General features: G+C 38.8%; 1 protein-coding gene across 2 annotated transcripts; it reads right to left on the reverse strand.

Moving 5' to 3' along the window:
• Positions 1-29,151: 29,151 nt before the first annotated feature.
• Plod2 (procollagen-lysine,2-oxoglutarate 5-dioxygenase 2) lies at positions 29,152-99,681 on the reverse strand. 2 transcript variants are annotated; one of them, XM_051207159.1, is made up of 20 exons: positions 99,361-99,681; positions 66,547-66,638; positions 66,102-66,238; positions 58,922-59,085; positions 55,796-55,908; positions 53,680-53,743; positions 51,902-51,999; positions 48,829-48,930; positions 46,222-46,347; positions 44,645-44,766; positions 42,772-42,876; positions 40,690-40,815; positions 38,467-38,608; positions 37,362-37,424; positions 36,315-36,428; positions 34,558-34,623; positions 32,080-32,184; positions 30,907-31,053; positions 30,680-30,805; positions 29,152-30,517 (listed from the first exon to the last, which is right to left on the reverse strand). In XM_051207159.1, exons 1-20 carry the CDS (start codon positions 99,476-99,478, stop codon positions 30,362-30,364), a joined length of 2,286 nt encoding a protein of 761 aa, XP_051063116.1. In that variant the 5' UTR covers positions 99,479-99,681; the 3' UTR covers positions 29,152-30,361. The 2 variants fall into 2 exon arrangements, with proteins under 2 accessions (XP_051063116.1, XP_051063123.1); XM_051207166.1 differs by lacking the exon at positions 37,362-37,424.
• Between the last annotated feature and the right edge of the window lie 26,565 nt (positions 99,682-126,246).

Here is a 126,246-nt window from a genome sequence, read left to right on the forward strand (position 1 = left end):
CCCAGGGAATTCCCAGGGATAGTGTGGGGGGATTTGACCTGAACTGGTCCCAGACTCACCTTTGGCAGAGCCCAGTGAAAGCACTTTGTGTTTTTTATTATAACTTTGGTAGACTTTTCACTTTTTTTAGTCTCATAAAATACACTTGTAGTAGCATTATTGTTCTTTGTTGTATGTTATTCTCATTTGTAGTGATATAGTATTTATGATTTATTAAAGCTTGCCTGAGGATTCAGAAAGCAAAGTCAGCCACAGGCCATAGAAGCCAGGTACACAACTTTAATCCCAGTAACCAGAAGCTAGGAGGTGGTGGTACAGATCTTTAATCCTAGGACTCAGGATTAAAATGTAGTCAGATTTCTGTGAGTTCAAGGCCACCCAAATCTCCAGAAGATTAAATCAGTGTATAAGAGAATTATAGCTAACACATTTAATCCCAGCACTAGATGATATAAAACATAGGAGTAAGAATTCAGAAGGAGACATTCATTCTCCAGCCATGCTGAAGAGAGGTTATAGTCTGAGCCTTGGTGAAAGCCTGTGGAGACAGGCTCATCCCATTCAACCTGACGTACAGTTAAGAAGCTAGTGGCCAGCTACTTTGCTTCCTTGACCTTCAGCTTGAACCTCAATATCTGTTTCTGGGTCTTCTTTTTTGTGCTACATTTTTATTACTGTCTTCTCTTGTTTAATTGGGGCTATATTCATAGTTCAGCAATAGAACACTTGTTTGGCAAATGCAAGAGCTTGGGTTCAATTACAAGAACAACAACAACAAAAAGAAAACATTCTGTCAAATTCAATATAATGTTTAGGTAACTTATAATATAAAGTTTAGTTCATTTCTCAGACTTTCTTTTATTTGAATGTATAATTAAAGTTATAATTGACTCCCAAATGTGATACGTTGCATTTTTACTATATCATTCAGCCAAAACCCAGTTTTAATTTATTTTCTTATTTGACTCATTGTTTATTAGAAAATTTATTGCTTAATTCAAATGTTTAGAGATTGTCCTCTTAGTTTTCTGCTGTTGATTTCTAGCTTGTTTTCACAATGGTTAAAAAAAATATAGTATATCTGATTTAATTCCTTGAACATTGGTTGAGGTTTTAAATAAATGCAAAATAACAGAGTCTACAAAAGAACATACAAAAATGGTTTTATATTTTCATAATTTAAATGAAAACAGTTTTTATTCTATTAATGACATCAAAGCCTTAAAACAATTGAAAAGTAGAGGCCCAACTTACTGTCCCTCCACAATGATGTGAAAGTATGTGGTGGAGAGACTGGAGGGAAAGAAAAGCAGAGGGGTTTGTGCATTATGAAGAGAGGCAGAACTGGAGGAGTGATGGTATTGAGGAACAGCCTGATGTGTGAGGCCTGCACTGCCACATATGGTCATGGTGATGTCTAAGCCCATGCTGCCAAGAGCCATGTTTGATCTGAGGCTCTACCATAGCAGGGGTCTGTGTTGACGACCTGTGACTCATGTTATCACCAAAGGCCATTGGATGTACCTGGTCTGGGCTGCCATCTAAGGACATGCTGATGACTGAGTACCATGTTGACCTGGCCCCACCCCTCAACAGCCACCATATGGTGGCAGCAGTGGTGACATGGAGATAGAGCTGGCTCTGGTGGCATGGGTGTGGGGGAGCTGGCACCACCCCTGACCTGGGCAATACTCTCTCCAGCTTGAAACTTTTCTTCCCACAGGTTGATTTTTGAGAGCCATCACTCATATTGGGGTGGTGATTTTGTTGGTTTAAGTGCTATTAAGATATCCCTGTACTTTGTAACTAACCCCTTACCCATGTTCCCATTTGTAAGCTCAATAAAAACTCATGTGTTCATCAAATTGGATACTGGGGAAATTGTTACTTTGGTCTATGGTGGATGGGATGAGTAGTGTATATGTGTGTGTGTGTGTGTGTGTGTGTTGTGTCACCCAAGGAAATACTGTCACACAACTGAGAAGATGGATCAGTGGTTAAAAGTTTATCTAAGACCAAAGTTCAGATCCCCAGGGCACCAAAAAATGCTGATTAGGTATGGTGACCTCCTCCCAGGGGGAAACAAGGAGTCTTTGAGGAAGAGGGCTAGTGTCAATGTAAAAACTGCAGTTCTCATTTTTAGGAAAGTAAGAGATAGTTTGTCTACTTTGGAGCTATTTGAGTGACCATGGCTCAGGAACAAGATTTAGGTTATCCCAGATCCTTGTTTCAATGTGGAAGCAGTTTCAGGAAGGTTTTACAATTTTGCAGAACAGAGGAAGGCATAAATCAAGAGAAAATTTAAAATACATTGCATCAGAAAGGCAGGTGGAATGAGTCAGGGGGAGCTTTTCTATAGGCCCAAGATGCTACCTGATGACATTCTTGGATTTTTGGATTGGTAGAGGCTAATTGCCTGCCAAGTCAATAGATTCTAGAACATTTTTTATCTATTGTCACATGATGTTAGTTCCAACATAGAAGGGGAAGGAATGCCTATTCAGGAGGGCCAGGACTTATCCCAAGACAAGGTAATTAGACTCTGAACTTGCAATATTTCAGTTTTTCTTTAGTACTGAAAACAGCTAGTTGCTGCAGACAGGTTTCTTTCAGGAGTTTTCATTCACAGCTAAACAGTTTCTCTTCAGAAGTTTTCAGAGACACCAGCAAGACCAGAGTTATGCAATTGTGAGCTTTGTATTTGAGTGAAATACTTAGTCTCAGTGAATAATGGAGAAACTTCTGATGGAAGATGATTCCTAATATTAACCCCAGACTCACATGCATGCACATACATGTGCAAACATTTGATCACATACTCATCCAGCACATACACATGCACACTACACACACACATACACACACACACAGAGAGAGAGAGAGAGGGAGGGAGGGAGGGAGGGAGGAAAGGTCAAAGAGAAGCCCACTTCTTCAAAAAAAATTAAGAATGATATGCATACTCATTTTTATTGGGTGTTGTGCCAGCATGGGCACCCATAACTACACATCCACACCAAGAGCTGACAGTTTGTATGGGAAAAATCCAACATCACAGGTTTATACAAGACCGTCCATTTATACATTTTACCTTCTGTCTCCAACAGGGTGAAACATGGCTCCAATTATCTTTAAGCTGCCTTTTTGGTTCAGTTCCTGCAGTGTACAATGAATCCCCTGTTGTTACCACATCTTTCTTCCCTTGTTCCCTTTGCTGACTTTGAGCTGCTGCAGCCTTCCTGCACTTCTATGAAAATGCTCTTCTTGTCCCATTCAGGCTCCAAAGCTTTGCACCAGTCAATCCTACCAGCACCCTGCAGGGCTCCCCTTCACACTGCTCCACCTCCCTGCAGTGCCATGAAAATGTGTTCATTCAGAAGTCAAAATGCCAAGTGGTTCCAAGTCACTGCATTACTCGTAGACCCTCCAAGAAGCAAGCCTGAAGAACAGATTCATTTTGTAAAGGTTTCATTTAAATCGATGACCATGTGTAGGAAAGCAAGGTAGCAGCTGAAGAACTGTCGGAGTGCCAGTGAAGCTCCACTTCAACTGAGGGAAATAATGAGCAAGGTACACGGAGTCAGGGGAGGGAAGTTTGGCCAACCATTCTGGAGTCCGCAGACTTTTAGAAGATCTCTGTGACTCGCAGAAACCTCCCAGTCTCCAAATCCATTCCCGCTGTGCTCCAACATTTAAACAGCCTATGTAAAGTGTGTGATGACTGCAAAACTGCACAGCAGCCAAGGTTCTGCAAAGCTACACCCCTGCCTCTGGACAAGTGGGAGCTGGTTTCTCATCATCACCCCAAACTGAATTCTTTTTCTCAGGTTACAGTTGTTTATAATTACAGCTCAAAGTCAGCTTCGCTTCCTTCTAAAATAAACCTCACACAAAGAAGACCTTACGAGTATACTGAATAAGAAGATACTGGACAAACAATAGACCCAGTGGAATTTTAGCCATATCCCAAAGACAAAAACTTTTTTCTGGGAAGATGTTCTTCAGGAGCTTCTTGAGAAAGGGCAGCCATTGCACTGGAAGACACCTTCCCAGTGCAAGCTGTGAGCATGGAGAATTTATAGGTCTTTCTGAAATAGTGATATCTGGCACCAGAACAAGTATTTATATTGTTTATATGTGATCTGCATCATTTTAGGTCCTTACATTTCATTTAAAGCGTGTGTGCCTCTTTGAACAGTGTATCAAGTGTTCTCAAATAAAACAAATGAGGCAGGCTACACACATTATGAAAACTGTGAGATGAAAAGAGGAGGTCATGGCAATGGGGAGCTACTGCAGTTCATACAGTTACTGGGCATGTAAGTACAACGTCATGTCTCCAAGCTATAATTCACTGCTCATAGTCTATGTACTAGATGCTACCTTTGAATGTCATCCCCTCACTTTAATAAAATCAGGTTAAACCATCACAATGCTCAGAATCTCCATGGCCTCTCAATAAAGATCAGTATCATATAAAAAAAAAAGGAATAAGAAAACTAGCTACAGACAAAAGAAAACATGAACACAGCAAATGGCAAACAGACAAATGAACAAAAATTAAGAGACATGTAATGACTTTCTCCTCAAAGTCTTGACTTGTAACTATTAATGGTCCTTTATTTAGGTTTAAGTAGGGGACATACAGGGGATGAAATAACACCTAAGGCAAAAGCCCTAATGGTGTTACAAGGGAATAAAGGAAGCTTTAAAACATTCACAGTTTACACTCACTTAATGGCAGTTCATCTCTGTGGTTTCTGATGAAATAACTTACCTAACAAAAACATGATAACAAATTGTGAACTAGTCTACAAATGTCCATACTAGAACCCCTTAGATGCATTAAGTCATGGCAAAGTCTTAAAAGGCTAAGAAGACATAACTGAATCAAGTGTAGTATCTCAGTTAAGATGTTGGAGTATTAAGAAACTTTAGAGGCTTTGGCATCTATTGTGACTTCTTTTTATTGTTTTATTTAAAAAACAAAGCTCAGGTGTTAAATATTAGGTAATAAACCTGAAAGGTCCACAGAGTGACAAAGAAAAGATCACCCCACCCTCTTCTTTATTTTCCCAGATAGAAAAAGTGACAATCTATTTAAGCCCCTCCCTATTCCCTCTATTTCATGACCCATTCTGGCCAGCTGGATGTGGACTCTACTTTCCAAACTGAGATCCGACTCCATTTGTGGTCTCAGAGCAACAACACAAACAAATCTTCCCTTAACAGCTATCACTTCTTTGTAACCCCAGTAAACCTGCAGCATGATAAAAAGAAGAGACAAGAGACCCCCTGTGATGGGAGATGTCATTTTGTAAATATGTTTCTCTTATTGGTTAGTGAATAAAGCACTGTTGGCAAATAGGAAGGCAAGATGGGTGGGACTAGGAGTCAAGGAGGATTCTGGGAAATGTAGAAGGGGAATCAAGATGTAGGAACTTGAGAGAAGAAGTCTGGACCCTCTCTCTGGTAAGACAAAACCGCGTGGAAACACTTAGATTAGTAGAAATGTGTTAATATTTAAAACAGAGCTAGTCAATATAAAATACTAGTAACTGGCCAACAGCTTTATAATTAATATAGGATCTCTGTGTGTTATTTGGACTGATGTGGTTGTGGGACCAGGCTGGTGGGAAAACTACTTTTAACACCCCTAGAAATATGTATGTCAGCCAACCTGGCTTATACATCAGCAATGAAGAAGCTATCTATATAAAGGTGGAAGATGAGGATCAATAGTTGAGGTTATCCTCTGAATTCCATCACACTGCAACAGGCACAACACCCATGCACAGGGCGGTGTGTATGTGTTTGGGGGGAGGGGCATTAGGATCAGAGAATTTTAAAGTGAACATTCGAATAAAACCTAAAATATGGAGTACAGTTAGTAACAATATAATAATACTGGTTCATAAACTGTGTCCCATAGTGATACAGGATATTAAAAGTTAGAGAAACTATATACAGTATATATGGGAACTCATTGTAGTAACTTAGAAAATGTTCAATAGGTCTAAAGCCATTTCAAATTAAGTATTTTAAATAGATATAAAGCAAAATATTTTAGTTACTTTGAAACTTCCTTAACTGCAAGAGAGCCAAGCCAAGAACTTTAACTTGCACTTGTTATATAAACCTCTTTGGTACTGAGGACAAATACCTCAACTAGGATAGAAACCAGTTCTTGAAATATTTCCAGGTTCTCATTTTGAAACCTATTATTGTTCTAATTGGACCGAAAGTCAGTGTGATCTTACGTTTTTAGTAATTGTACTAAAACCACTAAAAGGTGATCATTTAAGACTGCTTATATTTTCACTACTTCTTTTGAGTTGACCTCTTCAGCTTCGAATGGTTCTGGACCTGATCTAATTGAGATGATAAATTGGCTCATCTCTACCAACGGGTTTGAGCTCATGTTTCTGATAATAAGTCAGAGAATGTAAGGGACTCCACTTAAAGCATATTAACTCGTTTGTATAAACACAGTGTGGAGAGAATGATAGAATTACTTTATATTATGAGGTTATGGTTTTTATATAATTTTAATCCCTTGCCATTCTCATGAAGTACATTAAAATTTCAATCTAATAACTTTATGACAATGCCTGCAATCTGTTCTTTCTTCTTCTGTGTTTTCTTTGTTTCTACTACCCAATTTTTTTTTCAAATAATGGTCTCTTTTCCTACCTGGAGAATTCTGAGATATAATTTTCCTAGGAAATTAGCATGCTGGATGCTGGCTAGAATTGGATACTGTGTGCCAATACATCCTTGATTCCAGAAGCTACACTGGAAAGTCTGATGATGAGCAATATCACCTCCGCAGTGTATATGTTTGTTCAGAAGTGCTGGCAATGATCTAGCAGCATGACTGCTGCTCACACTGCTCACACTGGATTTTAAATCCTTAAAGATTCAATTTCTACTCATCAAGACATTATAATATTGAATGAGGAATCAGAACTGTAAAAAGTATTATGACATACTAAAAGATGAAAGATTAAATCATACCTCCTCATATAGAATGAAAAGTATTCAGTAAAGACTAGTGAGGAATCATCCCTGCTTACTGTTTTCCTTTTTCTCTGTAACAATAGTAATATCACCTCCCCTAGTCTCTGTTTCTCTTCACTTTTAAATAAGAATATCGATGAAGATAAATCCCTTGGTACACTGGGCTTTGTCTCTCAGAAAGATTTGTGATGTTAAATAAGTTATTTACTCACTGTGAAGCTCTGTTTCCTTACTTAGTAAATTATATTAATAACAAATGTAAGCTATTATAAAGATTAAATTGAATTAGCAGCAATATATTATTACATTGTTTAATCATACATTAAGCAACTAATAAACACAGGCAGGCTGCAGTTATTACGTGGCTGCCTGCTTCTTTATACTCGGGGAAGTGGGGGAGATGGTGGCTGTTCTCTACCCAGATTGTGCCTTAGGGCATGACACACAGACCTGCATCAATGTGTGTGGGACATACAGTTCAGAAGAAGGAGACACTTCTTTGTGCTAATGGAGACTGTCACTGTTGGGTCTTCAGCAGAGTTTACAGCATTTGTTATTTTCCCACACAACACATCAATACATTTACATTCTACTAAAATTTTAATTTGACTTTCTTTAGATACAGATCAAAATTGGTGGGGTTTTATGTCAGTCTGTGACTCTGTTTTTAACAATACTAAAATAATGCCAACTTTTACATCTTAAGATTTATCTGAAAGTTAGTTTTGTCTTGTGCTCATGTCACAGCACCAAGGATGGCTCAGTGAGAAAAAGTGCTTGACAACAGGAAACCTGATAACTTGAGTTCATACCCTGGAACTGACATAAGAAAGCTAATGCATAGCCTGCATCTGTAATTCTAGCACTCCTGCAGTGAGATTGGAGTTGGAGACAGGAGAATCACCCAGAAGCTTGTAAGCAAGCTAACCTAGAACAGCTCAAATCCAGGACTGTAGTGCATCAAGGTAGAAAGAGAGAACTTCTGACTCTTGAAAGTTGTCCTCTCCCTCCACATGCAAACACACACACACACACACACACACACACACACACACACACACACACACACGAATAAGATTATAGACATATAAATACAAACATTTTATAATTCATTTAAGACATAACATTTGTTGACTTTTGGCTCTTAAAGTTCTAGGACAGCATTTAGATAAGACAACCAAAATCTCTGCTCCCAGCAAAACTTTTACAGAACATGGGAATCAGAACTACTAGTGTTCTCATCTGCTTAATCAGACATCTACAGCAGGCCATATACAAAAGATAAATAATATGCTGTTTCTAAGGAATTCAAGTTCTGTCATTGCCTGTCTACAATAAAGAATTACACAGAGAATCTAGTATTCTCCCAAGGGACAGATATGGTCTGCCTTTGGATGATAAGGATTGTTGGCATCAGCCAACAATTTCCTGCATAGCAAACATGTGGATGGACCATCAATACATGCCTTGCATATTTTTAAACAAGTGGTTTTTTGTTGTTGTTGTATGTTTAAATTAGTTAATCTGTTTCAACTCATTAAGTTTTAAATTAACCAGTTCTATATGCTCTTTTGCAAAAACCTGGAAAGGTTTTCCCATAGCTCAACATTGCCCTCCTATGGACTAAAAGTCATAATATGAAATTTCTGATGTTTAAAAACAAATAGGAAAAGTATTCTCCTATATCAAAGTTATTAAGAGAAGCAATTAGCCTTTGGAATCCTGAATACCATACATGCACCTGTCCTGAACATCCCAGTATGCCCACAATTCTTATCGATCAGTGTGACTGAAGACTTCCTTCTTGAGACATCATGCAGTCTGTGTGGGCAATCAGTGTACAAAAGTGATCAGCAGCTGAGAACATGAATAGCTGCTTCACAAGTCATTCAAGGTGGTTTTATTTGCTGGGCACTTTCTGTAAACTGTGTTAATCTTAGAAATAAGCTAAACTTTCCACAGAGTAACAAAATAGTAAAGTCTGGTATGATTTAGTTAAGAGTTCCAGAAAGAAATAAGCCACACTCTGCTAATGAACCATCTGGACTTCTGGGTGTGCCACTTACTGGATGGCAATGATCAAGCTACATAAATGAAAAGGTGAAAAGATTGGAAACTGATGTTTTAAAGACATTCAAAAATATCACTGTCCTTCTGGGAGGCACATACCTCAACATAAAAAGAGCTTATATAAAGCAAACATACAACATCATCAAAAATAAAGAGAGAATAAAAGCTATCTCATTTAAATAATGAAGGAAACAGGGCTCCCCATTCTACCTCTCCTTTTAAGCTTGGTACTTGAAGAATAGCAAAATAAGGGGCCACAGAGATGCTCAGTGGCTAAGAGCACTTTCTGCCTTTCCAGAGGACTCCAGCAAGATTCCCAGAACCCACAAGGCAGCTAACAACCACCTTTAATTACAACTCCAGCGGATCCAATGCTCTCTTCCATTATCCATAGGAACTAGACAGACAAATGGTCAACAAAAAAATATGAAGGCAAAACACCCACACACATAAGATAAAATACATACACCTGAAGTTAAAAGATAAGACAATGAAATTAAAGAAATATAAATAGAAAAAGAAGTCAAATTATCCTGATTTGCATATGATACATTATACCAAAATTGTACCAGAAAAGGAGACATGATTAACAGGTCCATCGAAGTGTCAAGATCCAAAATCAACATACAAAAATAAAAAGTCAGTAGCCTTCCTATACACCAAAAAAAAATGTTGAGGAAAATACTATAAAAATACTCCCACTAATATCATCCCCCCAAAAAAAGATAATATCTAGGAGGTAAATGACCTGTACAACTGAATCATTAAGCATTAAGTCTCTGGAAAAAGAAATTAAGAAAGATGTTAAAAGAAAAGACAGTTCATGCTCATGGATTGGTAAAATTTGTATTGTGGAAGTGACTATCCTATCAAAAAGCAAGTTATAGACCCAATGCAATCCCAACTACAATACCCTGGATATCCACACATAAAAGAATGAAATTATACTTCTACCTATCATCTACACAAAAATCAACACCAAATTCACCAAAGACTTCAATGTAAAACTTAAAACAATTCCATCAGTATTTTCTTAAATGTTAAACTAACTTGGCATTCCTGGAAGAAACTCCGCTGACTCATGCATTGCTGAAGTGATATAAAAGGATTGGGGATCTGTGTTTGTAATACACAGGACTCTACTTTTCCTTTAAAAAATGTGAGCTCTGAGCTCTTGGTATGAAGTGTTTACAGTGCTTCCTTATTCTTTTTCTGAAAGCTTCTTCAGCATTCATAACACAGCTTTCTTAAGCATTTTATTAAATTCAGCAGTGAAGCCAGTTGAACCTATCTGTAAGTGTCTGTGTGTGTGTGTGTGTTTGTTTGCATGTATGAGTGTGTGTATGTGGATGTAATGTGTGTCTACAAGTGTGTGTATGCATGTGTGTGTAGCAGGGAGTATATGTGAAAGACAGTGTATGTGAACGTAATGTGTTATGAGTGTGTGCATGTGAGTGAATATGTGTGAGTGTGTGTGTATGTGCTAAATTCAATTCTTCTATAAAAGACAAAGATAATAGGTTTTTATCTAAGCACACTTTTACAATTTGCATTTACAAGTAGTTTCAATGTATGTTGCTATTTTTGTGGCATAACATTTTTGATGTTGTATTTTCAAGTTATGTAGTAATAACCTCTTTATCATTCCTAGAATGTTTGAGGTTTTATGCTTACTTTAATGAATTTTATTGATCTTTTAGATGATCAGCTTTTCATTTCACTTATTTTCTCTATTTCTTTTTTCTGTCATGTAGTTAACTTTTTTACTGTTTACTATTTCTTTCTCCTACAACTTTTCCTGTCATTGTTTTTAATCTTTTTTTAACTTCTTATCATCTAAGCATTTAAGTACATATATAAATATTGACAGCACTAAATCGGCTACACATTTAACAGGTCTTGCTGTATTCACTTAAAATACATCTTAAGTTTTCTTCATTTCAAAAGATATTTAATTTCAGGAAATGATAACAAATATTGACAAAATACTTGAAAGTTGGGATTTGCTGTGCTGTCATGAGTGCTGATCTGCAGAGTCCCCCCTTTTTCTTACATATTGTATCACCTAGCATCTACACAAATTCTGATTGGGCCAACTGGGAAACTTTACTCCAGCATTGTTTCTGGTATCTGCATGAATCAGCAGGGGAGGAGGCTGATTCTGACTTACCTAGAAGGCTATGAGAGATGTTACATTATTGCTGAGTAAATGCTGCCCTAGGTCAAACTGCCTTCCTTCATCTATGAGACACACAAGAACTGTCTGTGTAGTCCTGGCAAGAGGTAACCAATGGCAGCATCTGCATAAGTGTTAAGTACCTAGAGTGAGGGGGATAGCATCCTCACATTATCCTGAGCTAGATCCGGCAGAAACAGTGGGAAAGTCATGCCTAATGTCACGTTTTTCTTTGTTAGGCCAAAATGGTCCTCTTTCCAAGGCATAAATCCTTCCTACTGGTTAAGGGGACACAGGGAATCGGTCATTATCTCAGAAAGAGAAATGATTGATTTTTCACAGAATGGTCATTCATAAATATAATACAAGAAGGGAAGGGGTAGGGATGAAGGGGTGGGGATAGAGTATAATCATAGTTACTTAAAAACAAATGGAAAATTAGTGAGTTTTGCACTTTGTAACCACTTCTGTATTTCTCTTCATTCTTCCCGTCATTTAAAAAGATGAGAAGGCAAATTGACAAGATGGTGTTAGCACACAGAGACCAGAGGCATGATGATGAATAGACATCAGCAGAGACAGGTTTCAGGACCCCCTCCGGGAGTGGGACATCGTGGTGGAATTCCTTAGAGCCATAGTTGACTAATATAAATTATGTCATTGTGAGCTTTGGAGCTGCATACTTGGTTTGTTCAAAAGATGATCTAGTTTAGAAAAAAAAAATACAAGAATCTAATGTTCTTTTCAATGAATGTCATCTGATTTGAGGATATACATTCTAAAAGAGGAAGCCAGCACCTCAGATGTGGCAAAGACATGCGGTATAGGAAGACTGCCACCTACAAGGAAAATCTGCACACGAAAAGAATTCGTTATGCTGATTTAATCTGGTCTTGTACTAAGGTTTTCCAGCTTGTGTGCCAGGCTGCTGAAATGGCAATATAAATAAGATGTAATTACTAGTCTGCCCATTGAGAATTATAGTCCTGCTGTGATGAAAGGAAAGTAGGAAAATCATAGGTCTGAAATCCCATAGGTCAAAAACCAAAGAGCCTACTGAGGTCAGGGTGAATGCCCAGGGGGGTTGTGGGCACTGTGGCAACAGAGTCTGAACACCAAGTAAAGAGAGGGCATCACTGTGGTTTCTATTGCTCTGTTCTTGCCCTGACCACCTGAACTCCACATGGACAAAGCAGACTTCGTGTATCCTGAAGAAAAACTAATTAGTTCTTAAGTGTTCGAGCCTTTTTGACTGTAAGAAATGGGGAAAGAAAATAGGGTGAGAGACTTCTGTGAATGGATTTCCAGACTCCTAAGCTTACCCATATATTTCAGATGAGGAGCTTGGCCCAGGGACAGGAACTGACTTTGACCATGGTCACAGATTGGTTAATAGCAGGGCCAACACTGACAATGAACTCTTGTTACCAGAGCAGTGCCTTCCAGTTTCTGTAAATTCCAACCCTCCTGGAAATCCACTCTGAAAGCTTTTTGAGCTTGGCAAGACCCCGGGTTGTGTGTCTCGTCTTTGCAGTTTGGCTGAGAGGCCACCACACTACCGCTGCTCCACAGCCAACTTTGCTGAGGCCAATCAAATATATTTTCTCCTGATTTGATATACAGGGCAAAAGGGTCCTTGTGCACACAGAAAAACACCAGAGAAGCCTGGAAAAGTTAAACATACCACTTATCTCTGGAAAGAGAAGATGTTTGGCTGTTCTCCAGGAATTCAGGGGGTGGGGGAAGATGTAGTTTACACCATGGTAACCCTTTGCTACCTGCTGAGTCTGGTCCCAGACCTTTCCCCTCTAAATCCTTGAGCATTACTTAGAGATCAGAAAACTCATCCTTGTGAGAGATGTCTTTTGTACTTTACAACAGTCTAATCGACTCCTTTTTAGGGCCAGGTCAAATACCAATTCCCACAGAGATTATGTTTACCTTTTGGTTTTGCTCCCTAGACCCTTACCTTGAGCATTGTTTCAAAGTCAACAAGAACCCTTTTATGGAAGAAGCCATGTGTACTCTATAACAAACTTCAGTGTAAGTATGCTCTAAGTTTGGCTGTATTCACAGGGCTGAGTTAATTGTTATCTGAAAACTTTTTTTTTCCCAAAATTGTGCTTGCTTAAATATGACAAAAATATTTGAGCTGATGTCAGACTCCAAGAAGTCTTGGCTCAGCACCAGTTATCAAAATCGGGCTGAACTGTGTTTCCTTCTTTCCTCACCCAGATCGTTGTCCCTGCCAGCTGTAAAGCCTGCAGAGACCTCCCACAATTTGGGAGAGGAACTGGAGGGGAAGGTTGAATATCTGCACACTTTATAGTAATCTGAGGTGTTATGTGAGCAGGATTAAGTCTTTGATCTACACTGGCCTAAGGCTGTATATGTGCCCACTTATTTCTGGTAAACATCTCCAAAGCACTGGTGCTGAGCATCAACCCTAATATAAAAATGTGTCAAGTACTTTAGAGTTTTAGGAGTATTCTGAATAAACTTAGCACTCAGTGGAACAGCCACCAAAATGCCAATTTGTGTAAACTCTTATGAGGAAGACTATCACTCTCCAGGTTGAAGCAGACACCATAGAAAATGCAAGGTTCAGATCCAGGATGAGGAAGAAATTGCTTTAGTTCAACAAAAGCTTCTAGTGCTGGTGACAGCTGCAAGATGGATGTGCACTGACTGACTACAGTATTCAAAAGACACCCTCCCTTCCTCTTGCACTGAGATCTCATGTTGGTGCTATGCAAAAGAAGATTTAAACCACTCCCAAGAATACCAGAAGAGAAAGGACAAGATGGCTGTTCTGAAATGATATAAGGTGTATGAAAAAGGAAAAATTAGTCACCAGTGTTAAGAGTGTCTATGACTGCAGTCATGGAGTATTCATTGTCAGCTGCTTTGACTGACATTGTTGTGACAAGTGATGTCTGATTAACTGCTACAGCAAACCAAAAGACAAGTATGAATTAACAAAAAGACAGGAACTGACCAATGGCTAAATAGACAGACAAACAGATGAAAACAGATAAGGGTCTATTAGTAGTAGTCAAATATTTAACAGCAAAATAAGAAATGAGGAATATTGAATACCGTGGGGGAAGCACACACAACCTTCAGGTACATCAAAGTGAAAGCTTGCCCTGTAGATGTCTGCAGATGTTCAAGAAGCTGTTGTTGCTGCTCTTTACTCAGTTTGTTTAGAGAAATCTCACAGTCATGAGTAGTTGTTGTGATTAATGTGGATTGTAAATAGTATCTACATCTGTTTTTAGTCAAAGATGTCTACCATTTGGATCGAGAGAGAAGAGATGCCTGTTGATACCGGAGAGCATTGAACCTCTTGAGTCCTGTAGTGATGCTCACTCTTTGCAACTGGCACAGCTATTGTGTCCAGCAGATATTTCAGTAAGCTCACTAAGGAGCTACATGCACAGGTAAAATTCTGTTACAATGTCTTAGCCACCAGAATTTAATTAAACATGGCTCATATATCTGGCACTTTAAACCAAATCTTTATACTGCTATTATTGACAACACTAGCTAACACATCCCTACTCAAAACAAGCAACAACAAAAACATGGTGGGACAAGATGCATGTGTAACATTTACTATTTACTACTGAAATGGAAGAGAGGGAGATAGGACAAAGTGACAATGAAAATGGAGTTTTAGTTCAATTTTTCTTAACCATCATTCCAAATTCAGCTTTGCAACAGTCAAATCTAATTTTAGAAAATTCACTACCACAGAAGAAAACGTACAAATACCTTTCAAAATCCTTCCTTCTGGGGAAGACTTGGGTTTCCAGAATGGACCTCCCGGGATAACTGAAAGGTGTTGGGGCCCTCCTCCTGCCACATCACCGAAAAAGAGCGCCATCATTCCAAAAGTCCCTTGCTCTGTCATTAGCACAAGCTTTTTACAGAAGGCTTCATTATGCTCCTTCGGTGGGTGAGGTCTTCATCCAATTGTGTGTTGGTAAATAAGCACCTTTGTATCACAGATCTCCATACCTAACTTTTTATAGGGAAATCCCACTCCTGAAACTTGTTAATCCTTCAATTTCCAGAATTCATCATACCAAACAAGCCGGCCACCTTTCCTGAATGCAAACATGCTTTCTTCACAGTAGAAGGAACTCCCGATAACGCCAGTTTCTCCAGCAGGACCCTGGCTGCGTGTGTTGGTTACTGTCTCTCACTCTCGTCTTCTGCGTGCATCACACCAAGTATGCATCAGTGTCCCCAGCCGTCACAGTTGCCTACTTTGACAAGTTTTCTTCACACTCACTTATCATTTAACACCACATCTTCCTTACTGAACCCATTCTATATTTTTAACTGCAATTGATTTCCGATGGGGGATGTCCTCCTGTATACACGTTTCTCTTATTGGTTAATTATTAAAACCCTGTTTGGCCAGTGAGGCAGGAAGATAGGCAGGACTAGGAGACAAGAAGAATTCTGGGAAAGGTAGGCAGGGGAAGCAGGCCAGAGTCACCATACTGCCAAAGGAGTAAACAACATGCCAGGGCATTGCAGGGAAAGCCACAACCTTGTGGCAATAGATTGCTAGAAATGGGTTAACGATTAAAGGAGTGCTAGCCAATAAGAAGCACTCACCACCGGCCAACAGTTTAATAATTAATCTAAGTCTTTGTGCTCTTATTTGGGGCAAGGCAGCTGTTGGACCAGCTGGCGGGAAAGAACCTCTGCAACAGATTTCAACATGGGCTTACAAAGAAATAAAATTCTGGGCCTGGGATACAGCTCAAGAGGTAAAGTATCTGCAAAAGAGCCCAAGTTCAGATTCACAGAACCTGTAAAATCTGGGTTGGGGAGGGAGTGATAAGAAGAAGATCCTCAGAGCTTGCTCACCAAACAATCTAGCCCAAAAACTGAGTTCTATATTCATTACGAGCCCCTGTCTGGAAAAATAATGTGAACAGAAGTAAACAAAAGAGGGAGACACCCAAAATTAACTTCTGGCCTTCAAAGTACACAGAGGCGAGTGCACCCATGCATGCATCCATTTGTACAAACACACAAAGAAAAAAATAAAAAGGAAATATCTACACATAATGCTGATGACGTTTTTGTGCTCACACACCTATTGTTCTCAAGGTAAAAAGTTTAAGCCTCTTTTCCCCTACTTAGAGTCTTTGAAATTCTAAATTGAATTTCTAAATTAAAAAGTATAATGTTTTAAAAGCTATCACCATTACACTTCTAAAAATGTATACAATGAATAAATTTTCCAACAATCAAAATTTGGGCTGGAGCAATGGCACTGTAGGGAAGAGCATATACTACCCTTACAGTGGACCCAGGTTCAGTTGCCAGCAGCACTGGAAAATTTGAAAGCACCTTATCTCTAGGTCTTCAGTATCTGACACTTGCTTCTTAACTCTACAGACACTACACTCAGATGCATCAACCCCAGAAACACACCAGCACGTGTCTACATAGGGTTTTAAAAATCAAAATTTAAACTTTCTGTTCATTAAAAGATATTCTCGGAAAGTTCTAGACTGGGATAAAATATTTAGTATACTTTCTAAATGTATAGTAAATATCCCAATAGCTTAAGAAAATTAACAGAGTTGGCTAAGACTTAATGAAAAAAAAAATACTAAAGACCTATAAATACATGGATTTTCAATACTTTTAAAGTCATAATGAGATATCATTTCATATTCATTAGAATAAAATTAAAAAAATACTGATTCACAGTGCTGACAAGGGTGATGAACAATTGACAGCCTTGTTAATAATGACTTCACCTCTAGGTGGGGCCTGCCTTGTCTTTTCTCTTGTGGAGAAACCCAGTGAAGCAAGACAGGGAGGGACCTGACTAGGGACTGGCCCAGGATGGCAGGTTCACCTTAAGATAATGGACTTTAGCCGGGCAGTGATAGCACTGACCTTTAATCCCAGCACTGGGGAGGCAGAGACAGGCGGATCTCTGTGAGTTTGAGACCAGCCTGGTCTACAAGAGATAGCTCCAGGACAGCCTCCAAAGCCACACAGAAACCCTGTCTCGAAAAAACAAAAACAAACCCAAACCAACCCGCACAAAAACAAAGACAAACAAACAGATGATGATGGTCTCTTCTCAGAATTTCCACCCCGTACTGCAGGACCTAGAAGTGATGCGATGTGGCTGTGTCTGCCTGCCTTTCAGTGCTCACACAGAAAGGTGTAATGATGTCTGCCTTTTCCTTCTCTCTCTCCCTCAGTCACTTTTTAGGTCTCCATTGCTTTCACTCTCTTGCTAAAGCTTCCCCTCCTACCTCAGTGCTAGCTGCGGCTTACCCAGTCAGTGGCTGTCCTTGTTGGCTTCCTTTTCTCCTCCTCTCTCCTTTCCATGCCTGGGAGATTTACAGCTTTCCTACCCTCTGGTCTTCGCTTTAAACACTAATAAAGTGTCCTCAAGCTTCTGTTTGAGTTCACTCTTAAATTCTTCTATTAATGAAACCTAATGGTACTTTTAAATGCATTCCAGCCCACAATCTATATTAATACATGTCAGAGAACTTTTGTTAGATCATTATTTTAGTGAAGTTTCACTCTGAGCATCTCAGTTGAGTGAAAATCCCAACAAGCCCAAGTGTTACTGGAACCTAGAAGGCTGGAAGGTCTTGATGTAGGACAAGAGGTGTGCCATTTCTGCTAAGCACAGAAATTCTTTCTCCCTGGCACTTCTCACTCCCAACTCCCATCCTACTCCTGATTGGCAGAGGCTGGCAGGAGAGATTAGGACCAATACACAAACATAAATAAACAAAATCCACAACAGAACCTTTGCCCATACAGATTTCCTCCAGGTTTTGTGACTACTTCCTAAACAAAGTACAGACCCACCTGCTTCAGATCTGTTGAAGTTAAGAAACTTCTGAAAAGAACAGTTCAATTTGCAGTACCCTAGAAATGCATGGAACAACCTGTAATTGCCAATAGCTTGCTTTCTGATGCAGGTACTTTATGAACTGGCTGGGGATCTCTATCCCAGAGAACAACTTTCAGAAGAATAATCTCAAACTAAAATTATGTGAGATTTAACAAACAATTGTAGAATGTTTTTTTTTTTTTTTTAAAGGTGTACTAAAATCCTAGTTTGCTTCAATCTTGATAATCTAAACTGTTGTATCTTTTCTCCACAGGGCATGGTAAACAGAGGTCAAAACTACAGGGTGATCAAAGTTATTTAAAATTCTATCTTCTAGAAGCACAGGTTTTTTTTTTTTTTTTTTTCTTTTTTTTCTTTTTTTACCTACAGTGATACTCAACCCTGGTAAGGCTGGGAATGGATCTTTCCACTTCCCATCTTCACTACATGAGAAATTCCAGCACCCAAGTCTCTACATTCTGATATTTGGAGGAATTGATGTTAAAACAAAACAAAACAGAAACCAACCAAACAAACAAACAAAAGACTTATATACAAATGAAATTATTGACAGTATTAGTCTGTTGTAATGCTAGTTTTCATTTTGGCTCCTACCAACAGACTATATAAATGGTTAAAATAAAAGTAAACTGTGGTGTCTGCAGGATGCCCAGAGTGTCCATCAGATGTTCTCCAGAAAGCACAGTTGATCCCTTAACCACTCCCAAAGAATGCTGGTCAGGGACAGATATATCCATTCTTGACACAAACATGACCTTGCTGCTCTTGTGGGTAAGCAGAATTACTGGCCTTGGTCCTGTATTTAACCTAGGGTCGTAAATTTGCAAGAAATGGCATTCTGTGTTCTCATGCATTCTCAGATTTATGGAGAGAAAGCCCTAGGATTGTCCACGTTGCATGGCCTGAAGCACTGGAGGCTACTGGGTGGTATGAGCTACAGTCAGAACTAGACTAGAATGTGCTAAACATACAGTATCTTTAAACATTTGAGTCCTGGTCAATCAATGCCCATATCTTTTCTTTATTCCTTGTTTTTTTTTTTTTTTTTTCCCCACTTATGGGATGTAAATCCTTGGAAATCCAGTGAATTCAGAATGATATCCACATTTTAGTAAGCATGAAATTCTTGTGATTTCATGAAACAGTTACTTTGCTGTGACAAGGGTCTTTCTAGCTGGTTCTTTCCTTCTACCATGTGGGTCCAAGGATCAAATTCAGGTTTTAGGGCTTGAGCCAGTCCACACTTCCTAAATGTTATAATAAATAGCAAACAACAACAAAAATGAAGCCACCACACGAGAAAAGGAAAAGTTGGTTAAGTGATAAAGAAAAAAAGGAAAGCAGGTTAAAAAAAATGTTTTAATAAGAAAGGATTTAAGATCATAAATTAGATACACCATAAAGTACAGGACTGTTCCAAAATAAAAAACACAAGATGAAGACAAAACTAGAAAGTTAAAGCAAATCATAAAAATGCTATAAAGTCAAAATACAAATAAAGATGGTGACATGACTAACCTGGCTATAATTAGAAGTCACTGAAATTCCCAAGATCAAAATTCAATATCTTAATACAGATTTAGTGGAAGAATTTCTGTTGGGAACATAGTTTTCTTAAAATATTGTTCTGCTTTTAGTGTTACTAGAATTATTAGGATCAGAACCTGAAAAGCCAAGATCAGCTACGCATCCTCAACTGATCAATCATAGAGACAAACAACAAAGAAAAAAACAGAGAAATGAGGTTCTTTCTGATGTATCTTAACTGGGAAGGGAAAAAAGAGAGGCAAATAACCTCTTTCTCCCACCCAAGCCCATCTTCAGGGTCTGGACTTGAGGTTGGGTTTCAATAGGGGATGCCTTGAGCACAGTTACACAGTGCAGACCAGGGTGTACTTTTGCCTTTCAAGCTTTCATCATTGTCTCATCTCTAATCCTTTCTGCAAGGATTGTCAGAACTGTGAAGTATCTTCCAGGGAGATGAATTGCCCCTCTGGCTGGCACAAGAGCTCAGCCCTTCCTTCTCCCAATACTCCTGTGCTCTCTGCAAGAATCCGGTTGCTGCAGGCCCTAATAATTTGATAGCTGAAGGGAGAGACACCATGCTTCTTTGTCTCTCTAGAACATCTTAATTTCCCCTAGCGTAGTTACATTAGTAACATTTACAGAAAGAAAAACAATGCTTAGAGAAAAGGGATTTGAAGTCTATTTCTTTCACCAAATGGACCTTTTAAAACTCCGTAATTAAATTTTTACTAAATACTGCTGATATCTTTTCCCGTTGAAGCCTCCACAGGTATCCACTGTCTTAATAGAAGAAAAAAATCTATTGAAAATCATATTTTAACTTTAATGAAAATTGTTTAAAATTTGTAAAATTTGACTTATAGTACAAAAATTTATTTATACCTAAGATTGTCACTCCTCCACATAGGTATTTAAATGAACAGGAGACACTAATTGCTAAATGTGATTGCTAAAGATTTCAGCTTCCTTGGTCAGAGACACCCTCATTAGGTCTTCCACATCTGAGATCTGCCCGTGGTAGTAAATATCCATTATCTCTTTATAAAGTGAAGTGCTAAGCATTTTGTAAAAATCTGGTCAAAAGAATGTCTGAGTCATCCCTACTAAAGGGAGCCATGGCACACTATTATAAGGAAACTTTAACCCTGATAACTAAAAATTCAGAAATGATGACACAATCTTTCCACTGAGAGTTCCCAAGTTCCCGGACATTAATAATTAAAGGAACCTGGGCTAAAAGCAGCTGCTTTGATCTACTGGAAAATGGAGACTACAGCCAAGGCTCTCACAGCCTAGAGGGAAAGACCAGAGGGTTACTTCCAACCTCCTCCTGTGCTGCACAATACCAGGAGAAAACCTCTTGAGTCCCTGCTTTTCACCTCAAACTTGTGCTGACTTCATTTGAAAACACACCCTCATAGAATTCAGAAACTCTGGGTACTCCAACTACACTGACTGTGGCACACCCCAATTGTGTGTTATTACAATTTGTGGTCAGATAAAATTTTATTCTCCTAACAATCAATGCAATATATTTATAGTTACTTTTTTTTTTAAGCCAAGCATAGAAAGCTATTAAATTCAATTTCGCTTTATGATTTTAGATTATAGTTTTAGGTTACTGCCATATTTGTGAATGGTGGTTTATTTATATTTATTTTAGCCTAATATAATTTGTCAGTCTTCCCCTGGCTCATGTCCCCTAAACATGAGCAAGTCACATCTCTGATATTCAGACCTATTTAAAAAATTCATTCCAAACTAGAGTTAGTCTTTAAAGCATTTTAGCCAGGGTGCTAATTATGATAAACATTAAAATATTTTAAACTTTACTAGTGTCAATGTGTGTACATGCTTTCATATTGTTCCTAGATAAACAAGCATATTCTTAATTGAATATGCTTACATTGAACTTACATATGTCAGATTTCAACAGTTCACAGAGCTTGAACTGCATAGCCTTGTACCCCAACAACCATCTTCTCTTCTTAGATGACACAAGTTATATCACTAAGTCTGCAGATGATGCTACCATTTTATTATTGGAAATTCAACAAATTATGAAACCCATACGTCTCTTGACTAGGTGGAGTTACATCCCAAGAGGCATAATAAATTGAAAATGCTTAAGTTGGAAATGCACTTAGTACCAGGCTGACATCCCGACACAGCAGTGCAGAGCACCAGAGCCCTGAGCCCAGGCTTCCTGGGAATTTCAGAATGCTCACACTACAACACAGAGACAATACTAAGTACACCAGTAACCCGAGAAATGACAAAAACTCACAATTTGAAGGACACTATACTGTATGTGGTTTGCTTTTGAATCACCAAAAGTTAAGAAGGAAGGAAGGAAGGAAGGAAGGAAGGAAGGAAGGAAGGAAGGAAGGAAGGAAGAAAGAAAGACTTGGTAGTCAGTGGCTACTCAATCTTTTTTCTCTTCCAGTTGACTGTTGTGTTCCCATTTCTTTTTGATGATGTCATACAACATCATGACCGTGGCAGCTTATAGAGAGGAATGTTTATTTGGCATTCAGGATTTGAGAAGGCTAAGAGTCAGGCATCATCAGAGAGGTGAAGCAGGGACAACTAAGAGCTCACATAAGGAACTGCAGCTGTAAGCCGAGAGAGAGAACTGGGGGTAAGTGCTCTCACCCCTCAAAGCCTGGACCAGTGACACATCCCATACAGCATGGCCACACCTCCTAAGCTTCTCCAGATTATTCAAATGCCTGAAAATATGGAGGCTATCCCCTTCAAACCATGTGTAAAATCTGTTACTTCATTAAAGTAATCAAATATAAATATTTCTCATACAAATATGCTGGGTCTTGCAACAATGAAATTTACTTGTTTCTAAGGGTGACTCTAAGATCAGGTTTCTCAGTGTACATCCTGAATGGCTGTCCCAAAAGGCTGCTAAGTGCTGGTCTCAGAGTGAACCAGAGTCACATGACCAACTGGATGAGAAGGCAGGGACTCTGGAAGCACTTGCATAGTTGGTGAGTACCTGTGATTACCAGAAGTTAACAATCACCTGTTATCCTTGCATAGTTTGTGAGTACCTGTGACTACCAGAAGTCAACAATCACCTGTTACCCAGGGCCAGAGCACCTGAGAGAATGCTATGTCACAGAGACAAGCACATATTTTGAAATTGTTTGTGACCTCATTTTAGACCAAAAGTAGTTTAATGCTGAATTAAACTTTTACAAAATGGTCTACTGGAGGATAAAAATGTCTTAAAATGTAAGCATCATGTTTGCTAAGACAAATGTCCTAAATTAGTAGAGGAAGGCTACTCAACCAACAACAAGCTACCTATGAGTTCATGTCCCTTTCCCCATGTCTGCTGAATAATAAAAATCAGAATATTAGCTAGGCATATTGGTACATTCCTTTAATCCCAACTCTAAAAAGGCAGAAGCATGTAGTACTCTGTGAATTCAAGGATAGCCTGGTCTACAGATCGAGTTCCAGGGCAGTCAGGATTACACAGAGAGATCCTGTCTCAAAAGAACCAAATTAGAAAATAAAAATAAATAAACACATTGTTCCTGCTGAAACCTGCCTACCATCTGTCATCATTACTTTACCCTTGAATTCACCACAAGTTCATTTTACATGTGATCAATTCACTTAGAGCAATTTTAAAGTTAAAATAACCTTTTACTTAAAAAAAATACTATTTTCCAAGTGTGTGTGATTCACAGTTATATACCTCCTTTTAGTCAAGAGAATCTAAATTCTAGCCTTTTTTTTCTTTCTCTTTCTTTTTTTTAATCATTACTGTAGTTCTAGCGTTCCTAAAGAATATTTATCCCATTTCTCAGGCCAACCCGAAAAGATACTTAAATGATGTTTAACAATCCAGCTAGCCAGCCAAGCACACTGAGCAATGCCATCAGTAACCACGGTAACCATGTGCTTCCTGTAAACACCTCAAGGCCACTCTTCCTCCCCATCTAAATCCACTCTCTTCACGAGTTGCTATTTTAGAACTATATTTTACTTAGAGTTAAAGGATTAAATGGGTGCTTTTTGGGAAGTTTATAGACATGGCACTTTTGCAGCACATATAAATACACTATTCTAAGATATGTAACACCAATTCATTAGATTTAAAAGGCCTGTTGGAAGTCCACTACATGCCACCACTGAGCAGGTTATTCATAAACTGAGCAAATAATGAGGATAGCAGGGAAAGCAAGTTCTTGTTATGGTTTTAATGCATCACTCTTTCCAGCTTAGACTGTATGTACTCGCTCTATTCAGGGAAAGACTGTATACCTTCATCTCACACACAGACAAAATCCATGCATTTTCAAAAATGTTTACCTCCAAAGTTCAAGGCCTCTTTCCCCCACCCAATCCCCTAGGCAATACTGGCTCAAACACAATAAAACTGTAGAAATAAAAGCACTTCCCAATTACACTCAAACATTTAGTAGGCTACAGGAAGGGATGCCAGACTGCATGAGAGGCTCCAGAATCGGAAAGGCTGCAGAACGGGGAACCTTTATTTCTGTTCTTGGGATATTCAAGGTATTGAGAGGGAAATAGGTGCTCAGAGGAGACGCTAGTGGGGGGGGGGGCACTGATCTGCTTCTCATGGAACCTTAGTGGCTTACAAGTGTTACCATTCTACCCTGGAGGCTGGGCCTTGCCTTTTTAACACCTGATTTGACATGAAGTGGGTGCTCAGCTTTGCTGGCATAGCTTTGAAGGACACAGGGCCCAGGGTCTGGGGAGATTTCTCTGAGAGTTGCTCTCCTAAGAACTGAAACTGTTCTGCAGCTTCACTTGGGAGCTAGGCTAGCTACCACTCCTGGATGGATTGCTTTCCTTCCAGAGTGTACACAACAACTTGATGTGGAGAAGTGACTTCACAAGAGCTTATGTCACTACCCATCCAGGACTAGCTCTGCATGCTCACTGTCACAAGTATCCAATACTTCCCTTTCCTTGTCCTTGAGATTGGTCACCCTAGAGTAAGCTGGGCCCCTCTGGTTCAGTTCAACAGCCAAGGCACAAGGAAAGGGTGGTTGTGAGGCATGCATATGCAAAGTAGGTAAATCTGTGAACCATTTGGCCTACCTCCCTTTATTTACACCAGCAAGCGCAAATATCATTCATGTCTGAAACACAGATTTCACAGCTTTCAGACTCTCAACCAGGTAGTTTCTAGTCTTTTAATCTCGTCCTTAATTTTACCATCATCAGCCCTTTGATGGTCATTCACAATTATTAATTTCTGCTTCATACACAGCAATTCAAAAGATGTTCCTTTGCACAGCAGAGTCCCATGAACCTGTTCCTGTGATGGCACAGATGAGTGCTCCAGTGTTTACCAATTGTTCCTGCGTCTGAGTCTGACATTTCCTACATATGTTTTATCAGTCACACAGGGTAGCAGTCCCTACTGAACACAGATGAGAAGCATGCAAAGTAGTCAAGAGTAGAGGACAAAGCATTTCACACTGGAAGTGTGCCCATTCTTTGAGAATAAGGTGTTGCAATTCCTCTTTTTAAGACACTGATATATACCATAGAAAACATTTTAAAAGAATTCTTAAACACAATCACCTCTGTTATGTTTGTTTGTGCTAGCTTTGAAGGAAAAAAAGCATGTGGCAACTAAAAGAAAATGAGAGTTTTTGCATCCTGCTGAGATTACTCTAACTCTATCATGTATGGATTGTAACCACAAGGTGGAGCTATGATGTCATAATTTGTTAATACTTATAAAACATGCAGATAATTTATTAAGACACAATCTAAGAGGATAACTTAATTTTGCAACTACACACTATCTCCAATTAATCAATTATGTCCCGCTGGTGCTCAGTAGGAAATATGCGTCCATTTGCTTAGTGCTGCTTGGGCTGTTACTGAGCCTGGCCACACAAAACCACCACAAAATTTGATTCCCCTTTCTCTTCTAGATCCTAATGTGTCTTGAAGTTCACTGAACACACTGTAAGGAACATCTTAAAATCACTTTAAAGGTTACTGTGCAACTATAGCCAGAAAGATTTATTATCTACCTCAAATCTACAGAAAACCTTCTCCACACCTTAATTCTAAGTGACAAAGTAACATCTACTTTAGAATGAGGTTTCAGGATGGTAACCTTTCTTTATGGCATGCTACTTTAATTTCAAATTAATGACTTTTGTATCATTATATAGGCAGAAATTCCAGTTACAAAGGCTATCGATATTCAAAAATAGTCACATATTTTTCAGTGAAAACAGAACATGCTAATTGGTTTCTTAATATCCTAAACAAACAAATATGAACATCATAAATTTGTTAGCAAGAAAATCACTCTCACACCTGAATGCTGGATTTTGTGAGGCAAGGAGCCTTTCCACAGGCCCCAAGCCCAGTTTGAATTTAATTTTTTTTTGTTGTGGTTAGGGCTTTTTCTTCCTTCCTTCCTTCCTTTCTTTCTTTATTTTTGAGACAAAGTGTCTCTGTGTAGCCTTGGCTTCCCTGAAACTAGCTCTGCAGATCAAGCTGGCTTCAAATTTACAGAGATCCACCTGCCTCTGTCTCCTGGGTGCTGGGATTAAAGGTGTACACCACTATGCCCAGCTTGAGTTAGCATTTTGAAAGCATGCTACCATGTACTTATCTATTTTCCTTATTACTTTTAAATTTTGAATTCAACGCTTATTTCTTCTATAAACACACACACAAACACAAAAAGCCTTTATGGATTTCCAAGTACTTTTTCTCCTTCAATGTCTTTTTCTTTCTGGCAACCCCAAGTCTATACTTGTTTTCTAAAAGGCCACAGTAAAACAGTGCTGACAAGCCTGCTTTCATGGTGTCTCAAAAAATTTAATTTTCTAAAACATCACCTAGTGAAAGGAAGTTATTTACACAGACTGACTCTCCACTGTGAATAGCAATTTTAAATTCTATTAGATTTTCCTGCAATTCAAAGAGATCTGCTGTCCAAATGGGTTCCACACTCCAAATGAATGACATGTCCAAAGACTAACACGTAAGATACACACTAGTGCTTAGCAAATAGGCAAATAAACTAGTGTATGTTCAGACAGCAAAGCAGTAACATGGACCCCTTCTGTCTACAGATAGACAGACAGACAGAGACACAGAGATGGGTCTGTTTTTAATATGGCTTGTGTACTGGCTGGTTTTGTGTGTCAATTTAGCAAGCTGGAGTCATCAGAGAGGAAGGAGCCTCAGTTGAGGAAATACCTCCATGAGATACAGCTGTGAGACATTTTCTCAATTAGTGAGCAATTGGGAGGCACCATTGTAGGTGGAGTCATCATTGAGTTTGTGGTCCTGGGTTCTAAAGAGAGCAGGCTGAGCAAGCCAAGTAAAGCAAACCTGTAAGCAGCACCCCTCCATGGTCTCTCCATCAGCTTCTGCCTCCAAGTTCCTGCTCTGTTTGAGTTTCTGTCCTGACTTCCTTCATTGATGAACAGTGATGTGGAATTGTAAGCCAAATAAAGCTTTTCCTCTCCAACTATTGCTTTCTGGTCATGGGTTTTTCACCAACACTAGAAACCTTAAGACAGCTAGAACTGCACTCTAATAGAGTATTTTTCCCCGATGCACCTCTCTTCTAAAGATATCTGTCACATTTTGTTATTCCTAAAAGAAAAAAAAAGAAGAAGAAGAAGAAGAAGAAGAAGAATACACGAATCATGACTCGGCAATGGCATTGGGAACTCAGTGTCTCAATATTGAGTTTTCTCCATCTATCCAACCCTACATTTTTCCCATCTTTTAGATTGTATGATCTATTTATGGGAGGTTTACTTATTCTCTGTAACTACTTATGATTCTAAAAGACATATTACATTATTTAATTGAATGAGTAAAAAAAAAAAAAAAAAAAAACCCAGAAAATTTGCTAAGTTAGTTGTCTTTATTCAATTTCTGTAACCACGGCATAATGTTCATTACACTAGGTGGCAGTCTATATATTCAATCACATTAAGAGCCAATGCTTGGTATCTGCCCTCCTGTAGAATAATGTGACACTGGGTGTGAAGCTAGCTTCCTGAAAGAACGCCACCTGCTTTACAGTATGGTGGCACCAATGCCAGACCAGATCTACATACTGTGAACACTCTGCCTGAAGTGTAATTAAATTCACAAATCATTACTAAAATACTTCCTCAATCTAATTTATTTACTTTGGATATTTAGGTCCACCAAGAAGTATTGCAGATTATTTGTTTAGACTGTAAAGATATATCTCTGCCTAAGGGACCTTCTGATCACTTTAATAAAGAGGAAAAAGGCCAATATCTAGGTAGGAGAGAGAGAGAGAGAGAGAGAGAGAGAGAGAGAGAGAGAGAGAGAGAGAGAGAGAGACTGGGAGTAGGAATCTAGCCTGTGATTTTACCAACAGACTCTGAGCAAAGTGGATGTGCCACACTAAGAAGAGGTAACCGGGCTATGTGGCAAAATGTAGACTAAAAATATGGGTTAATTAAGTAATAAGAGCTCCTTGGGAAAAAGCTGAACCTAAAGTCAAGTTTTCATACTTAATAGTCTCTGGGTGTGATTATACATTATTTATGTATAATAAATACAGAGTTCAGAATGCAAAGCCAGCCAAGCCACAGAGGTCAGGCAAAGATGATACATACCTCTAATTCTAGCAGCCATACTAGCTAGTCACAGAGCTAGGTAGTGGTGAGACACACCTTTAATCCCAACTCAAGAGACAAGCAGATGGATCTCTGTTAGTTCAAGGCCACATGAAAATTGATCCAGACCTAAAGAGAAACAGCTCACACAAAGGTGATCTCAGCTTGGATCACAAGCTTTTAATACCAGCACTAGGAAGGTATAAAAGAAAGAATCAAAGAGTCTCATGAGAGAATTAGTCCACAGCCAGTTGAGGAGAGACAGTAGTCTGAGGTTTGGTGAGAGCTGGAGACAGGATCACCCTTTCAGTCTGAGGTAGAGTGGCCTGCTGCTTTGATTCTCTCATCTTGAACCCCAATCTGTCTCCGGGTCTTTATATGTCGTGTTACCTCTGGGTCATTATTTGCAGGCTGGCAGCCCACAGATAGTCCCGCAAGAAAGTGTGTTACAAAGAAGAGAACAAGAAGAGAACCAAACTTCCTTCCCAAATCAGTTTCCTAGTGATGAGTACAGGTGAATCACTATGGACTTACTGCCTAGATCATCACAGACTCAAAAACCATTAGACAAATATGTATGTTGACTAAACTGATAGCTTTCATTTCCACTCCTGTACAATGAGTAATATAAACTCCCTGGACACTGTGAACGTAGACATGCATATTTAAAATTTAGGTAGTAATTTTGACATAATTCTAAGCCATGAAGCTGAATGCAATAACTACAACTCTTATATCCAGATATGCTCTCAGACTAGTTTATTTCTAAAGATCCATCAATAATACAGAAAAGCACAATGTTCATTTTAAATTATTTTATTTTTCATCATTTTTCTAACACAGAGAGTTAGAAAAATGAATTTTGGCACCAGGAATAAGAACTTTGTTCAAGTTTAACCTTTAAATCAAAAACAATAGCTATCACAAAAGATATTTAAACTTCTTTCAGAGAAATATTAAAAACTGGAATCAAAATTTTGCTGGACAGTTTTAAAATGTGGGGCAGAGGAAAAGCAATAGAAAAGACCAAAGAATGATAAAAAAGATTATGGTGAAGTAAAGAAAGATAACCCCCAGGGAAAAAAAAATAATGAAGAGAACAACTAAGAGTAAATGGTAAGAAACAAGGCTTGAAAACCATTTTCCTGATATAAAATTCAAGTACTTAAGAAGTTTTGAGAAACATTGTAAAATGTACTACTAATCTCAATGAACATGTTCTATTTACTCACTATTTTCTAGAATTGTGCGGGAGGGGAAGGTCAAAAGGAAACAAAATTCCTGCTTGCCATAAGGACACTTGGACTTAAGCACTCTGCAAAGCAGAAAGACATGTGAGCTTCCCCTGAGAGCTTGCCCTGGAGGAACACAGGGGTCCATTCCAACAGAAAGGAATATCCACCTCACACATTAAGTATACTTCCCATGGATATGCTCCTATTGCTGTTTGCACTAAGTGTCTTGAGGAAACCCTTTGTGCAATATTTTCTTTGGGTTTTCTTCCTAATTACTGAAAACAGACCTACACAGAGGTCAATATGGCTTAATAATTACATATAAATTCAATAATCATCAGAATTCCAAGTTTCCAGACTTGCTGATTTTCATTTATAACCATATTCTATACTTCTCCACAATGATAAATAAATCTCAGGGATTTTTAAATAGGAAAATATTACTAGGCTTATTATCATTCATGCCTTCCTTTGTACCTAAACATTTTGTAAGCTGTCATTATTTTCAGAGACAGTTAAAGCATAGAAATAAATACAAACTTTAACTTTCTTTTTCCTTTCTCTTCTTCTTCTGTGTTTTAAGGCTCAGAGCAGACATTAAGAAACATCAAACAATTTTATGTAAAAAGTTTTCAAATGGTTGACCCAAAGTGAAGTTGTTCTGTTGATATCCTTTAAACATTCCTCTCCTCATCCTCTTCAGCACAACTTCAAAGACATGTTCATGCCAGTCATCCATCTCAAAGACCGATTCAATTCCAGTTAAGTAAATAATTTAGGGATCTATAAATGACACTGCAATGTATCTTGTTCCATTTTTAACAGGAAGTCCTTCGTGCAAATGTGTAAGTCTCCCAGGATGCATGAAGCTCCAGCCTTTTCTTGGGGACTCAATGGAGCAATTATACCTTAGAAATTTGCATCCACCTCCCTAAAAAAGACACAAAGATATCAACTTAGTATTTTACATTTTTAGTCAGTAGCAACATTCAAACCATGCCATAGTCTAAACAGCAAGTGAGAAACAAATTTCAGCAGAATGTTCCCCATAATGTCACAGTTCCTGGAAATTTTCTATATTTGCCATAGTTACCTGAAAATCCTCTCCTACATTATTGAGAGCAATGTTGATGGTAAATGTTGAGGCATCATGATGGGGACGGAGCGAGCGCTGTCTTTCAGGTGAGTACTTTACTACAAAATTCAGTAGTGCAAATCCCTAGGAAAGCAACCCAGTAGATCTGCTTAGCAACATGAAGGCGCAAGAGCATATTCATGTGTGAACAGGTAGGGAATAGGCAGGAGGAACGGGACAACTACCTTTGTGTAATAGCCTGCAAAGACCTTCAGGGTAACTGGAGCAATGAACTCCCGGATAAAGTGAAGCCAAACATTCTCCAGATCAATTTGCTTCATATGAATATCATCAGTTGGGACATTTTCATAACCACCAGATATACGGCTATCCTAGAAATAAACATTAACACACCAAGACAATTTATATTAACATTACCTTGGGTTTTCTTTCAGTCAAAAATAATAATGCACAATAAAATGAATAGTTGTTTCATTGTGGTATGCCATCTGTTTTAGTAACAAGACCATTTAGACAACGGAGCTCTGCACACGCATACACAATGTGTCAGTGGTGAAGGGAGCTTCAGCTAGGAAACACTTCCCAATATCATATACAGTTGATAAAATGGATCCTCTAGGCCCCCTCACACCCCTGAAATTACCATTTTATAATTACCCTGGGGTAGATTCCTCACATGTACTGTTTGAATCAGAGGCCCAGCAAACCTTGATTTAATTTGGTGAGGCTCAAGTCTTTCAGCAATTACTGACAGCCCACAGGCATCTCTAGACTTTGAGTTCTTCCTCGTATTTAGAAAGCATCTCTTCTTGGTCGGCTACATAGCTGTGAGCCAAGTTGGGCAAATGCAGTAAGAGTCAAAATATTCCCCCCAAATGCCATCATAGAGTTAAAGAACAGGCTGTCTGTCCCTGTGGCTTCTTAAAAAGACACATGGAATCAATGCTGGTATTACTTCCTGCCAAGTTTTGGAACTGAATGTAAATATGAACAGATCACAGATTCCACTATACTGTTTCATATCCATACACAAAACCAAGTTGACGTTGGCTGCATGTCCTAGCCTTTCCACTACAGTGCAACAGGGAAATCTGTCCTTGGAAAAGAACAGTGATCAGTGAAGACATACATTTTCTAATCAATTCCAGTCCAGGGGCACTGACCCTTCATGGCTAAACAGTGTGATTACTCTCATAAATGAGAAAGACACCCAGGGATTGAGTGATTTAAAACAATTAGCAACCAGTTAAATTACACTAAAAAGTTGTCTTGAAGGTCAATTCATTTAGAGTACAGTCTCACAGACATGTAACAAAATAGCACAGGTCCTCTGAAATCGCTAAATATCTGCCCCTGCCCTACCCATTTTACTCCTTTCTGTAAAAATAGCAACTCACGTGATGCTTTCCGCCAGACCATTTGCCATAATGCTCCATCTCTTCGACCAACTCATCACAGGCTCTTTCAGAAAATATAGGAAACCAAAAGACATCTGGACAAGGCTGTAATACAGTGCCATCATAAGAAGACAGAACATCAGAGTAATAGCTCTTGATAGAAATACATTTTTCAAAATCTTCAAATTGTACAACTTCAAATTGTCTAGAAAATGATTTTGCCCCAGTTTAATTGGTAGTGTTTTTTGTTTTCTTCCTCTTGGTGGATAAAATAATGGTGTATAACAGACCAGTTAAAATTTTACTTTCTCAGTGGGAGGTGCCCTAGAACAAACTGGTACAGGAGACTGCTTCCTGAACAACACCCCAGTAGCACAGACACAGAGATCGACAATTAATAAATGGGACCTTCTCAAACTTAGAAGCTTCGGTAAGGCAAAGGACAGAGTTGACAAGACCAAAGGGCAGCTCACAGACTAGGGAAAGATCTTCACCAACCCTACATCTGACAGAGGGCTGATCTCCAAAATATACAAATAACTCAAGTAACTAGTCAACAAAACTCTATTAAAAAATAGGGTACAGAACTAAATAGAGAACTCTCTTAGAGGAAATCAAAAAGGCTGAAAAGACACTTAAAGTGTTCAACATCCTTAGCTACCAGGGAAATGCAAATCCAAACAACTTTGAGATACCATCTTACTTCTGCCAGAATGGCTAAAATTAGAAACTCCAATGACAACTTATGCTGGAGAGGATGTGGAGAAAGGGGAACACGCCTCCACTGCTGGTGGGAGTGCAAACTTGTACAGCCATTTTAGAGATCAGTATGGCAGTTCCTCAGGAAAATGGGAATCAGTCTACCACAGGACCTGGCAATCCCCCTCTTAGGCATATACCTAAATGATCCACATCCACGCAACAAAGACATGTGTTCAACTATGTTCATAACAGCATTATTTGTAATAGCAAGAACATGGAAGCAACCTAGATGCCCCTCAATTGAAAAAATGGATAATGAAAATGTGGCACATTTATACAATAGAATACTATTAAGCAGAAAAAAAAATGGAATCTTGAAATTCGCAGGCAAATGGATGGGACTTGAAAAAACCATCCTGAATGAGGTAACCCAGTCACAAAAAGAGGAACATGGTATGTACTCGCTCATATATGGATTTTTAGACATAGAGCAAAGGATCACCAGCCTACAATTCACACCACCAGAGAAACTAGGATACAAGGAGGATTTTAAGAGATTCATATAAGGTCCCTCACAGAAGGGAAAGGGACAAGATCTCCTAAGCATATAGGGAGTGGGGGGGCAGTGAGTGGAGAGGAAACTAGGAGAAAGAGAAGGGGAGAGGAAAGCACGTGGGACTGGAAGATTGAGCTAGAGGAGGAATAGTTTAAAGAAGAGAGAGAGAGAGAGACCATAAAAGAAGGAGCCATTATAGGTTTGAAGAGAAAACTGAACTTAGAGAAATGTCTGGAGACCTACAAGACTGACCTCAACTAAGAATTTGAGCAACAGTGGAAAGGCTACCATAAATGCCCTTTCCTGATAATGAGACTGATGACTAACTTATCCACCTCATCTAGTAGCTGATGGAAACAGAAGCAGACACCCTCAGCTAAACACTGAGGCAAACTGGAATCCAGATGCAGAGAGGGAAGATAAGGCCAGGTTGCAGAAACACATACAGACAGCTGAACAAGAAGGAGCTAACGGCCCCCCCAGACTGATGGCTGGGAATCCAGCATTAGACTGACTCAGACCTCCTGAACATGGGTCTCAGCTAGAAGGCCTGGGCAGTCTAAGCGACCTCGGACAGTGGAACCAGGATGTATCTCTGGTCCACGAAAGGACTTTGGGAACACATTCCCTATGGAGGGATACTCCCTTAACCTAGAGACAGGAGAGATGGCCTAGTCCCTACTCCAAATGACATGACAGATTTAGATGACCCCTCCTGGAAGGCATCACCCTACAAGTGGTGGTGGGGGGGCATGAGAGGGTGGGAGAGAGGGGAAGAGGGAGGGAGGGAGAGGGAATTGGGATCGATATGTAAAAATAAAAAAATGTAAAAAGAAATTTATCAGAAATGGAGCTGAGTGACAGTTTTGAACATTTAGAAATAGAGTACATTCTAATAGGTCTTTCTAAGTAAAGACTGTTTATGAAAGAGAATCCAGTGTTTTCCAAAGATAAGCTTCCACTGTCAATTATCTACCAATAATAAATAGGCCCTCAGCTTCAGTGGCTGGAGGGAGTGCTGGAGCTTAGCTGCATGCCTATGTTTTTCAAAAGAGTGAGGTCTTAAGGCTAAAGTTGCAAGTTGTAAGTAAACCTCATGAGTTGTACCTAAACAACAATTTCTCCACATTTAAAATTCCTACTAATATACTATTTCTAAAATCAGATTTGGTGGAAATTATAGGAAAACCACTCTAAATGTTACACTTATTAGTACAAACCTGCTCAACTATGTTCTCAGTGAAAATCTTTGAATAATCACGGTTTATATATTTTTCCTTCCAGTCCTAAAAAAAAAAAAAAAAAAAACAAATTTAAACAAATAAATTTTCCATGAATAAGTATATACATCATATAAATTATTCAAATAGCTAATATGTATCAATGTACTGAACAAAATAGTACTTTTCAAAAGGCAGTGTATATTTCAACCTTTAAAAGAAACCTTTTATCTATAAAGTTTGATGTTATTAAAACTGATATTATAATGAACAGATTCATATGCAATATTTAGAATATACACAAGAGAAATTGTGGTGTTTAAACATAAAAAATAGAACTGGGAATGTACTTAGAGTGTTAAGGGTAGGAAAAAACTCCCTGCTTAGGTATAGATCTCACATTCCAATTAGGTTTGGTCATCACTTTAAATGTATTGATGTTAAAGTCCCTAATGTTTTATATCGGGCACTAACATTAACTCTTCACTTGAAAACATCTTTCTAGTCATCGAGTCAAGTATGATCTCATTTATCTTTTAAAAAAAAACTCTGACAATGGGGAAATCGTTAAGTATTCTTCCACAAAACATCTAAAGAAAATATGAAAGAATGAGCAAAACCATGGGAAGGTAAATAGCGTATTAGCTCAGCACTTTCCCCATAACCTCTTGGGAGCTGAGTTCCTACAGGAATATACACAATGCAGCATGCAAACTAAGAGCTCACCCGGTAGCTCATCACCAAGTAATTCTACCCCCACCAGACCACTCAAAAATTCAGAGCCCACCTTAAGTGTGTAGATCCTACCCTCTCCATAAAAAGAAAACCATTTCCAGTTCTCCCTAATTAAAGGTGGACACAGACAGATAAAATGGGACAAAGGCACTTTTAAAATACCAAAAGATGTTCTTTTTTCTATCCAGCAGAGGATTCTGTATTCAAAGTTGCTCTTTTTTGGAATTCTGCTATTTCTGTAAAATCAAAGACTACTCTCATCAGGTGGTCTGCATCTTTGTAATTTAAAACTCACACTTGGCAGGGGGAAGAGATCCTAGAAAGGTAACCAAAATGGCCATTCAAGACAGCTTTCTCAAGCGATTAATGCGCCAACTTTACTGAAGTAAGAGGTCCACATAATTCAGTTCCAAGAGCTATCTGACTCAAATTTCTTCAACTTACTTATACATGCTTACTTATACAGGAGAAAGCTTTACTTAGTATTGTGCTTTGACTATCTTCAGTATATATTTACAAAATTGTCATAACACTTTAATAAGTTGAAAAATAATGGTTATTTTTCCAAGCTAAATTCTTGATATATCTTGATATATGTGGGGAGTGAGGCAGGGGGCAGCTGGAAATGAATCTAATGCATTTTGCATGCTAGAGGGGAGTTTTATGTATTATCTCCAAACTTTATCTTTAGTAACTGAGGTCTTCCCCCACCACAGACTTTGAAAATATCTATGTGACTCATAGTTATTTTTTCTAAAACTATGGTTAAGAACTGGATGGTACTTTTGAATATAGAAAGTAGAAATTTTGAAACAAAGCAAAAACATGGATTTTTTCCTTTTCTTTAAAGTAATGTGTCTTAATTTTAAAATGTTCTTAGCCAAGTTTAGAACTATTGAAATTCATAAAATACAATTATTTTTACTCATTCAAAAATATTTATGTGTTGATACAATTACTCATTTTATATCCTTTTAGAGTGACAGGGAGATAAGCAACAAGGGAGTTGAACATGAACTTACCACAGGGTTTTCAAAAATCTGCCAGAGGTCATTGTTGAAATGGGAGGTATTGTAATTGGCAGTTGACAACAGCCGTCCAAATTCATGTCTGTTAGAAATGTACATAAACATACCCTATGTACCAAAAACAGCAGTATTACTCTCAAAGTACAGGACATTTAACCATGGGGAAAATACACAGAACACATTAATTTTTATATTTAATTAATAAACATGCATTTCAATTTTTCATAAAACCAGTGCATTATATAAAATAAATAAAAATTGTTTAAAAAAAAAACTCAGAAAACACACAAAACTAAGAGCACTAATGGTCAATTGAGAAGAGGGGCGTTTAGGCTGTTTTGTCACTTTTTTAGAGATCCTAGAGAGAGATAGGGAAAAAAAATCTGTTTGAAAGCAGAAATATTTTTCAGACATCCACAGGCAACGATATGCATCTTCTCTTTGGCTTCTTTTCCTTTCAAAGAAACACGTATTTTATGAGAACTTAAGATGTGAGAAGTACATCCCCAGTGCTTAACATTCCTCTGTTGTATTGTTTTAGACCCAACACAATTCTCCAGGCATCTTAAGGCAGTAAAGAGGGAAATCTATTGTTCTTCCCTAAACCAAACAAATATGGCAGATACCCACTGGGCCAAAAATGTCTCTTTGTACCTGTTTGTTGGTAAAAAGATTAGTGACAAGCAACACATCAGTGAGTGCCCAAACCTTATCTCCAAAGGAGATGTATTTCATGTGTACTCCCTTCTGTTCTCCTCAGCACCCCAAAACCCTACAACACTGAGTAAAAGTATGTGAGGTTATTTCTCTCACCTGCTAATTATAAAATGTAAATTACTTCAATGATCCAAGAACTGACCATCAAGCAACACTCCTGCAAAATCCCACAACACTCATACGGACAGATAAAGAGCCCATGAGTACCAACATTTTACAGATCAATGCAAAGGCGATTATTAAGGATACTTTACTGCCACTCAACACTGCATATCTAACATAACTACATAAAGAAAAATAAATAAAAGTAAATAAAAATGACACCTTTGGGGGCCTGAGCATTTGGATTGTTTCCGGAGTAGGGGAGTCTTTTTCCCTTTGTAAGGTCTAAAATGAAGAGAAGCATTGGATCAGTTGATCTGTACACCTATTTGTCAGGCATCGTGGTAAATAAATATAGCAGCTCTGATAAAAAGCTGACATTGTGAAACGTCCTTCTTAGACAACATGCAAAACAAGCAAAGCTTGCAGCGCACACAAAGAACTTCCAGCCTTCCACTGTTTTATTGTAACTTGTTTGGTGAAACACATATCCAAGCTCATTCCTTAGCAAAATTTCATTAGATACAAAATTAAGACAAAGGGAAAAAATGAGCAACAGAGGCCATTCCGGATGTGCTGTTGAGTGAAATCAGCCAAACATGAGCACAAATACAATCGAAGGTACTAAGGGTGTTCAACGAGGATGCACACAGATACACAGGCAATAAACATACTGGAACAACACATGCCTTGTTAAACCAAGAAAAAATACTTGCCAACTTTTCTGATATTCCAAAGGCTATGGCTGCTTATATAAAATTGGGAAATAAAATAATATCTGAAACAAAAAATCTTACAAACATGTTTTCTAAATTAAAACATATTTGTATATAAGTATTTACATTTAATTATAATGTACATTTCTAAAACACTAATGTACCATCAGTTTTTCATGAAGATTAAATATACTATTTCCCTAGATTAGGGGCCCTGCTTTGTGAGAGTATACTGTCAGTAATATTGTAGAGCACACTCAGAAAAAAAGTCACTGACTTCAAAACAAAATTATATGGTTATTGAATGTGTGAGGAACATTTCACTCAAACTAATATTAACTAAACTCAATCTTTTAGTACAATATTTCAGATGTGAATGGATATATATTCTTAAAGTAACAAAGCTTATGAGTCAGGCCTATGCTAAACATTTGAAAACTATGCTATAAATGTTCACAAATTATTTTCAAAAAAAAAAAAAAAGAACCAAAAAAATTGGCTAGTATTTACAAGTAAGGACGAAAAAGGACATCCAAACACAATGACACACAGACTGGAAAAGCAAGCCATCTTGTCAGAAAGTTCAGGCAAGCCATAGCTGTGCATCTTACCATTTCTCTAGCATTTCGACAAAGAGCCATATCAGGATCCAATTTATCACGAACAAAATAGTTCCTTTCACTCATCTCCGATCGGAGTGTCTTTCCTTGAATTAAGTATACATTAGCCATGTATGGGACATTCCAAATTCCTCTGAAAGCAAAAGATACATTCCAAAAATACTACATATACATACAATGTGTTTCGTGTTTACATTTAAAAATAAATGCTTTGTATATGTGCAAGTTGGGCATATATAAATTGTTCAGTCCAGTAAAACATACGATATTTTATAAATATGAAATGTTTTGGTATACATATATCCTAATGAGGTTTAGGAGAAATTATTGTCTCTAGATTTAATTTAGATTGTGCCTGGCTGGGGGAGCTCTTCTGTCACCATTGTTGCAGTTAGGTCATGGTAGTCTACTGTACAGAGTATTTTCTGTTTAATTGCAAACATCTGATAGCAAAAGCACTAATACACTGAATCAGAGGTGTTCTGGCCCTAACATTAGCAACAAGACTTCACTAGAAACAAATCAGCCATAGAAGAAGTGTTTATATTACAGAACTTTGAAAACTCTAAAATTGAGAGTATTCCTCCTACCATGGGATGGATGGATATATGTATGTATGTATGTATATGTATATATGTATATATATATAATATATATATTAAATTCATTGAATTATTTAAATCTGTGTGGAGAAAAGAGGAGACATGAGGAAATAACACAGCTGGAAGTGTATGTGTTGGCATACTGCTCATTTTTTCACCATCCCCATCCCCACCCCGGGAGAACTTCTGCTATCTGGGAGGTACCAACCTAAAGACCCGTGTCTGTCTCTTTGGAAAACAGAAAGGGAAAATCTTGACCAAGGAAATGTAGAAAGACATCATCTTGTATTTCTTAGATGAGAAAATACAAAACAATCAATAGGCATTTAGCCCCATCGTATTTGTCAGGCAAATCCAAACATGAATGGTGATGGTATGCCCAATGTTTCTCTCTAAGGGAATGCAGATGTGTTCACTCCCTCCTGTTCACTAACTGATGAAGGCCCCTACCACCCTCTTTATCCTGTGGTTACCATCAGGCAGGAAAGCGCTGTGTGTAACACAACGACAACTTATTACAATAAATGCAAATGCACTGCCCTGCACTTGACAGCCTTCATTTCCATGGCAGTTTCGCACACAAGACCTACGTACATCATGTTAGAGTCAATAAAAGTGGTTGAAATAATAAAGAATGAATACTGATTTCTTACCTACCATGTAAGCAGCTAACAACAACAACAGAACACTTTATCATAGCTACATCATTCACATGTAAAGCTCCCACAGAATCATTAGTTTTCAGAAGGAAAGTACCTCCCCACCATCCACCACCTAAAGGAAAATACAATGTATTTAACCTATGAGCACATCTTTCTAGAGGTCACAAAATATTCCACTTTTCAACTGAGCTGATGAGTTGGATAATTAAGACAAACCTATAGCCTACCATCTGGAAAAAAGAGACACATTCTTGCCTAGTATTTCCTTAACAAAACTCTCTTGATATTTGAGTGACTTTTTTTTTTTTTTCAATTTAGAAAGTATCAACTATCACCTAGGAAGCAAATATTACTTGTACACATATTTTGTTGCACATGCAGTTTTAAAATCATCTAAAAGATGGCAATCAAATATCAAGGAATTTCCTATTTTTTTATGTATACAACTGGACACTACACACAGAAATGACAAAAGAAACAAAAAGCTACACAATCACAAACAAAATCACCTCATGCAACTGGGACTGTTGTATTATTATTTCTGTATTTATGAATTTTAAAGGCAACCTAGACAACTTAATCGGAGCTATTAAATGAATTAGCTAAACTAAACTGCCTTTCTCAACTTTTAGGAAAGAGCTCTACTCCTCTCTACTACTACATGGGCACCAGTGGCAACCAAGTATTATCACACAGCAATGAGGTTGTCCCACTAATGATATATATATTGTTTTACATCCTGTTAATGATATATCAATATATATACATACATACATTCATATGTATATATATATACTGTTTTATATTTTATTTCAATACCCTAAGTGAGCTCCAAGTTCTCAAATTCACACTAAGCAAAATGAAAAGAGATAAAGATGATTATCAAATAATATTAGTAAGATCCAATCTTTATGATACTGTACATGGAAAGGTTAAATCAAGTAACTCACACTCTCTTCCCCTGAACGATATCCACATAATCTTCAGAGCGCGCATAGTATCCATCAGGACTCAATGCTCCCCAGAAGTTGGACCACAACTTTCCATGACGCGTCACCAGAGGAGCAATGATCTTCCTAGGAGAGGGAAACCACAACACTATTAATCTTTATCAGAATTGTATATTTTATAAGATACACAACGCAGTGAAGTCCATTTAATATATTATTTGTGTATGTATATACATACAAATGTATATATATGTATTAAATATTACACAAAAAAATTTAAAATCCCAACATCTTTTCTTCCATGGATACACTGAAAATTTTCTTTCAATTCTGTTAATCAAAAGGAGCAAAACAAGGGAAACATTTATTGAAAATACTAACAACATATTGAGTTAACTTTTTAACAAGAAATACAAATATTCCTTGTATTTAAATTAATTTCAAGTAAATCAGGCAAAGTGAACACTCTCTGCTGTATTAAGGTAGCCAATGAATATTTGTTGAATGAAAAACAACACATGCAGATGGGCTGAGACACTGAAGACATGTGTTCCTAAAACAAATCTTAATCACTTTACCATCTGTCTCCAGTATTTATGACTTTCTAAGCTGGGTTGTAGTTGTAAGCTGGCCTTGTAGCAATGGCTACATCAGCCTGCACTTCACAAAACAAAACAGAGCCGCTCATCTGGAACTGAAAGTCCCCAGGAAACTAGACTTTAAATCGACTTGCTACCCTGATGGTGCTGAGAGAAGGGACTTTGTGAGGTCACAAGCCTGAAGTCCAGAGAAGGTTATAAAAGAGTAGGGACCTCGAAACTCATTTCTTCCCTCACTCGGCACTTCCTGTTCTTACTGTCTCATCTTGTCCCTGCTCTCCTCATGATGTATCTGGGAACGTTACACAGCAGCCAGGCAGCCTTGCAGCAGCCCTGCATGTCATGTAAACCACCCAGGATCTGGTCTATGAGCCAATGAACTTGTGATGTTTATAATTTACCCAACTGGTAGCTTTTTGTTAAAGCCATAGCAAACAGATAATATGCAGTTTTAATAACTATTTGGAAAGTGATCCCATTACACAAACACAGTACAAATTTGAAATATGTCAGGTTTTCCCATTGGAGATCTTATTTATAATATCAAGATTTTCCAAATGAGTGAAAAGTCTGATGTTCCTCTACAATCACTTTTACACTGTAGTGCCCACCAAGATTTTTGTTTTAACTTTCTCATTTACTAAACACTGGCCAGAAGCACATGGATCTGTACTGTAGAATAACTACAGCACTAGAAATAAAGGTATAAATTAGCTTTTATGGTATTCGGGGAATGATGTTTCAATGTCCACAACTGACATTAAATTGTAATTTATAATCTCAGTGTCTCCTGAAGCAGAATTACAAACTTCCTATATAATGTTACTTAACATAGTGAAGCCATACTAACATTGTTAGCTCCTACATCTTCTTTTTATATGAGAAACATTGTGTTAATGTAGATAAATAGTACATGTGAGCGATGAGGAACAGTGAATAGCAAGAGAATCAGTAGTAGCTGCAGTATATATAACAAGTGGGATTAAGAGCCTTATAACTAGATATCCACAATGTCTTTATTCCATTTCAGTTTAAGTCAGTGAGAACAGGGGCTCAGTAACATTCAGTACAACAGTAAATGCAATTACTGGTTGTGACATGATCAGTATATCTGAAATGTCTGATTTTAAAACTATAACTCTATGAAGTAACTGATAGTTTTATTAAAGCCTATACTTAAAATATTTATGGATGATGAAAAAATTGAAAATTTACCAGTATCAGAAACATTGATAATATAATTAAACTTAGCTTTAAAGAGAAAAATAGACCAAATAACATTAACTGCTACTGTTTGACTGTAAGAATTATCGAACACTTTCATTTCTAAGATTGCTAGTACAACACTTAGTACTGGGAGCTTACAACATGTAGAAGATAGTTGAATATGATCTACCTCAATTTATTACACAGTTAAGTATTGTGCCCACATAGATGTGGAAAATTATCATATTATTAATGAATTCATGCTAAATTGTAGTACCTGTTTTGTTCAATCAAAATTTTTAAAGTTCTCGGGTTTGTCAAAACAACATCTGCATCCACACTAAAGTAGTAATCACACTTTTCATCTTGACGGCAGAAATCCCTGGTATTGAGAAGGAAAATAAAATTAGCATTAGATAAAACTCCCTGCTTGGAAATATTAGCATAAAGCAACCATAAATGGGAAAGTTCTGATGTATTTTCCAATAAAAAAAAAATGCCTTGATACTGAAAATGACTAATCATCAACATATACACCCATAGTAGACATCACTACAATTTTAGGCCAAGTGAGATATATATTTTAAGTCACTAAATATTTTAAGCCTAAAAACTTTTAGGAGTCACAGGGATGGCTCAGTATATGATAGTGTTTGCTGTGCAAGCATAAGGACTTATGACCCAGATCCATAGTAAAAGCCCGTCACTCTAATACTGCAGGGTCATAGACAGAGGTGGGTGGTTAGGACTGACTGTCCTTCAGTCTGGTTCCAGGGAAGTGAAAGATGACAGCTGTCTCAAGGGAATAAGGTGGATATTTGATAGACACAGACATCTCAGGCCCTATTCTGGCTTCTGCACATGATAGGTGCACAAGGTATACACAAACATACACTGCACATGCAAAACATCTGGAAATAATGGGAATTTGTGAAATACGTTTCCTGAAGGAAGAAATAACTTACCCCAATTTATCTATATTTTAAATTACTTTTATACACAAACACGAAGATACACAAAATGAAATACTCTATCATCAATAATTGGGATCTTAGGGGTTTGAGATACCTTTGTGGTGTTTGTGTGTGTGTGGTGATTAAGATTAATCCTAGCCTACACATACTAAGACACACAACTATGTTTGAAAGGAATTATGTAGATAAAGGCACCTTAAGTATTTTACACTTGATGCATAGAGTGCTTTTTAAGACACTTATGTCCAACCCACTCACTGGAAAATGCTGGCTCACATGATTTTCCAGGAGAGACCGCAGTGTTTTCAACAGGACATCAAGGACTAAGCCACTAGTGATACCATGATGAGCTATGAAATCGCCCATATGCTATGGCTTCTGCATTTAGGATTCTCTTGCCCGCTTCATCTTTCCAGCCTCACAGCTGGCTCAGCTGGCCACTTCCTACTTTTAAGAACACTTTTTAAAACTAGCTACCAAGCAGGACAGGTGATGGGAAATTTTACAGCAGTTAAAATCATAAGAGAGAAAAAAATCCTGAGTGGGGACTCAAGGGATTGCCCAATAAATGAGTTAGGGCTATAATCATTTCTGATTATGCTAAAGCCCTTCCCAAGAAGAGACCCTAGCAGTGAGCTGGACTGGCACAGGGCATAAGAGTCAGCACAATAGCCTTGCCTTTTCACAAGCAGCTTTCAACATGTGGTCTTGAGTGTCAACCTGGCATTCACTGAACTGTTCACACAATTGTTCAGTAAGCAGAGTTTTACAAGCACCCTATTGGAAGTTTTACAGGACCAAAAGCCAGCTCTTTCTGGTGTAGAGTATTAGCGATGTCAAGGAGGAAGACACATATTCTCCGCAGGAGCTTTAACTACACAACCTTTGGATGGTGAATTTAAATGTAAGACATCCACTATTACAGTCATAATATTATTTATCTGTTTTGTTTAAATCTTTATCCAAAGTTGAATTCATAACCTGATTAAATATTTTGACTCAGATTAGAGAAAAATATAAGTGACTTCCACACAACTCCTGAACTGACTCCTGCATCTGCATCTATGACACATACATGCAAAGTGGTGCCTTGGGACTTTAATGGAATAATTCGGGAGAAATATTTTCTTGACGTTCATCTACTAGAATAATTTAATATATGTTATTCAGACATACATCCCCATGTTTCTGGCTTCTGCTTGACTTAGATTTTCTTCTGGTCCTACTATTTTGATGGTGCTGATCTCATGCTTGGCTTTATCAAAAAACACTTTGATGTCCTTTTCATGATAGACTTCCTGTAACAAATTTTAAATATAAAAAATGAGTGAGGAAACAGACTCTGAATTGTTCATTAAAAACAATGCTTCATACTCAAAGTGTGAATTATATAATTTAGTTGAAAAAAATCACACAAAGAACATAAAATAGATTTGTATCAATACCCAAAAGGAGTAGCTGTTTTAAAATTATTTCAGTATTTACTCATAGGTCAAGTCCTGCAATAATACTTAAACCCTAGTCATTAAAGAGAATTCTAACTGAAGGGGGGGAAATTTTGCTGCCTAAGAACCTTAGATATTTGCCATAAAAAATCCAGAAAAGAGGTTTATTAAATGTAATAGATAATAATCTGTTATGTATATAAACAGCCTCATTGTACAAGATAAAATTTAACAATAATCCTTGAAGCCAAAGAGTGCAATTAATGACAACATAAAAAATTGTCTTTAGACAAAAAGACTATTTAACAAATTCATATTGATAGATAGCCAGCTGCTAGTGTAAAACCACCAATTTAAAATGATTCATAATTCAGCAGTACTGAAGTTCAGGAAGATTCCTTCTCTAGCACCAGTGTGTGAGAAGTTTTTTTTTATGCATCACATCTCACTCTGTCTCTCAAAAGTGCTGTCACAGCATGGTAAGGTCAGCTATCACATAAGACCGCAGGACAGAGCCATAAAAAGAATGATAAAAACTGAAGGTAAGGAATTTAAGGCCATTTGAAAGCAGGTAAAAGGGCAACAGAAAGCACAATACCACGAATGTAAAAGTGCTTGAGTTAAGTATCTATATTATGATTAATTTTGGACAGCAAATGTCTGATATTTATTCTTTGAACTTGTTAAAAGTGGGTTTCTGAAATTTGAAAAAGTCTCTGGAAAAAAAATGAATGATTATAAGACATACCAAAAAATAATAGTTAAACAAAAGCCTATTACCACAAAAGCAGAAAACAGTAAGCTTTGTGGCTATCACCTGAGAAAGAAATAAAAACAAATACTGACAGAACTGACTTATGTTTGAATATTTTGTGTTTGGGAGGATCTGAAGGTACTGTAATAAATAAAAATATCGAGTTTCTGTGGTAAGGAGCATGCCACTTTGAGACAGATGAGAGGGTGTCAGTTCTGATGCTATGGTATTATTGCTGGAAAAATCATCAACGGCTAGTCTATAAAAGCCCCAAAGTCACCCAATGCAAAGGAACAGGCTCTTCTGCACACCCTCATTAATTGTGCTGACAAACTGTGAAAATGGCTAATACTCAGCCATTCTGAGCTACAGAAACTGTCAGTTTCAAGTGGCTCAGCCTAATATTAGATTAAATTTTCAATTCTTAACTCACGACAGAAGTAAAACATTCTATCTATTTGGTTTTTTGTTGCAAGAGGAGTTGCTTCAAAAAAAAAAAAAAAAAAAAAAAAAAAAAAGTCCCCATATGCAACCCTCAAGACCAAAATACTTACTTTGTTATGAATGAAGAGTTTAAGTGCTTCTTTGGGATAATCCAGTGATAACAGTAAGTCCAGGAATCGAGGTAAAAAGGGGGTTGGTTGTTCAATAAAAACACCTATTGTTACCTTTGGATGAACCTAAGTTTTATAGCAAACACAAAAGCAAAATATGATCAGTAAGCTCTGTTCAAATCTTAGCTACTATCACACTGGAGGGAGGGGGTCACAACAGCAGCAAAACAAAACCAAGAAAAGACTTTCAACAGACAGACTTTCTCATCAGCATAATCATGAAACTGGCATCAACCACAGATAGCCCTCTGACACTGCAAGTCAATGTCTATGAAGCCAATCAAAGTGACTTTATTGAATTACCCTTTTCTTGTAACTTGGATTTATAACTCAAAGTTATTACCCTATTCACCATACGGATGACACAACCTACGTAACTGGTCTACTTCCTTCAGGGCTCCTCTCAAAGAAGCCAAACTCTGTTTTGAAAAATTCTATAAAAACCACAGAGTTAGGTTAGGGATGCTGCTGACTGGTAGAGTGCCTATCTCCAGGCATGGAGGAAGGAGAGAGACAGGAGACAGGAAAAAGGAAAGGGGGTGTGGGATGGAGAAGAAGAGGGAGGAGGGAGAGGAATGATCTAATCTTAATAATAGGCTTTGTTGTTTTTACTTTCTTTTGGCATATTACTCCATGTAAGAAAAACTACTTTCTCTCAGTAATACATTATCTTAATGCAAATTTTGTATACATTTTCCTAAATCCACTTTAAGCATGTCTTAGGGGTAGTATCCTGTTATTTTTTTCATATAAAATATCTGGAATACACATTGACCATGGCAGTCTTTGGGATGGGTGGTGTTTTAGCAAAGGGAATAGAAGCTCCTGGTTGAAAGGGTTACAATTAAAGTAGTAAACAGGCTTACAAGTGAGTTCCTATGCAATGGGACTAAAGCCAGAGCTATGTGAGGTCTTCATGGGGCCCAAACATGCTTAGCAAGCTCACCACCACTGAACTAGAAACTCAGACCCAGAAATACAAATGTATTTTAATCCCACACATGTTAAGTCTTGAATTGGTTATGTCTTCCCATCTCTTCCCACATATCCCTCCATTATCTGGATATGTGAACATCTGTTTGCAAGGAAGAATGCCTGTCCACTGTGCTCTGTCAGTTCACTGGCCCAAACGCTGAGTGCTAAATGAGTAAATAAATGCAAAGAACTGGGAACAGTGCACCTACCCTCTAGGAGTTTTCAGTTTAATGGAATAAGAGTCAAGAGTAGGTCACGATCTTCTCTTATGTGTTTAATTCACATAACCTAATTGCCTTAGAAGTTAACCACCTCACATTTATACACAAGCAAGAAAGAACTCAGAGGAGTAATTCAGAGACATTGCATGCTTCTATTTTAGTTTTTTAAAAGTAATAGTGACACAAGAGTTAAATATTTATTAAACTAATTTATCTATTAAATTAAAAATATTTCTAAAATATGCACGTAAAGGGCCAGCAAGATGACTCAGTACGGTGTTTGCCAACAAGCCTATCAGTCTGACCCACAGGACTCACACAGTAAGAGAAGCAACTATTGCAAACTGTCCTCTGACCTCCTCCACACATGCAGACAGAATGTGCACCCTAACATGTACATAAACGCATGCACAAACATAGCATAAGTGAATAAAAATGTAATAAAAAATTAATTCTACCCAATAAGAAAATGCCATGGCCCACGTCTAAACACATGCTGTATCTGAGGTCTTAACTCCTACAAATGTTTCATTTCTATGTTCCTATTGCATGACTACTATGTTTTGAAAACCACAGACTTTTATTATACCTAGGAATAAGTTGTTTTTCCTTTCTAGCACATTTTGTAAGTCAAACATTGTTACAGAGCAAATTATTTATATTCAAAAAACATTATTTATACGCTGAATAAAAACTTCAACACTAGTATTTTATCCTTGAACCAGAAAGTTTAAACTAGAAGGGAAAATCCAAACAGAAGGAATTGCTTCTCCTTCCAGAGGACAACACCATTTTCTGCAAAAAGCATCAAGACAAGTGTTTAACCATCTCCATGGTGCAGATTCATTCAGAACTGTTCTGGCTCTCTTTCCAGATAGGAAACATTTAGTTTGTTGCTTCAAAGTCTGGCCAAAAAAACTGCTTATTTTTAAGTGACATAGAGCTCTCTTTAGAAGTTACTAAGTGTAGACAATTCACTTCCTATTCTCCCTTCAGACAGTGATGAGAAAGGAAGCATTGGTTTTGGGGAACCCAGTGCTCTGTGCTGTGGGACCCTTCCGCTCTACAGTCACACATGTCTCAGGGGACTCTGCTTTTGCCAACGCTGCCCTGCCTTCTCTGGCATGCTGTAGGTGCTCAGTCCACTTACGGCAAATGAGGTCAACTTTCAGCTGCTAATGCTTTCAAAACAATTCAAAAGTATAGGCTTCTAGATTTTCTAAGCCACTGTACTTTTTACATTATAAATCTGTTGTCAAATATACAATGGAAACTATAGAACAATTTGCCTTTTTTCACTGCGTTTCATGACAGTGTAGATTTTTGATACAAGTACACAAATGCCACTTACATCTACTGCAGACAAGTCAACTGTGTCAAAGTCACAAAGAGCACAGCCATTTTCCTGTGTCCATGAATTGGGAACATAGTTTCCAAAGTAATTCAGGAGAATCTAATGAATGTAGGAAAAAACAGATGAACAGAAGCAGTCCATACGCACCAAGTTCTCACTATCTAATCAATAGTTTCCCAGAATTCTGTGTGTGCCTGGTACAATCCCCTAATCACATTAACATGTATCACCAACATAAACACATTAAACAAAATTTTCTTTAGATGATGAATCATTAAGTGCTACAAACTACAACTAGAAATTTCCAAGTAGTTATAAAAATTGCAGGTCATATTATTTGATATAATTTGATATATAGAATAATATTAGAAATTACCACTGTAAAAAAAAATAGGCCAAACAAAGTTTTAAAGGAACAGATAACGGCATCTAGACAAACCACCATGAATCCTGTGTGCAGTAATAAGATCAATGTGTTTAAATGTTCAGCACAGACCCCTGCAGTAAATGGGGCAGGAGTAATGTGATCTCTCACCAACACATCACACTAAACAAAGAGTGAGGCCACTCCTTCACCCAAGAACATTAAGTCATTTCTACAGACACATCTGTCAGCCAGGCTTTAAAACAGTCACTGCAAGAACCAAGGAGAAGCGGAAGTGTAAGCTGCTTACCCATCTGCCAGGGTACCTCCTCCCTGACCGCCCCTCTCTTCTCAGTATCTACTGGGATTCATCTCATTTTTGTATAACTGTGATTTATGTTCTGAACTATTGTCAGTAAGGTGAGGAAGATACCAAAAGAAACAAGCACACTACCATTCCGTTTCAGCATTCAAAATAACTTGAAACTCTCTGAAACTGGGACATTGCAGAAGATATTCATTCTCCAGAGGTAAAGGTAACAAAGTGACTAGAACATCTGCAATCTTGATATCACACAGTGTCTGTTGTAAACTAGCATTACCATTGTAAGAACATACTCAAATCCTCATTATGCTTACATAGTCATGGTTTTTAGCTTGTTTGTTTTCGTTTTTGTTTTACGACAGGGTTTCAGGGCTGTCCTGGAACTGCTTTGTAGGCCAGTCTGCCCTAGCACCTGCAGGGTTCCACCTGCTCCCCCTCCCCAGGTGTTTGGATTAAAGGCTTGCCGCCACCTCTACCACCACCGGCTAATCATGTTTTGTTGTTGTTTTATTTTTCGAACAGGCAAAAGGAAGGTACTTGATGGAGAAAGGCAAACATATTAAAGATAGATGTGGAAGCACATAAAGGAGCGCTTACAAGACATTTCCAACTTCTTAAGACCCTAAAGTACAGCAGAGGAGGGGGCTACCCAGTCCTTTTACCAGAGTCCTTCCCCAGTTCTGTGCAAGTATTTCTACTGCACAGAAACTTCAGTTAGAAGGTAGGGGAACCAGGAAGCTATGCATTAGCATAGGAAAGCCCTTGCGCTGCCAGATTCTGTAAACATGGATACACTGACCCTCTGCAAACCTAAGACACAGGCAAGTACCACAAGGACAATTGCTTTGGATGATGTGGTAACTCAGAAGTCAGAAACGACACGGTCATGACAGTCATTATAACATTTCAAGAGTCATTATTTTTGAGCATGGTCATGTACACCTTTAATCTCAAAACTCCAGAGGTAAAGGCAGATGGATCTCTTTGAGTTCAAAGTCAGGGCATTCTACAAGTTGAGGTCATGCTAGTCAGGACTACAGAGTGACATGCTCTCAAACTGGGATAGGGAACAATGGTGGCACTGAAAAATTCATAAGAAGACACAGGAAGTACTTCTGATTGCCGGATAACAAAAGTGAGCATTAAAATAAGACACGGGCTGGGCGGTGGTGATGCACACCTTTAATCCCAGCACTCACTCGGGAGGCAGAGACAGGCCGATCCCTGTATGTTTGAGGCTAGCCTGATCTACAGAGTGAGTGTCAGGATTGGGTCCAAAGCTACACAGAGGAACCCTGTTTTGAAAAACGTAAAAAAATAAAATAAATGATTATACAAAAACGTGCCCCTTAATAGAATTTACTTTGAAGGGACACAAAGAATACAAATCATGAAATACATGACCTTCATTAGAATATCCTTGAAAATAATTTTAAAGGAAGGTAAAAGTCTCTGAAATTACTGGACACATTTAAAATCCTCACAACATATAAGGGCTGATAACTTTCCTACTTAGAAATACCATAAAAATTCAATATTTATGCCATGAACTAGTGTACTACATTCTCTGGTATGAGTATGAAAATGAAAATGGTTAATAGTCCTAAGGAGTAAAGTACAAAGTGGCTAACTTCAAGTTTTGAGAGATAAAATTTGATTTTGTAACTTTCCACCTTCTGCCCTTTGTTTCCAGAGTAATTAAAATATTGGGAAACAGTACCTTTGATGGGAAATGTCCTTGTATTTGTCATCCATGGCAGAGATTACCCATCCCCTCCCAGTTCACATACATCAGGGCATCTGTTTTCCCCATAACATCTGTGAATGTCTCTGCTGGCTGCTGTGGAAGGTGTGGAAAACAGCTTACGGGGCGAGGCTGTCTTGGGCTCCAGAGCACCGGGTGCTAGCATTTTCCCAAACCCTCTTCCAAGCTCCAAATATGACATCATCTGCACAGAGAGCCTACTCCCACCCCGTCTAGCTATTAATCAAGGTCATCTCTACTAATCACTATGATTTTGGGGCATGGAATAAGGTCACTCTTGTTATTATAAATCAAATTAGTCAAAGAAATTACTTCTTTTTATGTGCAACACAGGTGATTATTCTAAGATCTCTGAACAATTGGGAGAATACAGCTTATTTTCCAGTCCTCTGGCCTTTACTGTTCCTAAAAAAAGTAGACATTAAAGTCAAGTATCCATCTATAGAATAAAAGGTTTATTTTAAATTGATGCTATACTGCATAAAAGACAATGTAAATAAACTGTTCACACTCAAGTTTTTCAAAGAATATTTTTAAAAAGATGATGGCCCTCCCATATTGCTCCATAGTCCAACTCTGAGAACCAGACAACAAACTAAAGGGCACAGCTACTCACTTTGGTGGGCCCGTTTCCGTTAATTAACACTGGCAATGTTTCATAAAATGTATTCTTCACTCTGCTTTTACCATTTTCAAATTTTAAAACCACTTCATCTGGGTTAAAAAGAGAAACATTTTTGTTAACTTCGAACATTTGTAGGTCTATAGATTTCCAAGACACCCAATCTCATTTCTCAATGCATAGAAACTATCTTCCCCAAGACAAGAGTTAGCAAAATCGAAGGACAGTGTGGACAATCACAGGCTGACTTCCAACTAAATGCCTGAGCACTAAGCCAGGTTGTCAAATGCTTGGTTGGTCCCTGAGCTGTTTCCTAGCAGTGTGGTTCCAGCTGGATTCACTATCACAACTTGTCCACCTGAAGTGGACCCAGATTGGCCTTGAAGGCTTATTCTAGAAACAGCAAGCAGTATGTGTATGGTAAAGGCACATTGTCTGGAATAAGCAAGACTTTCCCAGCTGACCAGCCATCTGATAGCTGTACAGCTCTCAAATGGCCTTCTGTGAAGATTCAAAAATACAGAGTACCATGAGAGATGTTGTGTTTGTATATCAGCTTCTTTCCTCACTACATATCTTCTATCTAATTGCTCTATGGACAGCAACATGAACTGGACAGAATTATAACATATTCTTAATTTTTAAAATAACCTGCATTAATAGATAAAATACTGATATTTACTATATAGATTAATGCACTAATGTGTCATACCACAGTATGTGTATTTCTAAATAAATAACAATATCAAGGATATTCACAAGTATGTACATGGGCAATCGCTATGTAGATGTACTCACATATGCAGGGGTGCACATGTTCTGTGTGTGGACTCACAAGTATGCAAGCGTGTGTACAAGTTCTGCTTGAGTAATCACAAATGTGCAGTTGTGTGCACACAATGTATGTTTACTTGTAAGTATACAGGCATACTCACATGTTTTGTGAGTCAGTACTTAAAAGTGTACATCTATACATACATGCTATGTGTGCACTCATGTGCAAGTATATATTCATGTGCACACACACTATATATACACTCACAAGTATGAAAATATGCTTGGTTTTGTAGTCACAAGTATACATGTGTGCCCATATGCTCTGTAAGAGTGTACTCACATATGTTCTGGTGTGTATACATTCTTTGTGAGTATACTCATACATGGAGGTATATGCATATTTTGTTTATATACTCAAAAGTGTGAAGGTGTTATGCACAAACACTAACATGTGTAGGTAGGTGTGAGTGCATACTGTTAGAATGTACTCACTTGTGTGTCAGTGTGGACACATACTCTGAGTATACTCACACAAGTTCATGTGTGTACACATGCTTTTCACATGTACTCACAAGTGTGTTGGTGTGTATATGCTCTTTGTATATACTCATAAGGGCATACGTGAGTGAGAATGTTCTGTAGGAGTTTACTCACATATGCTGGTGTGCACATGTGCTCCCTGTAGGAGTTTATTCATAAGTGTGCATCTATGAGCACATGCTGTTCTCACAAGTGTGCAGATGTACTCAAATATGTGCCCACACTGCAGATAGGCCTAAGTGTGTAGGGTGGATATGCACTCTGTAGGATGGAGTGTACTCTTAGTAAAGGATTTTTGTGGATTATGTGGAAACATCAAGTAAAGTTCAGTATTTGATTTTTTTTTTTTTTTAACATTTTAAAAGTTGCCATCTTGGTCAAAGCCTCAAATGGTCTAATACAGGAGAGAATGCTGAAAACGGGCATTTTGTGAGTAGAAGTATGGGCATCTGTACCTGTAGCTCCATTCAGGGCCTGGAAAATTTTGCATTTGTGATCCAACGTGATGTTAAAAGCTTCCTTAAAAATTAAAAAAAAAAAAAAAAAAAAGGAAAATAGGTTAACATTGAAAACTACAACAGAAAACAGAAACAGTCAACACAGTCATATTAATCAATGTATCTTTGGGGGAATTTACAGATCAAAATACTTGTTCAGTGTATTAATGAAAATATTCAGCGATCTAAAGACAGACACCACAGCAGCTGCAAACACCGTGGAACACACACACATAGACCTTGCTTCCCTGGTGACAGTGTGTAGAACTCACAGTTCAAGAAACATTACAGTTGCATCTATGGTGCACCTAAGATGCACAAACTGTTACTTCCTATTATTTAAACACATTTTTGTTTTCAAATTAGTTTGTTCTTTTCCTGAATTGAAAATTAAATCAATTTTACAAATTTTCTCTATCAAGTCTGTGGCAGATCTTTTCTAGCAATCCCCAGATTTTCAGCATGGCCCATGTATTTGAAAAAGCATGAAATTCCATTTATGTGTTACATGCAGTTACATGATATGCTGTCAAAGAAAAGTAAATGCACTTCCTGACCCTTTCTGAAAGGCTAGCTAAGGAGTGTGCACAAATTTAAATGGTACTTAAAAAAAAAAAAAAAAAAACTATTCTGCATTTTATGTGTCTAGACTATGGTTGTGATGACTGGGCCTCCAGTAGTCATTCTGGCTACAGAGAACATGCTGAAAATATGCAACTCCAGACCACATATGAAGCAGCGAAGCACCACCATGCTTTTCATATGTAAGAAGGAGAAAATAAACATACAGACAAACATCTACCATATTTAACACACTACTATTTTTAGTTATTTTATTTGTAATCAATTATAGTGTTTTCATTAGGAAATAAGGCTGTCTCTGGCCCCTAGAATCTCAGGCCACAACCTCTGGAATTTCACTATCTACTCATTGCATGATTTATACTCTAAAGCACTGTTTTTTCTGCTCCCCCTTTTTTGGCCAGTATGTACATGGGGGGGGGGGGTGCGTGCGTGTGTGCGTGTGTGTGCGTGCGTGTGTGTAACCCTGAGTATAAATGTCTGTGGAAGCCAGAAGTAGACACTGAGTATCTTTCTGAATTGCTCTCCACCTTATATGGGGCAAGGTCTCTCATTTAAATCTGGAGCTCACCAGTTCAGCTAATCTAGCCAGCCAGCTTTCTCCAGGGACCTCCAGCCTGTTTCTCAGAACTGAGAGTGCAGGTGAGCCTGCTTGGCACTTATGTGGTACTGAGGATCCCAACTTGGTCTTCAAGCTGACAAGGTGTGTGTTTTACCCATTCAGCCACTTGCTCAGCCCCTTTACAAACATTCTGAGTCCTCTAGTTGGCTATAAATATATAAGATCTATCTTCACAGCACCATGTCCTGCAATGTATCTTCAATACCAGCCACTTGGACAATGGTGAGGCACCTCCAACCTCCAAAGAATGAATCTTACAGAGATGTCCATTCCAGTGTGACAAACTCTTTTTGAGTGGGCTTATCCATGTCATTTCAAAATATTGCCAGGTACAGTGGTAGACTTTTGAAAGTGCTGCTGTTTATTATCATGTCTCCATGATTGACGGCTGCTCCAAATTTGACATCGTTGTCTGGTATTGCTTTTGGTCTCCAGGCTCAGAAACTTTACTCACCCTATTCATTCTGATATTGAGAGCCCTGGCACTGAGTATACAGCAACTGAGGCTGCACATTGGTAGAGGCTGGCTCTGAATTTTCTAGTCATCTGATGTGTGTTTCCACATAATAAGGCAACTAACAGGGTCTTAAATCTACCTTCCCCCTCTAATGAACCTAAACTGGGCAAGATTTTTGACTTGGCCACTGAGAGATATAGTGACAAAGAGTTCTCATAGCCAAAGAAGGAAGACAAAAGTCTGCTTGTTCCACAGATTTGCACTATTTCAGCTGTGATAATAACAAAAAAATAATTTGCAATTCAGATTCCCAAAACTCTTTTGTTTATGACCACTTCACTGAGGAAAACATTAAAAAAAAAAAAATCAAAGTAACCAAAACAGAAAAAGAGGAATTGCAAGCTGTTCCTCACCCTCTTTACTGGATCGATGTAAACTTTAGTGTAAAAGAGCTGATCATCATCATTATCCTGCAGATTCCACTCCTGGACCAAATGGCTGATGTATGGAGCATAGCCAATAAAGCCTGCAACACACAAACACAGCTGAGCGCTCAGGATTCGAAGACCTAAATGCTTGTCAATGTTAGCTCCATTGAAAAGCTGACAAAGTTGGAAAGTCAAGAGGTCCAACTTTTATATATGTATACTATAATGGAGAAACACTACTAATTACAACACAAAGCAAAACACTCAAAAGTGCTTTTAAATATGCATCCCTAAGAACTTACTTTTGCAAGGTTACTAAGGGAAGGCTAACTAGGGACAGAGCAGAGTATGATGGAATTCCTCTCAACCTAGTGAATTGCTCTTCTTGAACCCACTGACAAGGAACCACTATTTCTGAATGAACGAAATGTCTCCTGCTGCGCCAAGATTCCAATGTAGGCAAAGAATGTGGGTTGTCACCAACTACAAAAACCCTGAAGAAATTTTCTATCTAGGGAATTTGGGGAATGTTTTCCATCACTTGAAACCAGTCTTACTGTGCCTGGTAAACCATTTTTCTGGCTAGAAATTATATGTCATTGTCTGGAAAAAGGAAGTCTAAAATTGGAGTGTTCCCCTTGGCCTTCGAGCCTACGTGATAAATCTGCCAGCGGCATGTATCTCTGAAGACAGAGACAACAGGATCATTTTCACATCTTCCCCTGAATTTCAGACACGCAGCCCACTGCTCTGCTTCATTGACAGACAACACTCACCACACACAGATCAAACCCGCCTGTTTGTATGTGAGCCTTGTGTGTGCAGGTGCTCACATAGGTCAGACGACAATGTTAGATCCCTTTGAAGTGAATTACATGACTTGTGAGTTAGACGATGTAATGTGGGTACCAGGAACTGGACAACCAGTGAGCATTCAACCAGTAATTTTTAATTACTATGAATGATCTTCAATAATAAAAAATATTGATATAAGTTTTTCCAATGGCTTGCATTATTTTATTACAAAAATGTTTCCTTACCCTTCTTTTACAGCCAACAGTGAAATAAAATTACATTCATATGCATTCATAATTTATTTTTTTTCTATTAACATATTTTAAAGCTAAATGGTGAATTTTTACTAAGCCAAAACTCATGTCCTGTAAACATCTCTCACAGTTTCTGAAATCACACATTGCTCCCTGCCTTCTCATTAATAATCCCAACTGTAGATAGAAGCTTGGTGCTTTATCTCCAAGGACTTTCCCTGTTACTGACAAAAGCACATACCTGCTAATGTCTGTCATTTCCATAGCACTGAGCATCCCTCTGAAATTTCCCTCAGTGGTTATATTACTGTTCAGATGAATGGCTACTATAGTATATCATGTACATGCTATTTCTAAGAAAAAAAATTAATTGGACACAAAATACAACCTAATCCAAAGCTCTGCACATTTTTAAAAATTATGTTTTAAAAGTCTCTAATGTGGGCTAAATTGTAAAATGAGCTATGGTAGTGGAGGACTTGCTAGTCAGGGTAGAGGAGTGACACCATACACAGGGGCAATGGCTCCAAGGGAGAAAGAAGGGTGAACAACCAGCTCAGTAGCAGGGCAGTGAGGTCAGCAGACTAACATGGCCAAACCTAGATACTGACTTGAATACAACAATGCCCTCAGTGATGGCAAACAATCAGATACAATATACACAAGGGTCAAGAGGTCCCAAAGGCACAGACAATATGTGTTGTGATGGAGGGAAGGGGGCTCTAAAAAGGCACAGACTTAAGCTGGAGGTCTCAGAGGTCCATGATTCAAACAGTACTAAATTATCATGTGGGGGTGGATTGCTAAAATGATATATAGATGTAAATGTTGAGCTTTGACTCACCACAGAGAAATGACTAGCTTGCTAACAGCTACATTACCATAGATGACTAAGCAATGTCTGCAACCCACACATGCTTTTATGGAGCTGTGTGACACAGGATCCACTGTGGATTCAAAAACCACTCAAACACCCATTTCCTAACATGGCTTGCAACTAGACCTAACCTAGCTCTCTGCCATGCTATAATATACATTATATTGGTAAATTGACATGTTTTATTTAAGCTTGTTGAACAGCTAGGAGTCCTCTCTTGCATCAAATTCAAGTATGTTTATGTCAAGTGTGTCTAACGCCATGTCCTGGGCCAGGTTGATCCCTGGTTCTAAAATGGAAAAAACACCCTGTTTAATTGAACAGCTTTAGGGAAAACTGTTTCCAACATTTGTTACTGTTCTTTATCCCACAACAGGAAGCCAGAAGCTCACTGATGGGGGCCTCTGAGGAACCCACTGCTGCTGCTTCTTCCTCAGTCAATTTCTGATGGATGCTGTGAGAGTCGTGATCTGACAATGGAGTTAGCCTTGTTTGAACTACTTCTGCATACTATAAATGGCTAATTTGATGTTTGATGTTTCTATCTGCAACTATCCCTTTTAGTTTGCTTTGATACACTAAATCAACTCACTCATTTGAAACCAAAAGTAGGGTTTTCACAGGTTATTCTTACACAGAACTCACATGTCCTCCATCCTACATGGTTAGACGTAGGCTCTATCTATGTGTTTACATTAATCACAGCTCTAGAAAACACAGTTCTACAGTCACAACATGCCCAAGGTCAAATTTTCATTAATCATTAAGGCAGTGAGTGTGATCACTGTTATTTATTATGTGGTGACTCGATAGAGAATGCAACACTTCCATACACTCAGACACTATACATATTGGCTACAAAAGCCAAAATAAGTAACTCAACACAATATATTTTAAAACAAATCACATTAGCAAGTGGCTGTTTTCAATCATGTGCATGAACTTTTGCAAAGTAAACTTACTAAACTTAATATGCTGGACCCAAACCTCTCAATAAATGATAATCAGAAGGCTTGAATTCTCACTTGCAACATGGAAGTTCAGCCATCCAAATGGCTTAGATATGTGGATAAGACATGGGAAATGCTTTTTTAGTTCTAAACTATACGTGAGCTTTCAGAATGTTTAACAGCATGATCATGGTGAGGCTGGGATTCCTTCTGTCTATAGCAACATCGTTCATACCTCCTGAATTCAGGTAACGTTTACCAATATGCACTACAGGGTACTTCTCTGCCAGCCGCTTATCTGGCCACAGAATCGCATCAGCAGCGAAGACAATTTTGTGATTTGTCTTCTGAAACTTTTTAAGGACTTCTTCGGGCCCACCAGCAAATACAACATCAAAACTGTTAAAAAAACAAAACAAAACAAATAAGCTTTAAAATGCATGGTTGAGAATTTAAACAGACGACCAAGACAAAAAAAAAAAAAAAAAAAGTTCCTAAAAATGAGACTATAGAATCCATATAGGATTAACACATCTGTTTATAGAACACCGGAAAACAACCTTCCAATTCACATTAAACGAACTATTTATGTTTGATTCTGGTTTTACTTAACATTGACAAATGAAATACAAATATGTGATAGCTTTCATTATAATAGATAACTTATTTCAAAATAAAAATTGTAAGAGTGCAAATGTTACAAGTTATATAAATTGTAGGCACAGGCATAAACACTTACAAATGTTTCCATCTTAGTAGTCATATATTTCAGTGACATGTGTACCAATCCATTATTACCTCTGAGAAACTGGTTTTGACAAATGTCTCACATTGCCATCAATGAGCATTTAATAACTGACATACTATGTAATATGAAATTTCAATCAGACAAGTTCATCTTTAAAGCCCCATAGATTTGAATCAAGGTAAAAATAAATAATATAGTTTAAGGTCTAATGTTTTTACCAATTTTTCTCCTGGACTTTATTTGTTCAGTTATAACTTATTAAATCTAACAGAAAATTAACTTGCAACCTCAAATTTACCTGTATTTGTTTTTACATCAGTATACCAGAAAGTCAAATACCAGCAGGACACCAAGATAATGGTTATCTTAGGTAGCAAACATGAGGGTAAGCTCTTGATCCTGAGTTCTGTGAAGGGCTCCTTAGAAGCTAACACTTCAGATGTAATGCGAGGACCTGACAGGAAACACATAGCTGCCCCAACTATGCTCGCCAGCTATATTTATTAGACATGGACGTGTAAGATTTAGTAATTTATAGTTTAATGTATTTGTATTATTTTATCAAAATATAACACATTATTGCCTATCTCTATGATATACTTTTTAAAAGCCAAAAATATCTGAAGTATGCTTACGTTCTCCACCAGGCTCTTAGCAGAGACAGTACCTGTCCCTTTAGTAGTGCACCTCTCAGGTGTAAGCTGAGCACAAGACCCTCCTGTACAGAAAGTACTGTGAAACAGGACAGGACACATGACTAAGTCTCCCCAGCACAGTGTGAAGGAACAAGGAGGCATGACCGCCAGGTCCCGTCCTTTAAAAAGGACACTGCCCACACCACTCTGCTCTTTCCTCTGCACAGGCAGCCAGTGCAGAGGAAATACAGATCAATTGACTCAAAACTGAGGTAATAATTACACAACTAAATTCTGTAGTCCTGCTAAACAAAATTGGTATTTACTAATTTATTTTGAGACAAGAGTCTCTCACTCTATTGAACAGACTAAACTTGAAATCTTCCCAGCACAACAGCCAAGGACTGAAATTGCTCATATAATCCACCACTCTTAACACCTCCTCCATTTTTGTTTTTACAATAACAGCTATAAAAGCAATGTTGGAATCAGTTAATTTCTTGTCACTTGCAGTCATTCTAGAAAATTTAAATTTTATCAGTTACTTTTATTTCCATTATGAAATATTGCACATAAAAATTAAATTTCTGCTCATGAAGACTGACACAGAAAGATTGCAGACACATAAGTACACAGTGGAATACATTTTTTTCTTTTCACTCCTTTTCACAGGAGAGATACTGTTAGCACTACTAAGAGCACAATCGAGAAGTCTATGACAGCATGTACTGAAGTCTGCCAGTTGCAGGCTGATCCCAGCTTTTCTGCGAGCTATCAGTACCAAACCAGTTATTTAACCTTGTTTAATTTCTCATTTATAAAACAGAGGGTAAGAGACCAGAAATGCTCTGGTTAACTGTTACTAGCACACTTTTAAGTGTGCTAGCGAACACAACAGCCTCTGGTTAACTGGAGGAGGGACAGCTGAGAAGGCAGGGCAAAGTACAAGCCAGTGCAAGCATGGGTGTGTTTAAAATAAGCTTTAGAGATACATTTTTAAACGGCAAGCTCTAATTCCCAATAAAATTATTCTGACTGAAATCTCAGAATTAACTTTCCGATGCGTTTATTTAAAATTAAACAAATAAACTAACCTGTTATACAAAAAGAAAAATATGAAACAAATACACTTTTTATTTATTACTTTTAGCATACTTGTTTTATTCCAAAGTACTAGTTGTTGTTGGTATTGGTGGTGTGTGTGTGTGTGTGTGTGTGTGTGTAAATAAGACCAAAGATGAGATCAAAAACTCAAACTCTGAGTCAGGCATTCAGTGAGCCTCAGAGGAGGCCGAGACTTTTTCTGAATACAAAAAAAAAAAAAGAAAAAAAAAAGAAAAAAAAAAAAGTATCTTGGTATGTCAAAGAACCACGATGTTAGCCTAACCTGAGAAATGAGTAGTAGCACCACATACTCAAAGGTTACACGTGAGGGTGGAGTGTGACTCCAAGTATAGCATTAGGCTCAGGCAAAGGAAGCCTGGGTTTGGTCCCCAGCATGGAGCCCAGCATGGTTACCACTTTGAAAGGAATGTCTTTCACCTTTGAAACTCTAGTGAAGGACAAAGACATAACTATATCTCAGACTATTAATGAAGTTGACAGCTTATAAAAGGAGAAAGTATGATGTTAATTAGCACTTTATAAACATTACTTTTAAAATGCAATTCTTTTAATGCGCATGAAAAAAAAATATCTTCATACAATTCAAGTAGGAATGTTACTTTGGCTAAAAACGTAAAATATTTCCCTTTTTGAGAAAAGGTGTTACGCAGCCCAGGCAAGCCAAGAACACACTATGAAGTTCAGGCCAGCCCTGAACTCATGATCCACTGTCTTCGCCTCCTAAATGCTGGCATTACCAGCAGGTGCCACCACACACAGCTAAAAAGGTATGGCGAAATTTTTCCCATTTCATTCTAGCAGGTGTCATTTCTGTGTAAATTCCTCCGAAAATGTCTTTGTGCCTATTTAAAACTTCTCAAAAAGAAGAAAGTTTTTCTACTTAAAATTATTTGAACCACAAAAATGTAAAAAAAAATATTTTTTCAAAAAGACAAATGCACAGAGGTCATAAAAATAATTCTCACAGGAACTTAGTCCATTTAAATATGAAGAATAAAATAAAAGTTTCCACATCTAAGTATGGTAAATAGCCCTAAGTCCTGCAAAACCCATAAGATTGAACCCAGACATGCCGCAGTTCTATCTCTAACAGGTCTTTGAGACTTTTATGAGTGTTTGTCCTTTTATGAGTTATTTTTGTGGTACCTTCAACCACACAGTTACCCAGACTGGATGAAATTCCGTCATTCATCCTGGACTCGTCCCATTTCATGACTGCTTCCATCAAAATCCTTTTGCCTTTTCTTACTGATTCCATCTTAGGTCTACCATTCAGTTCCTCTCCCAGAAGACAATGACCCAGACTGATTTACACAACCTACAGGCTACACATGCACCCTCCAAGAGATCTGCGACCCCCTGCCATACTCATTCTTGCTTGGAGTCTACCACTCTCTTGAAGGTACCACACCCCAGAGTCAATTGCTGTGCCTGAAATAAAAGTCACTAAATATTTACATTGGCCTGCATAAGACATTTGGTACTCTGAAGGTCACATAGACTCTGTCAAAATTTTTCTTTCTGCCAGGCTGGTACAAAAGCAGTCACAAACAAGATCTAGCAAATGTAGATCCCTGAGTTACAGAATAACGTTCCGCCACATAAGACCTATTGACGGAAACATGTGCTATGAAATAAAATCTAAATGGATCACACTCACACAAACAATCTCCAAATACTATCATATTCAGAATTTAATTTCAAGTCTTTCATGTGGGATAAAGTGTGTCTTCATAATGAGCATCTACTTAACATGTATTTTCTAACTGGATCCAAGCCATCTGCCTTCAAGGCTCATTTCCAATGTCAACTCCTCCTGACACCAACAGGGCAGAAAAATGTCATTTATTTCCAGTTACCTCTCACTAGCCTTTTCCTCTCCTTACCCACCCAAATATTCAATCTATTTAATTTTTATTTAAAACAAAAAACCTCTCTTAAACTAGGCTTCATTTTCTCCTTTATCTGCTGAATTCACGACTTTATCATCTGTACAGGCCCTTACGATCTCAAAGGTATTTAGTAAATGTCTGTTGAACAAATGACTGACTCAACCTATAAATGAATTATATCACATCTAAACAAGAAGTAGCCTAGCAGAAAAGCCACAGAAGTCTCTTGCAACCTTGTCATTCCTCCCTAATCCAATATTTTACATGCATAGAATTAAACAAGAATTATAATCACCTGAACCATTCTAACAAAAGGAAAGAGATGCAGGACCATACCTGAAAACTATGTGTCTCAAGTCCCCCCCCCCCCAGATATCCAGAGATAGACCCTAATGAAACTCTATGGAACCTTTAGTACCTGCAACACACATAGACACACAGTCAGACAGGCACAGCCACACACACACACACACACACACACACACACACACAGAGGCACAGCCACACACACACACACACACACACACAGGCACACACACACACACACACACACACAGAGGCACAGCCACACACACACACACACACACACACAGGCACACACACACACATACACACACACCCAGTCACAGTTAGCACACACTGACAAAGCCTTTGTAGACCATGTGCTTCTCCCCACGCCTGCATGTCCATGAGTATACTCACTATAGCCAGTGAATACAGACAAGAACATACAGTGTGAAAAATGAAAACGCACCCATTTCCTTCTTAATTTCTTAGCACATTTACACCAATGAACTGATCACAGTGAACTAAATTTAAAGAGACAGCTAACAATTTCGATCTTTCCTGAAAAAAAAAAAAAAGTTACACAGCACAGAAACCGGGAACCATGGTGTATTTTGTTTCTTCCTTACTAATAGAATGTAACACTGCCCATCATCAATGACAAGCTCCTATGTGTCTGCACACCTAAGCTGTCACTACTGCCATGGAGGAGATGTCATCAAATAAACCCGCTTTTCTACATAAAACTACAGATATTGCTTTAAAAGCAGTGCTCTCCGGAATAACTAGCTGGTCCACTGACATATGACTGACCCTGACAGTATCTAGAGAACCAGACCTTCCTTAAATATTCAGGTCTTTTCCACCAAGCTGAGTCTTAAATACAATGCAACTGAACCACACTGATTTGCCCCAGGTTATGGGTATCTGATACCGTCCCTATCCTGTCTGTCAGAAACAGCTGGGCTCTTCACACTGCCAACTCTCCAAGACTAAATCTTACAAATATGGAAGAAAGGAAGCTGGGAAGGGAAGCATAGAGAAAAGCAGGTTACCCCAACTCAGGGGCTCAGGAACCTAAACATCATTGCTAGCTTCTATGAGGTTGTTTGTCCATGGATTATCTGCCTCTAATCAAAATCCAAATTTGCTTGTGTCAGGGTCAAACTCAGTGATGTGAGCACAAAAAAAATCTGTGTTCTGTGCTTAATACATGTATGTACACACTTCACAGTGCACAAGCTATTCCACACTGGCCATCATATCACAATTCATCTTGCAATAAAAGGTACATATAAGAAAACAAAGTTTTTGTTTTGAAAAAAAAAAAAAACAAATTCTAGGAATGAAAATTTTAAGTGTTGATGCCCCTGAGACATCATTATTTCCACTTTTATGCCAAAGCTTAGGCCATCCTCACATATTGTTTTGCCGAAGAACCACCACCTTTATTGTCATCTGCAAATGATGAGTCTTTGCATTTGGAAATTAGAAAAAAAAAAGATTTGAGATAATTTCCCTACACAAATGAGGTGAATTCAAAGTAATTTAAAATGAATGATCAGCACCAATACTATAACAATGAAAAAGAAAAACACACAGAACTGTAATATGACACGACTTGGTGTTTTTAAAGTTAAGAAAAGATTGTAGATATTTCAAATGAATTAGGAGAATATGACAGTACACAAAATGGCATTTGTGGATTAGGGAGATGGCTCAATGGCAGACTGCATGCTTTGGATGTGTATCCCTTTGCATTTTGGCTCAAGCTCAAAACTAAATAAATTCAAAGGAGTTTATGCCTGAAAGGTTCTTTGTTCTTAACAGCACAGGGACTCATGTCTACCTTGTATTTGTAACTTTACAAGGTATTTTTGTTCACAGTTAAACAGAACCTATTTCAGAACCCGTTTGATTGTCTCCTTCAATTATGTATCAAGTATGATCGCTGCTGCACTTTTAACTCAAGGTTAAAATTTCACAAAAAATGTTAAATTAGACCTTTTATCTCGTTTTTTTTTATTATAACTCATCATCTTTAATATATTACAAGATTGGCCCAGATTGTGATTTTTCATGCATAATAAATTTATTTTACATAAAAGAAAAGTTTCTGTTAATGAAAAATTGAGTATAAAATAATATTGCTTTTAAGTTGTGGCTTAGAAACAGAGGTTATTTATTGAAGAAACCAGTTATAACTGAGGAAAATATCCTTATTATAATAATGATTCTTTGCAGTAAAATAATTCAACATATAAATTTCAGTTATAAATTTCAATCTTTAAAAGTAATCAAGGGGGAGCTCATGGACCCCAATCTTATAGCTGGGAAACCAGCATAGAATCAACTCAGACCCCTGAACCTGGGTGTCATTTAGGAGGACTGGGCAGTCTATGCGGCCTCTGGTAGTGGATCACGATTTATCCCTAGTGTACAAATGGACTTTGGGAGCCCATTCCACATAGAGGAATACTCTCTCAGCCTAGACACATAGGGGAGGGCCTAGACCCTGCTCAAAATGATATGACAGACTTTGAAGATCCCCCGTGGAAGGCTTCACCCTCCCTGGGGTACAGAAAGGGAATGGAATAGGGAGTAGGTGGGGGATAGGGGAGAAGGGGAGGGAGAGGAAACTGGTATTGACATGTAAAACAAGACTGATTCAATTTAAATTTAAGAAAGTAAAACAATGTAGATAGAAAACCCACAGACTATTTCTCTTACCATTCAGTAAACAAGATAACCAGATCCTCCTGACTGGCGTACTGTGCCATGACTTCTTTCATTAATCTCACCTTCTGGCCCCCTCCAATACTGTTAATCCCATCACCACCTCTCCACTCTTGCCCTTGACCAAGAACCTATAAATGAAATCAAGAATTCATTCTGAGGAAAATGTTAATGGTAATAATAGCATAAATATGTCAAAAGAAATGTGTACAGTAACCCACTATTTATTAAAGCTCAATGCTAGAGAAAAGAAAATTAATTCATGGGCCAGTGGTAATTCATCAGTGTCATCTACCACTAACACACCATTCCAAACATTTCAAAAGCTGACTCTAACCCATAGAAGTGAACTCATATCATCTTATTCTCGTTTTTCAGATTTAAATGAAGAAACCTTCTAACCTCCTAACAAGTCCCATGATTGAAAGATAAATCATACCTTCACAGTATAATTGAAATACTTGGCTGAATTCATAAATCGGTGGAATCCATCATTTTCTTTTGTCGCTACGGTTATGACTAATAATTTATCTGTAAAAATATAAAAAAGAAGGCTTAACAAGAAATTAAATGCTATCATTCCATAATCCAATATAGATTACAAACTTTATCTTGTGGGAATGCCTTTGATCAGTTAATTTAGATAACTCTATATAAAGTACTGTTGAAAAATAGGCATTTCAGGTGGGTTATCCAATGATGAAGCCATGTAGCAAGAAATTATTTTATTATTTTAACAGTAAATAAAGTTCGTTAGTGGCTCAGGGAGAATGGATTCTGAATAGAGACTTCAAACCCAGAAGAAAACTTTTCACAAGATGTCTATTTCTTCTGTAAGGATTAAACTTTTGTAGCTATGACTTCATCTTCCAGGTGTACTGTTACCTAGGAACAATCCCAGCTATAAGGCATAATTTCATGTGACTTCCTAGCCATCCCTATCTACTCAGCAGTGACACTGGTTGACCTAAGTGCAAGACTAATCCTTATCGTCTAAAATAAACTTCACAAATTGAAAGCAGATTGTAGAAAAAGTCTTACTTCTCTTCCTTCTCATAAAATCTTATACTAGATGTCTTAAAAGTCATCACATTTCTATCACTTATTTATTGCTTATCAGAACAAAAGCCAGCAATGCTAATAACATCATCAGTAAATATGTAGCTTCTAGTGGCCTTTTATAGTGGCCTTTCCTCTAATTTAATCTAGCATTTCTTGACAGAAGCAGGCAGAATAAGGATCTGTTCACAAATGTCAATAAAAAGTGACTGTAGATAGATGGATAATATTTATCATGCTAAAGAATGTTGGGAAAATCATAAAAGATGCATCTTCCCCCAGCAAGCACTGAGGAGTGGGGGCATTTCTGTTTCCAGAATTAGGAGCAGTCATAGAGTAGAACAGACAAACTCTCATCTCAACACTGTAAGCACAAAGCTATCCCACTTAATTAATTAATTCTCTAAGGCATGGAGATACAAGAAAACTGAAAAGGTCCTGCATGAACCCCAAATCATATACAATCTTTAACTGTAGGATTTATGGAACATAGGAATCAGTTAATAAATTAAGATAACGCTCCATCTCAAGCTCTAAAACGAAGTTACTACAGAAAATAAGTACAATGGAAATAAACATTATTCAAACCAAAAGACAAATAATTCCATCAAAATAAATAATGCATTTTTAGATTTCTGGTTAAAAAAAGAAGTATATCTTACAAAATTTAAGAAATAAATGTTGCAAATAAAATAAAGCCATCTGTTAATGGTGTGATGATCTGAGCGTGGTGGTTTGAATGAGAATGGTCACCATGCTCGTGTATATTTGAAGGCTTAGTCACCAGGGCACGGAACAGTTGGGGAAGGACTGGCCTTGATAGAGGAGGTGTCTCCCACCTCACCCCTGCTACCCAACTATCAAGTTGTAAAGCTCTCAGCTACTGCTCCAGCTCCATGACTTTCTGCTTCCCATCATGATGATTATGGACTATCTCAAACTGTAGGGGAGTCCCTAATTAAATGCTTTCTTTTGTAAGATTTGCCTTGGTCATGTTTCTTCACAGCAATAGAATAGTAACTAAGATATTGAATAACGTTATCTTAAAGACATTTTAACATTATTATTTTTAGAGAACAAAATTTCCCAGGGCTGGAGAGATGGGCAAGCCAGAGTACCTGAGCTGGATGTCTAGACCCAAGGAAGGATGGGGGCAGCAGCAGCACAAGGATCTGTAATCCCAGCATGTCTCACAGGAGAGACACAAGGCACAGGCAGGAGATACTGCAGAAGCTCTTCTTGGCCAGCAGGCCATATGCAGTGGTGATGGCATCCAGACTTTGCTTATGTTCAAGATTTATTTATTGTTTTACTTTCTGTGCATGGGTGGTTTGACGGAATGAAAGTGGAAGGGTAAGGACTAGCACCCCAAGGCTGTCTTCTGGCTTCTACACAAGAAAGCTGTGGCATGACTATGCCCTCACATGCACACACACATGAACACAAACAGAAACAGCATACTCATATGTAAACACAAAAACTAAATAAATAGGAATCAATTTCACTTTTAATATTTCAAACATGGCTTCACTGATTAATAATTTGGCAAGTCACTATTTGTAGTTCACATTAAAACAGAGGACCAGCTCTTAGGAAGACAAAGAGAATACTTTTAGAGGACCCTTTTTCTATAATGATTTTAAACTATGTTTCTACATAAACCGAAGACTACTACAAGTCCTGAGATTTCACTGGACTGATTGTTACGTTTACCGTCACTAATATAAATTAATAACAAGAATTTTATCATTCTCAATAGGACTCATCATTCAGCGAGAACTTTAAGAAGATCCATATTGCTTCTGTACTGCAGCTGATAACAAATGCTCAATGTACACAACCTATTTAAAGGCAGGTGTATTTTACTGTTACCCACAGACAGCTGCCTTCTCACCTGCATCTCAGCATCACTATTAAGAGAAGTGGACCTTATTAACGGTAAACAAAATGATGACGTGAACTACTCAGAAACTTTCAAAAACCAACTCAAGACCTCAAGTTAAGTGCAGGAGAGTTGACTCAGCAGTTAAGAGCACATACTGTTTTTACACTCCCCAGTTCTTTTCCAATACTCTCCAGAAACTGCAATTACAGATTCATTAGAACAGTTAAAATTTATTATCAAATTCTCTCCAACAAGACTGCATTCCAAAAAGTCATGATGTCCTCAACCATTAACTAGTCCACCAAGTTTTTCATGGTATTTAGTAGTTCATGGATTAATAAACACTTTAAATTTATTTTTATTTTCTGTTGACACATAAAAGCATAAAAATGTACATATAATTGAGTACAAGAAAACTTTTCATACATATATATGCTTCATGTATAAACATTTTTGACCAAGTGGATTCAGGGACAAATGATAATATATATATCACATGCATATTTGTACACAATCATTTTCAGCAAAATGCATACCATTATCTGGCATTTAAATTTAAATAGGATGTGTGACTTAGCTAATACCACCAAATACATTATTTGCAGAGCAAGGAGGACAACATCAGTGTTAATCTGTAAAATTCATTTGCTTCCAGTATTTTGGGTGGTCTCATTTAGCAAAGACTCAAAGAGCAGAAAACAGACTTTGGAATGTCATGTGAGCAGAAAAGGAATGGCAAGCCTGAGACTTCCTTCAGAAAGGGCTGCTTGGAGGGCTAATCTCAGCAGTGTTTGGAAATTTGGACCCCAGATGTTGTCCATAACATTTCCAAGGGATCACCCTATTCTGAAGAACTGATCAACCTAACGTGTCCAATGGTTTTTTTTTTTTTTTTTTTTTTTTTTTTTTTTTTTTTGCTGACCAGCTGATTTTCTGCTTGATTTTGCAATTGTGGTGAGGAGCTTGAGTATATCATGTGCCTTAGTGACAACGGGGCACTCAGTCACTGCCAGGCTACCCCAGGTTATGAACGTCTCACACATGCTGGCTGTTGGGAAACTGAACCCCGTCTTGCTTGACTTCACCAGAACAGACTGGAGGACCCACATATGGCTCTCCAGGGATCTCCAAGTGCTGCATCTGCTTTGTCCCACCCTGATCCATTCGGAGATGAGAGGGTAACTAGAGCTGAATCCCCAGTCATCCTGTTGCATCCCTGAGAGCTAATCCTTAACCCTCAACAAAGCCAACTGGCTAGTTACAGGATATGACTGACCATCATTTCAAGACTCAGAATCCAGGGAAGACTGCTTATAGATGCCAGAACCAGAATTCATGCAAAAGACAAGCATGCCCACTGATAGTCATTTCCTATCAGTGTAATTATTATCCATATGACAGAATAACAAGGCCACTTCTTATGGAGGAAAAAAAAAAAAAGATAATGTACAGAAAAAATTAAGACTTTCAAAGGATCCTGCAGCTAGGCAGGAAACAATTCAAGAATAAATTTTGGATATAAATTACAGAAGTATAAGTTTATATTTTTTCGGGGACTGCAGACATGACCCAATGGTTAAGAGCACAACTGCTGATACCTCCAGCTTTGGATATGAGGCCTTCTCTGGCCCCAGTGAGCACTTGCACACATGGCACTCACTCACAAAAACACATACATAGAAATTAAAAGATCAATCTTAACAACATCTTTTCCTAGGTCTTACAATACCACTTGGTTGCTAAGTACTGAGCCACACAAACAATCTAACAAACTAAAGGCTTTGCAGTGTAGGTGGCTAGGGAGTAATTTTTATTTTGTGAAATTGTGAAATTCAGGGCAAAAGGGCCTCACGAGCAATTCCTAACATAAGTTCAAAAGGACAACAGGAGACAAGGGGACATTTTCATCTACACTTTCACACTCAGCAGCATGATGTAGTAGTATGTAGAGAGACGTGCTACTAGGTAGATATGAGTCAGCTGTCACCCACTTCTCTTTCTCAACACACTGCTTACTATAAACGTGGGAAATTCACAGACTAACCAGGATAAGCTGATCGCCACAGCAGTGTGCACACTGTGGATGATAGGATGGCCGTCACCAGCTTTTTGCAGGCAGACGACATGATAATCTATCTTAGGCAGAAGGCACTAAGTTCTGTCAAATAAACTCTTCGGGTACCAGAAGAGACAATCTGATGAAAGTTTCTATAGTGACCGGAAGACTAACTTACACAAACCTATGAAAGCTTAAAGACATTTTCAAGTATGCAAGTAGATTATATTGCAAATAAAATCAAAATTAGTATATTATACTAAAAGTGATTATAGGTCAAGATTGAAACTATAAAACTCTATCATACTATGAGATGTAATTTTTATATAAAATATTATTGGCCAATACTTTATATCAATGATAAAAACCACTAATCACAGAAATCAAGTTTGGGATTAATCCATGCCCTTGTTCCAACAATACTCGTAGCTTAAGAAAAAGATTAATAAAACATGAGGCACTTTGATTATTTGATCTGTACAAAATGCCCTTCATTCAGAATTCCTTTTAAGGACACCTCACCAGCATCCCATACTCCCTCACCATTCCGCTAGGCCCACGCCTCTGCTTCTCTTCAATTACTCAGACTTGAATGGTGAAAGAGCCCACCTCACTCAATGTGTTAAACAACAGGAAGAGAAATGAAGGGGATTCACGCCCCCACATCCATAGTAATCCCTTCCCAGAAACATGAAAAAAAAAATTACACAAGAATTAGATAGCAGCCAAAAACTAGATACAGAGATCCAAAAACTTCCTTCTGGAGTTTATAATGTGAAACAAAATTCAGACACCACAGAATGATGATCATGCTAAAGGAGGCTGTAATTCAAGCAAGTAAAACCAAATTTAATGTTTTAAATGAAAACAAACAAGCAAAACACAAAACCTCAGGAACTTGAGCACAGGCTAAAAAATAATACATGCCAAAGCAGGCAAAGAAAATAGCCATGTTAACAAGGCAGGTGGCATCTGTCTGCTCCTTCCCAGGTGTGCAAAGTACAAGACACTGGTAAGCTACATAAGGAAGTCTTGACTGTGTGTCCTGTCCCTTAGATACAACAAATACAATGCATTTTTTTCAGAATTTATGATAGCATATTTGATATCTCCAAACATCATAAAATATTAACACTAGATTTAATTCTAATGTCCACAAAACAAGGAACTGTCAAACACCTGTCCAAGACTTCAGAGGCATCAACAGTCTCCAAGATGGTAAGATGTACCAGAGAAGAGAACTTCCTTCTAGCAGAGCGGAGTGACCCATCTGAAGGTCAAATGCCTCATCAGAGCCTTCCTAAAACTGGACCACATTTGACCTGTACTGTTTATTGTGTATTTTATGCAAGCACTAAAAATATTCCCTATGCTCATGAACAAAGGACACTACTTAGGGACCAGGACAAAAGAGCCATAGATAACATATCCCCCACCATCTTACACACTTGTAAGGACCGCCCTCCAGCAAAGGTGACATTCAGCTGTGCTGGACCTAAGAGACCCATGTTCTAATAGAATATTCTAACTTAAAAAGAAACATGTGATGCTGAAATCTAATGCAAATGTCCTAAATTTCACTTAGCATCTTCAGTTACAATGGGATAGCTGTTTCTTCTGCCCTGTGATTCTACTCTATGAGAACACTGCAGAATTATTTTTAAAGGGCTGACCTGTCAGACTGGGAATGTTGTTTCTTGGCTCTTAGTTAGCTTAGTTAGCATGCTCAAGGACTGACTTCAATTCCTAACACAATAAGCCTAAGAAAAAGAAACAGGTGATGATAGCTGCCCTGTCTACCTTTAGGTATAAACAAGTCCATTAAATTAAGCAGCAGCTCAGCCCCACACTGTCTGTAAGGTTTTCACTGTCAAGTAACACCTTCCTGTTACTTAAATTAGCATTATTCAGAAGAAGCTGCCATGTTAAAAAAAAAAATCACTAAAAATATGGACTAGCGTATTAGATGATAATTTTGGGCTAAAAGGGTGACTCCCAAATGACTCTTAATGCCATTATTACAGATTGATGCTTCAGGGAATTACTACAGTCATCACAAAAATCATCTGTATGCTATAGTACCAAGCATCACACTCTCACCTTACTGAAAAAGTTAGCTGTTTTTGGAGTGTTTCAGAAAGGATAAACACACTATCTTCACTGTACCAAGTCAAAGATTTTTAATATATATATACAAAGGCCTGGAGCAATGGTTCAGTTGTGAAGAGGCTGGCTCCTAAGAGCACAGACTGGATTCTAAGCACCCACATGGTGGGGCTCACAACCATCTGCAACTCCAGTTCCAGCAAATCTGACACCCTCTTCTAGAATCTTGGATACCAGGCTCAAAGTGATGCACAGACACAAGTTTAGGCAAAACACTCATGCACAAGTTTTTCAAAATACATAAAATATTATATAGATACTGATATATGACTGCCACTTCCCTCTTCATAATTTAGCTTTTATAATGATGAAATTAAAAATATCTTTTCAAACATTTGAGTGGCTCCCATTCAAGACAGTAAAGAAACTGGTTCTTCTGCCTGCATCTAGATCCCAATCCCACACAAGTGGGTATTTCATATTCTTATACATGAGCACAATCTACATGCTAATTCACATTTCCTTTTATAGGTTGTGCATGCATCTGAGCTGTTTACAAGTGGAACATAAGCGTATTATATTGTTTATTTAAGCTATAACTTACTTAGCCATTACACTGGTGCAGTCCTCCCATCTCCATCATGAGGGACAGAAGTCCTCTGAAAGCCCAGCTGGCATAATGCAAGCCTCCCTTAAGTTGCATGTGAATGGCACGTTGCCAACAACGAGAGAATTGAGTCAGAAAACTGGTATAGAGAACAGGGTGATGAACCTGACCACACAGTTCACAGTCCTTTGGAATAGCTTTGGGGGAGACTTTCCAGAGCAGACCCTGAAAATCCACAGTGCTGTGGAATGGATATAGAAACATGGACAGTAAAGATCGTGCTCATGAGGATTCAGGCAGTGACAAAGACTCCTGGAAATTAGGCTTGAGGCCACTCTGGTTATATCCTATGTTCTGCTTGAAAATCTGAATGAAGCTAAACTCTGAAGCAATGAGCTTATTTATTTGGCAGGGTAAAATTCATGACAGCATACAACTCAGTCTGTGGCATGGTTGCTACTGATTGCTTTTTGTCAGGTTTACAGTGAGAATGCAAAGCAAAAGGAGAAAAAATATGCAGCTTGGCAAGGAAAGGATGCCATACTTACTTGTGATCCTATGAGGAAGGAATGGTATGGTTTAGGAAGTACACATCTTAACTTACAGCAGGCTAAAAAGCAACAGCAATGTTCAAGAAGTATAATTTATCCTCATTATAAATTGAGAGGGAAATCAAAGTGTTTAGTATCATTCAGTAAATATATATGTTTAGTAAATGACTAGTCATAAACAAAAGGTCAAAGTATTTTATTTCAATCTATTATTCAGGTAACAAAGAGATACAAGGATACATAGCAACCATAGCCTGCCTTCAAGTATAATATTAATTTTATGTGTAGTTCTCAGAAGACACTTCACTGACTTTAGTGATATATGTGTAACTTGTCCCTAAAAAGTATCATCACACTTGATACTTGCTTAGCCTTATCCTGAAGAGCACACCACCCTTGGTCTATTTGCTTTTCAGTTTTAAGTTCTTCTACAAAGTTCGTCTTTTTCTTTTACTTTTTCCCATTAGTCACCAGTACTTTTGTCATATTTCAGTCTTGAAGCTAGAACCTAAGGTACTCCCCCATCACAAGAGGCCATGGATGCTATATTTAGCCTTAGCATGGCTTACCAATCTCAAAATCTGCCCACGTCGAAGCCCACAGGAAGTGAGGCAGCTAACCACCTATTATCCAAAATGTGCTCAAAGACAGTCTAAACCACAGATGTAAACACTGACAGATTTTCATCTCCTTGACTGTCCTTTGTCTGGCAGGGCATTTTCCAGGTTCTCATACATTCAGAGAAATGACCATGTTATTCTTTCTTGAAACATTGTATTCTGGGCCCACCTTCCCACTTGGCTTTTCTATTCCTGGAGACTAGTGAGACCTGATAATTCAATGCTAGTAATAATAATTTACCAACTGGTTCAATGATCTCAGGTATGGCCAGTCTGCTCCATCACTTGATAATGCCCTTGTCAACTGGTTCACAGACATTGGTATGTGGCAGAACTACCCAAAGCCTAAACAGAGGTTGGGTCATGATGCTCCTCAATTAATGTATACAAGAAACTGCTGAGGAATGAATGTCTGTGCACCAGAAGATACTGATGAAGCTGAATGGGAATTACATTATACATATGCTGACCTAGGTTTGCCAGCAAATATCCCCAATGAGATGCAACAAGACAGAGGAAGAGGAACCGAAGAATATTCCAGATTATTCCACAGAAGAAATAAATGTAGGTGGTAAGATTTAGATAATAAGAAATAGAGGCAAGAGAATCTCATCTTCTGCATTCAAAAAGAAAAGAAATGGTTAAATGCATTGCTGAGAGAAAAGGCACCTGGAAGATGAGACAAACCATGCAGAGCTCTGAGAAGTACCAGGTCCCGTGTGGGGTGCAGGAAGTGGGGGAATGCTGTTCTGAAAGGTTTCCAAGTGAGGAATACACATACTGAAGATGCCAGAATTTGACCAGCCTCTTTAACGTGTGTTGTATTCTGTCATGTGGCAGACAGTGTCCTAAAGGCTCGGTATTTCAGACGGAGAAAAAGAGAAAACAACCTCTCCTGCCAAGGGGCAAACACAAAGCACAGTATTTCAGCTAACTTTCTGCTCTATGGGACATGGAGAGGAAACATCAGGAGTCATGGCTTCTGTAATTCTGAGTCACACACATGGCACATTGAGAGGGGTCTGATGCTAAGGCAGTGAACATTACAGACAACATGGGGAAGTTTCCTAGTAAGAAGAAACAATAAATACAAAGTATGCCATGGTGTCTAGTCTGGGGAAGAGCAAGACAGGCAAGACAGGCATGCATATGGCCAGAAGACATCAAAGCAAGAGAAGATGCAAAACTCTGAACTGCTCCTGAACTGCAGAGGGCCTCACAGGTCAATGAAGACCTTAACCTTGACATGAGAAGTTATAAGAATTTGCAGGAAAGAGATAACATAAGAGTTGCCAAGGTTAGTATAATAGCAATATTAACAATGTTTACCTCCTACTCATTAAATCCAACTACTCATTCTCTCTCTCTCTCTCTCTCTCTCTTACATCAATTACATTGCCCTAAATAAAATGTACCAGAAGTAACAGAATCCCAGATTTGGGCCCAGACAACCTGACTCTGGATACCATGCTCTTAATGCTTGCTATGCAAGTGGGCTTTCGCATCATCTGACAGGATGACTTGGCTTCATTGAAAGAAGCCACGATAAATTCAGGCACCATTGGCTAGGAGAGAGTCTTTAAGAACACTATGTTAGAGATCATGATCAGAACCAATGAATAGCAGTGAAGGATGTGAAAAGCAACTAATTTGTGTGTTTTAAATAATTCAACAGTCTAACTGATGTATTAAATTGAGTTTGTGAGCAAAGGAGGGAAGAAGGAACCCCAAATTATTTAAGATGACTTGACCAGAACACAAGTTTACTGCACAGGTGAAATGGGAAGAAAATGTCTAAATTAAAAGTATTTACAGTGACAGTGTAGATCCTAAAAAAATTTAAACGTCACATTCTCCTTCTTGGAATGGAACATTGCAGGAATAGCTTCTCTTGTGTTGATATTTGCTTGTTCCTAGGAGAATCATGAACTAGCAATAAACATAAATGTGCTCCTGTGGGTTTTACTACCCTTTGTGAACAGTGGTACCGAGCTCACCCCAACACGAAAAGCTTTCTACACTCCACATTAGTTAGAATTTCACCAGACATGAGCAAACAGTATGCAGAGATGTCTCCTCATTTTAAACTAGTTTGTGAACTAAACAAGCCACTGGTGCGCATGCCTATGCAAACCTATCTTTTTAAATAATTACTAAGACAAATTTTAAAAGGTTTGGAATATATACATTGAAACTCGACTGGGAAAGAATGTCCTGTTGGCAAAAAACACTGATAAGAACCTTTGCAGTGAAACGTTCATCTGACCAGCCTTCTTTTCCCTGGTCCCTTCATTCTTACCCTGTTATCCATGCAGTCATATTTAATTAGTTTCTTGCAACAATAAATGAGAAACAAATGGCAGGCCATATATCTGTTCAAACACTAAGATCGCTCCAGAAGAACACAGCAAGGCATTAATTCGTCACAAAGATGACACACATTTAAAGTATATGTTTGTAAAATAGCTCTTTGAATGCAATCGAACCTCCGTGTATAATCCACACAGCACAGGATGCCCAGGATCACTGCTCAGACAGCAGAGTATCTGAGCGGCCCAGCAATTCACATAAGGCTCTTGTGGGGCAGGAAAAGAAGACATCCCCCACTCTTGTTGGAGAGCTCAGCCAATATCCTATGTAACCAGTTTCTAACAAGCATCCTCAGAATTGCAAGCACTCCAAATATCTCTTACAATACAGGGTCAGCCCAATGCTGTAAAGGTTCATGCTATTGCTCATCCATGTCTGACTTCTGCAGCCAAGAGGCAGTATTAGCACTGATTATGACCTCAGAATCAGTGACCTCTCTCCCAGTGTGCCTGGAATGTCTTGATTCCAAGATTCCTCACAAAGAAAACTCACAATAATTTCATTTAGAGCTAAATGGGACAAGCAATCCAGATTAAACTATGTTTTGTGTGTGTGTGTGTGTGCTTTTCTTTAGATGGACATACAATATGGATTAAAATAGGAACAGAAAGCTTCACAAATTCATAAATTACTCAGCATTTTCTTGTTACAGCACATTCCCACTATTTAGCAGAACTCCCTGTCCATCATACTGTAACTAGAAAAGGTATATGAAAAATATAACTTCTCAGTGACTTCTTGTTACCTTATGAAAAGAGCCCCAGATCATTTTTCACACACTTTTGTTATCCATTTATTTTTTTCTTATGTTGCTTTTTTGTGTGTGATAGTGAGGATTGAACTCAGGACTTTGCATATAGTAGGCAACTGGTCTACCAGTCAGCTACAATTCCTGGCCCTGTATCTTTAACTTCTTAGTTGTTATTTTAATATCTGAAGGGTCAGGTTATCTGATACCACCAGCTATGTAGCATGCCTCTTCACATACCTATCCCTGCATGATTTTTAAAAAGTATTTTATACTGAGATGTGTAAAGCTCATGCTATAGTCTTTAATTAAAAGCCATATAGATACTAGCTGGATTTAAGGCATGACCAGGTAATAGAGTTAACTCTGTTAAAATATTTGTGATTCATATTTTCACCCATACTAAACCACCAACATATGGTCTTTAGAGATTTACCTTGCAACTTGTTCAAACTGTGTATACCTCTTCCTATGAAAAAGGGATTTAAGCATAGGGAGCTTCATCATCATCACCATCATCATCATCATCAATCATCAACATCATCAAAAAAAAAGTCAGACTGACCCAAAAGACTTCCAGACTGCAGCAATGAAAATGATCTCATGCTTCCATGGTATCTAGTGAAAGGCATGGGAAAAAATCCCAAACTTCTGGGGAAACAGAGACACAAACAGGCTATCTAGAGATTCCCTTGCCAAAGGAAAATAAGTAATAACTGAAGAAAAGAGAACATCCTCCACGTAGCACTCTACAGCAGGTTCATCCTCCTGTGGGGAATAATTATGAAGGCTTCATGAACATCTGAAGACTGTTTTAAACTTAGAACACATCCTAAATGAACGAGTAATTTAGAATCTTGAGGCTACTTTTATTTTCTGTTTCCTGTATGGTCAGAGAAAAAACTCATGCATAGCAAAGGAGCAGCAGGGTAGCAAGACTCTTGGAATTTTTAAGGGAAAGATGCTCTCATACTTAGAGCCAAGTCTGGCTCCCAGACTGCAGACTTAAGCCCAGGCTCCCCTCCGCATTAGGGTCCTACAAATTATGATTACTTGTTTCATTTTCTTTTCTTTCTTTTTTTTTCTTTTTAAAAGTTTTCATTGTTCACTTTGAAACAGCTGCCAATTCATCCAGAGATGCAACAGGAAACCAAGAATTACTAAAGTTTAGAAGAATAAAAACTAACAATTGAAAAACTCTTGAGTTCAGAGAGGTGTCCTTCATAGATTTACTTTGAAAGTGTGGTTCCTGACTCCATTTAACTTAGGCATAGCGAAGACAAAACACAGTAAGTAACTGCCTACAAAAAACTAAGGTTTCCTGTCACCTGTGATGAATGAGCAAAGAATTTTTTAAAATATAAGAGACTTTAATATAGAATTAAACTAGAAGGTTAGGAAATAGTTCTAAGGAACTTATACTAACAGTGGGACCTGAAGAAAAGAAAAGAATTTACCAGGTGAAGAAATGTATTTGCAGGGAAATGTAAACCAGTAGTAAATGATGTTCCAGGGTCAGACTGCCTTTGTCATTCCTGCTCTTACAGAGATGGAGGGAAGATAACAACTTCCTTTGTCTTATCAATGATCAAATGTTGCTGTCGGAAAGTAGTAGCAAAGCTTTAACAACTCGTGTGTGTGTGTGTGTGTGTGTGTGTGTGTGTGTGTGTGTGTGTGTGTGTGTGTACCTATCTTTGCTTGCCAGAGTCAGTGTTACACATGGGTTTTATGTGGAAGCTGGAGAACTGAGCGTGTTTTGCCTGCATATATGTAAGTGTACCACGTGTTTGTCTGGTGCTCAAAGGAAGAAGTCTCATCCCCTAGGACTGGAAGGTACAGATGGTTGTGATCCATTGAGAGGGAGCTGGAAATCAAACCAGGGGTCCTCTGTAAGAATAATTACTGTTCCCATAACTGCTGAGCTATCTCTCCAGTCCCTCAGAATTTTTAAATTATACCTTTGAAAATACTTTTAAACATACTGTAACCGAATTTCCCAGGTATTATTTAATGCACATCATTAAATGTGCATTCTTTTTAAGATGCATTTTTATTTTTAACAGGGGTGAGGTATGTGCATTTGGGTGCAGGTGTCCACATAGCCAGAGTATCGGCTATCCCTAGAGTTGGTGTTACAGGCAGATGTGAATATTTTGATGTTGGAATTGATCTCAAGACCTCTGCTAAGCATCTCTCTACCCATGAACTGACTCTTTCCACCAATTTCTGTACACCAAGGAAAAATACTACCTGAAGCATTAGGAATAGTGTGATGGCCCCTACCATGTGATAAGTTCCAGAACCACCTCAGAGATGACTAGGCTAACTGAGGTAGGAAGACCCACCCAGTATGAACAGCACCATCTCCTGACCTGGGAGCCTGGACTATGCAAAAAAGAATTTACCATACTTTGCTTCCTGGCTGTGAACACAATGTGACTGGATCCCTCAAGCTATGTGACATCTCTACCAAAGGAGCTGTACCTGGATAAACCTTTTCTCCCTAAGCTGCTTTCACCATAGTATTTTATCGCAGGCACTGAGGGGAAGGGGTCGGTGTGAAGAACAAGAGCTTTCCCTCCTTCACTAAGTATAAAATTATGTAATGCAATAAATCCCCTTGCTTTTTAGCAAAGCTGACTAGTGCCAAGTTCACTATCCAGCTGCATTCATCCGCTCTCCACTGATGTCTCTTAGACTATTGTTTTCTTCTAGCTTCCTTTCAGTCGCTTTTCCGGCCCTTTCATCCTTTCCTGAAAACTAAGACTAACACTTACCAATATCACCTCTAAACACATTTTAAAATTGCATGAGCTGTGTGTGCTTAGTAGGAAAGATTGTCTGGCACTGAAAACTCACCCCCAAGAACTAAAGGGACAGTGGGATAGGAGGAAAGCACTTTCTGGGAGCAGAAGCCCGTACTACAATGGAGTATGGGGGGAGGAGCATCAGCCAGTGAGCATGTGTGCTCAATGTGCATCAAATCAAATATGCTAATCACACTGGAGTAGACCTCAAGGGAACCTCAGCAGTGATCTCAGAGCCCTGGAGCCAGCCCCTCCCCCCACCCCTTTATTTCCATTGCCTTGCTGTGACTGTAAGAGCTTCCAGGGAACCTAATTTCTCAGTACTAAAACTAAAAGTTCTGCATAATGCTGTGTCCTAACCTCATGGGATCAGTGACCCACAGCAGCTGTTCCAGATCTCCCTGCAGCTTTACACTCCCAGACATTTGGAGAATCTCTGTTTCAACAGCCAATTTTTCAACTTTAGCACATCACTAAATTAAGCCCTTAGGTAACATCATTGGGACAAAAAGTCTATACACTTTAGTAAGTGATTAGCAAAAGTACAATGGTCACCAAACCTTCTAAGAAAGTTCTAGTCTATCTCCACATTGGAATATAAATTAGAGCAGGCATAGTGTGTTGGGAACCAGCAGTCTGCTGACCCCGCCCCCGACGATGGGCGGGACACTAATGGCCATGTCATCTCTACATCAGGCTTTACCCGGCTGCTCAAGCTTTACCTGGCTGCGCAAGCCCCCCTTTAAAGCAAGTGCGCCAAGCGCGCTGCCCCCTCTCTTGCCCTCTCTCCCTTGTTCTTTCTCTTTAGCCCCCTCTCTCTCTGCTCTTTCTTTGTCTTTCCTCCCCCCCTCTCTATCTCCTGCTTTTGGTTGGCCACCAGCTACCCCCCTTTTCTCTCCCTTCTCTCAATAAACAACATGTGCAATCTTGTGTTCGTGTTTCTTAGGCAATCGTTGTATCAAAAGAACAACATGGTGCATTTTTACTTTGTAACAAATAAAGCAAATTTAAACATTTAACCTGTCATTTATGGGTAAACTGCAGAGATGTTTTATATCCTATCTTCTCTCATGTTCATGCGCAATCTGCCTGCAAATTCTATAATGTGGCCCCCTCTCCTGCGCTGACACCATCATCTCCTCCCTTGATCACCAACACCCATATTCTAAAGGCCCTTACAGCAATCACTCCAGACCTCATCAATCTGTTCTTTACACTGTCATCAGAGGAGCTGGCCTGCCAAGTCACATAAATCTTCTCTTTCACCTCAGAAAAGTTCAACAGTTTTTCTCGTTTTCAGTAAAGTCCAGACCTTTTGCCACTGTGTTCCTTCCCTACCTGTCTGTACACCTGAACTTTTGCTTTTTTAAGATTTATTTTATGTATATGGTGCTCTATCTATATATGTACCACATGCCAGGAGAATATACCAGACCCCACTATAGATGGCTGTGAACCACCATGTGGTTGTTGAGAATTGAACTCAGGACCACTGGAATGCTCTTAACCACTGAACCCTGGAGACTGAATTCCTAGCTCCACCCACTGCAAGCCAGCAGATCTGGCTACTCTGTAAATACACCCTAGACTCAGGAAGCTGTACTTAAGCTCTGCTGCTGCAAACCTCCTCTCCCAAAGACCATGCATCCCCCAGTCTTCCTAGAACACAAATATGGAAGAAAGCCATGAAGAGACCTAAAATGTTATTTTTCAACCCCATCATTCTTACACTGGGTAACTCTCTCTCTCTCTTCTTGGGATTTACATTCACTGATATAAATTCTTTACTGTGCTTCCTCCACTAAACTAGATTGTGTATTCCAGTAAAATGATATGACATCTCCCGGAAAAAAAATAGCAAGAAATTAAAATAATTACTAATTTAAGAAATAAATCAGTAGCGGTATCAGCAGAACTGCCATGATTCAATGCAAGAGTGAGGGACAGGTGACAATCCACTCAGCTCTGTGTTATGCACTTTGATACATGACACACGACAAAAACAGTCCACATTCCACAACACATGTTTCTCTTGCAAATTACATGCAAGTAAATAACGATGGAATCCAAAATGTAATTTCAATAATATCACTATAAAATAATTTGTATTAATACATCATACTAAATAATGCATTTGTTCAACTATGGGCAGTAACATAGGCAGTCTGAAGAAACCTCAGCACAGATACCAAAGTATTACTATAAAACCATAACCTGAAAGCAAATAAATTCTGTAGGAAATAAATGCTGGTCAACATGGATATACTGGATACTGCAAAGAAAACACATGAAGGAAAAACCATCACAATATTTTGCTCATTACTTGATAGTGGGATCACAGACAAATTTAATCTACTCTTAGCTGTAGTTTCAGTTACAGAAATCCATTTCATTGAAAGAAACACAATTTTAAGTAAAGACCCAATATTTATATTAATCAGGCTTTACTGATTCTAGTTGGCACTTCTTAGTAGAGCGCTGTCATTTCTTGCGTGAGCATTTTAGAACATGAGTGCAGATGGAAAGCCTGCACTCACTGACACATATCATGAAAACAAACCCAGACTCACTGAAGTGCTTATGGATGCTTCCAGCTCCTATGAAGAACCTAGCACCCACACTGGTGACTCACACTGACATCCAGCCCCAGGGCATCCACAACTGTCTTTTCTGTGCAGGCAAGTACACTCCTGTGCACATTCCCACCCCACATCCAGGGCATACAGGTGTAAACACAGGTACAAACAAACAAATCTTAAATTAAAAAAAAGAAAAGCAAACAGGTTTTAAAATGTATCGTTTCAAACACACACATATAGGTACATGCATACACACACACACACACACACACACACACACACACACACACACACAAGCCACAACTGCCTTGGCAGCAGATCAAACATATATAAACCTTAAAGTTAAGTCTTTAATTCATTCTGAATGGCTACAGAGAATAAATGGAATACTCATCCATAAAGAATTAAAGAGCCACCCGTGGTGGTACTTACACTTAACCCCAGCATTCAGGAGGCAGAGCCAGGTGTATCTACATGAGTTCAAGGCCAGCCTGGTCTCCAGAGTGAGTTTCAGGACAGCCAGTACTACACAGAAAAACCCTGTGTTGAATTAAAAAAGACAGAAAGTTAAAGAATTATGTACAACACTGAGGAAATGAGGATCAAGTTAACTGGAAGAGCTTGCCCAGAAGGACAAAACCCATGATTTCACTCAGACATGGAATCTAAATAAACTGATCTCTTAGACCTTGAGAATGGAATCATAGTCACCAGCAGCTGAGGACAGACACAGGGAGAGGCTGCTCAGTGGCTGGCTACTTAGCAACCTTGAGAAAACAGCAAGCATTTCTGGTGTGTGGCTGCTGATGGCTAGCAATGCCTTGATTTCAAAAGGCTGTTTGCTTTAGAACGCTCAGTTTCCTGAGCATCTGGAGGCTGAGTCAAGTCCCTCCTTCCTCAATGAGGCAGAATTTTTTTTGTTATCTTTCTACCCTTCTCAAATTCTTGAGTAATCCCTGGTTTCTGCTCAGGAAAGTAACTGGAGTTGCTATGTACTTACTAAAATGTAACAGAAGCTACTCTGTAAAATGGACACACAGTAGAAAATTAAATAAACAGCTGAAAATCAAACATTGTATAACTGCAGTTAGAGAAAAGCTCTGCTACACTCTCCATGGTCATTAAAAAGGGGAGAATGAGGGGACATGAAATCTCCATTACTTACTTCCACTTCAGACTTTACTTTTTCCCAAAACTTTCTCCATTAACTGTCTCAAAACTTAAGCATAGATTTGCCTGTCAAAGCTCTGTGCTGAGTTCCATGGTGGGTATGTTCTGTTGTCTATACCTGGATCTCTGTTGTCAAATAGCCATCCATGTGATTCTAAAGTCACAAAATGACTTTTCATGTCACAACAAAGTATAATTACTGAAATCTAAATATCAATTCAAATACCAAAAACCAAACCCTTGCATTCTGAAAATAGCTGTCAGCGATGCTGCCGCAGACCTCACCCTGCGATTCCTTCCCACTACCTTCAGCCATTTCTTCTTGTTAATGCAGCCAGAAACATAGGGAGGATCAGCCAGCAGAATTCCAGGGCCAGCCTCTCACAGTGGGCGTGGAGGCAGGCAGAGGAAGTCAGCAAGAAAGACAGGAACAGACAAGGTCAGAGGCAGGAACTAATTCTGTATTCTAGAATCCAGACACCAGCACCAATCTCATGGGTGGAGTCACTGGGATGCCTTCCTAATGCCTGGGTAGTATTTTAGGCAGCAGAATCCAGATCAGTGAAGGGCACAGATAGGAAGTCTCCTGAAGTCCCAGTGGAATTTAACCAAGTCTGTAGGAGTAACTGCTAAAGACTCAATGCAAAGTCTGCACATCTAGCCTTTCCAATATCCCCATAAGCTTGTTCTAGTTTGTTTTTCCGTTGCTGTGAAAAAAAAACACTGACAAATAGCAAATTGGGGAAGAAAGATTCTACTTTAGTCCATCACTGAGGGAAGCCTGGACAGAAATATGACCCAAGAACTGAAGTAGAGACCAAAGTGAAACACAGCTCCCCGATTGCTTCCTTTGGCTTGCCCAGCTCCCTTCCCCCTATAGCCCTGTTCCAACTGCTGAGGGATGGCACCACCCTCAGAGAGCTGGGTCCTCCTACTTCAATTACCCATTAAGGGAATGCACCCCATATCCCCAGGCCAATCTGATGCAGGCAATCCTACAACTGAGGTTTCCTCTTCTTCCCAGGTCTGGCAAATTGACAAAACTAACCAGGGCACTGACCTTAATAGGTTCTTGTAGACCCTCTGTTTGAGATACAGAAAACAGATTTTAAAATATAAAATTAGAAATTATAGGATGAATTCTCCCTAATAGTGCTTTGACCAATGGCAGCCTTCCTCCCATTTTCTAATTTATGACACGATGCCCTACCCACAGCCACTGGAGCTCGCAATCAAAAGGCTTCCTAAGGCTGGGACTGCAGAGATACCAGAACCAACACCAAGAGGTCATTTCTGTCCCTGTGTCCATTAAGTCTAGCTCACACTAAAACACTGATTTAGTGATTTAATCAAAGAGTGGAAAAAAAAAGAAAAAAAAAAAAAAAAACTTGCTGCCTGTCAAATCATCTATCAGCCTAGGACACTCCAGGAAGTCAAGGTAGCAGGGAGAGCTGGGGGACACCCAGACTGTGCAAGAGATTCCTCCATTTCAGTTTCCTATATTGGAAGGAGGACTCCAATAAAATATAGTGATATATACTTTTTCTAAGAAGGCTTCCACTTATAATAAGATTTTTTTAATAGAATACTGTGATAAAATGTCATCAAAAATTGTTCCATGGATGTACTAACAGGACTTCATATTGCTAAATAGGATGTTAAAAGCCAAGGCCCTAGAGCTATGACCCAAAGTGGACACAGGTAAAAGTAGGTGTGGCTTGTAGGAAACTCACCTACCCACTAATGTCTATCCACAGGACTCCAGCAGCACCTACTACTCGTAAAAGAACATCTACAAACATTATCAAATATCCACTGGGAGAATGTCTCCTACTCCAGAGCCACTGGGAGAATGTCTCCTACTCCAGAGCCACTGGGAGAATGTCTCCTACTCCAGAGCCACTGGGCTTGAGAGGAGGCAAGAGCAGGACCACAGAAGTGTTATGGTGTAGCCTCTCTCTCTCTCTCTCTCTCTCTCTCTCTCTCTCTCTCTCTCTCTCTCTCTCTCTCTCTCTCTCTCTCACACACACACACACACACACACACTCACACACACACACAAACACACACACACAAAAAAAACCCACCACACAGGGATTTAGTATTAATTATGAAGGTTCAGCCTATAGCTTAGGCTAGTTTCTAACTAGTTCTTTAACTTAAATTAACCCATATCTTTTAATCTTCGTTCTTTTACATGGCTCAGTCATGTTTACTCTGCACTGCCCATGCGGCTTCCTCGATGCAAACCAATCACAGTGACACATCTTCATGCCACATTACGGTTATCTCTTTCTGTGCCATGTGCTCAAAGCAGAGTGAGGGCAAGGAAGTGCAGCACACCTCTCCCCCAAATCCCCTGGTAACCCTGTGTCCTGTGAGAAGGAAGCCCTGGGGTGTCTCTGTCAGTCTGTCAGTCTGCCTGTCTGTCTGCCTGCCTACCTGCCCCTGTCTCCCTATCCCCTTCTTTCCTTTCCCCCTCCTCTCTCCCTTCCCCACCAGGAGAAGAAAAAAGGATTTCAAGTAAAATTCCCTGGTTCTGAAAACACCACTTGACTTTTCTAAAATCCCATAAGTAGGAGAGATTTGACTCTGCTGCCTAGAATGCGGTGGAGACAGAGTAGAGAGGGGAGCTCAGAAGCAGAGATAATGGATTTGATCATGCAGACCTCCTGGAGAAGGGATTTCTGAGAAACAGCAGCAAAGATGAATTCACACAGTCATAGCTTCAGATTATGTATTTGAAGCCCTCACCTTCCTGAGACCTTTAATAATTTGTGCATATACGTCTACGAGGAAAGAGGGGATGATTAAGGATCAATGCCTGAAACAACACCTCGAGTGCCTGAAGTAATCAAAGGAAGGGACTGGTGAATCACAGACTCATGACCACAGGGTCCAAGAAACTCTGAGCTTGGAAAGAAAAAAATAATAAGGGGGAAAAAATAATGTATCACAAGAATGAAGAAAAAATTTAAGTTTTGAAACTGAGTAAGTAATCAAAACCATCAAAAAAAAAACAGCATCTACACTGTTAAATTTATCATTTATTTCCTTTGAGTCCCTAGGAAAATATTGTCCTTACAGCTTAGCTTGTTAAAAAGACCCACTGAAATCCTGTAGTTCTCCCACTATCTGAATATAAGAGTAATTCCATAATATTAGGTTCTACCTTCAAAATGCTAACTAGAATATCCTAAAACGGCACAAAAGTAGTAGCACAAATTGGGCAGTTTCTATTCGTAAAAGCACTTCTTTTACAGGTATTATCATATTTAATGTCCAAACAGTTGCCTGGGTAGCAACATTACTGTTAGAGAACTATGATAATTCAGAGAGGTTAAGAAGCTTGTGCTAATGTGTGACACCTTAAGTCTGTTTTCATTCAAAAGCTACTACTGTCCTACACTGTTTCCACATCACCTACGTTCACAGCTACTTTCTGAGCAGTTTGTAAGCCTTTGGCTTCCAAATACATCATGTATCCAAGTATCTGAGACAACATCATGGGAACTTTTAATTCACCATTTGGGGTCTATCAGTACTTTATGGTTACCCTTCTCTGGCTACTCTAAAGGCAAGCACACTCTTCCGTATTACTTCTACATTTCTCTTAGTATTTCAAAATAAAGTAATACTATCCTTACACTTATTGTAATGTTAAACAGAATCAAAGTGGAATCAATCCAGCTATTGCAGTCCTTCACAGTAGAGCAGGCTTATGACTCAATTCATCAGAAATGCCGAGAGACACAATGTGAGTCAGCCCCCTGTTGACCATGGAGCATCCATGTACAATTGATAATATCTACACTTCTCCATCTCAGCTAATCATGGAAACAGCCAGCAATTTCCTGCAAATTAGTTGCAAATTAGTGTGTGTGTGTGTGTGTGTGTGTGTGTGTGTGTGTGTGTGTGCGCGCACGCGTGCCAGGGTCCACCCACAAGAAACCACAAGCTAAATGCATGCTCTAACAAGAACAGCTGGAACAGCATATCTGATATGGTCAATGTAAAATCCCACAGCATCAATTAGCATGACCTAGATAAATTCCTACAGTGAAACTGTCCAAAAGATATTTGTACTTTGGACAAAATTCAAGTTGTTCTTATGTGGTCACAACACCTTCAATGCCAGAGTCTATCAATGTCTTCTCATTGGCATTTTTCTAATTGTCTATACCCTTTTAATCACATATTTTATAATTTTCTTCCACATTTAAAAGCGATTTCTCTGCCTCTCCTCTATCACCTCTTCATGGATATTTTTCAAAAGGGTCTTGTAAAACCCAAATGTACTTTTCAATTAATTCACACATGTGTGTGATTATGACTACTTAGAAAAATGCATGTCTTACAACTATGAGGAATTTATTTACTTTCATTTTCAATATTAGGGATTGAACTCGGGCCCAGGATCACGACAGTCAAGCACTCTGAGCTGCTCACACAGGTCTCTAAGAATTCAAGCCTAATTATAAGATGGGAAAAGCATTATCCGTGATGGTGTTTTCTTAGCTTGTGGACATTTTAACCAGGACAACTTTAACCAGGAACATCTAATTCCACCAACTTCATCATAAGCCACACAAACACCTTAGTCAGGTAACTGAGTCATTAAATGATTTATATGATGAGCTTATCAATTTAGGACCTGCTACCCCATAGGGGAAGATGCTTACACTTCAGAACATAAAAACGTCAAATATGCAATACTTGGAAATATAAAGATCAGTTAAGTGCTGGCTGGGAGGATGGCTCAATAGATAAAGGGCTTGCCCCCAAACCTGAGGTCCAGAACTTGGATACTCAGCATCAGCACTAAAAACTGAGTGGGTATGGCACACTAATAATCTCAGGACTTGAAAGAAGACAGGGAAATCCTAGAAGCAAGCTGGCTGACTAAAACAATGGAGCACTGGGTTCAGGGCAAGATCTCAATAAGTAAAGTGCAGAGGGATCTATGATGATACACAGCCTCAACCTCTGCCCTACACACACACACACACACACACACACACTCACATATGAAAATGTGCATGCATACCTATACACAAAAGTGTATTGTTTTAATAAACCAGATATTTCTTTAATACATAATATACTGGAACGAATAATTGTTTATGTTGATCTGTTTACTCAACAAGTCATGGTTAATTACCCAGTACACAAGAGGAACGCTTTTGCAATTTGAGAATATCCTAACAAAAGTAATTTTGCTTTTTAAAATTTACACTCCTTCCTTCTAGTTGTTCTGTCTGAACTTCTTCCTTTAATTTTCCTAAAGCCATTTTGCAGAGCTGGGAGTTTAGCTCAGTGGTAGAGCACTTGCCTAGCAAGACCAAGACCCTAAGTTTGGTCCCTAACTGTGGGAGATGGGTGTGGTCCTTTTGGAGACAGTAGATAAAAGTTCCAAAAACAGAAAGAAAAGAAAAATCAATCCTCCAAGGATTATCAGTAAGACTGTACCACTACTAGGTAGCATTCCATTCTGGAGGAGCAAACACAGAGAAGAGATACTGCTGAGACAGCAGTCTATCGACATATCAGAGAAGGCACGCTCACGTGGCACTCCATTCTAAAGGCTGATCTTTGCACCTAACACCACATGCAGTCGTGGCTGCCGGCACATAGGTAAGCACAAACACTCATGTGCACACACTCCTGCATTTTTTTTCTCCTATAAAGTTATTTCTTTTGAACTTATGGTTGCAGCTCACTAAATGTCACCATATTTTAAAACTACAGTACAAATCTATTTCAGTAACAAACTAAACAGTGTCAATTTTAAAATAGCACACACTACATAGGTTGACTTAACCATTCCTCAGTTACCAGCACCATCTTTGTTAATGTATATAGGAAGAAAGCAAGAAAAAGAGTTCTTTTAAGAATACAGAGTTCTTTTAAAAACACCTTACAGTATTTACATGTACTGGATTGTCTGATTCTTCTGAGAAAACAAAAAGTAGTTTCAAATAAACACCAGAATGGTTTCCTCTCTCTTGCAACATTTGGAATATTTTAAAATGTAAATTTAATTCTAGTTATTGTTGGCATTGTTATCTTACCCCTAAATCAAAAGCTCATTAAGAAAAAAAAAGTCACATCAAGTTTCAGTCAAATCCCATGTGAGACACAATAACTAAGAGCAAACACACATTTCAAAACACAAGACCACCGTGTATCTCTGTTCTCTTGTGCCTAATAAAATAATAGAAGGTTTCCCAAGGCCTCTTTTCTGATCCTGGCAGTACTTTCTTTCTGACACTCATCCTACACTTAGAATTCAAGAAGTATCAAGTATCAGGGAGGGTAAGATCATACACTGCAAATTAAGTTTGCTGGGGGACACGAGGACACGGCTGTAGAATGAAGGGATCTCAGATCCCTGCCTCCTGGCGCCAGCTGTCTACACTCTTTCCCATAATTCATCCGAGAGGTTCTTTGAGTCCTTCAGCATTACAAATGAATTATTTCCCTCTCATGATTCCTACAATTTAAGTGTACAAAAGAACTGGATCTATGGTATGTTCGTTTGAGTTACTTTTTTCTTCCCTCTACACAAAGCAACAAAACAGAGAAGTCATTCAATAAATATCTGAGCCATGAAATACTGTCATATCTAGAGTATTAAACAATGGGAGCTGTGGTATTGTTAGCTAACAACAGAAAATATTATTAGGGGAAAAGTTAGTTTACCTAATTAAATTAGTATTTAATCACAAAAGCCATCGCAAATCACACTCAAAACCAAGAATTAGAGCAATAGAGTTAGCTTACCAGCTCCACTGGAAGAATATCTGGGCAGCAAAAACTGGCCTTGAAAGGAGTTTTTAAAAGAAAAGACATAGCTGGGTGGTTATGGAAGGGGGTTCAATCTTGGAAGAGTTAGTGGAGGAGGTGAACACATACAGACTTGAAACATGTACAGACCTGAAAACTCTCAGAGGACTAATAAAGAAAAAAAGGAATTATATATGTAAAACAAATAAGTAAATCAATAAACACAAAAGCTTCCTCCTACTGAAGAAAATGGAATGATAAATGGGTAAGGTCATGCTAACATGCCTCCAAGAAGTCACAAATATGACCATTCACTAGCTCTTTTCTACTTTAGAAAATGGCTATTTGTAAAATACTGTGCTGGGGAGAACTAGGAGATAAAGGATTAGCCGAACAAAAGTCAGGCAAGGGTTTTAAGAACCCAGGAGTAAGCCAGAAGCATGAGGCTCTAAGGGTGCCGGGGTCAGAAAACACTGAGAACTCTGTCTGCTGTGTAGGTCTGTTCATTTCTTTGCTTTGGTGATTTTCCAGATTCGGGTTTGGTTTTGTTTTGCCCTTGGTTACCTAGTAAAGTCAGTTTTAAAAATTCCAACCTTGTCTAAACTAAACTAAGAAGAAAAAGAGAACTGTCCTCTAGAAGTGGCCGGCAAGAATTAGTAGGGTCCCAATGAGGAGGCCATTGTGGTCACAGACACAGTGCCAGCTGGCAGCCAGGAAATACCAGCATGGCTGGAATGGAAGCTGGGACCTCTGAAGACAAGAAGCCTCAGAGGTGACTTAGGCAGGACTGGAAAAACCCAAACAAACAGCCAGTCGGCCCTGGGCACAAAGGCTTGCAAGATTTCCTGGGAGAGTGGGTTAGCCAGGCTGTTTGGGTTTTCAAAGATGTGATTGAAATTCTGTTTGCAGAATTTTTGAAAGCGAAATAGCTGCTGCTAGTGTTTACTGTATTGCAGATCCAAGAAGAGTTTTTAAATGCTTAAGGAACTGTTAGAGACTCAATCTAGATCACCAAAAATAGGAGGCATGCCTGGTGAATCAGGCCTGTCATCCTAGCATCAAGGAGACAGAGGCAGGAGGACCAACAGTTTACAACCATCCTAAACTATATTAATGACATGGGACCATAAAGCAAGGAAAAGAACCTAATAACTGGTGGCTCCCTTCTGTGGAGATGATACGTATTAAGTAATGAGTACACTAAAACCCTATATTAACTATGGCTCCAAGTTAACTAAATCATAGTCAGGGCAGAGATGTGCCCCGGGCTCTAGATCTAGGGAAGAAGACTGTCTCGTGGTTATGTTTCCTATCAACCAATGATGCTCCAGCATCAGGAACTTAGTAAGTGCTTGAATCCATGCACTTTTTTCACTTATTGCTAAGCCTGCAGCAGAGTCAACCACGCTGCACACTGTTAGATTATGGGGAAGAAATGGCACCAGTTTTCAGTTGAAGGGTTTATTGGAAAAGAGAATAGACACTAAGGGGAAGGGGAGGTTACACTAAGCCCAGAAAGGGCAGAGTTAGTTATTTTAAGGTCCCTGGTGAGACAATGGGGGAGAGGGGGAGTGTTCTACCCAAGAAAATGGGCCCAAGGTCAGTTGACATCACCCAATTGCTTGTATTTCTGGCTACGGGAAGTGTTTATAAGGTCCAGGGGCATTCCCGTATAAGGGTCATCTGTGCAACAATGGCTATAGTTGGATATCATCAGTCAGTTTTGTCATCTGCAAAACCCCTGCAGTCTAAGTCACCTGTAAATGCCAGGTGGTAAGGAGAGGGATTGTGAAAGAGGGACCCGAGGGAGTGGGGACTTCATCTGTGGGCATCTAAGAAGCCTGTCAGGCCCCCATGGCAGTTCCAGAGTAGGGATGAGAAAATGGGGTGGCAGCGGCCTGGTGTGAGAGAGTTTGTGACACAGCAGATTGTCTAATATCTCTTCTGGGACAGTGATGGTGAGGCATAGAAACTGTGCGCTGAGGTGGATATGATGGCTCATACTATAACCCCGAGCTGGGCACGAGGAATACATCTGAAGCCAGGCTGAGCTACACAGTCAGGCTCTCCTCCTCTTCAAAACACTGAATCACATATTTGAAGGCTCCTTTATTCCACAAAAAAAAAAAAAAAAAAAAAAAAAAAAGGAGAAGAAGAAGAAGAAGAAGAAGAAAGAAAGACAAGAAAAGGAACAATGAAATCAAATAAAAAGCTTCTTTCACACTGCTTTTTGAAGAAACTTTAAAACGGAAAAGCAAATGGAGGAATCTTCAGCAACATTTGATATGAAATCCTAAAGCAAGTAAGCCAAAAGTAGGCTAACATAGTAAATCAGAGGACTTATATAATACTAAAATCAATAAATAATCAATACAACAAATGAAATGTAATTTTAACTCCGGCCTACTTCAGAAATACCTCCTAATACGCCCATATTTAACACCATATATTACTGTATGTTAACTAAAATCATCAAAGGGACTGTTTATAGTGATAATCGTATTGTGTCGGTTGCATTAGATTTTGAAATGTGGTGGTTGGTTGGTTGGTTTTTATCTCTGGTGAAGACTCTTAAGTACAGTTGTCCATCGGGAACAGAAATCCACAGGCAGAAGGGAAGGCTACCTGAAGGCAAAAGATCTCCCTGTGCCGGGAGTGTCCCTGTCACTGGGAAACTTGCATAGACACTGGCATATTTGGTAAGAAGTGGCAATCAAAAGGAGCAGTGAAAGACTTCAATGTTGGCTGCCCTTGAATCAATGAGTAAAGACTGCCCATGGTCTTCTTATATAGATGCCTCACTGGCTGGGCAACAGACAAGACAATCAGTGAAAGTTCTGGTAGGAATATAGCAATACTATACAAGACTAACAAACTGACTTAGCATATATCACTCTGATTATGATTACATCTCCTTTAAGAAGTCTAAGAAATTCATATATTACTAGGAATGCAACACTCTTACTATTTTGAGGGAACTGTTGCAAGTCATGAGTCAATCAGGTAAGTATATAAATGCTCTGGCTTGCATTAATCTTTAAATAAGGATGGACATAATGTTATAAAAAGGAAAATACTCTTCTGTATTAAAATAACATCTACAATATTAGTGAAGTTATTCTGAATGAAAAATATTAAAACTTACATGGAGGTACTGTATTTTAAATTATGAGCTGCATTTTTACATAAATGGTAATTTATGTGAAGCTACATTTTGAAATTATGAAGTGTTCCAAGTATAAAAAGTGTCTTTGTGACCCAGTTGGTGGGGTAATAACTTAACAGAGCTCCACTGAATGTCAGCAATTGCTTAACAAACCAAGCTTTCAGGCAGCATTAAGGCAGGGACACTGCCCATATTCAACTCCTCCAAGTAACTATTTGGGGCTAACTACAATCTCAATAGCGTTGGAAATCACTCCTGTATAGTGTGTTCACAGGGAGGTAAAAAGGAAAATGCACACACAAAACAGTTCAAGTCCCTTGAAAATGTACCATTTCTTCAGTTCAGCTTCATTTACTGTTACAGTTACAGGAGATAAACCTTCTGAATGACAAATATACTAATTATTTCATTCAAAGAACTAAGTCAAAATGAATAATCAAGGTCTGTGAATAAATGTCTAGGATATAAATAAACCTAAAGAAAAACATAATCTCCTCTGCATCTGGCCAAAGCAAAGACATTTGTTTTTGGCTGCATAAACGGTATTTATAACATATATACCTAGATAGAGTTATGCTGTGTTTCAAAGATTGCAGAAATCACTCACATCTAAAATGAAAACCAGGCCTCTGGCATGCCCAGAGCCAACTGCTACTGTCCCAAAAGTAGCTCTTTTTTCAAGAGAAGAGCAATCTACATGTGTTACAGCTTCAGTGAGAATGTCATCTCCTGCGGCAAGGACCAGCACAGGGCAAGACAGTAAACATTTTAGACTGTGTAGTCAATTCCATCTGTGTAGAACTACTCCACTCTGCCTGAGGGTACTAATGCCACCACAGACAGTGTGCCAGCACATGAATGTGACTGCAGCCAATACTGTTTCTAGTTCATAAAGTTTTCACGTGCCATGATATATTACTTGACTCCTAATGTTTTCCATCCACCCTAAAATGTGAAGTCTGTTTGCTGGAAGGCCATACAAAAGCACATAACCAGGTTTCACCTTATGGATTTGGCCTATGGTTTGTTGTCTGTTCCTGGCTGAGGGGCAAACTGGCCTTCAGTTTTGCATATATACCACTAGGTATATAACATGCACACAGCATACTTTTCCTGTTAAGCATCCCTCTCCCTAAGCCACGGAAGCCCAGCTGCTATTTCTTTCCCATATCCAAAAGTCCAACAGAGCAATAATGAGGGCAGGAAGGACATGGAAAAACAGAATCAGCCTGGAGAAAAGGTACAAGCTCTTATTGCTCCCCAATGGCCTTGTGGGAGGTGTAGGACATCCCAAATCTCAACCGTGGCCCTGTAATGGGCTGTGGCACAATGAATGTATGGTCTTTATTAAGAGAAATCTGGAGTAAACATGAGCTGTGTGAAGACCCAACCAACAGTGACTTGGAAACAAGTCTGACACGATTACGGTGCTCAGTCTTGGTAGCAAGGGCACCTAAAGGAGGCAGGGCCAAGTCAGCTAAAGGTCTGGAAAAGCAGCAGCTACTAACACAATGGTTGCATACCACTTTTCCTATTTTTTTTTTTTTTTTTTTTTATGGTTTTTTGAGACAGAGTTTCTCTGTATAATTTTTGGAGGCGCTCTGTAGACCAGACTGACCTCAAACTCACAAAGATCCACCTGCCTCTGCCTCCTGAATGCTGGGATTAAAGGTGTGATCTACCAATGCCCAGCTAATTTTCCTAATTCTTAAAGGAGACATTACGCATAACAAAATAAACAGGGAACCTCTGTGTGGTAAAAGTGCCCGGTTTGCATTCTGAAGACTGTGAAAATGTATTTCAAATAATCTATATGTCATTAAATCATAAACACTAAGCAAAACAAGCATGAGTTGCATAAACCAACCATACTAAAAAGTTATACAAGAAAAGTAAAAGCAAAAGACAGTAAAGAGAAGGATTTACTCCATGCTAGACTGACTGAGGGAACTCCAGGGAAGACAGAGTGCAGGGAAAAGTCAGAGGAGTTTCCCCCCTTCCCTCCCCACAGTCTCTCCAGAGACTGGCTTTCCCCCTCTCCACCCTGTAAATTGCTGGTTTGCATCAGCAGATAGGGACAGGCCTTTTCTGTCTTCCTCGAATGCACCATAGCAAATTAAAGAGCTTATAAATGAACATCGCTGAAAAATACTAGTCTTAGCAGAAATGTCTGAAACCATTTTCTTCAATTTTGCTCCAAACTTGGTCTTTGCCCAATTTAGTTCATCTTTAAGAGCATACACTAGTCTAGATCCTGGTCTAGCAACCAGAAGCAAAGACTTGGCAGGAACATACTCTTTCTGGAGATCAGAAAGAAGCATCAACATATGAATTTGACTGATGAGCTCTGCCTGGGAAAGCTCCAAAAAAGATAATTCTGACAAATGCATCTAGGACAAGTGAGTACAAATGATGGTTTTAATTAAAATCTTGTCTACATTCTCTCCAGGTCTGGAATACAGGGGTGGCCAAAAGGCACTCAGGGCTGCACATAGTAAACCTTTCAGGTGCTGTAACAAGTGGGACATTCCCAACTGTTGAACACAGCAGAAACATAGTCCAAAAGCACATTCACTGTAACAGTGGGAAATTACTAGATAAATTTGCTTTCCAAAAACAAGTACTGCCAGAGAAGGGGTGAAGACCTGTCCCAGCTACTCAGTAAGCTCATGTGAGAGGACCACAGAAGCCCAGGAGTTCCAGAAAAACTCTCAAGAATGAATGGAAGGAGCTACTATCCTCTCGATGACATTATGTGTTGCCTCTAGGACACCTATTTATCTTGCACAGTAATTCTCAAACTGGAACCATTTGCCTATCAAGACACTGACTTCTAATGTTTTGAAGACTTATTTTGTTCTCACATTCAGAGCTGAGTGCTACTGGCATCTAGTGGGTAGAGGTCAAGGACACAGCTAAACTTTAAAAGTCATCAAGAGCAAAGGGGTGTGGCTCAAATCATCGATGGAGCCAAGAAATGTTGAGTGAATGCATTCCTGCTGTGAGGGAGGGTGAGCACACACTCGTGGGTGTGCCTTGTGAAGCTATGAAGACAATCTCTAGAATCATCCCTCAGGTACCAGCCACCTCCCGTTTGACACAGGGTCTCTCATTAGCTTTAAAGTGAACCCTGGGGACCCAAACTCAGACCCACACTTGTTCCACAAGTACTTCAGCCACCAAGCCATCGCCCCAGCTCTGAGTACACTTTTTACTGACTAGCTAGGGAACAATGACAAATAATGGGGGTCTGAAGTGATCGGAATTCTTCCCGATAAACTAGACAACTTAGATCTTAAAGAGTATTTCCGTATTCGTGTAGTAATTTTCAATTGGACTATTTCAGGGATAAAAGTAACCACAGCTAATAAGTCTGACCAAATAATATATCTTCTACATTTGCTACTTCATCACAGAACTTGTAAGATCATATATCTATGAATGTGACCAGATTGGTTACTCTTCTATTAGTACACACTGACATTTCCAACCTTCAGCTTATAACCTAACTCTGTGCCCACTTACCACAGAAACCAAGTCTCAAATGTCAACCCTGGATTTTATGTGGAAAACATTCGTATCTGAAATTCCCTTGAATTGATGTTACAAGCCATTAAAAAAAAAAAAAAATTGAACTCCAATTCCATGAAACTTATAAGTTGTCACAGGGAAGGGGCTGATTTTTAAGTACAAATTTAAAGGGAGCAGACTGGCACGGATATCCTCTGTAAAAAGTGAAAGGTGGCATCCAAGGGGCATAAAACACACAAAATGTTCCAAGGCCAAACTCTGAAATTAGCAAGCCCTCGAGGTTGTTTTCATTCATCAGTAAAATCTTATCTGGGTGTTTCCACAAAGAAATTTTTCCAGGTAAGTTTTTTACACTTTGTGTCTCTATTTGCATTTATGTCTGTGGTTTTTGAGCGTTGTGCTAAAACACCTTCGATGTGTGATTAAACTGAGTTCAAATTCAGAATAATCATACAGATTCAGATTTCCCTGTGACTGATAGAACAAAGACATACATTCCTGCAGCCAACAAAGCAAGCACTGTTCTACAGAACCAGGGGCTGTTAAGCCTAAGTTTCAATTACCCGAAGAAGACCAAAAAAAAAAAAAAAAGATAGCTACACAGACCAGCTGGACTTGTGCCAAATGTCACCCTCTGAATTGTAATCCCTAGGTGTTTGTTTGCTGGCTTAGGTTCCTGCAGAGAGGGATCTAACAAGTTATAGAAGAAGCCAAACTTATCACACCCACCCACTAACGGTACATCAGTCCATTTAAACCCAGGGCTCAGTTCCACGGAGTTGAGCCTGGGGCCCCAAAGTGGAAACCGCCCAAGATATCTCCTGTGCGATGAAGAGCCGCCGAGCAGCCAAGTCCTGCTTCGACAAATGGGCGGCAGGGCTCGCCTCTGACTGAACCCAGAAAGTTATGTTCACACGAACTTGGCTCCAACTACTAGTTTTAGTTCAGCTTCCGAACACAGGGCACGGCCAGGGCTCAGCGATGCCTGACTCCGCGTCCCCAAGGGGACGCGCAGGGGATCTGCCCGCAGCCTGGTCCCCAGCGCGGTTTTTAGGGACGGGGCGGGATGGCGGGTGCGTCCCGGGGCGCTGAGAAGACTGTCACCGGCCACCAGAAAGCACGGAGCCCCAACGGGTAGGTCGCCGAGGTGGAAAGAAAAAGACACCGGGTGCCCGCCAGACCCGCCTGCGGAAGCCGGCGCGGGCAGCTCACCTGCAGGGATGCGCGAGGGCGTCTCCTCCGCGGCGCCCACGCCTGGCGCCCAGGAGAGCAGGGCGAGCAGCCGCAGCAGCAGCCGCAGGCGCCCCGGCCTCACTCGGCGGCCCCCCATTCGCCCCGGAGCCGGACGGAGGCCTGCGGCGACGACTTCTCGCGAGACGCAGAGACCCGGGAGAGCGCTGGGCCGGACCCGGGCCCGGGGCGGCCCCAGCGAGCGGGCTACGCGGACGGCGCGGATACCGAAGCGGGCGGCGAGGACCGAACGGACCAGCGCGGAGGAGCCCGAGCGCACGGAGCGGACGAGGGAACCCGCGGCGCTGGCTGCGCCGGCTTAAGAGCGGCCGCGGCGGGCGGGGCCGGGGGCGGGGCGCTCCTCCCGGACCCCGCGTCCGTCCCGGGCCGTCGAGGTTGAGCCCCCACCCTCCCAGTCGCCTACGCCTACGTGCACCGCCTCACGCCCGGGCTCCCGGGAGCTCCTTTGCAGGCAGTGCGCCCCTCTCCCTCTCCCTGCGTTCCAGAAGCTTCCAGGGCGAGCCCTGCCCAGCCCCGACGCGGAGGTGAGTGCTGACTGTAGGGGTCTTCAGTCTGCTGGACTGAGTAGGAGCTTGTCACACTGCCAGCAACAGTGATGTGGATCCGTCCCAGCACACTGTTGCTTCTGATTATAGCCTGATCACCATGTCAGAGAAGGCCATGCTTTGGTTTTATTCTGTAAACAGAAACTTTTCATTGTCTGATGCACATTTCTCCCAGCTGCTAATGCCAGGAGAGCTGTAGACTCTTTCCAGTAATGAAGCTTGTAAATCCTGCAGAACCCATGCCAGCTTGTCTTACAAGATCTTCCCGCCAGCCAGACACATGGAAAATTACTTCTGAGGATGTAGGGGAGCCATTTCTGGGATCCCTGGGAGCCGCTTCCACTACTTCAGATTTTGATAAGTATGTCTATGCAAAGTCATTTTTCCTGTGTTTTCACACATTAGCCCAAAATACAAACTGAATTGTGTGGGGGCAAAATTTTGACAACTTCTCACACACTCCATGGTATGCTTGCTTCCTTAAAGAAGAATCAAGTTGACCGCATTCAAGAATCTTCTACTAAAATCTCCCCGAAATAAGAGGAGGAAGGAAATACTCATTCTAACTCTGAACTTTTGAAATTAAAATTACTCAAGTTCATAATCACGGGTTCTGTAAAATTAGCATAAAATCAAGAGGAATAGTGGCTAGCATAGTAAAAAAACAGGTAAGGCCGTTTATAAATATTTGGAATATGACATTTAAAGAAAAACAACTGAGACTAGTTATCACTGTGTTTTGAAGGCATTGGTGTGTCGTGACGTCTCTCTCCTCAAGCCCTCCTTTTTTAATAAAAAAAAAAAAAAAAAAAAAAAAAAAAAAAAAATTGGGAAAGTGTCCCCGAAGAAGAATGGAGTAAAAAATGAAGAAGGAACAGCTAAGAGATGGATTCTTTACAATGTGGGTGGCAGGTACAGCATCATGAATTCAGGCAGGGGCAAGCAGATCCAGCCCTCAGAAGAATGGCCAGTCTTCTGGAGAACTGTTTCCAGAATTCCAGACGTCTCACTGCAAAGTTCTTGAACTTGACTTCCTGCTTCCTGAACCTTTGGACTCCTCCATTTGCCTGGCTAGAACTGGAATGTCCATGTATGTTTAACTGTAGAGTCCACCAATCATTATTGGTTACTATAACATTCTCCTCTTCTGTTGAGTCTCAATGTCAGAACGTAAAAGCTTCTATAAAGTGAGTGTCTTTGAGAGATTTTCAGAATAGTCAGACGCTTCAGTCACAGCCTGAAAGTGTCCCATTGTGAAACCAAATCCTTCCAGCCATCTTAGGTTGCCAGCCCTGCTTTCTGCTGGAGATGTTTACTCCAGTATTCCCATGACAAACATGTACTGTCTTTAGCTCATCAAATTCAGATCTCACACACACTGTCTTCATCCTTGCTAATGATGCTCTAACTCATATGGCTTCAGATTAGAAGAAGAAAAAGAGGAAGAAGAGGGAGAGTGGGAGAAAGGAAGGAAATCTCTGCTCTCAATACACCAACCCAGAGAAATCTTACCATTTTCCTTATCATTTTCCTTATCATTTTCTCTGTGTCCTTCCATTCTTTCCTGCTTAAGTAACACACCCCTAATGCCACAGCACCAATTGTTTTCTCATTGACCAACTTTCCTGTGGCTGCTTACTGTCCCAAACTGTGTCACTCTATGTTATGGCTACATCCATACAACATGATTTTTCATCCCTAAACTCAAAAATTTCACAGATGTGGAAGCCATCATAACCCATTCTAGCCTTGGATTCAGATTATTCCACTAAAACATTAAGCCACCGCATTCTGTATCCTACACTTAATTGATTTGGCTTTGTCTCCCAAAGCAGGACAGATATTTTATTTTTACACTGCAAAGTTTGTATAGCAATCATTGACATTGTTTGGGTTCCTACATGGGCCAACCTTGACCAAAGGTTACAGGAAGAGTGTTTTATGAGGTGTCCAGAAGAAACTGAGTAGGTGAAGTTGAAGAAATCCCAGAAAAGACAACCTGAAGTGGATTCATTTTGTAATCTGACCCAGTGGGTGTGGCCCTTTGTCCATAGACCTGATGTGTAGTCTATGCCCCATAGATAACGCTAGCCTAGGTGCAAGATAGTGAGGCTATCTTCATTCTCAGTTCCCTCATTCATTGACTGAAGGGTCGTGAAACATTTCTTGCTTTCCATACAACCCCAGCATGTTATGCTCAGAGATAAGCAACCCACCAAGTAATGTGTAACTCTGGACTATAAGACATCCAAAGTTGGCATACTCAGAAATGGTAAGGTCAGAGGGAAAAGTTGGATAAACCTTCGTTCCTTGGTTCTTGTTACCTTTCTGTATGAAGTTACCAAAAAAAAGAAAAAGAAAAGCCACTCCTTCATTGAACTAACCAGTTCACATACCACCTTCTTAGAGACTCTGTATATCTTGTCCTACTACAAATAGGGCAGAATATTCAAAAAGTTCATATTCATGCTAAGTCCTTATCCAAGCCTTTTTCCTTTGTAGCCTTTTTTATTAGAATTGTGTGTGTGTGTGTGTGTGTGTGTGTGTGTGTGAGTAAAAACTTTATGGAGATTTTACTCTGTTAAGAAAAGATATTAAGTGTATAAGTATAATAATCGATACAGCAAAATCAGGAAAAGTAAAATCACAAAAGAGGAAAATTGCTATAAATGTAAGTAAAGGGTTCTGGGACAACATTACAAAGAACATATTGGATTGTGTACTGTGGGCAAGGCAATGCTAGCACAATAAACAGAAGTTCAGAGACCATGAAGTTAGGGAAGAAAGAGAGGCTAGTCTGTGTTTCCATACTGTAAGAATAGTAAGACAAAGCCAAAGAACTGAAGAGGAAGAGGCAACCAGGGAGCCTGCCTGATTCCTCCTCTGATCTGAGTGAACGGAAAAGGCCTGTGAATGTTTTAAACAGAGTTAGAAGGAGGTTAAGATAGAAGTAGATTCCAGATGTTAGATGAAGATCCAAGGGGCAGGTGATGGCGAAAACAACGCCAGAGACAATTTCAAGACTGGTGCCCAGGAAAGAGACCATGATGGTTTTAACCACATTGGCACTAGTAAATCAAAGTCAATTTCTCAGTAAGTTTTATTGTGCAGTAACAAATGTAATGGTCTGTGTATGGGTGTAAAAGAAAAACTGTCAAGGAATATTTACTCAGCGAATATTTGTTGAGTGAATGAGAAGTAATGCTCTGGAAACATACTTCATAACTGGGTTGGACAGAGGGATGTGCATTATAAGAAACAAACTGGAAGGAAAATAACCAGGAAGCCAAGAAATGAAATGAAAGAAAGCAGGCCTTGGGAGGAAACCGATAAAGTCAGACAAGCAAAACGGGTCCACAAAAGAGACGTTTGGGGAAAGGAGAGTGGTTTGAGTGGTCTGGATACAAGTCTAAGATCTAAACCTCACAAGGGCGCAGAAGCCACATGGTGGGAAAAGGGAGAAAAAAGCATAGCATTCCTTTATGACTGCGTCTAAACCAGGCATTCTGTGAGCACAACACAGTGCAGCCTTTCCCACTTAGGGATGTTTAAGTTACCACAAAGCTGACACTGCCCTTCAAGTATGAAAGGTTTGTAACATGTTCCAGAGGCCCCAGCCATTTGCCAGTTTTTCAAGCTGTAATCTAAGCAAAGATAACTTCCCAGGAGATTGTGTGTGTGTGTGTCTGTGTGTGTAAATATATACACATATATATGTATTTATGTAAATATATATGTACAAATATATATTTATATTTAAGATCGAATGTCTTTTCAGCCAGTAAGAAAAAGTTCAGTGAGCTGCTTAGCATATCAAATCCTCAGCCAACAAAGCTAGTTACTTATAACAGGGAGAATTTATTGATTTGTACTCTGATTTTTTACAATTTACTATGATTTCTTATATGTCATTGGAGACAAACATGTACTTTCCTATAAGAAATCTTTGTTCCCTTCCAATACGTTCAGATTAACTATTTTTTAAATCTTAATTACATGCTTTAGTCATCTTATATGAAATCTTCCCTAGGTAGGTAGGAGTGATGAAATCCATGTACATTGGAAAATGATGTCAGACATAGAACTAACTCATCCAAGTTAAAATAACAAAAGTAGGCCAGGACCAAAAGGAGAGCCAAATCGTGCATGGTATTCTGGGAAGATGATTCTAGCAGATGTTTTCTGACTAGTCAAAGTGATTGAGACAGCTCTGTCTGTGCTATGAGTCACCCCCCAAACCTAGCACCAGACATTTGTGGTGTCTGCATTTACCATCCAAGTATGTTTCACTAAAGCCCAGTGCTACAACATAGCTATTGACACAGATAACACTAAAACTCCATGATTGACCATGGGATACTGTCTCCTTTTCTTGTTCAACCATGGTTTCAAATTATTTCTTTCTGATTCTCTTCTTTTTCAATATTTGTGACAGTTGGGCTTTCTTACTCAGGGCATATATGCTGTAAATATGAAGATTGATTGGGAGTTGTGGCTTAGTCTTGATTGGGAAGGAAGCTGGGTCGTAATCAGGAAGAATTATTAAGAAAACATCTCTTAGCCAATGCCATAAAACTCTTAGAAAAAGTGTCCTAAGATTAAATTTACCTTTGATTTTTTATAATTTTTTATTTAATTTTATATAACAAAGTCCAATTAAATGAAAACAAACATTTATACACAATATTTGGGAATTTGGGCATCGTTCTTTCCAAGCTACTTCCTGCTGGTAAGGGGCGCTGTCTTGGGGGATTCGAAGAAGATTCAGAAATCCTGGCTGTAGTCTGTAAGGCTGTTTTGTCCAGCTGTTTTGAATGTAGGATTAGCTTGTACTCTGTTTCAGGTGGTCTGGCGTGATCAAACCACATTAGTCTGGAAGGAATCCACATCTTTTCATTTTCTGTGGAAACAAAAATAGAAATCCTTTTCCCCAGTAACTTGTCCTTGAACTTAAATTTTGGAGTCAAAGCATTTTTTTTTTAATTTATTATTTTACACGTCGATCCCAGTTCCCTCTCCCTCCCTCCCCTCCAGCCCTCCCTCCCTCCTTCCCTCCCTTTTACCCTCTCTGCCCTCTCACATGCACTCTAAACACCCTCCCCTCCCATCCCCCTACCCCAATTCCATATGTAGGGGAATGCCATCCAGTTGGGGTCACATGTAGATGTGACAGTTCCTGTGAAGTAGGGACTAGGGCTTCTCTCCTGTCTCTAGAATAAGGCAGTTATCCCTCCATGGGGGATATGTTTGCAAAGTCCTTTTGTGCACCAGGGATACATCCTGGCTCCACTGTCTGAGGTCTCTTAGACTGCTCAGACCTTCTGGTTAAGACCCATATTCAGGGGGGCCCGAGTCAGTCCCCTGCTGGCTACCCAGCTATCAGTCTAGTGGCCCTTAGCTCCTCCTTGTTCAGGTAAGCTGTCTCTATGTGCTTCTACCGCATGGTCTTGTCCTCTCCATCAGCTTCTGGGTTCTAGTTCGACTCAATGTTTATGTATGGGTGTTTGCTCCTATTTTCAACAGGCATTAGTTGAGGGCTCCATGGAGAAGTTAGTTGTTGATCTCACTCTCCGGGAAGGGCATTTATGATAGCCTTTCCACGGAAGCTGAGATTGTTAGTTGGGAGCAGTCTTGTAGATCTCTCGACCTTTCTTTGTGTTCAACTTTATCTTCAAACCAATATTGGCTCCCTCTTTTATGTTCTCTCTCTCTGTCTCTGTCTCTCTCTCTCTCTTTCCTATCTTCCATTCCTAACCAGGCTCAATCCTCCTGGTCACACATGCCTTCCTCTCCTCCCCCTCATTTTCTCCTACTTCTCTCTCCATTCGCTGTCCTCCCCCACTTCACCTGAACTCTGGGGAACTTGTCCCTTCCCAGTTCTGTGAGGGACTTTATATGAATCTCTTAGAATACACCTTGTATCCTAGTTCCTCTGGCGTTGTGAATTATAAGGTCCATTGATTGTTGATGCTTGTTTGATTTAGGTTTGTTGTTGGCAGTGGTATTGTGAATATATCTGTTCTGCTTCACCCTAGGTTTCTGGTGTAGTTGGATTATCTGTTGCCTACATTTTTGTGGGCGTAGTTACCTTCCTTGGGTTGGAGTTTTCCTTCCAATACTTTCTGTAGGGCTGGATTTGTAGATACGTATTGGGAAAATCTGGTTTTGTCATTAAATATCTTGTTTTCTCCATCTATAGTGATTGAGAGTTTTGCTGGATATAGTAGCCTAGGCTGGCATCTGTGTTCTCTTAATACTTTTAGAACATCTATCCAGGACCTTCTGGCCTTGAGAGTTTCCATGGAGAAGTCAGGTGTAATTTTCATAGGTCTGCCTTTATATGTTACCTGTCCTTTTTCCTTCGCTGCTCTTAATATTCTTTCTTTATTCTGTATGCTAGGTGTTTTGATTATAATATGTCGAGGGGTCTTTTTTCTTTGGTCCAGCCTATTTGGGGTTCGGTATGCTTCTTGTACTTTCATGGGCATGTCCTTCTTCAGATTTGGAAAGTTTTCCTCGATGATTTTGTTGAATATGTTTTCAGCACCTTTGAGCTGGGCTTCCTCACCTTCGTCTATGCCTATTATTCTGAGGTTTGGCCTTTTCATGGTGTCCCACATTTCCTGGATGTTTTGTGTTAAGGATTTGTTGGATTTATGATTTTCTTTGGTCGATGAATCTATTTCTTCTAGTTTATCTTCTGCGCCCTAGATTCTCTCTTCCATCTCTTGAATTCTTTTGGTTATGCTTGTGTCCGTGGTTTCCGATTTTTTGCCCAGCTTTTCAATTTCCAGCCTTCCTTCCGTTTGTGTTGCCTTTATTTTCTCAATTTCAGTTTTCAAGTCTTGAACCGTTTCCTTCACCTGGTTAATTGTTTTTTCTTGGCTTTCTGTACTTTCCTTAAGGAATTTGTTCATTTCTTCCACTTTTTTGTTTGTTTTTTCCTCCATTTCTTTAAGGGATTTTCTCACATCTTCTTTGAGGGCCTCTATCATTTTTATGATGGTGATTTTTAAGTTGTACCCTTCTGCTTCCTCTGCTTACCTTTGATTTTTAGCAGGGAATGAATATATGCTTACAGCAGGTGTGGGTGGCAGTCAAAGAACAACTGTGTAGGCATGAGTTATCTCTTTATACTGTGAGTTTCAGGGATGGAACTCCAGTCAAAAGTCTGAGCCAGCTCATATGACCCTGTGCCTCAGTTTCATCCGTCCAGTGCAGTATTAGTACTTATACCAAATAAATACACAGGTCTGTAGAGAGAAGACCTTGAATAAAAGACCAGTGCATGAACATACTGTGTAAGGAACATAGACAAACATGTTTCAGTCCTTTACCAGTGTCAGAATTTATTGAACAAAAATGAATTCACAACGTATGGCAAGTAGTCCCATTTTCCTGACAGCAAATTGGGCTGACTGATTTGATATCAACCTGACAAATTTGCAGTCATTTGTGAAGAGGGATGCCAAATTAAAGGATTAAAAAACAGAATCCATCTTTTTGCTACCTCCAAGAAGCACATCTCACCATGTAAGATAGTCACACCACAGGATAAAAGAGTGGGAAAAAAATTGTCAAGAAAATTTAACAAAGAAATATCAGAGTAGCTATTTTAGTATCTGACAAAATAACTTCAAGCCAAAACTACTCAAAAGAGATAGGGAAAGACATTTTATAGTCATTAAAGGAAAAATCCACTGAGATGATATTACAGCTCTAAACATTTATGCACCAAACACAGTGACTTGTGTATTTGAGTACTTGGCCCATTACCATAACGTCCTTACCCTGTTTTACATCCATGGGTTTTATACTCATTTCTTGAAGATATTCCTAAAATATTAAGTTTATTTTTATTAGTTTATTTTTACATTCCAATACCTGTTCCCCTCTTTCCTCTCCTGCTCCCCGACTCCCGCCTCTCCCCACCTCCCATCTGCTCCTCGGAGAGGGCAAGGCCTCACCTAGGAAGTGTGCTAAAAATGTCCCATCATCTCGTTGAGGCAGGACCAAGGCACCTCTCCATCCCCACATCCCTGTGTCTAGGCTGAGCTAGGTATCTCCATATAAAATGGCTCTAAGTCAGTTTGTGCGTTAGTGTTAGATCTTAGACCCACTACTGGTGGCCTCATATATTGTTCCAGCTGCATCATTGTCACCTATATTAAGGGAGTCTAGTTTAGTCTCAAAACTGCAATATCACATTTGGGCATATACCCAAAAGAGGCACATTCACATCACAAGAACATTTTCTCAACTATGTTCATAGCAACAGTATTCATAATAGCCAGATCTTGGAAACAAACTAGATGCCCCTCAGCTGAAGAATGGATAAAGAAAATGTGGTACATTTACACAGTGGAGTACTACTCAGTGGTAAGAAACAATGACATCCTAAAATCTGCAGGTAAATGGACAGAACTAGGTAAAACTATCCTGAGTGAGATAACCCATGCCCAGAAAGATAAATGTGTATTCACTCATAAGTGTATACCAGACATAAAGGAAAAGATACCCAACCTAAAATCCACAACCCCAGAGAAACTAGAACCCTCTTCCAGAAACAGATGGAAGCAGATGCAGAAATCTATACCTAGCCATTGGGTCAAGCTCCTGAAGTACAATCGTAGTGAGGGAAAAAATGATAATATGAACAAAGGAGTCAAGACCATCATGGGGAAACCAAGAGAATCAACTAACCTGAGCTCATGAGAAATCACTGACTCCGGTCTGACAAATGGGGAACCTGCATAAGACCAAACTAGACACCCTTTTATAGGATATACCTAAAATATTAATAGCAGTAGAGTGATGGGGAAATATCCTTCTGTGTACTTGTTTCTCTTATTGTCTTGATGAATAAAACACTGATTGGCCAGGCAAAAAGATAGATGGGGCTAAGAGATGAGGAGAATTCTGGGAAACATAGGCAGACAGAGTTGCCATGTGACCCTGGGAAGAGAGGATGCATGCAAGGTGTTCTCCAGTAAGATAAGACCATGATGAGATGCATAGATTAGTAGTTATGGGTTAATAATTAAGAGAGAGCTAGCCAGTAAGAAGCCCTAGTCACCAGCCATCAGTTTTATAATTAATATAGCATCTGTTTTTATTTGGGGCTAAAATGGCTGTGGAACCAAGCTGGCAGGAAGAACCTCCACAATAGTAGAGTCCTGTTAGACTCTGCTTGGCTCCTTGTCCTGCCCCTGGAATCTGGAGCCAGACTGACACATAATATTGAGAATCCAAGGAGCCTCTGGAATCAGCCTTGCACTGGGGCTTCCTGGATCAGCTAGCTCCGTATGCTGTGATCTTTTCCATAGTGGGATTATTTACTTCTCTGTGACTTAGCACTTCCTTACACAATTTTATTGAGAACTCTTCATCACAACCTCAGATCCCTACTCTCTAACTGATTAATTCACCTATGGGTTGATATTTAAAAGACAAAATATCACACCTGTACTAAGGATTCTTCAACGCTGATTATAACTGAGTTGTGGTGGTGGCAAATGCCTTTAATCCTAGTGCTTGGGAGGCAGAGACAAAGGGATCTCTGAGATCAACTCTAGCCTGGTCTACAGAGTGAGTTTCAGGACAGCCAAGGATACAGAGACACCCTGTCTCAAAAAAACAAAAAGAAATAAAGAGAGAGAGAGAATTAAACAACCTCTGTGATGGCATCTATCACTCAGCAGGTAAAGGTGCTTGCCTCACAAGACTAAACACATGAATTTCACTGCTAGAACCCACATAAAGCATAAAAGTAAAAAGAGCAAATAGAACTGTAAGGAGTATGGTTTTTTCCTCCCGCCGCCCGGTCTTGTCTGCTGCTGCGCCAGCCCCAAATAACACACAGAGACTCTGTATTCGATATTATTCTGTTGGCCCATTACTAGTTTCTTATCGGCTAGCTCTGTCTTAATTATTAACCCATTTCTATGCATTTCCGTGTGGTCTTACCGAGAGCAGAGGAATGGCAGTTCTGTTCTCTCCAGGCTCTCCATCCTGACTCCTGCTTACTACTTCCTCTTCCTCCTTGTCTCCTAGTCCCTCCTATCTTCCTTTCCTATTGGCCAACAGGGCTTTATTTATTAACCAGTATGAGAAACATATACAGAATGACATCTCCCATCATAGAACCTCTGTGATTATGGAGAAATAGAATGTTTCAGGTCAAGAGCCAAATCATTTATTGCCTACCAATGTTTCCCTTAATATTCATCCTTGTGACTAGTAGATAAATCTATTAGCAGTGTAAAAGAGACCACTAGCTTCCACCAACATGGAAGCTACAAATGTCACCAGATAGCATCCAAGGCTGGCAAAATATTTCTATAACCTGCCTGATGTCCCCGCAGATATATTTTTATAATACCTTCATGTATGACTTTGTTTTGTTACAATCAAATCTTCATGAAACTACTACCATGTTGGAGGTGGCATTTTGTGAAACATAAACTTGTGTTCACAGGCCATGATCATTCATATGTGGCTTCAGATTAATCTTGCCCTATTTGAGATAAGAACTGTGTTTTTACATTGAGCTTTCTCAAGCTGAAGTTGACATTACATGCAGTCCCAAACAATAAAATTTTACCAGTTTCCTGAGCATCTGGACATCCTGAAGTCCTCTTGGTGGCATAAACCATAGTACCTACAGCTACTGAGTGATTTTATTTCATGCTCTGCCACTGCTGCTGGTGTACTAACCTTCATTGTTGCAAAGCTGATTCTGGCAGACCTGAACTTAACAACATTAATTATATTGTTTGATCCAACAAGAGCAGTTAGAGTTATGTAATTACATTATGATGCCCTGTGGTGAGATCTTCAAGAAGGAGGTACAACCTAATGTGAAAAGAGAAAGAGATCCATTAGTAATGAAAATAATTGTAGATAATGGTACTGTGAAAGAATATGAAATAATAGACATTATAAAGCTTTGGTCTTAGACAAATGACCATTATGCAAATATATGTCATGAAAACACTAACACCACACTTAGTTGGGAGTATGGGTTCTGGGGAATATACTATAGGAAATGCCTTTGACATAGAACTGATGAAGAACATGTACTTGAAAGGGTGTGCCTGTTGAGAAAATGCTGCCGTGTGGCCATTCCATGCTGAGTCTGCACACACCACCTCAGAAAGCCCATGCTGTCTCCTTTAGAGTAGTCTCCATTACATTACAGGTTTCTAAAGCTGTACTTCACATCAGGTATAATTATCTGCATCACAGGCTCATACAGCAAAGCTCAGACCCATTTGAGACTTTGTGAACCTCCGCATAATGAGCATGGAACTTGCCAGCGGCACAAGAAATGCTCTCAAGCTCCTTGCAAACACCTGTTTTATAAGGTTCTCTGACTTTATCATCAAACCACTCCAGTATCAAAAAGCTGCCATTTGGAAACTGCCCTCTAATTTATCTGTCACTTAATCACAGTGTTTTTCTCAGCAACTGTCATGTTGCCTTGTTAAAACCTGTGGACAGTCTTAGCTTTTTTATCCTGGCCATTAATGTGATTGTGAAAAAAACCCACAATTTTGAGATAATTAACATGAATTTTATCCCAAAGTAAAAATTACTAAGTCCAAAGGATAATCAACATCTACCCAAAAATACAGATATAATCTATAAAAGCCATGTGCTCTCTTAAAGTATGCTTTTAAATAAGGCTCAGTTTTTCCATGAAAGCTTTAGACCCATCAAATGGAAAATACTATGAAATTAGTTACTTTAATCACTCGTTTGAATTGTTAAGCTTTTCAGCACTGAATATGACTTGCCTAACTTAAAACAAATAACATTTGTAATGCCCATGTAGCAAAAAATCCAAAATATGAATCATAAAAGTAGGAAAATCTCACTTTTTTCTTTATTCTATTGAAGGCTGTTCACATAGTCATCATTGGAAGGTCATAGGAGTCAGCACATTGCTATTGTCACTGATTATCTAAAATGAAACCATATTTACCAGAGGCCTGGCTAGAGCTAACAGTGGCTTCATTGCTATTGTATTCCAGACACGGCTGGATTCCAAGATGAAACTGACAGTCTCCCTTCAAATACCTGAATACTACTGGATTTTTCGAATCCATAGTATATCTATTTCCATAAAAATTAGTTAGAAAAATAATGCTATTTGAGTATCTGATAGTAGATACTTTAAAGCTATTTCAATATCCTAGATTAAAAAGTATTTGAATAACTAGATAACTTATTTATTGTTTTAAGATGTGTTTGATATTGCTATATCATTAAATAATAAAACGTTATAAGATTTATGATCTTTTGTAATGTTTCATTTAAAGAAATTATTACTCTTTGGTTGTGTGTGTGTGTGTGTGTGTGTGTGTGTGTGTGTGTGTGTGTGTGCGTGCGTGTGTTTTGTCCATGCCCCATCACATGTGTGAAACTCAGAGACAACTTGTAGAATTTGGTTCTCATCTCCCACCACTTGGGTCCTAAGGATGGAACTCTGGTCATCAGGCTGAGCAGCAGGCACCTTCATTTGTTGAGTTTTCATGTCAGCCTTTGTGCCAAAATATTGTTTATGTTCATTTATGTCATTCATTTTTCAAAACTGTAATAAAAAACAAGGAAAAACATAATTTTCAGACTTCAATTACCTTAAAAAGATGACCAAATATTTATGCCAAGCATAAACAATAGGAGGCAGTTATTCCTCTTTCGTCCTTCTTTTCTTTCTTTTTCTTTCTCCCTCTCTCGTTCTTCTTTCTTTCTTTCCTTCCTTTCTTCTTTTCCTTGTTGTCTTTATTATTTGTAGTTTTTACTGTTGACCAAAAGGGCTTATCATTCAATTTAAATATTCTCTAAGTTCTTTGTCATGAAGTTTCTTTCCCTTTTCATTTTACTACTTTTACTTTCTTTTTATACGGTTAGTGTCCTGAGTAGTGACTTTCCTGGTGGTATTTTTACACATACTTTGTTGTGTTTGCTCCTCCATCCCACTTCTCTCCCCTACCCTCTTACCCCACCTCTTGCTGTCCCCTTCCCTCCAGTAGACTTCCTTTGGTTTTCACACCACATTTATGCTTTTCATTCACTTCTTTTTTTTTCCATCCCAATCTTCCCTTGAGAATTCTTTTCCCTTTCCATGACCTCCTTTCCAGTTTTACAACACACACATGTGCACATATATAAAAATTATAATGTAGGCTCATACAATAAATTGTGACATAATTTATTTGTTAATATAATTTATATATTATGTACAATTATTAATATAATTATACATATAAATTGTAATATAATAAAATTATAATATAGAATATATATGAAAGAAAATATTCAGTATTTACCTTTCTGAGTTTGGGCACTTTACTTAATGCGTTGATTTCAAGTTTTTTTCCATTTTACTGATAATTTTAGTTTTCTCTACAGCTAAATGAAATTCCATGTGTATATGTAGCAGTTTTCTTTACCCATTCATCTATTGAACAACGATCAACATCTAGACTGGTTCCATTTCTTAGCTGTGCAAAAAGTACTGGAAAAACTCGAATTTAAAAAAAATAGATCCATATGTCTTACTCTAAGAAAAAATCATTTAAAATGAGTCAAAGATGTAAAACCTGAAATGTAGAAACTATTGCCAAATGTTGGAGTCACAGTCTGCACTTCCAGAATCCTGGTTCAGTCACCTGTCTTTCAGGAGCCCAACTGAACAGCCAAATTAATTGTAGAAGGTAGAAGAAAGCAGATGTGCCCAATGTGAAGACATTGAGGAAAAAGATAAAGAGACTCAGAGATGCCCTTCCTGTCTATTTTTGGGGTCCTGAAATGAGATTAATGTTATGTGAATATTAGCAGTCCCAGTCAAGATGTGATCCTGTTCACCACTGACCTGTCTTTATCCACATCTATCCATCAGGGTAGTCTGGTAAGTTCTTCAAAATGTTTGAAATCTCTTTCAGAGAGGCAAATCACTCCCTGGTACTAAGCTTCAGCTTCTCTCAGCATGACACTCCTATGGGGAATTACAGTCCCTTGGGGCCTGTTGGTTTAATAGTCCTGTCATCAGAGTGATGGACATAGTGTCACTTTAGAATATAATCTGGATCCTGTGCATCTGCCCAACCTGGAGAATCAGCCTGATCTTAACATGCCCATGATATTCAACCTTTATTGTCTACACAAGATTTCTCATCCTATGCTCCTGTCCAGTATGGTGAGCCTTCCACTCCCCTAGTTTGCCTGTTCCATCCCTAATCCCTTACCTAGCCTGGGTTTCATGCCGCATTTATTACAGTATATCTCAATCCAGATCTACAAGTCTCATAAAAAATGGTCTCAAATGAGAATTGTCTATTGCACAGAACAACCATGGCCTTTATCAAAGAATTCAGGGATATTAAAGAAGACAAGAACATTTCATGAACTTAAAGAGAATAGTGATAAATGCCTGACTATTACCCAAGTAAACACAAAGACAAATTAATGAAGACAATCTAAGATTTCCAAACTGATTTCAATAAAGAGAGAAAATTATTGAAGAGAGCTCAAGCTGAAATTAAGATAAAATTGAAAAACTCAATATCTAAATTAGAAAACTCAGTGAAATGTCTTATAGGTAGAATGGTTGAAGTTAAAATATCAAGATTGAAAAAATAAAGTACGTTAATTAGACCATGCAAGCAAGGAATTTGAAAAAAATTAAAACAAAGCACACAAGAAAGAAACTATAAGACACAGTGAAAAGACCAACTCCTTGACTCATGAGTAAATAAGAATAATCTCAGGTCAATGGCATAGCCCAGATCTTCAACAAGACCATAGAAGGAAAGTTTCCCAAATTAAAGAAAGGCATAAACATGCAGCTATATGAAGCATACAAAAAAAAAAAAAAAAAAAAAAAAAAAAACTAAGCAGATAGGTCCAGAAAAGAATCATAGTGTTATAGCTAAAACCAGACTTCCACACAAACAACAAAAAATGTACATTCGGCTCAGAAACTCATGGAAGCATCTCTGAAATGCATCACATGCTGGGACACAAAACAAATCTTAACAAATTCAGATAGATTAGAAATAACTATCTCTAGTAATTACACAAACTCCTGGAGATTAAGCAACCCATTGCTGAATGATGAGTGGGTCAAAGATGAAACCAAGAAAGAAACATTTTTAATCCTGGAACTAAGTGAAAGATAAAATGCAACATCAAAACAGTCCCACTTGGTAAATTTGGAGTTCTAAGTGCCTCCATTTAAAAAAATTAGGGGAAAAAAAAAAGATACACAAGCCACAAGCCATCCCCCCCCAAAAGTACTTAAAGACTCAACTCAAGAATTGTCAAGAATTTTGTACAAACCCACAAACAACAACAAAAAAAATGAAGAAACAATAAAATTCAAGTTACTGAGGTCAAAACAAAGCAAAACAAAGAAAGGAAGGAAGAAAGAAAGAAAGAAAGAAAGAAAGAAAGAAAGAGAGAGAGAGAGAATTGAGAGTTCTAAGAACTGTTTGTTTTTTCAGAGGACAAAGTTGACTGACCCATGGTACAATTAACCAAAAGAAATGAAAAGCACACCAATATAATCAGAGATGAATAGGGAAACATTACAACAGACATCAATGAAATTCAGACTATTATAAGGACAGATTTTAAAACACTATATTTTATTAAGATAGAAAATCTAAGACAAATGGACTAGTTTCTCAATTTACACAAAATACTATTATTAGACCAATAATAGTTTGGTAATTTAAACAAACTCTTAACAAATAAGGAGGTCAAACGGTAATAGAAAGTCTGAAAGAAAAATTCCCAGGTCCACATGGATAAATAGCAGAATTCTACCAGATTTTTAAAGATCTACAACCACAATTCTTAAATTATTAAGAAAGAAATAGATGGGGGGAAGGAAAGGAAAGGAATAGAAAGGAGAAAGGAAGGAAAGAAGCAAGAAGGGGAATAGAAGGAAAGGTCTCAAACTCCTATAAAGCCATTATTACTCTAGTACGAAAACCCAGGTAAAAACAAAACAACAACAAAAAAGAAAATCAAATTCTCTTATGAAAATACATGCAAAAATCCTGTGTAAAGTCCTTGCAACCCAAATAGACATATAAGCAAGGCTGTCTACCACATCAAATTGGCTTTATCTTGGAGAAACAGGAATGGTTCAACATATGAAAATCAATAAATTAATAAATCATATAATGGACTGTCTTAGTTAGGATTTCTGTTGCTGGGAAGAGACACCTTGACCATGGCCATTCTTATAAAGGACAACCATTTAACTGGGGTGGCTTACAGTTTCAGAGGTTTAATCCATTATCAACATGGCAGACATGGTGCTGGAGAAGGAGCTGAGAATTCTATATTTTGATATTCAGGCAACAGAAAATGAACTGTGAGTCACACTAAGCACAGTTTGACCAAAGTAGACCTCACGGCCCACCCGCACAGTGACACACATCTCCTACAAGGCCACAGATCCTAATAGTGCCACTCCCCTTGGGGGCCATTTTTTTTTCAAATCATGACATGGATATTAAGACAAAAATTACATGATTGCATCACTAAATGCAGAAAGTGTATTTGATGGAATCTAATATGCCCTCACAATAAAAGTCCTAGAGGCAATAGGGACCATCCCTCAGTATAGTAAGCAAACCCAGAACCAATATCATCTAAACAGAGGAAAGCTCAAAAGCAATCCAATTAAAATCAGGAACAAGGTGGTGATGTCAAGTATTCCCACTTTTTCACCACTGCACTAGCTAGGTCAGTAAGAGAATAAACTGAAGAGATACAAATAGGAAAACAGTCAATTTTTGTCTATTTGCACATAACATAATATGCATAAGAGAGCCCATAAATTTCTCCAGAAAACTTTAGAAATGATCAATACTTTTAGGAAAGTGGCAAGATACAAAATCTGTTTACAAAACTCCATAGCCTTCTTATATACCCCTAATAATACATTAGAGAAATTATAGAAGCAGTCTTACACACACACACACACACACACACACACACACACACACACACATATATATATATATATATATATATATATATATATGAATAAGGAATAAGCTTGACCAAAGAGATGAAAGAACTTCACAGTGAAAACATTAAATCTCAGAAGAAAGAAATTGAAGAAGACACTAGGAAATGGAAAATTTTCCCATGCTCATGGATAAACCCAATTACTGTTGTGCAAATGACAATCCTACCGAAGAAGTGACAAATGGGCTTAAATGAAATTATAAAACTTCTTCATAGCCATAGAAATACAGCAGAGTGAATAGATAGCTTAGAAGGTGGGAAAAACATCATTGCCATTTAAGCTTCAAAAGGATTATTGTCTAGAATATCTAAATAACTGTAAATATACGTACCTCCCCATCAAAATTTTCAATAAGTAAATAAGATGAGAAAATGAAAAGACTGTTCTTAAAAGGAGAAATGCAGATGGCAAGTGAACATTTGAGGAAATGTTCAACACCCTTTTTTTTTTTTTTCAGAAGCAATAAAAGCCCATTTAGGAAAAATTCCTTTTGGTCCAGAGGACAGACTCTCTGGCTTGGGTGGAGACCAAACATTCTAGGTGTGCATGTCAATCGTGGAGCCAAGGGACTACCCTGCATGAAGGGAATTCATGTTTAATTATACTAAAGAAATGGGAGAATTGATTACAGATAAAAACGTACTTTTCCTTCCCATAGTTTTCTGTCCCCTAGCACAATAGTCACAGAACCACAGTCAAGCAGCTTTGCAAGTCTATCTGCTTTTCTGAATCAGCCAGAAAAGCATAACTTGTCACTTTCTTCTTTCTGTCTCTTTTCCCAGCATGATTTCCTTAAAGCTTTGAGCTCCTCTTCCTCTAAGGCTCACCTGCCTGATCACCATGTGGCTGCTGGTCCGCTTAGCTGTCAGCTTAACTCCACAGCATGGTTGTCTTTCTCTGCCCCATCGCCCCCTTCCAGGCAACTGCCAAGATATAGGGCTTGCCAGCACTGGGGGGTTTTCCTCAAGCTTCCTTTTCAGCCTATTATTAAATTGTTTTATTAATGAGACCGAGAACCCCGAGAAGAGACCTCAGTTTCCAACAGGTAACAATTCTGTTGAGACTTCCTCCAAATTTCTAGTCACATTAATCCATCAAGAAAAGTAAGGTGAAAACTGCTTTGGTTTCCCAGCTAGCCCAAAATGTGTCAATCAAATGTTGATCAATGTGTGGGAAAAGGGACTCCAGTTCACTGAGGTGTAAACAGTGTACATTATGATAGAGTCAATATGAAGGACTTATAAAAGCTACAAATAGAATTACTATTTGTGTGATCCACCTATTCCATTCCTGTACATATATTCATACGGGAATATGAAGTTAGAGTCCAAATCAAACCTCTTCTCAGTCCATGACACCTATAGCAGCCCTCCCTCTCACAGACACTGACAGCTACTCTACTGAGGACTTTGTCCTTAATCTTTTGCTAGAATACTTCCAGTTGCCTAGATTTCTCACTCAGACATTGTAATTGGTGGCCAAAGATTCTGTTCCATATACCCTTCCTGGCCTCTTTTCTGAGAATCTGAGCCTGGCTGCAGGATCCTGCTGGGAAATCACTCCCATCCTCACAAAACTATAAGAGCCCCAATTTCTTTCTTCAGAACTCACCTCCATCAGTCTATCTATGGTGCTAGAGCCTGAACACTCCTTAGAGTTCCTGCCATGTTGTTCTTTGTCTGTCTAAGCTATTAATAAATTTGGGGGAAACTTTTCAACCCAAGGAACTCTACTTCCTATTATAGAGCTATTTACACATCTATGTTTATTCCTTCTCTCTAAATAATCCATCAAAAGCAATAGGATTCTGTGGCTACTTCAGGTTTGTGATGGCTAACAATGTGTCAGTTTAACACATTTAGGGAGAGAGAACCTCAAATAAGGAGTTGACCCCATCAGATTGGCCTATAGGCATGTCTATGAAGCATTTTCTTAATTGCTAATTAATGTAGTAGAGCTCAGCCCCTTATAAGCAGTGCCTTCTGTAGGCAAGCATGTTTTAGCTGTGCAACAAAATGAGTATAGCAAGCAGGTAAGTAATATATCTCCATGGTCTCTGCTTCAGTGTCTGGATCCAGTCTCCTTCTTGAGCTTGCCATGGGTTCCCTTAGAAATGGACTTTAGCCTGTCAAATATTTAAAAAAAAATCTCTCCTTAAGTTGATTTTGGCCTATGTTGCTGTTGTTGACTTATTTATTTCATGTGTATAAGTGTTTTGCCTGTGTGTGTGTGTGTGTGTGTGTGTGTGTGTGTATACCACTGTGCACAGAAGAGAGTGTTTGATCACTAGAATTGTAGTTACAGGTGATTATAAGTCACCACGTGAGTTCTGGGAACCAAACCTGGGTCCTTTGCAAGACCAATAAGTGCTTTTGAGTACCGTGTCCTTCAGTCATTCATAACAGTAACAGAAAGTAAACCACAACTGTCAGCCTGGCAGACATGAAGATATTTTAAAGAGACACTTGTGTCCCCTAATATATCAGACTGTTAGTAGAATGGACTCCAAAGAACTGTGATTTCTCCCCAGGAACCTAATTCTGGGATGAGAAAAAGGCACAAGCCAGAGGGGGTTTCCTTTCTTCTTAGACACAATGTTTGCTCTAGAGTGAACCTTTATCCTAGACCTCACTAGATAGGTGGAGCTGCGTTCCACACAATCCCTCTTCCCTGGAGTCCTCATAGCCCCTTACTTCTGAGTCCTAGCTTACACCAGTATTCAAGGAGAGCTCATTATCTAGTTACTTCCCAAAATGACGAATGAAAGTGTTTTGGAACTAAACACACTGAAATGTTCAGTTCTACCCGCCCTCATATTCTGATTGATATTTTCTTGAATACAGAGCTCTAGAGTTGTTCTTTCCTGCAGAATCTTGGATAGCATGTTCAGTCAACAGTGACATGGAGCAAGTGTGTGTTTAGAACATTTTCTCTATCATTCCTTTGCTCTCCTCTTCAAAATCTTGTATGACTTCTACACTCTGGAGTTTGCTAGCAGTGAGAGAGCAGTGCCCCACAGGTGTTTGCCATGCACTGCTCCGTTTTCACTGGATGACCATCTTTAATTCGATCCACTCTGCTTTCTCTATTCTGTCTCCTCTGGTTTTCTTATCTTCTACTGCTTTGTTGAATTTCTTTGATTTCATGTTCTTGCTTCTTAGGAAATACTGTAAATATATCTACTATTCTCAATATTTTAATGTCATAATTTGAAATTTAAGAATTTACTTTTGCTGAATGCTCATCATTAAATAACAATTGTTTTCTCTTAATTATTCAAATATATTGCTTGTGTGTCACATGTGGATAATTTTTTCTCTCGTTATATTCTGTTTCATGCCTGCACTTCTTTGTCTTGTAGCCTTTGCCTGTTGTAGACACTATATTTATATGGAAGTGTACCTCAAATGCCCCCAAATCTCTGTACTATGCAATAAGAAGATTTTTGACAGACTAGAGAGAGCTGAGTGTCCCAAAGTCAGGTCCAGTGCAGGTAGATAGTTATAATGGGATGAGAAGTCAATTATTTTGTTGGGGACAGCTCCAACTGTCAATGACAGCCTTTTCTTCTGATGTATCTTATCTGCAGACAAAACCTCCATTCTGAAAACAGGAGTGGCATAGATTTTAAACCTAGTGTTAGAGTACAGCTTTTAAGTCTGACTGTTATATTGGGGCTCCTAAAGAGGATAAGAAAGAAAATTTGTGTGCTTTTTCAGCACACTGTGGCATTGGTGTGTTGTCTTTTGTTAGAATCATCTTATTTGTGTTCTTGTACTCCACAGTCTGTAGGGAGTAAATCTCTGTTTTACTGGTGTACATCCAAAGCTGAACCCACATGTTCTGTACAGAAGACTAAACAACCTTCTCACTTGTGTTAAAATTGCATAATCTGATCCCCTAAATTCAACCTTAATTATGAGCTCTTTTTTAAAAAACATGGTTTTTTCTTTTCAAGAACTGTTTTGGTTAGAAGTGGAATTTGAACTTAGAGTTAGCCAAGTATTAGTTCTTGGAAACCTGTGAATAAACTCGAAATGACCAACCTACTAAGCATATATTCTTTTAAAACTTTAGTATCAATAATAGGTTAGCCACTGAAGAATTAATTTGATATTACCAAAATTCCAGAACAAAAGGGAATACAGTAAACAGTTTTATCAATTAACAAGTTTTCCAGATCTCTGCAGCTAAGAAAGCTCACTGTGTCTCCTCTGCCTGGTCTGGCATTCCTCTGTACCCAATCCTCCTTTTTAAAATCTTTGATCTCTATGAGTGCAATAGCTTATATTCACACATGTATGATTATTGCCAGCAGCTCACAAGATCTACTTATCTGCACAGTAAGGGAACAAGCAAATATTTAATCAGTTTCAACTTTATTTAATTTTCTAACATGGCGGAGGAATGGCAATGTTTCTGAGTGTAACAAAGTCCTTATACAAGGGTTGTATTTTCTTTGGAGTCAGGGGCATGCCTGACTTGTGTTTATATTTCCCTAAAGCCCTGGCACAGTGCGTTGAAACTGTAAACATTTAATATCCACCTGATGAATGAATGAATACATTTGCTTTCTTCTCTCTTTTCTTGCCATATATAATGACCCAATTCATTGGTTCTCTCTTATAAACAGGCTTTCAGTAATTAAGGCACATCTGTTTTACATTCTATGTGGTAGCTAATAAAGCAAGATTCATCTCATGTAATGTTAAACTCTAATCCATATCTTAATGTTATCATAGTAGTGCCTAATCATTTTCATGTATTCTACCCTTTGTGTGTGAATCTATGTCTTCACTTCTATTTAGCTACAATTCTGTGAACCTAGTGCTAAGCTGATAATAAAGATTTTAAGAGAGAACTTCTCTACATTGTGCATTTTTTATATCCCTGGAATTCAGCCGGGCCATGTTTTTGTTTCCTGGAACATTGAAAGTCTTTAGTTTAAGGGGAAAAATGATGTCATTTTGCAGTTTTACATCATGGTTTGTGGGTTTTTAACATTTAAAATAAAAAACAAAAAAGTAAAGTTTGAAATAAGATATAATTAGAACCAAAATGTCTTCTATTGGAGCAGCTTTCTAATCTAATAATGAAATCAGTAGAAAAGGGGGAGGGATTGATGCTCAGAAAATTTCTCTCTCACAACTATAAAATTATGGTAAGTGTATTAAGCTGTGTGCTTCCTGGCTTTGTAAGAAGCCATAGTAGGATTGTGAAAGGCAGTCAGTTCCCATAAATGTGATGAGCAGTAACATGCTATAAGAGTTTGCTCCTGTAAGCTGCTTGTTGGACACAAGTTGACATTTTCTCAGGCTGTTGAGTTGTGAGAGTTTTTAAAGGACAAGTTGTGGGGTTTTAGGAATTAATAAAAATGGATTTGGGTTATCTGTAGCCTATTTAAACTTGGCTTGCTTTTGCCTTGTACAGACAAGTAGACCTAATCACAAATGAATTGTATTGGGTCTAGAATACTGAATGAAATTTGACAGAAAAATATTAGAAGCAAGAACTTTTATGTTAATGATTCATCTTGTACTTCTAAGCCAGTGTGTCCTAAATAGACATGTCTCCAAGACTGGAGAGCAAGATGTGCTATCCTTCCAGAAGTGAAGTAACCCAAGTCAGTGCCTGGAAGCTGAGATTCTAGAGAAGAAAATATCTCACAGTGTGTCATAGAATGGAATCCTATTCATATTTAAAATAGTTTTAGTAAGACTATTTACAGATAACAAAATAGAACAGAACATACATTGTGGGAAAAAAATTTTAGACTAGGGAGCAGAAAGTTCTGGCAGTGAAGAAGAAATAAATTTCATACACACACACACACACACACACACACACACCAAATAGAAGGCATAGTTTGAATTAAATGACAACCAAGTTAAGTGCTTTTAAATAAGATTTAATTTAATGATTTATGTACCAAAATTTAAATGCTTTAGAGTATTGGATTGTTTAACTCTTTCTGCAAAGAATTTCCCCTTAAAGGGTAACATGGAACGTCTAGTTTTTTTTTTTTAAACAAAATTTATTTATATGTGTTTTTATATGTATGAATCTTTTTATATATACTACATGCATGTCTCATGCCCATGGAGTAAAAAAGTACATCAGATGCTCTCAAACAGGAGTTAAAGGTGGTTCTGAGTCATTCTTGGGTGCTGGGAACTGAGATTGGGTCTGTTGTAAGAGCAGGAAGTCCCCTTCACGACTGAACCCTAGGTTAGCTAACCAGCTTAGTGCCTAGGTTATTAAAACCCTCTGATCCTCTGATGCAGTTGGTTGTTTTGCACTCTTCACTCTTATGGGGACGCTGCCCCCCTCCCAGCTACCAAATAAATACACATACAACATGGAGTCTTATTCTCGCTTATGAATGCCAGTCAATAGCTTGACTTGTTCCTTGCCAGCTTTCCTTAACTTAAATTATTCCATCTATTATTTGTCTCTGGGCTTTTTCCTTTTCTTACTTTTGAATACCTTACTTTCACTCTCACTCCATAGCTGACTGTACAGGTGTGTGTCCTGTGAGGCTGTGTGGCTGTGTGGTTGGCCCCTAGAGTCCTCCTCCCGTGTTCTTGCTCCTGGATCTACTCCTCTTATATTTCTCCCTCCATTTATTATCTCTGTCTACCAGACCTGCCTATCCTTTCTCCTGCCTTGATATTGGCTATCGGCTTTTTATCACACCATCAGGTGTGTAACGTGTACTGTTTTTCTACCCGCTGCCGCTTGTCTTGTCCTGCTGCTGCGCCGCCAGCCCCAAATAATGCACAGAGCCTCTGTATTTGATACAATGCTGTTGGCCCGGTTACTTGTTTCTTATCTGCTAGCTCTGCCTTAATTATTAACCCATTTCTGCTGATCTATGTATTTCTCTTACCGGGGAGCCGGCGGCATACTGCTTTCTTCAGACTCTCCATCTTGACTCCTCCTTCCTACTTCCTATTTCCTCCTTGTCTCCTAGTCCCTCCTATCTTCCTTTCCTATTGGCCAACAGTTCTTTATTATTAACCAGTATGAGAAACATACAGAATGACATCTCCCATCATCTCCTCTTTTCTGTCTAAATAAAAAGAAGGGTTTTAACCTTAACATAGCAAAATATATTATACAACAGTTATCAAGTAAGAATTACAGTTAACAATATTTAGTCCATTAACATTTAGCAAGATTTGAAGAAAATATTCCATCATCTATCCTATCTTTGTGTGTCTAAAGTCTATGTATCTTATCTTTAATACTAAGGAAAACTATAACCATAACTATCTGTCTTCAACTCCCTCAAAGACCACAGAAGGATAGTATATAAGCTCTAGAAATGACAGAGACAAATCACTGCCTGGTCACCCAAGGTTCTTTTGTAATCTTCCATCTTCAGCCCATAGGCCATAGTGTGTCTAGCAGACTCTTCAGCAACGCAGGAAACTTTAAACTGTCTTCTTGGATTGGCAGTTTATCAGTCACTTTTCTCTGTGTCCTGCATACTGTCTCGCAGACTCTTCCATGAAGCAGGAACTCTGTAGCAATGTCCATCTTGAATCAGAAGTCACTTTCCTGTGGGTCCTGCATGTCCAGTTTATACATCACAAGTCAAACAGTCCAGACAAGAGCAGTATCTTGTCCACATGGCTAGTCTTGCCATATTGAAAGCAAACGTCATAATGCATTTCTTCGATGTCCATCTTCCTTTCTGGTGCAGGTGGTATTGCCAAGAGCAATTATGTCTCTCTGTCACAAAAACCCTAAACCACTTTAAATGCCATATTCTGTAGGTCTTTGAAAGGTTTGAAGAATTCCTATCCATCTCAAATACATCTCTGTGTATCTTGAAAAACCTAACTAACTTAACTCTAAGCTTTGACTATCATAGGTAATTATCTATAATCTGTACTACATTATATTTCTATATAAACACAATACCTAAACAAGAGGAGAAATACACATCTCACAAAATTGACATTAAATTGTATCAATAAATGAAAATCGATTCCAAAACAAAGTAATCATATCAATACCATAATTCCCTTTTTACCTTTAAAAATAATTGGCTGTGATCATTACCCATTTATAACCAAGTCCATTTACATGAAAACAAACATTTATAAACAATGTTTGGGAATTTGGGCGTCGTTCTTTCCAAACTACTTCCTGCTGACAGGGGGCGCTGTCATGGGGGATCATGAGAAGACACAGAAATCTTGGCTGTAGTCTGCAAGGCTGCTTTGTTCAGCTATTTTGAATGTAGGATCACCTGGTCCTCTGTTTCAGGGGGTCTGGCTTGATCAAACCACACAAGTCTGGAAGGAATCCACAGCTTTTTATTTTCTGTGGAAACAAAAATAGAAATCCTTTTCCCCAGTAACTTGTCCTTAAACTTAAATGTTGGAGTCAAAGCATTTTTAAAATATATAAATTTAATTAATCCAGTAGCATTTCCTTTATCAGTTGTTATTTTCTCAGCAGTCAAACAATGAAGAGACAACACAATAGCATACAATAACCAGAGTCTCTCTAAGCTTTTCATCTTTACATGGCTTTATTATTACTCCATTTCTTTTACTTTTTATTTTTTGAGACAGGGTTTCTCTGTGTAACTCTTATCTGTCCTGGAATTCACTCTGCATACCAGGTTTACTTTGAAATCACAAGAGATCTGCTTGCCTCTGTCTCCTGAGCACTGGGATTAAAGGCGTGTGCTACAACACCCAGTTCCTCTTTGTCTCTTTAAAACCATTTTTTTTTCATGTCTACGTATATTTTAAAACACATTGTAAACCTTTAGAGGTTTTTCTTAATATGAATCTATCTTTACTGTAAATCTTTATCTTCATCTGGCCACAAGTCTTTTATCTGATAAACAACAACATTGCTAAAATGAAAGTCATAACTGTGTCAGCCACGGTTTACCAAAGATGGTGGCGGGTACTTTTACCGCCAGCACGGAAAGTTGTGCTCACCATCTTGGTCTGCGCTGCCACCCAGAAAGCATGCTGCCGGCTTGGAGATGTGGTCACTGCCATTGCCATCTCTCATACACACCAATAAATTGTTAGCAGAGTTATTTAAAAGCTGTGCGGTTTTTTGCCGTTTATGCTGAGTCAGGAACCTTCCCTTAAAGGAGCCGCGCGAATATCTGCTTGTCTCTAGCAAGTCAGAGTCCAACCGAGAAATATGCTGTTACCAAGAAACCTTGCTTGTCTCTGTTCTTTTGTTTGTAAAACCCTTTCTTAAGCTTTTGTT

The sequence above is a fragment of the Phodopus roborovskii genome, unplaced genomic scaffold (genome assembly GCF_943737965.1).
Source record: "Phodopus roborovskii unplaced genomic scaffold, PHOROB, whole genome shotgun sequence".
Classification (NCBI taxonomy): domain Eukaryota; kingdom Metazoa; phylum Chordata; class Mammalia; order Rodentia; family Cricetidae; genus Phodopus; species Phodopus roborovskii.

Bases quoted from the DNA above. Each gene is read 5' to 3' on its own strand.
- Plod2 (XM_051207159.1), bottom strand. From the start codon at position 99,478: ATGGGGGGCCGCCGAGTGAGGCCGGGGCGCCTGCGGCTGCTGCTGCGG. The intron at 55,909-58,921 runs GTATGAACGATG...TGTGTGTTGCAG, and splicing joins ACGTTACCTGAATTCAGGAG to GCTTTATTGGCTATGCTCCA. The intron at 32,185-34,557 runs GTTTGTACTAAT...ACTGTATTACAG, and splicing joins CTGAGAACATAGTTGAGCAG to CCTTGTCCAGATGTCTTTTG.